Source organism: Schistocerca cancellata, chromosome 6, assembly GCF_023864275.1.
Source record: "Schistocerca cancellata isolate TAMUIC-IGC-003103 chromosome 6, iqSchCanc2.1, whole genome shotgun sequence".
Taxonomy (NCBI): domain Eukaryota; kingdom Metazoa; phylum Arthropoda; class Insecta; order Orthoptera; family Acrididae; genus Schistocerca; species Schistocerca cancellata.
Window position 1 is genome coordinate 382,175,516 of NC_064631.1, and position 144,179 is coordinate 382,319,694.

The window sequence follows — 144,179 nt, forward strand, 5'->3', positions numbered from 1 at the left end:
TTGTGGTCCCTTTAATCCCTCTTGACGTTTCTGATATGTCAGCGTGCTTATTCTTATTTTCATAGTCCTGCCCTTTTGTGTACTCGGTAATAGAAGGAATTTATATCATTATTGTGTTTTACTGCTCTGTTTACACCTTTGCTGTTGATTATAAATGTCAGTAGATTTGCATCCTAATTATAATCAACACGACTGATTTGTTAAAAATAGATGCTCTCATATCGTCATTCCATTTAAATAATGCTAGAATGACCTTTCATTTTATTCTTTAGCTTCAATATTTAACGATACTTTCTCTGCTTTCGTCTGTAAGCCAATTTTACCTTTACTTTCCCAATACAGCATTCGTATTTGATCTCTGCGGCATTCCTACGCTGATTAAACTTCTATTTGTCAAAGGAGTGGGTGACGTTCACCGTGTCATATCTGTAAAAGCAATGACTTATGGAAATAAGGATAATTCTTGTGTTAATATCAAATTAGTGGTTCATAAATTACAAACTTGACATCGAAAGTCGAATTAGGGTCCGCTGAGAAAACCCATTACGCAGATGTATTTTTATTATGTTTGTGAAAAAGAATGAGTCTCTTTCTGTGGGCAGCCATCAGGATTGTAACAACTGAGTAGTTTCTCAACATAGCTTTGCATGCCGGTATCCAGCTTGTGACTATACTTCCTTAGTGCGTTATTTCTTAGATTTTTTTTTTTAAATTAGGGACAGTTTCATTGGTATACTCTGTCAGATAAAACAGGGAAACTAGGAACCACGTAGTTGCATAATTATTCAAACGCAGATATTTAACTACCTTCTTTAGAGTATGTGATGCGAATATGTCACGTTACTAAACCACTTCGGATACTGACATAATATATTTGTCATCACGACATGTTTATTGATATTGCTCTTCAATTCCATAAAATACCTTACAGCAAATAGACAGTTAATGAGGCAGAGTGTATGAGATATCTTCTCAGTTCGCATAATATTTGTATCTATTAGCAATTTTTTTATCGGCCTACAGAGTCGTTTCGTGCTTCCCGCCACGTATTACTCTCGTGTGCCAACCTTCTCATTTTAGAGTAGCTGTTGCAACTTACAGCCTGAATTATTTGCTGGATGTATTCCAGTCATTTGCAGGATGTATTCCAATAGGTCCCTTCGTCTGCAGTTTTTGTCCTCTACAGTTTCTTCTAATACCGTGGAGGTTATTCCTTGATAAGTTAACAGATTTCCTATATCCTGACCCTTTTAATTTGCTGTGTTTTCCGTACATTCCTTTCCTTGCTTATTCTGCGGAAAACCTTCTCATTCCTTACATTATCAATGTACCTAATTTTGAACATTCAGCTTTAGTACACATCTCAAATGCATCGATTCTGTTCTGTTCCAATTTTCCCACCTTCCGTGTTTGACTAGTGTACAATGCTGTGCTCCTAACTTAGATTTTCAGAAATTTCTTCCTCAAAATAAGGCTTACGTTTGACACCAGCAGACTTCACTTGACCAGTGATGCCCTTTATGCCAATGATAGGTTGTTTTTTCTGTCTTCCTTGCTCTGTTCATTACGGGTTATTTTGCTGCCTAGGCAGCTGATTCCTCAACTTCATCTATTTCGTTATCCCTAATTCTAGAATTAAATTTCTTGCTGTTAATAATAATTAATTTTGTCTTTCGTCGATTCACTTTCAGTCCTCATTCTGCACTCATTATACTTTTCATTCCGAACATATCCTGTCACTCTTTTTCAGTTTCACCGAGGATAACTATGTCATCAGCGAATCTTAAAACTGATATAACTTCAACTTGCATATTGGTCCCAGTATTCAACTTTTCCGTTATTTGCGTCATTGCTTCTTCAATGTATAGATTGAACAGTAGGGGTGAAAGACAAAATCCCTGTTTTACTCCCTCTTTAATCCGACCACTTTGTTCTTGGTCGTCCAGTCTTATTGTTTGCTCTTGTGATACTGTATGTGATTCGTCTTTTCCATAGCTTAATTCTGTTTTTCTCAGAATTTCGAACGTCTTGCACCATTTTAAATCGTCGAATGCCTTTTCAGATTGGCAAATCCTATGAACGTCGTCTTGATTTTTCTTCAGTTTGCAACTGAAATATCATAATTGCATCTCTGGTGCATTTGTCTCTCCTACAGCCACATTAATCATCATCTAACATATCCTCAGTTTTCTTTTCCATTCATTTATTCATCTCAGCAATTTGGATGCATGAGCTATTAAGCTGACTGTGAAATAGTTCTCATCTTTGTCGGCTGTTATAATCTTCGAACCTATATGGGTGACGTTTTTCCGAAAACCAGATGCTGTGTCGCCAGTCTCATATTTCCTACACACTAACCTGAATAGTCGTTTTGTTGCCACTCCACCAAATTATTTAAACATTCCGTTGAAATGTTATCCATCCCTTCTGCCCTATTGTATTTTCAATTTAACAAATCTCTTCTAAAATCTGATTCTAGTATTGGGGGTCTCTCTTTCCTATCGACATCTGTTTCTCCTTGATGTAGGTCTTCGCTCTCATAAAGGTATTCAATGTAGTTTTTCCCCCATTCTTCTATCTCCTTTGTAATTAACAATGGAATACCCAATGCATTCTTAATGAAACCGCCATACCTCTAATTTCACCGAAGACTGGTTTGACATCCGTATGCTGAGTCAGTCCCCTCGACAGTCATTTTATTTCAGTTTCATCACATTTTTCCTGCAATTATTTCGCCTTAAATTCCTTGCACTTCTTAACTATTTCATTGATAAGTGAATTGTATCGTTGTATTCATGAATTTCCATGAATATGATTGTATTCCCTTCGTTCGTCGATCAGCTGAGATATTCTCCTGTTGCCCACGGTTTCTTCACAGTTACCTTCGTTGTACTTATGTTGTTCAGTCCAACTTTCGTGATTGCCCGTTTCAGAGATCTCTATTCCTCTTGAACTGAACGACCTACTGAGCTATTAATTACCGCAGTATCTATAGTCACGGAGAACTTCCACCTGCTCTGTTCGTCACTTAGTACCTCCGTATTCCACTTCTTTGGTCACTGATGCTTCCTGACTTGTCTCTTAAACTTCAGCCCACTCTTCATCACTGACTCTACATATGTTCCTTACATTCCTTACAATCTAGCATCTGATTTGGGAATCTCGGATACTAATTGAAATTATTCCGTATATCGTGTCCTTTTCCCAGTATACCTCCTCCTTTTGTGATTCTTGAGCATGGTTTCGCTATTACCGTCAGAAATTTATTACAGTACTCAGTTAGCCTACCTTCTCTCTCATTCCTAGTAACAAGTCCTTATTCTACTGTAACCGTTTTTGCTACTCCTTCCCATACATCCACATTCCAGTTCCCAATTACTATAAGCTTTTCACCTCCGTTTTCGTAGCGAATCACTCACTCAATATTCTCATATTCTTTGTCTCCCCATCTACTGCTACATGAACGGCATGTATCACCTATGCAGATAGTGTTGTTGTGAGAAAAACCGGATCACTGAACGGTTCAGAGTAACCCACTCTCCGCCCCACCATCTTGTTCATAACGAATCCTATTCCCGTTAGGCCATTTTCTGTTGCTGTTGATTTTACCCTACGCTTATCTGACCAGAAATGGTTGACTTCTCTCCATTCCATTTCACTGAATATAGATTCAGAGTGTGAATTCCTCTTTTCGAATTATCTAACTTACTAGCACTTTGAAACTTCTGACATTCCAAGCCCCGACTCATAGTACGTTACCTTTTCGTTGGTTATTCAATATTTTTCTGATGGTCACCTCATCCTTGGCAGTACCCTAGTCTAACTGGTATCTGTAAATCAGAAACAAGCTCTCCGAAGTGAAGCAGGTAACGTTGCGACGGGAAAAAACTTCTGTTTGGTTGACGCTCTAGGCGACTGGTAGTCTGCGTGTCTCCCAGCGATTTGTATCTACAGCATGTTCCTCAGCTTTCCAACAGCTCCGTGCGCAAACGACACACGTTTAGTATTTCCTTGATGGTACATGACAATAGGTAACTGTACGAGTAACACCATAAAGTGTTATCTGGAACGGAATGCAAGAAGATACCAAGTCTTTGAAGCAGCAGAGATAAATAAACCGTTCGACATATGGAAAAGTGTTTTTCACCAAATTACAGTACGAAAAGGTGAACGAAGTTTTGTTCCATAGTTCATATTCTTAATTCTTGTATCAAAAGAGATACTGTAGTAAGTATGAGTCTTTGAAAATGCAACGATACACTTTTACAAACTTTTAGCGCCATTCTAAAGCTCTTGAAAATAGGAGAACACATATCGCTTACTAATGTAGGAGACGAAACTTTTTGCACAATTATCCGAGAAATGTGTTAAAACTGAAAGGCAAAAAGGCTGGAAACAGTTAGTGTGAAAATACTATCGAATGCAGTTCTCAAGCCCCGTACCGACTTAATATGCACAAAGGGATATACCTACGGTTTTAAGATCGTTTCTTCTCCTGGCCCTATTTTATACGACATACATACAGGAATGAGCGAGGTGCCGCAGTGGTTAGCACACTGGACGATGGCGGTTCGAACACCTGCCCAGCCATTGTGATTTAGGTTTTTGGCGATTTCCCTAAATCGCTTCAAGCAAACGCCGGGATGGTTTCTTCGAAAGGGCACGGACGATTCCCTTCCACATCCTTCGCTAATCCGATGGTATCTATGACCTCTGTTTGGACCCCTCTCCCAAATTAACCAACCTATACACATATAGCGTCAGCTAAGATTGTTCTCAGTGGAAGTGGCTTAATAAAGCTGTTTGTAGTGTAAGTTCGTAATTCTGTTTAAGAGAACTGATATAGTGAAAACTAGGAGGAGGAGGAGGAGGAGATTAGCGTTTAACGTCCCGTCGACAACGAGGTCATTAGAGACGGAGCACAAGCTCGCATTAGGGAAGGATGGGGAAGGGATTCGGCCGTGCCCTTTCGAAGGAACCATCCCGGCATTTGCCTGAAGGGATATAGGGAAATCACGGAAAACCTAAATCAGGATGGCCGGACGCGGGATTGAACCGTCGTCCTCCAGAATGCGAGTCCAGTGTGGTAACCACTGCGCCACCTCGCTCGGTGTGAAAACTAGTAATGAGTTTGAAGGTTTAATCCAACTACCGTGTCTGTCGTTAGATCCCCAATTATCGGTGTTTATAGTGCAATAGCCTATTTCTGCCACCTTGCCTTTTCTATTGCTGTTTATTACTCGGATACCTTGGTGAAAAGTTTCATCGCCGATTAAGTGTTATACCATAGCATGTCTTCTGGGAACTTACTTCAGTGTCTCGGTTGATAACAAATTTAAGACGATTAAATATGCTCCGCAATTGCTTACTCTTCTCATTTGTCGAAACCTGTTAATCTTGAACGATTAAAGAAATAAAAGTTGGATACGTCTCACGAGATTCATCCTGTACGAACTTGATTTTTCAAACTCCAGTGAACGACTTCACAGCATTACGGCGCAAAACTACTGACGAAACGTTGACAAACACATAGGTGCAATTGGAATATCGCCTGTATATTCTCCGGGTAACGAAAGGAGCATATGTCGGAATTTATTAATTGCGTGCGAGTACGTAAAATCTTGAATATTTTACCTGCACTAAAAGACAGAAGATATGTATCTATGTGTCATATTTTCTGCCTTGTGTAATCAGGAAACATTTCTGGGACACACAGTATTATAAGTTGCTTTGAATTATATATGTTAGTGATAGCCCCGTCCTTGTGAGATGGTACAGTCCTTGGACGTAATGCAATGAAACGCAAAGTAAAGGTCTGCAAACATTAATTTTTGACAACACGTCTTACTTATTCAGTGGACTGAAAAGCAACTCCACCAAAGGCTACAGCTTAGATGGCTTGAATACAGGCAGGACCGTCATAAATATAGGCATAAGACAAGACTCTATAATCGAATTTCTTTAAAGGAGCGTAGTACCGTTTCCTACTGTCCACTTCATCTTACGTCCTCACTGTAACTATTAAAGGACTCGAAAATACACAGTCACATACGATCTACTTAGCTAACATTTCCCTCTAGATCTGCTGCAAAGAAATACCCTCAGTCGCTCTGCTCTGTATGATACGTAACGTTACATGTTTAAATTTATACATGCACAATTAAAAGTAAATAACGCTATTAGAAGGCGAAGCGGATTGTGGCTCACTTTTGATATAAAATTTATATACAAATAAATTAAATCATGACAACTGATTGATTTATTACCTAAATCAGTAGTTCTGGATATGACTCGCTGAGGGTTGAGTTATGACCTCCCTGGGGATGATCTGTAATTCTGAAGAACCCCCACCCTTCCCCCTCCTCCTCCCCCATCCCTTTGGGAAATAGGACACTTGTTCAGCTCTAAGCCACTTTCCCTCCTCCAGGGAAACCCTCCAGTCTACCTCTACCCTCCCTCATTTCTCCCTCCCCTCTCGCATATGAAAACTGGCAGGAAAATGACTCAGTGCTGAGCTGCTGGAGAGGAAATACATGAGAAGAGCAGTCCCTCCGCTCCTCTCTCCCCACCCGAAAAAATGGCGGGAGACACTCGGTCTGTGCTGAGGTATTGGACTGGTAGTAGTAGGTTTTACCCTATGCAGCAACTGAATGTCCTAATTAAGTAATTAATCACACTGACGTGCAAGGATTGACTGAGTGCACAGTGTCAGTAATTTCAATGCTTTTTACCCAACTGCTCAAGTTCAAAACCACTCCTCTTGATGACTTATTTCATTAACAAAATGCCTTATTGTGTTGTTCTCGTGATGCTTTCAGGAAATGACATTCAGAATGGTTGCCAAATTCTGAATCATTGCTAAACCACCACCTCCAGTTTGTGAGTGTTATATACATGAGGACATTTCGTGAATCCTGTAACATGGTCAGCATTACACGATGTGGGAAATAGCCAGCAGCAGAGAAAAGGTGGAAAAACTAAGTTCCTTACTGAGCGTGTTGCAAGTATATTTCGATTTTGACGTGGTAACTTGAGAAGATCGAAAATGGCAAGTGTCTGTGCTGGAAGCCTGTTCTCCCCCCTCCCCCTCCCCCCCCCAACCCCTCGCCTACCCTCAATGTTAATTGATTGGTTGATAGCTGGGCAGTCACAGAGGCAGTCTCCTCAACCTTTGAGCATCCGGAATGGCTGGTGTGGACGGTAGGATATGAGTACGCAGATGATGTTGTATTCAATCCGTGGTGATGGGCTATGGAGGTTTCCATGATTTCTGACATCTAAATATGACAGCTGTCATGGAGTGAAACACGGTTTAAGTGTATGTGTGCCCTGTCCATGTGATGACAGCTGCTATGTGTGGTGTTGAGTGTTTCTCCTTATAGCCCAGAGGACTGTGTCTTGCAGTGGCATTTGTTAAAATGAAGGTGGGTTTGTTGGTGTTATTATCCTATCACGCTGTTGACCGTTTCCATTCATTCTTCTTCCTGGTGTAGCAGAGAGAACGAATTTGGGAATTCTACCATACTTTAAAAAACTCAGCTAACAGACCTGAGGGTGACTGGAAATTACACAACATTCCTGCCGAAATATGGAGAGAGAGCATGCATTTTGATTGAATTTCTCAGGTATCAATACCAAAGAATCACCGCCACCTGATGCTATGTCTGACAGGAAGTAACCACAGAGATGGAGGGGATGAGCAGATTGGAGTGGGTGGACTATGGATGTTGCTTCTCCCAACATGTTCTACTAGTGGGATTGCTTACTAACTCAATCAGTATCTGCACAGCAGTGCGAGCACATAGAGCAGCTGCTTCCACTGACCTGGTGTGGAAGGTGTGTACTTGGGAGTAAAACTGAAGTGAGTCTGGTATCAAATTTCAAAGGAAGCTGACATCCAGTATGATGCATTCCTCCATAAGTGATGGCATCTTCAGTCCAGCTTCCTAACTCAAATGGTTGCTAGCAGTCCAGTGCATGTGGTGCAGTGCAGCACGCATATAGATGCAATTTGGAGGTATCTTCCAAGATATATTTCACCCAATCAGTAACAATTACAGGAAGAGGTGTTTTATGTTGACATATTCCTTATGTTGAGGTATTATGTTGACAGTATTCCTTGCATTATCGAAAAAAACTAACTATTTTCGTATTTAATAACTTCTTTCTGATGTATATTACAAGACCAGCATCTTCCAAGGTTAAATAAACAGCAGAAATGACGATCATTTCCCACCAAATAAGGAGATCCAACCCCTGAGAATTCGTATGAAAACCGAATTTTATAAATAAACAATATATTATTATGCCCTCAGCAATGTAGATGAATTTCCTGATGTGGAATCCTTCCAGTCCACCAGCTCACAGAGTGAACGATTTTTGCCACCAATGTTCTTCTGGGAGTGAGGAGGAAGGGTGTAGGAGCTGGGAGTACTACGTCCTCTAGTGATCGAATTGTGCACTTGCTCAGTAGATTCCTGAAAATCAAGATGAGGATACACATGAAAATTTTCCAAAGAGACAACACCTCGAATCTGTAGCAGCATAATTACATAATTAGGACATGTAGTTGCTGGACAGGGTAATACTTAAACCTTCAGTCAGTATCTCACCACTGACTGAATGTTTCCTACCATTTCCCCAGGTGAGGGGAGGGGTGGTGAGGGTCTAAGCTTTTCCCACCAATTTCCAACATGGTAGCACCCAAAATAAACAAAATATGCTACCCTATGCCCTTACTCTCTAGCAGCTCAGCACATACTGATCCTTTTTCCTGCCAATTTCCAGATGGGGCAGGAGAGGGTACGTGGGATAGGGGAGGGTAGTGATCAAGGTTTTTCAGGATGGGAAAGAGTGACTCAGACCTGCACAAGTCTCCCCTCTCCCAGTGGTGTAGGGGTGGAGGAAAGGAGGATGAGGGTTGTGGGTTGCATTTCATACCTAATGAAATAAAATCAGTGCCACATCTGGCGCCATAATTGCCTTAGAGGTTAAAATCTCGTTTCGAAATCATTGTCTTACCATTACATGATCAATCTGAAACCTTCCATTGGCCCCAGGTCAGTTTCACGTATACAACTTTCTTTCATGAATTTCAAACCAAGAGATGGAAATGATTAAATTATGCTCCATACAGATTTTTCTGGGAAGCTTCATCTTCATTTCTTTTCTTCCAGTCCGTGTTCTTCTACTATTTTCCTTTTTTTCTTCCTTCTTTAATTGAATTCAAGTCACTTATTACAGTTAAACTTCCGTCTCCCTTATATATGTGTGAATAATTTCCTTTATCTTGTCGTAAATTCATTCATTCTATCTTGTCTATTTAGGCTACGATTATTCGTTCCCTATTTGGCTCCTTAATAACTTCTTATTCGGTACTAGGTCTATTCCTGCATGTCCTCTATTTGATTTTGTGATAATAGTCAAGACCGTAAGTCCTTCTCATCCTGATACTATCCTTCATTGACTACAACTAAGTTTAATAACCCTTTTTAAATTCTCTGACCTAGGTCTTTAGTCTCCACTTGCTTTCAGCCGTTCCCAGTATTATCATTTAGCACTGCGAGACCATGTTGACAAATGTTACACGGCCAGATCAATAAATAATAGATAATGTTGTATCTGAATCCCTAATGTTGCCTGTGCAAGTATTGAAGGTTCAGCTGCCCATATGTAGGAACCATGGGTTAGTCCGCTCCCTCCACAGATTAACTCCGTTGTACTAGCACCTACAATGCAGCTATCTGTATGGTGGAGGTACGCAAATCACTCCATCTTGATAACGTCCATGTTTCGAAAGAGGACTGACACTAAGTACTGCACGGAATTTTTACAGTAAATTAAAATTAATGCGTCAAATACAGTGACAACATCGTGAGATTAGCTAAATACCTATTTTGCTCTGATGTACGAAACACCTACTATGGTAGGCTAATTTTGATTTCTTTCCTGTACTTTATTTTACATCACATGAGTAATATTGATCAAAATACAACTATGAGACTTTTCTGGTGCATTCGTACATGAAATGTGGAGTGACAGGAAACCTTGACTCCAAATTAGAACCAAATGAACTGAAAATTTGTGTTACAAGCAAGTAAGAAATTTGGAGTTATATCAGTCAAGGAATAATATATTATAAAGTAGAGCAATTGCCACTAAACCCAGAGCTGGGCGAAAAATGGATTGGTAGATAAGTAAATGATCCGAATTACTGATGAAAGGTGGGAAAAAATAGAATCCATCTGAAACTATTAGAACACAATGTCAAAGAAGTGAAAATCAAAGATTCATATGGTGTAAAAGTAGAGTGGTGGAGCGAGATATACCGGAATAATGGAAGAGAAATGGCCTCCTAACAAAGTGATTAATCGTATAGGAACTTAAACATTGTTAAAAAAAATCAAGTACTATAAAGATTTACTGTGAGTTGCACCATATCCTTGTAAATACGTGAACAAATAGGGAGATGAATGGAGATAAAGTTTCAGGACTTTGTACAGCGTAAGGGATTGTAACTTTATTTGTTCACTATTTGTCAAAGTATTACGTTATGAGCCTAACATCTTTTTTCTCACATCACCTACTTTAGGAATGGAAAATCTTTCGCTTTTTAAAACAGTATGTATTTCCTACAGTTGCAAAAATTCTATCAATATTATTCTCCTTTTAGATACATTTTAAATTGTGAAATATCTAGCATACTTAAAATTCATGTTATTAATTTCACATTTCAAGAAAGTTTGAAAACTGTATTGCTTTGTAAAATCTTTGGAATGTGCTAAGTACCACAGAATGTAAGGAGTAGTGGGCATGCATCTGATGGAAGTGCAAATGCTTTTTTAAAATTGTTTACGAAAATGTAATTGATGGTTGGATGAAAATGAAGATTGTGAATTCTGTGTGATTTAAAAGAATGGGGGAAAACAAAAGAAAATCATAGCAAGAGATAATACTTCAGCAGTTATTTAGTCATCAAGAATCCACAACGTTCAATCAAAATTTCAGCCCCAAGAATGTACCCCTACACGCAAGGACTGGATCCAACAACAAGAGAAAATGAAGATAAGTAAATAGTTTTTCGTCTGTATGCCTTAAGCCTTACGAAGCTTTTAAAACTTGTATAGAGGCAGAGAGTTTTAATGGTGATGTGCGGGAGGGTAAGATTACATTCTGAGTTTTCATTCGTTGAATTTCAATTACGCCGTGATCAAGGTGCAGTGAGTGTCTCTGGAAGAACCGGTAGGGCGTTCACTCACCGCAGCGGGAGCCTGCAGGCCGACCTTGTGCTGTGTACCACACTGACCGGGCGGCGTTCGTTTTCCTCGTGCACCTCCGCCAATAAGCGGGCGAGTTCTTTGGAGTGGCCCAGTAACCGGTTTCGCTAGACGGCGGGATGTAGGACGTTGCCCTCGCCTTCCTCGGCCAAGACACAGTCTGGAGCTGAAGAGGATGTTTGACTCAGCACTCTCGACCCTCTCCATGACTTACGTTCATGAGTGTCTGAAAAAGGAGTTAGCTCAGCTATTTTTAAAACCGTTTAGAAAGAAACAGACAACAAATCATTGGTTTACTTTAGCCTTTCTTTGATTTTCTGCACCTTGTGTCTTTATCAAAGAATAACTTTTCTTTCACTGTTTGCGTAGAGTTTTACGTGTCATATGGATTAGTTTCCAGTGTACAACAATATAGAATGGCTTGCGTTACATGTGGTAAGCTAAACAAAGTCTTGAAAGAAATCCATGATCTCTGAATCGCAAGGTTTACAGATCGTATTACCAATTTCACTTGTGACAGTGATACAAGGACTTGAAACACCAAAACCATACAGAAAGTAACGGCGAGGTACACAGTGGGAAGTACTGGGAGAGATATAAAACGTGAATCCGCTAACATACAGGAACGGATGAATTATGAAAGTTCGTTTGCCAGGAGAACGGATCATAAACAGAACAGAAGAAGTTCGCATCAGTTATCTCTTGTAGTACTGTGAGAGTGAACATTCTGAGTCCAATATGTCTGGATACAGCTAATCTAAATTTGTGCGAGTGATGATTCCATTTAAGAAAGCAATTATTCCAGAAAAAGGATCATTTATCTTGGAAATCGATTGTGCATCGATATGCATGAGACTGAGTGGGTGCCTAATATGTTCCAAAACACTGCGCATGAAATCGGTTTTTTTGGTGCTCGTATCTTAGTTTCTGTTGGTGACAAAAAGGTATGGTCAAGTGTTTCGGATAGCCATTGCACAAAGGACTATTTGTGTAACCAACACAATGCTCGTTGTATTGTACAGGGCCAAAGTATGAGTGTTACATACATCCATCTGCTTAGGCAAATGGCGCAAATCTATTGGTTCTTTTTGCATTTGATGTGGTCTGCAGCGGTCTTGATGGGACGTATGGAGGCAACGTAACGTCACGGGCGGTTTTTCTGAAATTCCATCAAAAAGATTTCCTTTATTTTGTTTTCTCCGCCACCAGCGGAGCAAAACCCAAGCGAGAAATCCATGAGGGCTACTCACAGCTAATGGGTAAATTTTTTGAGATATATTCCTAAGATCCTGCTCTCGCAACCTTGAAACTTTTCATAGCATCTTTATCCGTTTCCAAGATTCAAGAGTTCGAAGCTACCCTACTTCTTAACGTAAAATCCATAATGAGACTAAATCCATATTATAAATAACCGCAGAAAATTGCTCAAATTTTAGCGGTATATTCTCTAGGCATTTATCTAGAAGTATCCTTTTTTAAAACTCTTTGTCCTTTATCGAGAAACACCCAAAAAACAAGTTTTTTGGGTACCAAAACCCAGCCGCGGATTCCGAGACGTTTATGAACAGCAAATGGCTGTCATTTTTACAATGCATTCCTAAGAACCCGATCTTTAACGAACCGTGAACATTTTCTTCATATCCTTATCCATTTACGAGGTACATAGGTTCAAGTTACCCTACTTTTACACGTGAAATATGCAGATAAAATCCGGTGTCAGGCGGAAATGTACTTTATAAAGCGACGTAGCACAGAGAAATACGCTGTTAGGTGTCTCCGTTATCATCTGGGAACCCCTTTGTAGTCCTGAAGCACACGCAAAATTTTGTGCACCTAAAATACGGTCTGAGATGAAAGATTAATCCTGCGTTATTTCAGTTTCACATAAATAAAGTGTCTAAATTCTACTGACCAATAGATATCTTTTCATAGGGATTACATGCCCTTTTGCAGCAGGAGTACAAGGAAACCAGTGGAAAAATGCTGCTGTCAGAGCACGGAAATGCGAATATGTTCTTGTTTATTTTAAAAGACTGACTGAAATGTGGGGTACCAGCTGCCTCATTCAACCTTTCTCAACACCTTTAAAAATTTAAAAATTTTCCTAAAAATTTAAGGATGCGATCATATTCGGTCATCTTTAGCTGAGACAGAAGAAGACAGTGACAGTGGAAAAGTGGCGAAAAATAAAAATACTGGAAGATAATAGACAGTGGTTTTGCTACATAAAGAGAGAAGGAGACAATGGCATTGCGGGAGAAAGGGACGGACACAGCTGCAGCGGAACATGGTGACACTGACAGAACTGTGCTAGGAAAAGAGCGAAGGAGACACTGGCAGGGAGTGGGAGGGAGGGGGGGGGGGAGAATGAAGAGGAAGTTGACGTGAAAATGAGGACAGAAAGATAGTGACAGTGAGAAGGACAGCAGCAGTGGGAAGGAAGGAATGAGGTATTAACAATAAAAGGGAGCAAGAGAGTAATGGTGACAGTGAGGGGACCCTGTAATAGTAGGACGGAACGAAGGTAACTGTGGCTGTGACACAAGATAGAATCAGAGAGAGACACAAAGAGATAATGACAATTACTTGGGCTTAATGAGTGAGTGACAAAGACAACTGGGAGAGGACGGGTAAGAGCAACTTACAGCGATAGATTATTGGGTGTGAGTTACAGTTAAGGGACGTTGTAGTAATTTGAGGTGAGTTGTATGTTATAAAAAAAGCGCGAATGTGTTCGTACGCCATCATTATTGGAAAGAAATTGAAGGTGATGAGGACGGTAGAACGAGGCCGCCGCTAAACCAATCTTCAGTCACAGACTTTTAGAATGAACAAGAAGATATTCGCATTTTTGCGCTCTGATAGGGACACGTTTTCGCTGGTATGTTCTTATTTCAGTAGATGGAGGTAAAGGAAAAAAAATCTATTATTTGTATCTCCCACAAGCAGCTTAATTTTCTACATCTCCCCCACGCACGTAAGGAAGAGGGTACGAGATGGTTTCTACAGTATTCTGTTCTTAATATACATCTTTTAGTAGTTTAGACCATATTTCACGTATTCTAAAAATTAGTTTTTCGTGATACCAATGCTTTCATTGAACACTGGCTTTTACAAAATAACTAACGATGTAACGAGTCACAAACACTGGTGACATTTAGACACTTAGGGCTCAAATTATATGTATTTTATTAATGATCGCCAATGGAATTCTTAATTAAGAAACTATCATAAAATCGAAATGTCTACTCAAGTGTGGTGACTAATGTGGAGTATTTATTTGGTGATGGATATTGTAAACATACTGGTTATAATTTGTTAGCGATTCTCCTGTCACTTTTGTTACTAAGAGGTTCTATATGGCTCATTTCAACTTGTCTAGAAACGTTTCTCACGCAAATGTACGTGTTATACGACCGTGATATGGCCCAGGAAATGAAAAGCACTCTTTGCCTTTGTGGTTTGAAATTTTCGAAATCATAGGCGAATTTGTTTTGATGATAAGTTTTGTAATTTAGTTAATTTCATAAGAGACATTCGACGACTCTTGTAAATGATAACAGTGGCACCTCTTACTTGCTGTCTACTAATTGTAGAAAGTTTAATTGTAAATATGATTTTTGTAGTATCATTCACAAAATAGTCATTCACTTTAATGGTGTGAGCGGCTAGTCAGGCTCTCACACTAGAAATGTAGCAGCAGAATGAAGGTAGGGCTCGGCACATGAATGTTGAATCCGACGGTCTTGAGAGGGCTCTGACTGCGAAATGTGGGAGACGAGAGACAATACGTCCCGACCCCATGAGCGCTCTGTCGACAAAGTACAATGGTGATACGACAAAACACGCTATTTATTAACACAAAGAGACGGAACGTCACAACGTAAGTCGTGACTGAGTAATTAATAGGACGTAAGTCATGTCGAATAACATTTACGAACGTCATTGTATTTTTGCGATGGCAGTTTGCTCCAAGTTTTGAAACAAATTGCGTAAAATGTAAAATGTAGGCACACAAAAATTACAGAAAAAACGTTTCCTTAACATCTATCAAAGAAACAGGAACGTTACTGTGAATTGAAACACAGGTTTACATTGGAGGTTAACGTAAATTACGAATGGAAATTAATTTAACTGCTACCAGTTCCTTAGAGGTTCTTTTTTAGTGAAAAGTTTGACAACTGACGAAAGATGTGCAGCTTACACAGCGCGAGAGAACTTCGGAATGGAGCCTTTAGCTGTGCGAGGACGCACCCGACGTAAGTTTGGCAGGCGTCGCTGCCCTTGGCCGAGGCCGATTACGTCCTTCTACGGTTGACCAATGGGAGCGCGCCCTCGTAGTGATGTTTTTCCGGGAACTACATTAGCACCATGCGCCTTTGCACTCGGTGAGTGGTCGCTACACGCTGCATTTGCCTAACGTTCAGCAGTTTACAGTGTGCTACAGCTTGTGCTCACCTTCTGTAGGCCTCAGCCAGGTATGTGCCATGACCTCTGCTAGTGTGACGTCTTGGCTTTTGAAATCGTAGCTATTATGAACAGAACTAAGGTACTTACGGCCTAAGCATGCCCACTAGTCGAGGTAAAAATTCCTCACAAAATACATCTTTCATAATAAGAGATTTTTTTAAAATATAGTTGCAGACTCATCCATAACGGCACGTAAAATACAGATTTGACAAAGTAAATCCAGCTTCAGTATAATGAATTATACAATTATTTGTAGATTATATTGAAAATTTGAGATCCGAAAGTAATTACTGTTTGATAATGCTAAGAGATATTTACAACAGGTTGAAGCTTAAGTGGAATATTTTATTCACGTATAGGTTTCTGTTTGTTGCTATTTTAAAGAGAGCTTTAAAAATGTTGGTGGAGACTGAAGGAGGGGGATTTATTTGCCTATCTGGTCATACCTTCTGTGTCCCTGTTTATTACTGATTACTTCTGATAAGCGCGGCTTCCACCTGTATAAATGGCTTCACATTGTTCTTAATATTCTTGCGCTTTATGGTAATTAGCTTAGTGAATCGGTTTCCGCACCATTTCTTGCCTTTTCCCCTTCCATTTATCTTTCATTGTTGGAGTTCTTTATCCTGATTCGTTGTAATTGACACTGACATTTGATCAGTGTAAGTGCCTTATACCATTAACGACGGTATGAGGATATATATCTACCTGGAACCAAACGCTCGTTGTTATTTAATATGAAAACATATTTTCTGTGTTTGTAGGGAATCAGCTAGGGTTGGTAGCGATACGGCACTAGTACAAAATAATTGTCTACTTATTTATTAACTATACTTTCTGCGGGCAACACATTCTCAACGTAGTGTCACTTTGCCACATAAAAACATCACACTCTTTCTTTTATACTTTTTCTTGATAGCTCTTAACACATTGATGCTACCGACTACACTAGATTTTCAGACCTTTTGCACGACTGCCTGAATGCAGTCTGTCTATTTACAGAGGACGGTATGTTCCAACATCACGTTGAGAGCCTCCCGATCCGGCGACATCTCAGCGTACCTCATGCTATTTCTCGCTTTTTAAGTACTTCACTCGTTGTTTAGCAAAAGGAGGCTATTTCTGATGTGGTCAGGTGAGGAGTTAACTCTTTTTTTGCCATCTAATGCCGTATGATGTATTATGAAATTATATATTTATCTGGAACAAAGAAAAAAGTTATTTGTAATGCTTAAGACTAGTAGTGTACACCTCTGAAATTGTCACACGTAGTTTACACCATGGTCAAAGTGACCTTGGATTATTTGCTGGAGAAATTTCCTGAAAATGTATTATTTTACAATGAAACTGAACTCCCATGCACTGGAGTAATTTCATTTCACGTCTCTTATGTACTTTTTCAGTCTTTGTTAATATTAATGCCTCTAAAATTCGAGACCAAGGAAAAAAACTGTCATGGAAACTTTTCAATCAAGAAACACGAAAGTGATCCGTATCTGAAGACTCTATTTGCAGTTTAATTAGATAAAGGTGCTATTTATTTAATGAAATGCATATATTACAGTAATATTTTGCGGTGTTCTCAGTTATTCATAATCAGATCATTCCTTATTTCCAGACTATTGGCATATGGACTACAACGTTATCGGCAGCTGGCAGGACTGTTCTTTTAGGGACAGCTGTGTTACAAGAATCACCTTTCTCACCATGGATCACGGTATTTGCAGACTGATCAGTTCCGCTGTTGTCCATAACTGTTACAGGAGCATCAGATTGAGAATCACTTTCATCCCGAAAGTCACTTACGTCACTTTCACGACTGAGTTCTTCTAACAATCCTTTATGTATAACGTCTTCGATTAGTAATATATCATTCATACACACAAGTGAACTACACACCCACTGTGTGTTCAGCATTAGAACAGCATTTGCAATAAGTGGGGGTGCAACAAGAAAATTAGTCTACTTTCCTTTTCATTCGCCAATGAAGATATACCATTAGTTATAGGTACAGAGAGCTGGCAAAAGTCCTAAATACGTTCAGCGGAAATTTTTTAATTAATTAAACAACGCAGCTTTGAACGTCTATCCTCCGTCAGGCCCCATATAATGCTGAATTTACATTGGTGACAGCGGGCTGTGTATGTGCGGTGGCGCAGGTTGCTCTTGTGTGTTATTTCTTTTTCTAGTATCGTAGACGGCCCATATGTGAAATGAATCTTCACGTGAGGAGTGGGCAATGGCAGATAATCCACCAGAATGTCTGTGGTACCATTTAGACAGAAAGGTCCTTAACAGTTTGCGTTAACAATGTGGGGATTTAAAAATAATTGCTACAGTACCAAGCCAACGTAATCCCCATTTTTTTCCTACGCAAGACTGTTTGCTAATTCCAGGAGGAAAATGAAGTAGGACTTGATCGTGACAACAAGCTACTCATTAAACAATGCTTTCTTTCCTATCTTCCTTTCACGAAACATATGACACAGGTAATGACGAGCAAATATAGCAATGTGAGCTGGTTTAGACCATGGTGGAACGACATACCTGCACAAAAATCGAGCACAATATCTTTCGGCATTTTGGAGAGTATGCCTCTTAGTATCAGTATAGGCTGGCGCATTTAGACGAGTGGGAAGCAGATATGGAGCTATTGCTTATTAACTTCTCTAGCCTACAAGTTCACTGAAAGTTTGTGTTAGAGCGCAGGAGTTATCAGAAAGCCATGAATGATTAATGCTGTTAAGTAGCAGTCGTCTCTCGCAAATCATGCTTTGTCCTACAATGGTGAAAATCGAAAATATAGCACTACATCGTCAATTGATACACGGCATCGCAAAGTCTCAAATGGACAGTCTTGCATTTTCTATGAAAGGTACAAGGGTGGCTGCTATTAGCATATACCTTTCTACACAATGCAGCTGAAAACATCAGTTTCAAACGCAGCTGATATTGATGATAGACGGCACCTTATCCATGTAAGCAAGTCAATTTCTTCCATGACGGGAATCTCTACAATTCGGACGTACTCGGCTCTTATACTGCGATAAATATATCTCGTTTCATTTAACCATTGGAAGAGTCTTTCGAAATGTGGCGTTCGTCGAATGTTACCTACATGAATGTTTAGCTGAATATATGCTATCAGCTTCAATAGTTTTCAGCCTCTTGATGTAAACGAAAATCGTATCTACCGCTTCAAGTGCATCGACAAGTAAACACTAGCTACAGTCTAAACTATGAACAAATTAATATAGGAAACACTCTTTCCTGAACCATGTAGGGCAGACTGAAAAAATGATCTAGGTTAAGTGTGAGTAGGAGTCGCCGGCGGAGGGTTCCCTTCAAACTTAACTATATATGTAGAGAGTTCATCCACCAAGAGAATCGAGAATTTGGACGATTTTTGCCTGTTAACGACACTGATACTGGCAAGATATCGGAATACGTGACATACGAGGTGTGTGAGGAAAGTAATGAGACTCATCTTTTACCTGCAAAAGCTTTTATTTGTTTCAAGCAACAATATTCCCCTTCAAAGTAGTTCTCTTCGGCAGCTGCACACCAGCGGAGTCATTGTTCCCAGTAGCGCTGATACGCTTCTGCTGGTAAAGCCTTTAATATGTAAGTCTCATTCTTTTTAGTGTTCCACAGGGTCGCAAAATGACGCCCTTTGAAGGTATTTCTCAAGTTCGGGAGAAGAAAAAAGTCACAATGATTCAGATCAGGTGAATAGGCGGGCTATGTAGTAATAGGAATACACTCTGAGGTACAAAATTGCGTGGTGGAAGTGGCAGTGTAACATGGCCGTTTTCATGACGCAGTATCCACTTGTCTAAACTGTACGGTCTCACTCGATCCATAGTTTTCCTGATTTATTTAAGAATTTTAAAAGACTTGATTGACGGCTTGTTCTGGCGGAACAAATTAATTATGCACGATACTTCCACTTACAAAAAAAGCAATGGGCATAATGTTTTGGATCGTAAACAAACGGCGAAAGTTTTGCTTTTCAGTGTATAAAACTAGCTGCAAGCCGTCCAACGAAGTTGCATATGACATGATCTATGACGAGAAAAGCGGCAACAGAAAAGGAACAGAAAATATGTCGCAAACAGCGGCAACAAATATTTCAAAACATACTATAACATACAATACATAAGATTTACGGAACCTACTGATGATAGCGATATTTCTCGCTGAAACCAACTTGGGGAATAAATAAGTAAATAAATAAGAGAAAAGTGTTTTGCATCAAGGCGGACTCACATTCCTCATATTGTAGTTTTTCTATTTTAACACGGACCAAATGGAAGAGTTTCAAGGTTAAGTTATTAGATGTTCAGATAGATAGTAAACTGTCATGGAAAGCCCGTATTCAGGAACCTGTTCAAAAAATAGCTGCTGCTTTGTTCAGCATTGGAACAGAATTTCCAATAAGTCGGGGTGCAACAAGAAAATTAGTCTACTTTCCTTTTCATTCACCAATGAAGATATACCATTACTTATAGGTACAGAGAGCTGGCTAAAGCCGGAAATAAGTTCAGCCGAAATTTTTCCAAACGATCTAACAGTGTTCAGAAAGGACAGATTAAATACAGTTGGTGGTGGAGTATTTATTGCTGTCAGAGGTAGTCCGCCTTGTAGCGAAACTGAAGTAGATAGTTCGTGTGAAATAGTATGGGTGGAGTGTATACCTGAAAATCGGACTAAACTATTAATTGGATCGTTTTACCGAGCCCCCGACTCAGAAGATATAGTTGCTGAACAGTTCAAAGAAAACTTGAGTCTCATTTCAAATAAGTATCACGCTCATTCAATTATAGTCGGTGGTGACTTTAATCTACCCTCGATATGCTGAAAAATTATATGTTTGAAGACGGCTGCAGGCCTAAAACGTCATGCGAAATAGTACTGAATGCTTTCTCAGAAACTTATTTTGAACAATTAGTTCATGAGCCCATTCGAAATGTCAATGGTTGCAAAAACATACTTCACCTTTTAGCAACAAATAATCCTGTACAAATAGTGCGTATTGTGACGAATACAGGGATTAGTGACCACAAGGTAGTTGCTGCTAGACTGAATACCGTAACACCTACAACCATCAAAAAGAAACCCATAGTATATATACTTAAAAAAGCTGATAAATATACTCTTAACGCCTTTTTGGGAGACAGTCTTCATTCCTTCCGATCTGATCACGTAACTGTAGAAAAGCTGTGGAATGTTTTCAGAGAGATAGTATCGACAGCAATTGATATATACCACATAAATTAATAAGTGATGGTACTGATCCCCCATGGTACACAATACGGGTCAGATCGTTGTTGCAGAAGCAACGAAAAAACCATGCCAAATTTAAAAGAACACAAAATCCCCAAGATTGGCAAAGTCTTACAGAAGTTCGAAATATGGCGCGTACTTCAATGCGAGATGCTTTTAATAATTTCCACAACGGAATTCTGTCTCGAAATCTGGCAGAAAACCCAAAGAGATTCTGTTCATACACAAAGCACACCAGCCAGTGGCAAGACGCAATCAATACCATTGCGGTGAAATCACTGATGACAGTGCCACTAAAGCAGAGTTATTAAACACGGTTTTCCGAAACTCCTTCATCAAAGAAGACGAAGTAAATTTTCCTGAATACCAATCAAGAACAACTGCCAAGATGAGAAACATAGAAGTAGATATCCTCGGAGTAAAGAAGCAGCTTAAATATCTTAATAAAGGCAAGGCCTCCGATCCAGATTGTGTATCAGTCAGGTTCCTCTTAGAGTATGTTGATAAAATAGCTCCATATTTAGCACTTATGTAATACCACTCGCTCACAGAAAGATCCGTAGCTAAAGACTGGAAAATTGCTCAAGTCACTCCAATAGCCAAAAAGGGAAGTAGGAGTAATCCGCTGAATTACAGGCCTATATCACTAACGAAGATTTGCAGTAGGGTTTTGGAACATATACTGTATTCTAACGTTATGAAGTACCCCTAAGAAAACGATTTATTGACACATAGACAACACAGTTTCAGAAAATATCGTTCTTGTGAAACACAACTAGCTCTTTATGCTCATGAAGTAATAAATACTATCGACAGGGGATGTCAATTTGATTCCATATTTTTAGATCTCAAGAAGGCTTTCAACACCGTTCCTCACAAGCGTCTTCTAACCAAACTGCGTGCCTACGCAGTATCGCCTCAGTTGTGCGACTGGATTCGTGATTTCCTGTCAGAAAGGTCACGACATAGGAGAAAATCTGAGTAGCCGTCTTAGATTGTTTGCAGATGATGCTGTATTTACCGACTTTTAAAGTCATCATATGATCAAAACGACTTGAAAAATGATTTAGATAACATATCTGTATGGTGCGAAAAGTGGCAATTAACCCTGAATAAGAAAAAGTGTGAAGTTATTCACATGAGTACTAAAAGAAATCCGCTAAATTTCGATTACGCGATATTGTTGTTGTTGTTGTTGTTGTTGTTGTTGTGGTCTTCAGTCCTGAGACTGATTTGATACAGCTCTCCATGAGAATCTATCCTGTGCAAGCTCCTTCATCTCCCAGTACCTACTGCAACCTACATCCTTCTGAATCTGCTTAGTATATTCATCTCTTGGTCTCCCTCTACGATTTTTACCCTCCACACTGCCCTCCAATGCTAAATTAGTGATCCCTTGATGCCGCAGGACATGCCCTACCAACCGGTCCCTTCTTCTAGTCAAGTTGTGCCACAAACTTCTCTTCTCCCCAATCCTATTCAATACCTCCTCATTAGTTACGTTATCTACCCACCTAATCTTCAACATTCTTCTGTAGCACCACATTTCGAAAGCTTCTATTCTCTTCTTGTCCAAACTGTTTATCGTCCATGTTTCACTTCCATACATGGCTACACTCTATACAAATACTTTCAGAAACGACTTCCTGACACTTAGGTCTGTACTTGATGTTCGCAAATTTCCCTTCTTCAGAAACACTTTCCTTGCCATTGCCAGTCTACAGTTTATATCCTCTCTACTTCGACAATCATCAGCTATTTTGCTCCCCAAATAGCAAAACTCCGTTACTACTTCAAGTGTCTCATTTCCTAATCTAATTCCCTCAGCATCATCCAACTTAATTCGACTACATTCCATTATCCTCCTTTTGCTTTTGTTAATGTTCATCTTATACCTTCCTTTCAAGACACTGTCCATTCCGTTCAACTGCTCTTCCAAGTCCTTTGCTGCCTCTGACAGAATTCCGTCATCGGCAAACCTCAAAGTCTTCATTTCTTCTCCATGGATTTTAATACCTACTCCGAACTTTTCTTTTGTTTCCTTTACTGCTTGCTCAATATAGAGATTGAATAGCATTGGGGAGAGGCTACAACCCTCTCTCACTCCCTTCCCAACCACTGCTTCCCTTTCATGTCCCTATACTCTTATAACTGCCATCTGGTTTCTGTACGAATTGTAAATAGCCTTTCGCTCCCTGTGTTTTAACCCTGCCACCTTCAGAATTTGAAAGAGAGTATTCCAGTCAACATTTTCAAAAGCTTTCTCTAAGTCTACAAATGCTAGAAACGTAGGTTTGCCTTTCCTTAATCTTCCTTCTAAGATAAGTCGTAAGGTCAGTATTGCCTCACGTGTTCCAACATTTCTACGGAATCCAAACAGATCTTCCCCGAGGTCGGCTTGTACCAGTCTTTCCATTCGTCTGTAACGAATTCGAGTTACTATTTTGCAGCTGTGACTTATTAAACTGATAGTTCGGTAATTTTCACATCTGTCAACACCTGCTTTCTTTGGGATTAGATTTATTATATTCTTCTTGAAGTCTGAGGGTATTTAGTCTGTCTCGTACATCTTGCTCACCAGATGGTAGAGTTTTGTCAGGACTGGCTCTCCCAAGGCCGTCAGTAGTTCTAATGGAATGTTGTCTACTCCCGGGGCCTTGTTTCGACTCAGGACTTTCAGTGCTCTGTCAAACTATTCACGCAGTATCGTATCTCCCATTTCATCTTCATCTACATCCTCTTCCATTTCCATAATATTGTCCTCAAGTACATCGCCCTTGTATAGACCCTCTATATACTCCTTCCACCTTTCTGCTTTCCCTTCTTTGCTTAGAACTGGGTTTCCATCTGAGCTCTTGATGTTCATACAAGTGGCTCTCTTTTCTCAAAAGGTCTCTTTAATTTTCCTGTAGGCTGTATCTATCTTACCCCTACTGAAATAAGCCTCTACACCCTTACATTTGTCCTCTAGCCATGCCTGCTTAGCCATCTTGCACTTCCTGTCGATATCATTTTTGAGACGTTTGTATTCCTTTTTGCCTGCTTCATTTACTGCATTTTTATATTTTCTCCTTTCATCAATGAAATTCAATATTTTTTCTGTTACCCAAGGATTTCTACTAGCCCTCGTCTTTTTACCTACTTGATCCTCTGCTGCCTTCACTACTTCATCCCTCAGAGCTACCCATTCCTCTTCTACTGTATTTCTCTCCCCCATTCCTGTCAGTTGTTCCCTTATGCTCTCGCTGAAACTCTGTACAACCTCTGGTTTAGTCAGTTTATCCAGGTCCCATCTCCTTAAATTCCCACCTTTTTGCAATTTCTTCAGTTTTAATCTACAGTTCATAACCAATAAATTGTGGTCAGAGTCCACCTCTGCCCCTGGAAATGTCCTACAATTTAAAACCTGGTTCCTAAATCTCTGTCTTACCATTATATGCGACAAGTCACAAAAATCTGAAGGCTGTAAATTCAACTAAATACTTAGAGATTACAATTACAAATAACGTAAATTGAAACGATCACATAGATAATATTGTGGGTAGAGCAAACCAAAGACTGCGATTCATTGGCAGAACACTTAGAAGGTGCAACCGGTCTACTAAAGAGACTGCTTGCACCCCGCTTGTCCGCCATATTCTCGAGTATTGCTGTGCGGCGTGGGATCCGAGTCAGGAGGGTCTGACGGACGGCATCGAACAAGTACAAAGAAAGGCGGCTCGTTTTGAATTATCGCGAAATAGGGTAGATAGTGCCACAGACATGATACGTGTACTGGAGTGGCAATCATTAAAACAAAGGCGTTTTTCGTTGCGACGGGATCTTGTCATGAAATTTCAATCACAAGTTTTCTCCTCCGATTGCGAAAACATTCCTTTGGTACCCACCTACATAGGGAGAAATGGTCATCACGATAAAATAAGAGAAATCGGGGCTCGCACAGAAAAATTTCAGTGCTCATTTTTCCCGCGTGCCATTCGAGAGTGGAACGGTTGGGAGACATCTTGAAGGTGGTTCATTCAACCCTCTGCCAGGCACTTTGTTGTGAATAGCAGACTAATCCCGTAGATGTAGCTATTCAGGGCGTATATCTTCCCATCACAACAGTTATTTTTGTTGATCAGGAGGCTCGACATTCCGACACTGACCTCTCCGTATTTATGTCCTTTAACGTAATTTGTCGTCACAGGAATTAGCAGCTGTCACTTAATACAAGGCAGAAATCCAGTAGGTGTTTGGATATTGACTCTTATGTACAGGGGCCTGCGGTATTCTGCTGTGTCTATTATCAATAAGTTATCACAAGAATCATAAAATTCTTAGCAGTAATAGTAGCGTATTCAAGTCCAAACTGAAGGATTTTCTTATGGATCAGTCCTGTTGTGCTGGGTAGTTCTTGGAAAAAGTAAGCTTTACCCTATATTATATTGTTGATTACGGAAATATATATTTGCAGCATGTCACCTGTATAGGATTCGTCTACGTTTTATTTTATTGATGTTAAATACAAGTACATGTACTAAGTCTTTTCGGGACCATGGAGATTCGGTCCGGCAGAACTAGATGTGTAAAATAAAATGAAATACAAACAAATAAAAAATTATTGACTGAGGTAAGAAGTCCCAGCGTGATACGTGACTCTAAAATGTACTCTTGTTTGTTCTGGTAATTGGCAACACCTCTGTTTCTACGTCAAAATTTTTTAGAAAACATTGTTGCTCCACGACGAATTAATCCCATCACGCAGAATGTAGGCACCTGTGGAACATGTATTTAAATAGCGTCTGTATTTAAATAGCATATTCACCCATGAAAGAAACAAAGTATCCTGCTTGCCTGCAGGTGTTCGTAAAGATTGCCTTCCTTCAACGAAGTGTCGGCATCCATGTCCAAACTAACAAAAATATTTCACATTCTTATGTGTGTGTGTGTGTGTGTGTGTGTGTGTGTGTGTGTGTGTGTGCGTGCGTGCGTGCAGTTTCGTCTCTCTCTGTCTGTCTGTCTGTCTGTCTCTCTCTCTCTCTCTCTCTCTCTCTCTCTCCCTTGACCGGCACAAACTGGATTTGAGAATTTTCTGACGAACACTGAGAAACGTCACTCATAGGACTCTTACAACACACAATCATGCCACACCGAAACATTGAGAATATTTGAGTAAGATAATTTTTCTTGCAGTTGCATCAATTAGAAGGATACAACAATCGCTAAATCTTTGAGGAGATATATTTCTGTTATTGATTTTCTTCACGGTACATTTGCCTTTTTTCGCTTGTCAAGGCGTAGAAAGCTCCAGTTATACAGTCCTCTTCCATGATATACATTTCTCGCATTTATTTCGTGAACGTTACGGAATATTCATTAAAATTCCACATTGTTTTCTCGTCAGATCTTGTAACCGTTAACATGCTAGTAGGCTTCCATAATAAGACATTTGTGTTCTTGGGCCACAGCCGGAACTGCATGTGTTAAGACCACTCTAAAGAGTCCAATTGCTGCTGCTGTAGCTCCTGCTAACTGAAGCCACATCTGTACCTTGGACTATTGGATTAGATTATATTAGATGTCCATTTAAGCTTTCTTAAACTATATTAGTAGTGAAACTTTTTCTGGTTGTTGGCACGTTTTTGAACTCTGGACCCCTTCAGGAGACAAAGCAACTGGCTTTAAATTTCTGATAAGACTACTCGTATGTCTAATACTGATTCCATGAAATCTGTTAGTTTGAAAAAGAGATATAAATTATGACTAATTACATTAAAAAAATATGTTATGAAGTATTAATGGTTCAAATGGCTCTGAGCACTATGGGACTCAACTGCTGAGGTCATTAGTCCCCTAGAACTTAGAACTACTTAAACCTAACTAACTTAAGGACATCACAAACATCCATGCCCGAGGCAGGATTCGAACGTGCGACCGTAGCGGCCTTGCGGTTCCAGACTGCAGCGCCTGTAACCGCACGGCCACTTCGGCCGGCTACGAAGTATTAATTTGTTTCTCCAATTGTATTAGCCATTGAGCCATGCTGGGTGAAGGAAGTGATGGATTCAACGCTACTCTTGTGTCTAATACTGATTCCAGGAAATCTGTTGGTTTGTAGAAGAGATATAACTTATGACTAATTTCATTAAGAAATAAATATATTCCGAGGTCTTAGTTTGTTTCTTCAATTGTATTAGTCCTTGGGACATGCTGGCCGAAGGAAGTGATCGATTCAGTAAAAAGTAAATATATTGGAAAGTATTATTTTGTTCCTCCAACTGTATTAGCCCTTGGACCATGCAGATCGAAAGAGGTGATCGATTCAACGTCCTCCATATTGTTTGAGGTTTTAAGTGAATGTATATCGCGAGGTAGTGCGTATTGCATGGACGAGCGAAACATTTACTCTTTGTTGTCGCAGTGCTCCATGGCGAGCGAAGGAAAGTAAGAAAATACATAGACACTGCGAAGCATTTCGTGAACAAAAACAAATTAACGATCACTTAGTTATATGTATTTCTTGTATTGATTGTGATTTATTGTGATAAATGCGTATTTTATGTTATGTACCTGCACTAATGTTGTGCTTCGTATGATTTCATGTACGACTGATGGAATAATTCTATGTGAGCTACATCCGACATCAGGCAGCCACGACAAGACCCATCCATGACATATGAACTTCATATGTCTCTAATCTGCAGTAAAGGTAAGCACAAGAATGACGTGCTAACTCTTTGTATTAGTCTGGTCCTGATAGATAACGACTAGGTTAGAAATATTTGTAGATTTAGTTATTATATGCTTTAGTATATGCAGAGTGATATCTGTTTCTCTTTGTTGATGGAGTCACAGTTGTGGAGAGATATTCTAGGGTATAGAATCTGCTGTGTATTTTCGTGGGGTAAAGCAGAATTGTGTCCAGAGTAAAGTAATTACAAGAATAGTGAACATCTGAATTTTTATGTTTAAAACCAGATCACAATTTAAAATTCAGAGGGAACAGGAAGCGAATTTATAGCCCAGTGGGGATGAACAAAACCCAGGGTAAATCGTAAATGCTGGCCAAGGAGAATCTAAAGATCCTATGGCTGAGCTCTTAAATTAGATGAAACTGTTGAGGAATACCGTAGCTCGTTTAGTTGCAGATATCTGCTATTCAAGTGAATATTTCAAAAATAGTAGAAAATGTAGCTTTCGAACAGACTCAAATATCTGCTCCGCAAGCGGATATATCAGCTGCGCAGGTGGCTGTTTCTGCAAATGTAGAAACCATAGCAATGGAACAGGCAAATATAGTGGCTAAGGAAACAAATCTGACCACCACTGTGAGCAATTTAGTTATAGAACAGGCAGAGTTATACGAAAAAGTAAATGGTATAACAAATAAAGTGACCGAACTGCCCACAAGGGAAGATTTTGTTAAAGTATTAGCTGATGTGAATACCTTGACAAATGAAGAGACAGAAATCAGGAAAGAAAGAAATAGTATGAAGCAAACCCACGAATAATTTCCGATCGCAATAAAAAGAGTAAGCCGACCAGAGTGGCCGAGCGGTGCTAGACGCTACAGTTAGGAACCGCGTGACCGCTACCGTCGCAGGTTCGAATCCTCCCTCGGGCATGGATGTGTGTGATGTCCTTAGGTCACTTAGGTTTAAGTAGTTTTAAGTGCTAGGGGACTGATGACCTCAGAAGTTAAGTCCCATAGAGCTCAGAGCCATTTGAAACAGAGTAAACAGTGAAATGGAAGCCTTCCTGGGGAGACAACAAACGGCAGAAGTAGAGGTACAAAACCTGGCCTCAACACTAAAGGAATTAGCCGGATGGGAAGGGCGGGTGTAACAAAAGTTGCAAGAAAAAAAAAGAAAACAGTAGTTTAAGCAACAATTAGACAACTGGGTTGTAGATAAGGAACAGCAGGAGATATAAAGGTATCAAGAAAGTGGTAGAGAAAATAGTGAGTGAAGGCCTACCGTTATCTCACCAAATAGATCAAGAGTTGAATCAAGTTCGCCAGCAGATAGGAACCGATGTCCAAAAATGGAAAGAACAAGTTACCCAGAATTTGCAAACGTGCACTCATAGGATAGAAGAACTTCGGGGAGCGCCTACAGAGGAAAGAAAGGAAGCTAGCTCAGTGTGGAGATCTAAAGGTAGAAATCAGTGCTCTATGTATAATTATTGGGGTGAGGAGCAGTACCAAGGTACAAGCAACAACGCAAATAATTATGGAAATATGTCATATATGAGTGATTTTATCAGATCTATCGTGGAAGAGAAAATGTTAAGGCATAGGCAATGCCAAATATTTTTCCGGAAAAGAAGACATTAAATCCTGTAGTATTTATCAGACGATTCAGAGGAGTGTTACCATGTGCTTGCTTGGTCGATCAACAGAAAATCGAATATGTTTCAGGATACATCCAAGGCTATCGTAGTGTGTGGGTGACTGACATAATAGACAAGGCTTTCCTAAATAGATATTGGTCAAGAGGCATTCAGGAGAGATTGAAGAAGGAAGTACATAACGCGGACCTCTTCTCTTACCGAAAAGGGAACTTAAGGAGATACTTCGAAAAATATTTGAATAAAGCAAGATATTGCGATCAACCAATAGATCACAAAAGTGTGATAATGATCATCAAAGCTCAGCCTCCGATGGAGATCGGGGAACAGAGGAAGAACTAATTAAAACAAATCCTGTCAAACGGAAAATAGGCGGATAGACTATAACAGTAATGATGGAAGAATGAATGGACGACAAATGGATTATTTCCATCGAACCTATATTAACAATGTTTACAACAATGGAGAAAACTGCATGGAACAGCAGAATAATGGAAGAAATTATGAGCTGAACAGAAACAAACAGAGGCAATTTGAAAGAAGGTACAATCCTATGTGTAGTTACTGTAGAAATTAAGAACAAAGTAATCAAACCATATACGAGGTCAAGGCCAACAAATAATCAAACCTGAGGAGAACAACCACCCATCATAGTCGAAGCAACCGATGACAACAATGGGCCGGCTAGACCAAGAAATTCAAATTTAATCCGACCGGATTACGGCCCAGATGTTCGGTCGATAAAAGAGTAATGCGGGGCAAGCAGTCACCTGTAAACTGTGAGATACAACGGTGGAACGAGGATCATTGAGGAGCTAACGGAAGACGTTAATCCTGGGGAACAAGATTCTAAAAAAGTGCCAATATCAGAGATCCGTGCCGAAATATCAGACATACCTATCAGAGTAATCTTGGATACTGGAGCCTCGATAAATGCAATCTCCAACAATTTATTTACACGGTTATCCCAGAAGATAAAGTTACCCGTGTTGACGATCCGAAACTGTAAGATCGTTGGAGACTTAGGTACCCACTCGCAACCAATCTGGATACAAACTTAGCTAGATGTAAGAATAGAAAATACAACAATAAGGTGCTAATCTTAGTATTTCAAAAATTAATAGAATATTCTTTTAATAATTTCCGGGTATGCAGCCGGATCTCGTCGACATTCTGCCATGATATCTCGGCCCAGAGACGTCCGGCCATCATCAGGTGAGTACACAACTATTGAAGAGCCCAGGTGCAGTTGCGGTATTTATGCCTAATCTCGCGCATGCGAAATGTACTGGCATCCTACAGCGCATGCGTCAGGTGTTGACAGATGTTGGCATTTGCGGCATTATTAGAAGAAGAAATACGCCGGGAAAATTTCAGAAGTCACATAATAGAAGATTGTATCATCGAATTAGAGACTGAGGGAGAAGGACTTAAGAATAGACTCCTGGTTTGGTAAAATCAGTTTTTGTGATAATGCTGAAATGGTACAAGTTGATCTGATCATGGACGAAAGGAGCATCGGAAATTATTGCCCTGGGCATGGTATTATGCGCATTAGAACAGAAAGGAGATGTAAACGTACAGAAGAGGTAAAGGAAAGCAACATACTTGGGATATCAGAAGAAGTGGATGAAAAGGCAAATGAAGTTGATGGTTTGGAAAACGAACAAAATGATCAGTTGGTAGATCTATTGGAGAAATATATCCAGGTTTTTGAAGAAAGGTCAGGAATTATTAAGGGATTGACATGCCATTTGGAGGTGTTACCTCATGAGATGTATTGCAATAAATCATATCCAATTCCATGGAAATTGAAGAAATCAGTGAGTGAAGAAATAAACAGGATGATAAACTGGGATCTAATACAACCATCGGTCAGTCCATATTATAGTCCACTATTAGGGGCACCCAAACCAAGGGGAAAAGTAAGATTGGTGTTGGATGCAAGGGTCTTAAATATAATTATTGCTCTGTTGAGAACTCATCCAGAGAATATACACAAACTCATTTAGAAGTTTCATGGAGCCAGGTACTTTACCAGTATTGACCTCAAGTATTCATATTGGCAGATCAAACTGGATGAACAAACAAGACAATATGCAGCCTTCTTATATGCTGGAAGAAAATTTCGCTGTGACCGAGCGGTTCTAGGCGCTTCAGTCTGGAACCGCGCGATCTCTACGGTCGCATGTTCGAATCCTGCCTTGGGCATGTATGTGTGTGATGTCCTTAAGTTATTTAGGTTTAAGTAGTTTAAGTTCTAGGGGACTGATGACCTGAGATGTTAAGTCCCATAGTGCTCAGAGCCATTTTTGAAGAAGGTCTCAATTTAATGTGTTGCCTTTGGTTTGGATGTGAGAGCAGGAGTTTTTATAATGGCATTAGATGCAGTCTTAAGACCTGAACTACGGAATCAGGTCACTCTGTTCGTAGAGGACAGCTTGATCGCTACTGCAACGTGGGAACAGCACATCTGCTTATTTGGGAGATTATTGGAAACTTTTAAAAGATCTGGAATAACTGTAAACCTGTAAAAGTCTCACTTCAGGATGAAGAAGATAAAATATTTCGGTCATTTAACTGGTGACAAAGGAATTTTGCCGGACAGTGCCAAGATTTCCCCACACCTGGGAATAAGAAACAACTTAAGGCATTTTTCGGTTTGACCTCCTTTTTTCGAAGGTTCACTGAGGACAGAGTCATGAATGCAGAGCCATTAGTAAATTTGTTAAGAAAGAATGTTTCGTGACAATGGAAAAATGAGTTAGTTTGCCTTTGGGAAAATGCGAAATCACAGCATCATCCAGATATGAACTTAAATTTTTGCTTGATGACAGATTCTTCCAATGTTGGATTAGGAGCTTGACTTTTCCAACTTAAGACAATTAACGTTCTGCCCTATAGCTTTTGCAGGTAGAGTATTATTGAGTTGTGAAAGGGCATATACCACGACTCACCTGGAAGTATTAGCTATAGTTTGGGCTTTCAAGAAGTTCTGTTATTATTTATATGGGGCTCAAACAATAGTCTACTGTGATCACCGAGCTCTCAGCTTCTTGCAAATGTGCAAGGTGCTCACACCGAGATTATTGCGGTAGACAATGGCGTTACAGGAGCATCGGTTTCACATACGACGTATTAAAGGAAAGAACAATCAAACTGCAGACCCCCTGTCTAGGCTGCCACAAGGATTAGATAAGGAAGAACAATTCGTTTATCAAAGAGAAGAATTTACTATCATGTTAATGAAAGAACCAACAGCAAGAAAGTGTTAGTTGGAATTAGGCTAGGGGATGGAGAAGTTTCAGAAAAAGGATATACGGTAGTGTGGTGTCCAACAGAAATTGCCGCAACCTGAGTATGCCAACCTGAAAGACTATTATAAGGTGATAAATGGAGTTTCATTCCATCGTAGGAATACCAAAGGAGATAATTGGTGCGTATGTATTCCTGAGAGTCATGAAGTCAAGTTGATACAATATACACATACGAATGTATTGCTACTTTCCTAATTTGCGACGGAAAGTGCAAAAGGTCATTGGAATGTGTGCAATATGTCAAAAAACAAAACCTAATAATAAAGGTAGCAGGTGTTTCATCCATTCTGTATTACCAGGGAAACCACTAGCATTGGTGTCCATAGATGTCTGCGGGGTATTACCTAGAGCGCGAGGAGGAGGTACGTACATTGTAGGCTTCTTGGGTGTATTTACAAAACATGTGTAATTATATCCAATGAAAACCGGTACCAGTAAAACCATCTTAAGGAAATTATTTCTAGAATATATACAGCAAATATGGAAACCACAAGCTATTATATCATATAATAGCAGTAATTTTACCTCGTATACCTTGGGGAACGCACTGGAGCAAAATGGAATTAAAGAAATACTAACATCATGATATAATCCAAAAGCAACCCCGTTTGAAAGCGTATTTAGCGAGCTAAATCGATTCATTGGGATATATTTTCCGAATAGACCAACACGGTGGATAGAATATGTGCAAGAGTTCGAAGACATTGCAATTAATTTACCGAATACCCCAATGGGATTCACACTGGAGGAAATGATGTTTCAAAAGGAAGAAAAGAATGAGTGGGTGAACAGTTTACCGAAAGTGCCACATGATAAGCCCACTTGGGAAGAAAAGATTAAGTTTGCTTTAGTGCACAAGGTCAAAAACGCCAGAAAGATCAAAGTAAAAAACGACAGTAAGTTAAAGAAAGAACAAACTTTTGCTGTAGGGAATAGAGTGTTGTTGCGCTCTCATCCAAAGGCATTTTTATTGAAGAAGAGAAACACGAAATGGCAACTGTTATTTATTAGACCGTTTGAAATAATAACGATTCCACATCCTGGGGTATATCTATTGGCCTACCCAGTGGTGGGAAAGGTGAAGGGACTCTATCCTCACTATGATATTAAAAAGTACTATGAGAAGTGAAAATTTGAATTAATTCAGTCTCTAGTACAGATTGTATATAATAAGGAGATTTTATTTCATTGAGTTTTTAGGCGTAGGTAGGTTTAGTCACATAAGTAAGTATATTGATGTTTGTTTTCAGCAGAACCACAGAAGGAGAGCTGATGCTGATTGAATACTTCTATGTTTATATGAATAACTTTTGTGTTTATTTCCAGGATGAATCTTAATTTTGTGTTCATGTTATAGATTAAGTATAAAGAGTAATGTAGTTCATGAGTGATTGCGTCAGTAATTATTGGAAAAAAATATTTTACAGGAAGTGAGTCCAAGCAGCACTGGACATTGAACTTCACGCACTTATCTGAGAATTAAGGTAAGGCAGAATAATTTTCTGGTGATACTAGACAACAAAGAGCAGGGGTGTGTATGTCACCTTGTAGCTGGCTTTACTACAATTAGATGGACCTTTGTTATATAACCAAATATTTCGTGTCATATAAAAGGTAAACTAATGGTGGCTGAACTGAATTACGCTAGATTCGGATGCTAGTAAGAAATTACCATGTATTAGTGGTTAAATACTTGTATTACTTGGGCAAAATGGACTTCCAGTGAAGCAAGCTAAGCAATATGATAACAACATGTATTCCGAAAGGATAGGCTAAACACGTTTGGAGGTGGCGTGTTTGTTGCTGTTAGAAGTAGTTTAACTTGTCGCGAAGTTGAAGTAGATACTTCCTGTGAGTTAGTACGGGCAGAGGTCATTGTTGGCAACCGGAATAAAATAATAATTGGATCATTTCACCGACCTCCCAATTCAGATGATACTGTTGCTGAAAGGTTTAAAGAAAACTTGAGTCTGAATTCAAACACGTACCCGGCTCATACGATAATAGTTTGTGGTTACTTTAATTTACCGTCGATATATCGGCGAAAGCCGCGCGGGATTATCCGATCGGTCTGGGGCGCTGCAGTCATGGACTGTGCGGCTGGTCCCGGCGGAGGTTCGATTCCTCCCTCGGGCATGGGTGTGTGTGTTTGTCCTTAGGATAATTTAGGTTAAGTGGTGTGTACGCTTAGGGACTGATAACCTTAGCAGTTATGTCCCATAAGATTTCACACACATTTGAACACATTTTGTCGGCGAAAATAGATGTTTAATTCCGGATTATGTATAAAAATATCATCCGAAATGGTGCTAAACGCATTCTCTGAACATTATTCGAGCAGTTAGTTCATGAGCCCACGCGAATAGTAAACGGTTGTGAAAATACACTTGACCTCTTAGCATCAAATAATCCTGAGTTAATAACGAGCATCAATACCGATTCAGGGATTAGTGAATACAGAGGTGTCGTAGTGAGATTATTGTAATTCCCAAAGCCTCGAAAAATAAGCGAAAAATAATCATATTCAAAAAACTATATAAAAATTCACTTGACGACTTTCTGAGAGACAATCTCCACTCATTCTAAATTAATAATATAAGTGTAGACCAGATGTGGCTTAGATTCAAAGACACAGTATCGGCAGCATCTGCAGGGACATGTTTACGATGACGACCGTGTTTACGAGTGTGGCTGTAGTGCACTGTTGTGGTTTGGTCTAGCTGTCGGAGTGTCCGCATGTAACGCTTGCTGCTATTGTTATTCTGCATTCGTCTCCGCACGCAGACCAACTGTAGTACACAGTGTTACCAGACGTCTGTGATAGTGTAGTGTTGTAGGAACTGTTACCATGGTGTATTCGAACTCTGAAAAGGCGGAGACGATACTCATCTATGGCGAGTGTCGACGAAATGCAGCTGAAGCCTGCAGGGTGTATGCAGAACGGTACCCGGACAGAGAGCATCCAACGTGCCGCACATTGCAAAACATCTACCGCCAACTGTATGCAACAGGTATGGTCGTAGCACGTAAACGGGTCCGTAACAGGCCCGTCACAGGAGAAGCGGGTGCAGTTGGTGTGTTAGCTGCTGTTGCCATGAACCCACACATGAGTACACGGGACATTGCGAGAGCCGGTGGACTGAGTCAAAGTAGCGTTATGCGAATACTGCATCGTCACCGCTTTCACCCGTTTCATGTGTCGCTACATCAGCAACTACATGGTGATGACTTTAATCATCGAGTGCAATTCTGTCAGTGGGCATTAACAGAGAATGCGTTGCTGTTCTACCTGTTTACCGATGAAGCGGGTTTCACAAACCACGGGGTAGTGAATCTACGGAACGTGAATTACTGGTCAGTGGACAATCCTCGCTGGCTCAGACAGGTAGAGCGAAAGCGACCGTGGAATGTAAATGTATGGTGCGGAATCATTGGCGACCATCATTGGCGACCACCTCATTGGTCCTCACTTCATTGCAGGGGCCCAAACAGCTGCTACATACATCGAGTTTCTACAGAATGATCTGTAAACGTTGCTCGAAAATGTCCCACTGGAAACGCGTCGACGTATGTGGTATCAGCATGATGGTGCACCTGCACATTCCGCAAATAACACTAGGCTGACCCTTGACAGGATGTTCGACGGGTGTTTCATAGGACGTGGAGGACGCATAAATTGGCCAGCCCGTTCTCCTGATCTTACACCTCTGGACTTCTTTCTGTGGGGTACGTTAAAGGAGAATGTGTACCGTGATGTGCCCACAACCCCAGAGGATATGAAACAACGTATTGTGGCAGCCTGCGGCGACATTACACAAGATGTACTGCGGCGTGTACGACATTCATTACGCCAGAGATTGCAACTGTGTGCAGCAAATGATGGCCACCACATTGAACATCTTTTGGCCTGACATGTCGGGACACTCTCTATTTCACTCCGTAATTGAAAACGGAAACCACGTATGTACGTGTACCTCACCCCTCATGGTAATGTAGATGTGCGTCAGTGAAAAAGACCAATAAAAAAAGTGTTAGCATGTGGACGTAATGTGCTGTTCCAGTCTCTTCTGTACCTAAGGTCCATCACCGTTCCTTTTGGATCCCTACGTAATTCGGCGCTCTCCGACACACACGATCGAACAGTGGAGGAGTGGTACTCAAGCGTCAACTTTAGGTTACAATATCTCCGGATTGTAATTAACATTTTACAATGCAACAAACGGCACTGATTACGTATTTGTTTATATGTTCAGATGTGCTAACAAAACTAACGGGGTTCCATTTAAAAACACGTAGGTTTGTGTTAAAAAACATACTACCGTGCATTTTTTTACGGTTTGTATTAACCAATTACACTAGGCCCTCTCCTCACGTTCGGTCTGTGGAATCGATTCGTCAGTATTTGATGTGGTTTACGAAATATATCCAGCGGTAATTTTAAGTGACTCACCCTGTATATCACGAGATGGTGTGCTTGGCCTGCGAGAGAGGAACATTTATTCTCTGACATCGCGGTGCTCCATTGCGAGCGCAGAAAAGTAAGAAAATCGGAAGGTGACTAGATTTAACGAGAGGACGCGTAGGAAGTGTGTACCATGAAACAGTTATTGTTAGCCGCCATACTATGTAATTTGTGTTTTTGAGATTCACAAACAGTATGTAAAGTTAATGTGCAGTTTAGTAACGGCTAGAATATAGTCTGTCGCATTTTAAAGGTAACTGCGCGTATTTAATTTTTACCAAAGGATTCTGTGACGAACTATTATGCACTACAAGCTTGTATAGGACTTAGAACATTTGGTGGACGATGTTTGCTGCAGAACCTGCTTCTATCACACGGTCAAAGCATAGAGAAAGTTTTCTCTGATAAAAAGAACTCATTGCACTAACAGACAATCTTCGAATGACCAAATGCGAGTGGCAGCGTTCCATTTCGACAAGATCCTATAGAAGTTTTCATTCTCACCCATTTCAAGAATTTTACAGGCAACCGTTGGAGTCGGCAGCTGCTTCTCCACCACGAGAGTAACTTGTCTACATGTGCGAAATAATGTACGCTCTGGGGATCGTTGATGCCGATATTGTTCTTCACAGACATACAGAAACACTACAGACGCTAGTTCAGTAACAACGAGTTTAATATTACCAGTGTGAAAGCATTAACTCTTCTTTTGAGCAGTAAAATGATATAAAACAATTCCTTGATCAGGTTTCAGCAGGACATTTCTTGATCTCACACCACACACACCTGCGATGAATAGCCTGTTAATATGTTTTAAAACACTACACACTTTCATTGCTATCTGCTTATTTTTGTCTCCGGTTGTAGCAGTCTCCTCCCTCAATAAACCCCTTATTGCCTTTATTTTGTTATTCTCCACAACACTATTTTACTCGTAATAATATTGCTTCGACTTCTGAATTTCTAGCATCAGTATTTTGCAATATGTCTTGTCATAAGATATGGCATCAACGTCAGAGTTGTTTCTGACTGACACATGCAGTTTCCTTTTCGTTTCACAAGCTGTCGTTATTTCGTGAGTTATCCATGGCTTTGTTATAGGCATTTGATGGGTGAAGTGGCTCTGAGCACTATGGGACTTAGCATCTGTGGTCATCAGTCCCCTACAACGTAGAACTACCTAAACCTAACTAAACTAAGGACATCACACACATCCATGCCCGAGGCAGGATTCGTACCTGCGACCGTAGCAGTCGCGCGGTTCCGGACTGAGCGCCTAGAACCGCTAGACCACCGCGGCCGACTAAAGGCTTTTCTTTGGGCATAACAACTTTCAAATGAAAAAAATCCATGACTGGCTTAAATTAAGGTCTAAAAGATTTAGTATCAGTTTTAACATTTAATTAAGTAAATTTCGTTTCATTGAATGAGGAATCATTGACTACTGGTTTTTATATAAATTTTGTTCATTACACCTTTATGTAAATTATCAGTAGCTGTTTATTAGTATATCTCTACCTCAGCAGGGAATTTGAGAAGAGGAAGTAAGTTGAATGATAGTATATTGATTGCAATTAATTCTTACTTGAAGAATTTTACACAAATACGTATTAAAATCACCAGGAGACTTTACTGTTAGATGTGATAATAGAGCTTCAGGTGGCTAATGATCAGGTTACAGTTACCTGCTGTTGCTTGGTATACTCTCTTTATTGCAAGGGATTTATTAGGAAATTCTGTCACACATGCTTTAATTCTCTCCTCTAACAAAAATTTACGGAAATCTATTTTCTTTATTTTGAACAGTGCGAGATTATTCAGCAACGCCTCCTTTCTCCATTTCTGCTCTGCAGAAGCGAGTTATTAACCTAAATCCTCTGATACTTCACACATCTATACCAGTGCTCACTTGTTGTCCAGAGATGCAGAATATACCTGTTGCATCAGTAGACGAGGTGACAATAAATGCATCAGATATCTATAAAACATATATCTATAAAAACATAACATGTTAATAAGTTTATTTAACTATGTAGCTTAAAAATTGAGCTACACGAGACTTTGAACGATGTAGGTTATTCTGTGATGCTGAGTTACACTGGGTGTTCATTTTACCTTGTTGTTGTTGTGGTCTTCAGTCCTGAGACTGGTTTGATGCAGCTCTCCATGCTACTCTATCCTGTGCAAGCTTCTTCATCTCCCAGTACCTACTGCAACCTACATCCTTCTGAATCTGCTTAGTGTATTGGTCTCTTGGTCTCCCTCTACGATTTTTACCCTCCACGCTGCCCTCCAATGCTAAATTTGTGATTCCTCGATGCCTCAGAACGTGTCCTACCAACCGATCTCTTCTTCTAGTCAAGTTGTGCCACAAACTTCTCTTCTCCCCAATCCTATACAATACCTCCTCATTAGTTACGTGATCTACCCACCTTATCTTCAGCATTCTTCTGTAGCACCACATTTCAAAAGCTTCTATTCTCTTCTTGTCCAAACTAGTTATCGTCCATGTCTCACTTCCATACATGGCTACACTCCATACAAATACTTTCAGAAATGACTTCCTGACACCTAAATCTATATTCGATGTTAACAAATTTCTCTTCTTGAGAAACGCTTTCCTAGCCATTGCCAGTCTACATTTTATATCCTCTCTACTTCGACCATCATCGGTTATTTTACTCCCTAAATAGCAAAACTCCTTTACTACTTTTAGTGTCTCATTTCCTAATCTAATTCCCTCAGCATCACCCAACTTAATTCGACTACATTCCATTATCCTCGATTTGCTTTTGTTTTTTTACCTTAAGACAGTTAAATATCTCGAAAACTACACATCTAATCAATTTGTCTGTCTCGGAGGGAGACGTTTTTTATTGCAAATTACGATTGTACGGTGAAATCTAAATACCTTACCTGAAACAATTTCTTCGTTTCGCCACAGACGGCGCAGTAATTGGACAAATAGAAATGAATACGCAATCGTAATTTACGACATGCTACTCAATGGCCCTTAAACAGTGGTACGTGGTATCCCACTTTCATACTGCGAGGGTGGGACAGGACAGTACTTCATAACTTCTAATTGGAAATCCCAGTCGCAAGGGCACTACTCGACGTACTACTGTGGCCGTGTAGCGAATTACATCGTATCATAACTGCGACCGGAGCTCATGCATAGTGCAGACGTAGAACAGGTAGCGGCCCTAAACATTAGAACACTTTCACAGTCTTTATTGCCTGCACACCTACCCATATTAGGAGAACAGACGTGGAAGTGGCCGGCGAATGCAGCAACCACAGAAGAATAAACTGAAATGAAGTTGATTTTTTGGAGAACGTAGGAGATATGTTGAGGCTGCTGTTGTCTTGTATGCCGAGCGTTTCGCAGAGAAATCTCCCTCTCGATAGCAGCGTACAGACCGCAAAAGAAAAGGAAGCAAACGTGTTACACGACAAGATAATGAAGTAGTTGTACTAGCGGCAGTGCACCACAGTCTGAGGATAAGCGCCCGACCATTACACCGCGACTCCAATACGTCCGTAGGAAATATGGTGACAATACTGCATCGTCATAAGTATCATCCATACCACGTGTCATTAGATGAAGAACTTCATGGAACTGATTTCCATTAACGGGTAGTGTTGTGTGAAAGGACATTTCAACAAATGCAAACGACCCCCACGTTCTTTGCCGCGGTACCATTTCCCGATGAATCTACATTCACAAACGGTGCTAGCGTTAACCAACATAACATGCATTACTGGAGTGTAAACAATTCCGCTGGTTACGGTAAGTTGGACATCGGCGTCGTTGGTCAGTTAACGTATTGTGTGGAATCATGTAGAGCAAACACAGATATTTTATCGATGGCACGTTGAATGGACGCACATATCGAACGGTTCTGGAACAGGAACTACCGGTACTACTGCGGGATGTTGACCTGGACGTTCGAAAAAGTATATTGTTTCAGTATAACGGTTGCCCAGCGCTATACACAATTGAAGCTCTGGAGGTATTAGACCCTGTTCACACTGGTCGGTGGATCGGCAGAAGTGGCCCTGTTAACTGGTCCGCTAGGTAGCTGGATTTCATGTCGCCGGATTTCTTTCTGTGGGGATATTTAAGAGGTAAGGTGTACTGGTAAGTTCCAACAGGCCATAGAGACATGGTCGTCGGCATCAGAAAAGCCTGTGCTAACATTCCCGCAGATATGCTCCTGTCCCGTGCACGGTTATTTGAAAAGCGGGTCACTAAGGATATTGAAGTTGGCGGTACTACGTTTGAATAACAGAAGAAAACAACGTAGCGAATGGGGTTTCCAATTAGAAATTATGATATACTCTCCTGTCCTACGCTCGCAGCACGGAGGTGGGGTCTCACGTGCCATTGGATATTCAAGGGCCATTGGGTAGCATGCTGTAAAATGCGGTTGTGTAAACATTTCTATTCCTCCGTCTACAGCGCAATTTGTGGCGAAACGAAGAAAAGACTTCAGAAAAAAGGTGTGTAGATTTTGCCGTATAATCGTAATCTGCGATAAAAAACGGGGGTTCCCCACTGAAGATTTCAAAGTTGACCCCACCGCGCGAATACGAAGGGATGGTCGAGCGTCGTTCTATTGGATGTCCCCTTCCGAAACTAATTGGAATCATAACTTTTTTTGATCCGATGTGTAGTTTTCTAGATCTTTCAGTGTTTTCATTAAAATGAACATCCTGTCTACAGAAGTCAGGAATGTTTTTGATTGTAACAAATAGCCTTGAATGCCAACACACTTGTGCAGGGTTGTGAGAAACAGTTTGAAAGGCTTCTAAGGGTGTTGCAGGTTAGATTATTCTAAGAAACAGTTGTTAGGGTAAAATTGATACATTGTGCTATTTCCGAGTTAATCACCGTTGTAGTTAGCCAATCAGGCCGTTGAACGTGCAAATTGAAGCGGCCCGCCAGAGACGGTGTCGCCAAACACGTTCTTCATTTGGTTTGCTTAAACCGAACATGATAATGATACAAAAACTGGACAGGGCAGTCTCATGTGCTATCATCTACACTGTGAGAACAACGGACACTAATCCTTGTCGCTGACTGAATTAGCACGCACAACAGTCTGATTGGCTAACTTCAATATTAATTCCATCAGAAACGGCGCTACGAATTGAATAACTTTTCTTAATCACTAATTCTCAGCACAGCCTACTCTGCAAGACCCTTTCAAGCCGCTCAGACTATTTCTGGTGGCCCTGTATAAGTGAATATTAATAACACATGGTATCGTCGTGCAACTTCGATGTATTGTTCCTGACTGCAATCTTCCACAATAACATTCGTAAGCCTACAGATACATTCGAGCTGTAACGAGCTCTTAAGTTGCGGCTGCTTAGAAGGGCGCGCCGGCTAGTCAGGTGACGTGATTTGAGTGTTCTCTGGCAGCGTGTACGCGTGGCGCCGCCCCTTGTACAACGACAAGCGAAGGAAAGCGATCATACGTGGCGGCACGCTGGCGGCAGGTTCAAAAGGGCCGTCTGTAGCGTACGAGTAGCTGTGAGCGGCGCGCGGCGCGCCGGTGCGGCCAACGGAGTTGGCTGGGTCTGGCTACTATTTCCTCGAGGTAAGTAGCTCATTAATTTTACTTGTCAGTTCTCGAATATTTTGGTGTAATAATGATACCTGGCACTTCTCTCTCCCTCCCTCTCTCTCTCTCTCTCTCTCTCTCTCACACACACACACACACACACATACACACAAAAGAAGAAAAACGACAACCCACCACGAAGAAAATACCCCAATGAGACGGATATTGGTAGACGTTTCAATCCTGTGCTTCGCGCAACTCCGTTTTGTGAGCAGGAGGATGAACTGCATCTCACCTGGCGCCGCAGCCACCAGACCTTCGTATTATTGAGCTTTTGTGATCTACTTTGGAGGGAAGAGTGCATGATTGCTATCCTCCCTCATCATCGTTACCCGAACGCCAGTATTTATCAGGAACGAAAGAATATGATACCCTTGAAAACCATGTAGATCTCTGTTTATCCGTTACCAGACGACTGGTAGCAGATTTGAATCGTATTAGGCGTGGTAAGGCGTTGTCTTTTTAGTGGTTCCATACTTTTATTCACCCGTTGTAGGGCAGAAGTCCTTCTGAAGTTCTTTTTCTCTGATCTAGTGCATCAACACTTTTATTGGATTTTATTCAACAACCAAAAGAGTAGCTGCGATACAAGTGAATTTTGCAGAGGTCTACACACTCATTAAGAATACCGAAACTGGGGACCAAAATGGCAATGGAATATTGACTTGAGCTGCACAGTTGATTGTTGCATCAAAGAAGTGTGTCATTAGTTAACTTACGTAAAACTGTTAATAATTGCAGCCGTTTTCCCCAGGCACTAACAAGAAACATGTTTTATCACAAAGATAAGAAAACTTTAGTTTTTCTTGCAAAATTTATGCTTGAGTACATGTTAGGCATCTTCAGCGGATTACAATACACACAAATTTATTTAATTATACATATTTCGATACGTGACTTTCAGTGAAAAAATGGCTCTGAGCACTATGGGACTTAATATTTAAGGTCATCATTCCCCCCCCCCCACCCTCGCCCTAGAACTTCGAACTACTTAAACCTAACTAACCTAAGGACATCACGGACATTCATGCCCGAAGCAGGATTCGAACCTGCGACCGTAGCGGTCACGCAGTTCCAGACTGAAGCGACTAGAACCGCTCGGCCACACAGGCCGGCTGACTTTTAGTGATTCTGGGGCAGTTTGTTGGAACCTACAATTTTATGGCTGTGTTTCTACTTACAGGACACAAAAATGAATTTAAGTGTGTATTATAGGAAGACAGATAGACTGAAATATAGCTAATCGTGATTATTGAGTGAACCAGATGTAAACTGTTTCGAAAACAGTGATAATGAAAATAATAATATGCTTGACTTGTTTGCGTGGATTCTATATTTAAGAGTCGAACACATTGATTAAAAGTAGCCAGAAAGTATCGACCTTAATATGAGTTGCGTCCTCCCTTCCCCTTTATGGCGATTTGAACTCTGCTTGGGCAGTTCCATTGAAGTGTCCGAACACTTGTGAAGCAGTGGCAGATCATTCTTCCTCGCCACAGGTAACCAAATAAGGTAGTGGAGCAAAGTTGACGCTCTAACTCACACTAAAAATGTTCCGCTGGTTGGAGCCGTTACTCTGGTCAGACCATCTAATTTCAAGAATATGTTCACAATCCTTCGCTTCAGAAATACTACTTTGCGACACGTTGCATTGTCACTCTGATATAAGCAGTCAATATCTTGGAACTCCACCTTTACTGTAAAACTTGTTTATATACTTCCGCGTTGAGCGGTTTCTTAAGGGAAGTAAGGGAACATCACAGTAACCAAGTAAAACACACCGCACCATAACACCATCTCGTCTGTTCTCGACAACTGTCACTTTAAATGATGGTAGGTAACATTTTACCGAAATTCGCCAATTCCATCGGATTGCTACAGAAGATAACGTGATTCCTAGCGCCAGCTCACTCACTTCCAGTCACCCACGTCCACGTGGCGGCTCTCGTTACACCACAACAAGCATTGCATCGCACTGACTAAAAAAGTTTTTGCCGGATGAAGAGTTCTTCGATCATTATACCCCTTTCTACCGACAATCATGTGGTGTCCGGACTGTTCGTAGCACTTTGAAAGTCACGATTTATAACGTTCAGTGTACTGAAATTTTTGAAACCTGCCTGGAAGGCGGCGCATGGGTCTGCACCTGTAAACTGAAGGGTAGGCCAAATGTAGGAAGTGAGTAGGAGCAGGAAAAGGTGAAATGCTTCGTTACTGCGTATATACAACTGATAGTACTTAACCTTGGCTGAGATGAGCACGTAGGTGCGAAGCTGTACATAAATCAAATCTAACCTCGGCTAGAAGTTACAAAGGTAAAATCTGTAATGCCTCGCCAACTATGAAATAGAAACAATGTTGCTTTGTCGTCTACTCTGAATCAGATAGGCAGAATCTGGAGCGGCGCTCGTAGAACTGCACAGCGCCGGCAAGAGGGCGCAGTCGTCGGTGTCGGTGTCGCAGTGCCAACCTACGTACTTGCACCTACGCCTTGGCATCGTAGGTATCGATACCACAGAAATTAATACAGTTGCATGCCAATGTATTTAAACGCATAATAAATGATCTAACATTTCCTTGCTCTATCTGTGGCTCCCGCACCCTCACCCCCATGAGCCATGGACCTTGGCATCGGTGGGGTGGCTTTCTTGCGTCAGCGATACAAAGAGCCGTACCGTAAGTGCAGCCACAACGGAGGCGCGTCTGTTGGGAAGCCAGACAAACATGTGGTTTCTCAAGAGGTGTAACGTTAACGTTGCTCTTGGGGGGGGGGGGGGCGAAAATAAAAATAATTGTTATTTAATTTTTTTTTAATGTCGAAAAAGTGAATATTTTGGTGGGCCACTTGGCAACAGAATCAGGGATTGATTACACTATTATAATATCATACGTTGAGCATTAAATACCTGCATAAGAGCAGCATATTGATATATATTTCAGATCGTTCGGAAGAAACATTATAATTTCTGTGCATTTTTACAGTCGCGATGTAGTCATACCCGGATCAACACTAAGGGACCAGAAGATTTATACACTTTAAAAGAAATACAGCACTACACAATTAAAAAAGAGTGGGTTCATAAATAATAGGAAAACGATAATGTTCCTTCTGCCTCATGCTGCGTTCGGCCCCTCAGCATGATCGTAATTTCTGGTGATGAAGTAACAGAAAATAATTACCATTCAGGTAAATAAGGAGATGGAAATCATCAAGGTTAATTTACTAAAATAAGCACACTTATCTTTAACACACTTTTTTTTAATGCTACGTACCTTTTCATATTAAATTACAGTAAATGACCATTGTGGTTAAATACTTTATACATAACAGTCAAAATGTCCTCTTGATGCTGTCTGTTCGTAATCAGTTACAAGAAACTACATGTTTTCTAATGGGAATAAATAACAATTAGCATATTCACTCAATATTTTCACATAAAATATAAAATATAGTTGCGGAACGCAGCAAGTCCGCGTCCGCCTTTCATAGAATACAAACAGTAAAAGGTGAGGCGCCAAATGCCTCATTTGTCTTGAAACAACAGAATTCTTTTTTATAATATTAATCGATACATGAACATAGAGATTAACAGGCACCGCGCAAGAACGGCATAGATAAAGAGTAATAGACTCTGTCGCTGCTATGCGATGGTTCATTTCTTTTACTTTACAATTGTTCGATAACTTTAGGCCGTCAGGCGTTTACTATTGAGCGTATATTAATGTTTGTGAGGCGAAAATTACTAATATTACAGAGGGTCAGCAACCTTTTTAGTAGTTTCAGGGACAACAGGCCAGATGATTTACTAATCTGGCCTTGTAACATAAACCAAAATCGTCTTGCCAAGCTTATAGTGGGAACGGCTAAAAACAAGGGGAAACTACAGTCGTAATTTTTTCCGACGACAAGCAGTTTTACTGTATGGTTAAATGACAATGCGGTCCTCTTGGGTAAAATATTCCGGAGGTAACTTAGCCACTCATTCGGATCTCCTGACGTGGCTACTCAGATGGATGTCGCCATCAGTCGAAAAAAACTGACGTTCTACGGATCGGAGCTTGTGACGTTAGATCCCTTAGTCGGGCTCGTAGGTTAAAAAGTTTAAAAAGGAAAATGGATAGACTGAAGTTAGATACAGGGGATTTAGTGAAGTTTGGTGGCAGGAGGAACAGGACTCCCCGTCAAATAAACACACTATTATAAATACATCAGTTAGAGGTAATGCAGGAGTAAGTTTAATAATGAATAAGAAAATAGAAATGCGGGTAGGCTACTGTGAACAGCATAGTGAACGCATTATCTTAGAAAAAATAGACACGAAGCCCACGCCTACCACAGTAGTTTATCTTTACATACCGAACATCTCCGGAGATGATGAGGAGATTTAAAAAATGTATGATTAAATAAATTATTCAGATGGTTACAGGAGACGAAAATTTAATCCTGATGGGGGACTGTAATTCGATAATAGGAAAAGGAAGAGAAGGGAAAGTAGTAGGGGAAGGAGTAGGGGAAGGAAATGATAGAGGAAGCTACCTTGTAGAACCTTGCACATAATTTAATTTAATCATCGCTAACAGCTGGTTTTAGAAACATAAAAGAAGTTTGTGTACGTGGAAAGATACCTAGAAACACATAAAGGTTTCAGATTGCTTATGTAATGATTAAAAAAGATTTAGGGACCAGATTTTAAATTTTAAGACATGTTCAGGGCTTAATGTGGACTGTGACCACAATTTATTGGTTATTGGTACACTGAGATGGAAGAAATTGGAAAAATTTAGGAAATGAATCCTTGGATAGCACAAGAGATATTTAACTTGACTGACGAAAGAAGAAAATTCAAAAATGCAGCAAATGAAGCACGAGAAACGGAATATAAAGGTTTAAAAATGAGACTGACGGGAAATGCAAAATTGCTAAGCAGCAATGGCTAGAGGGCAGATGTAAAGATTTAGAAGCATATTCCACTAGGGGAAAGATAGATTCGCCTACAGGAAAGTTTAAGAGGTCTTTGGGGAAAACAGAATCAGCTACATGAATATCAGGGTAAACAGTCCTAAGCAAAGAAGGGAAAGCTGGAGGTGTATATAGAGGGTCTATCCAAGGGAGATAAACTTGAAATTAATGTTATAGAAGGGGAAGTGACGCAGATGGTGACATGGGAGATATGATACTGCAAGAAGAATCTGACAAGGCTCTAAAAGATCTAAGTCGAAATAACTCCTCGGGAATAGCTGAAATTCTATCAGAATTACTGATAGCCTTGAGAGAGCCAGCAATGACAAAAATCTTCCATCTGATGTACAAAATGTAGGAGATAGGTGGAATACCCTCAGACTTCAAGAATAATATAGTAATTCCAATTACAAAGAAAGTTGTTGCTAACAGTTGTGGAAATTATCGAGCTGTCAGTTTAGTAACTCACATTTGCAAAATACTAACAAGAATTCTTCACAAAAGAACGGAAGAACTGGTAGAAGTAGACTTCAGGAGAAATGTGGGAACGCGAGGGGCAATACTGACCTTACGACGTACCTGATAAGATAAGCAAACTTACGTTTATAGTATTTATGCACTTAGAGAAAATTTTTGACTGTGTCGACTGGAATACTCGCTGAAGATAACAGGGGTAAAACAGAGGAAGCGAAACGCTATTTACAACTTATAGAGAAACCAGACGGCAGTTATAAGGGCCGAGGGGCATGAAAGGCGAGCAGTGATTGAGAAGGGAATGAGACAGGGTTGTAGCCTAACCTCGATGTTTTTCCATATGTGTATATAGCAGGAAATGAAACAAAAATTTGGAGTAGGAATTAAAGTTCAGGGAGAAGGAATAAAAACTTTAAGGTTTGTCGCCGACATTGTAATTCTGTCAGAGACAGCAAAGGACTTGGAAGAGTAGTTGAACGGAATGGACAGGATGTAAGATGAACATCAAGACGCTGAAGGTAGTAGATGAGTTTTACTATTTGGGCACCAAAATAAATGATGGCCGGACCAGAGAGGCTAGAAAATGTGGACATGGCAAGAAACAATTTCTGCTGAGCAGAAATGTATTATCATCGAATATAGATATAAGTGTTGGGAAGCCTTTTCTGAAAGTATTTGTCTGGGGTCTATCCATGTATCGAAGTGAAACATAGACGAAAACAGGTTCAGTAAACAGTCATTAGGAGCTTTCTAAATGTGATGCTACAGGAGAATGCTGAAGATTAGATGGGTCGATCACGAAACTACTGTTGATGGACTTAATGGAATTAGGGAGGCAAGGAATTTGTGGGAAAACTTGACGTAAAGAAGGGATGAGTTGATAGGATGCATTCCGAGACATCAAGGATTGCCAGTTTAGTATTGGAGCGAAGTGTGAGTGGTACAAATGGTAGAGGGACACCAACTGATGAATAGATTAAGCAAATTCAGAAAGATGTAAGTTATAATAATTATTCGGAGATGAAGAGGCTCGCACAAGATAGAGTAGGATGGAGAGCTACATGAAACCAGTCTTAGAACTCAAGGCCACAACCAACAAATCTGAAGAGTTAGAGCAATAAACAATGTTACCGTAGTTGTAATCTCATAAAAAATACACTGCTGGGAAACAAAATAGTACACCACGAAAACGACTAATATCTATGACGAACGTAACATATGTTGATGAGTTTGATTCGATGACGGCATATGTCACCTGGGGGATAACAGATGTACTGATAATGGTTTCAAAGTCGTCCGAGTAGCAGATACCGTAGTGGCATAGCTACCAGAGTGCCATCTTTGTCTTCCTTCTAAGAGGAGACGCACTTGTGCTTCCTACAGCCAACTGGGCGAGTTTGAAGGGAATCAAAATATGGTTTTCGGACTGACGAGATGATCCTTTCGGACAAGTTGAACGTGCCGCTTAACTTCTGCAGCGATGCTGATATCAGTGGTCACGTGAGCATTATCAAAACTGTAGAGGCGGTTCTGAACGTCCAAGCCGCACAGACGCCCACCAGTATCGTCGTAATGTGAAGGCAGCAGTGGCGGATGGTAACAACTATCACAGCAGAGATAAGAGTGCTTTTGAGCCCAGACGTGACAACATGAGCAGTAGTGATTGGTTGTTAGTTGTGGTACTATGGGCACGCACACCTCTAGCCTTTGTTCCATTCACGCAAATGCATTGGCGTGTACGCGTCTACTGGTACCGCCGGAGGATAACTTAGAAGACGGAATGGCTCACCTTTATCTTCAGCTATGAAAGCTGATGCTTCTGTGTGGAAGTTATGGTCGTTTGCACCTACGATATTGACCTTATGAGCGATATACAGGGTGATTCAAAAAGAATACCACAACTTTAAAAATGTGTATTTAATGAAAGAAACATAATATAACCTTCTGTTATACATCATTACAAAGAGTATTTAAAAAGTTTTTTTTTCACTCAAAAACAAGTTCAGAGATGTTCAATATGGCCCCCTCCAGACACTCGAGCAATATCAACCCGATACTCCAACTCGTTCCACACTCTCTGTAGCATATCAGGCGTAACAGTTTGGATAGCTGCTGTTAATTCTCGTTTCAAATCATCAATAGTGGCTGGGAGAGGTGGCCGAAACACCATATCCTTAACATACCCCCATAAGAAAAAATCGCAGGGGGTAAGATCAGGGTTTTTTGGAGGCCAGTGATGAAGTGCTCTGTCACGGGCTGCCTGGCGGCCGATCCATCGCCTCGGGTAGTTGACGTTCAGGTTTCATAACTAACCTTTTTCGTAGGACTCTCCATACAGTTGATTGTGGAATTTGCAGCTCTCTGCTAGCTCTGCGAGTCGATTTTCCTGGGCAGCGAACAAATGCTTGCTGGATGCGTGCTACATTTTCATCACTCGTTCTCGGCCGTCCAGAACTTTTCCCTTTGCACAAACACCCATTCTCTGTAAACTGTTTATACCAACGTTTAATACACCACCTATCAGGAGATTTAACACCACACTTCGTTCGAAATGCACGCTGAACAACTGTCGTCGATTCACTTCTGCCGTACTCAATAACACAAAAAGCTTTCTGTTGAGCGGTCGCCATCTTAGCATCAACTGACGCTGACGCCTAGTCAGCAGCACCTCAAGCGAACAAATGTACAACTAAATGAAACTTTATAGCTCCCTTAATTCGCCGACAGATAGTGCTTAGGTCTGCCTTTTGTCGTTGCAGAGTTTTAAATTCCTAAAGTTGTGGTATTCTTTTTGAATCACCCTGTATTGTAGTGTGGGTTTGTCGAAGATTCACTAGCCCCACTGAAGGCGTTGTGGTCTGGAATGCGATCAGTTACAGTACCTGTTCACCTTTGTTGTTTCTCGAATGAACTCTAACCGGTCGTTGGTATGTGTAGACTGTTGTCAGACCCCTTATTTTGCCGTTCGTGCTACATGAAGGTGATGTGTTATTCCACAAGGATAATGTTGGCTAACACATTGCTCGTGTAACTCATCGTGCTCTGCTATATGTGCAACAACTTCCCTGTCCAGCACGACCTCCGGACTTGTCTCCAATCGAGTATGTATACGATGGGAAGAGAAGTAACTCGTGCGAGTCGTCAACCGACAACTCTTACAGAGCAGCGTGAACAGATCAGGCAGGCGTTGCATAACGTACTCCAGGAAAGTCGTTGCCGTCTGTACTACCTGCTGGATGTTAATGACAGCGCCTGCATTGCCGCCTGTGGAGGCTACACCACGTATTAATATGGGCTTGGCAGAATGCGTCTATATATGGTACCTCAGAACCGCTTATGATGTTGGTTTGTAAATTTAATCATTTCATGTGCTCGATATGCACTGCTTCAACAATCGTCAGTTTGCTGGAAACCTCTGAAAGAGTGTACTAAACTTTATCTCCTGAAAGTTTATGTCCTTTAAAATAAATCACGAAGATCCACGCTCGAAAATGTCCCAAAAGAAAATGAGCTTTACAACACTCAATTGATTCCCTTGACACATAACATGCAAACTCACCACACACTATAAATAATTTCTATCCTAAACTTCCTTTCAGTATTCATTGTAATGTAAACTAGTATTCGCTTTAATAATACGTGAATTAATGACATAAAATTACTTTGTTGTAACTCACTCTATTTATCGTAGGTTGTACAAGAACACAAACTAGCTACCTATCTGAGATAAACAGCAGAATTGGGAATATAAAAAGACCGTTGATGGTTATATAATTACTCTCGTATTGCAGAGAGCGAAAGCGAAGGGCGACAAATATATTTTTTTTTTTAAATCGTGCGAGTAACGTTTTGAGTCATGGGCTTTGTTATTGGTTTGATACTTCACTCCACAAGTTACTCTTCTGCATCAAACTCCTCACTTCAATATAAGACATGTACCCAAAGTCCCCAATTATTTATGGGATATATTCCAGTCTCTGTCTTCCCCTACAGGTTTTACCCTTCACAGCTCTCTCATGTACCATGGGGATTAATGCCTCATGTCTTAACACATTTCCTATCATCCCCTTCCTCTTCTCAGTGTTTTCCTAATATTCCTTTCTTGAGAGATTCTGCGAATAACGTCCTCCTTCCACATCATACGTATCAATATATTTTTAACATTCCTCTGTAGCATCAGATCCAGAACGCTTCGATACTCTTCCGTTCCGGTTTTTCCACTGTCCATCATTCACTGCCATACGATCCTGTGTCTCCAGACGTACATTCTCAGAAATTTCTTCCTCCAGTCAGAGTCTATGTTTGATACTGACAGATTTCTCTTGGACAGGAGTGCTCTCTCTGCCTGCGCTGGTCTGGTCATTGCGTTCTTGCTTCATCCCTGATAAGCTACTTTGATTTCAAAGCAGATGTATTCCTTAACTTCGTTTTAGCATTAAGTTTCTTGCTGTCATTTCTGCCACTTCTCATTACTTTTGTCTTTTTCCTGTTTACCCTCAATCCATAGTCTTCATTCATTAGAAAGGTCATTCCACTAAACATATCCTATAAATACCTTCACTTTCACTGAGGATAACAACGTCATCAACGAATCGTGTCATGGATACCTTTTCAACATAAATTTAAATCGAAATCTTGAACATTTCTATTATTTCTGTCAATGCTTTCTGGATGTAGAGATTGAACAGCATCACTGCACTACACCCCTTCTAATCCGAGATTGGTCCTTCTTGGGTTTCTACATACTGTATATTGCCCGTCCTCCTCTACAGCTTACTCCCGTTTTTCTCATAATTTGAAACATACTACACCACTTTACTTTAATATATGCTTTTTCTAAGTCGAAAAATCCTATGATGATGCCGTGATTATTCTTCAGTCTTACTTCAGTTATAGAACGCAAGGTCATAAGTGCCTCTCTGTTACCTTTTCCTTTCCTAGACCCAAACTGATCGTCATATATCAGATCCTCAATATTCTTTTCCATTCATATGTATATGGTTCTTGTCAGCAGCTGGGATGTGTGAGCTCTTAAATTGATTGTGCTATAGTTCTCTCATGTACTATCCGCCATTGTTATATTCGGAATATATTTTTCCGAAAGTCTAATGATATGTCGCCAGTCTAATAGATCTCACACGCCAACTTGAACAGTCATTTGGTTGCCACTTCCCCCAATGATTTTAGAAATTCCGGTATAACGTTATCTATGTCTTACATAATCTCAAGTCTTCAAAACCACTTTTCAGACTCTGACTATAACAATGGATCCTCTATATTCTTCATATCGACTTCAGTTTCTTCTTCTATTACGTGATCAAATAAGTCCTGACCATCGTAGAGGCCTTCAGTTTAGTTTTTCCACCTACCTGTTGTCTCCTTTGCGTTTCATAGAGGAATTACCACTGCATTATTAAAGGTACCAAGCCTGCTTTCAGTTTCACTGAATGTTGTTCTTTTCTGTAGGCCGAGTCAGTCTTTCCGACGGTCATTTCTTTTTTGATTTTTTCCTATTTTTGCTGCAGCCACTTCACCTTGGCTGACCTTCCTTTTTATTTAATTCCTAAGTTATTTATATTCCTATCTTTGCCTGAACATTTTTGTAATGCCATGATCTTTTCGGTTAATTGCAGAATTTCTTCAGTCACCAACTGTTCCTGCGCAGACACCTTGCTTTTACCTAAGTTTGTCTTCCACTTCTCTTCAACTGAATTACCTACTCTATTATTCTTCATCTCAGTATCCACTCATTAGCGAACTTCAGCCAGGTATCATCACTCCTCAAAAATTCAGTACGTCTTTTCTTTCCATAGTGATTTTTCTGGTTTCTTAAATTACCAGACTGTGATCTAAATCCATATCTGCTCTTGGGTACGCCTCGCAGTTCAGAGTCTAATTAGAAATCTCTGACTGAGCATGACATAATCCACCAGTAAACGTCCCTTGTCTCCGGCTCTTTTAGAAGTATGCTCCCCAACTCTTTGTTGTTCAGATTACTAGAGATGACATATTACAAAGCGACTCTTTGCGCTGTTTTCATGAGAAGTTTTGCAGTCCACTCCGGAAAGCTCGACGTTTCCTGTCCGCCAGCACATGAGGTCTGCGTGGCCTAGACTTAGCTGCCGTTGTCCCTTTGCCTTTCCACTTCACAGTCACTTCACCGTCAGTCGATTTGGGTAGAACAGGGTTGAAGTGTCCCTGATGTACATGTTAAACAGGTGACATCCAATCACTTATCTACGTTCGAAGTCACTGAGCTCTGCTGACCGATGCATTCTGCTTGTTTTAGTGCTTCTCTGATGACAGCACAATGCTCCCCACCTTCTTTTATGTAGACAGATCCGCCTCTAATGAGGTCTAGTGGCTAGTTCCACGTCACGTGGTGCCACACGGATACTTTCTATCAGATAGTGCATGCACTTTCTCATGCATGAACACTAACTCTTGACTGTTATCTACCCTAAAATGTTATTCCACTGAAAGATACTTCTGCACAGTTTGTAGTTCACTAATGTCTATAACGAACGTACGCTGAGCTTGTTAGGAAGGATTTTTTATTTTCCTTATATCTTCTGTTGTGTTGAAGATGCACACCCAGAGTCATAGACCTTCCTGCTTTGTTTCTTCTTGGCGATAATCATCATCATAATCACAATAATGATAATCATCCTTTTAACATCTAATCCTGCATAATGGTGTCTTCCAAACTTTCCTATTTGTTACACCCTTCTTCTGTACCTTCCAATGTACTAGGTTGTAACGTCTCCTCTATCATCTTTAGTTTATTTTCAAATAAGATTTTCATGTAAGATGGCGCATACGAGCAGAATTTTCTCGCTTGACGCTCTTATTCCAGAGAGATTAACAATGCTGTCGGAAATTTTCATCTCTGGATTTCGCCTTCATTCGTCTACCATGCGATATTAAGAAAAGAGGTTCACTTGTTTGAATAAAAAGAAATTCGAGATTTTGTAGCATGTCAGTGTGTCATCTAGCCCTATTAAAATAAAAACGTAAGTCTCGCTGACAACTGTCTTTTATCTCGCGAATTAAGTAAGATAGTCAATGCGAATCTTTTTCAGAATTATCAGCTACTGTTTCACGAGATCAGAAGTAATGCTTCCCAACTCCAAACCAGGCACGCTCTAGCAGGTATTTCAATATCTAATGTCTTTTAGCACTCTTATATCAACAGAGAGCACGGGAGATTATAAACTGTATGTTACCCAATGTCATTTAAATACGACGCTGCCTCAGTTTCATAACCCTTCGAACCTAGGAAAGTGTATTCTCGGTCTGTCTTGCATCCATTCTTCTGGCTACATGTCCTGTCACCTCCGTTTCACTTTCTGTACAGTGATACTTACGTCGTCCACTACTGAAATTTAGAAGATCCATTTGTTTCTTATTTTGTCGGTCCTACTAATTACTGACTTTTTTATTCATTCCTAAATCATCCACTATTTTAATAATCCTTTGTAATTAGAAACTGCTAATACACCCTAATAGCCGACACTCAGCTTAAGACACAGTGGAAGCATTGATTTTTAAAGTCAGACTTCGACGTTCACATCAGGCCACGTTTACTTCTTAGTTTCCTCCTTTTACTGTCAATTCATCCGTCTTTTTCAGCTGGTCTGAAAACGTAAACTCATAAACATTTTCAAAGGCTTAATTACTGATATGTAGTATTGTACTTTAGATGTTCTGATTATACTTTATCTTCATCTTATCGTAACTGGTTTTCAGGCCTGTTTCCTAACTTTCTCCAATTTACTTAAGATAATTCACCACAAGCAGAACGTAGATGGTTCAGGTACGTTCCATATTACGTATTTTTCTTCACTCCTTAGCGATAGCTAGTTGTCAAGGGATGAGAATAACTGAGGTAGTACGTGACCTCTTCTCCTGATTCTTCTCCATTTTTATACAAAGATTTTCCCGGCCCATCATGGCAGGTTGTTATAGCAACGGGTTAAAAAGTGTTTCAGAACAAAAACAGACACGGTTGCGAAATTGTTTGCTTTCAATGAGGCGTGTAAGCCTTTTGGGGTATTTTCAGATTTTCTACAAGAACAAGAAACCAATAAGTTAGAAAAGGAGGGAAAAGGCATGGTCCTATCTTGCATGGCTACGCAGACAAAATCAACTGAAGGTAATGAAGACTTACGTAAAAGTAGCTACAGAAGTGATCCTTTGAAATTCTGTGTTTATATGAAAAATGGCAAACGTGGAAAGTGTTGTTTTGATAACAATGCTGACTGAAACGAGCAACGGAAACATGGGGTAAGAATTGGTACAGTTTTCCTGATAGAATAATGTACCTGTTAGCATGTCGTGCAGCCTGTTCAATGGTACGCGTGGATATGCAGTTTGCAAGACTTGCCACTTTTGGTCTGTATGGTAGATTCTCACTGTCATCACCGAACGGCCGTACATATCAGAGTAGCACTAACCATAGTATGAAAATGTTTACAAAGTGACCTAGTAATGAAGTACATTGTTCCATTTGCTTTAAAAGATTAAACATTTGTCTGCCATTTATATGAAACAGTAAAAGGGCAATGAAATTATGTTAGCAGTAATAAATTAAAAACTTAACAACAATCCATTCGCGGTTTGCAGTAAAAACAGGAAGTAGCTGATCCTTTGCCTATGTCTACATAATTTGTATTTATTTGCTAGTAGCCATTGAAACTGGACAAATTAACACTAGAAATTGGGTTTTTCAACCTCAGATCTCGCCGTTTCGCACTGACTATTCGTACCGCTCAAACTGTGGTATGATCCGCGTGTGCTAAACTATTTTTGAGCTGACTTTCAAGAAATTAGTCATCAGGAGAAAACTGGTGATTGTTTTAGTACAGAAGACTTATCATTTTTGGAGAAATGCAGCGCAAGTTGGACGGATTAAGTGCTCCTTTATTCGATCCCTTGTTTTAATATTTTCATTCTAAGTGTCTCGAAACAAAGGGAGTCAAAATTTTTCTATCTTTGTTCGATGTTACGTTTATTGTAGGAAATAATAGAAAAAAACCAAGAATCGGTTATTTCAGAAACTGATTATTTTGAGCTTTCTTAATATTTAGATTATGCTGGCGAGGAAAAGTATCGATATAACCGTAAACCGGTTGTTTCAGCAATAATCGCCACCTCATTGCGGAAGATTGTCCGTCGAAGACTGCCACTGCATTGACTGGGAGCAGAAGTACCTACTATACCTACTATAAGCCAATAAGTTTAATTGCCATTTCTAGGATTCGATTTTTTAGTGTCACCAGACGCTAATCACACTATGAGTACATTACAGTCCTCTTAATTTTGCGTACTTGAAAAGAGATTCCTGATAAATGCTTGAACTGGTGCACCTCTGATAATGGTATCACCAATGAAAAAACAACATAACACAACCAGTGGATGTTCGTGTTTTGTAATCAAATTTCATAAACCATTAATAACATGGAGTATCAAATCATAAAAGCAAATACTGCAAAAAATCTGTCAGAATGACAGAAAAATAAGACTGAAAACCTGCGAAGATAGTTAAACAATTGAATCAGTGCAGTGAAAATTCGATTCCAGCTTCTGATGACATTATTGGAGAAGCAGCTGTAATGAACATGTGAAGCAAGAAACCAAAATTGACGATAATACTCTGTCGGATATGTTATTCTTTTGCAAAACTGTAATTAATTCCATAAAAACTAAAGAGACGTAAATAACCATCTGTCTGTAAAGATTAGGATATTAATGCAGATGGTGCTTTGTCAATAAAAGCTAAAAGTGCATGATGAAGGAGCTTATCAATTTTTGGAGAACGGAAAACAGAGAGGAACCTAAGTAATAAGAAGAGGCTACCCTAGGTGAGCGAAGAACGCAATTTCTATGCAGTATCTCGCAGTTGGCGCATTAGAGTGAAACATGAAGGCCATGTAGACGTGGAGACCAGACATCTTGCTCTTTACTTCAGCGTAGAATAAGTTGAAAAAATTATGCGTTCGTAAGACATCGAATTCAGATGAAATGAGGTTGAGGAAATATATTCATTATTTCAAGTAGAATCCCAAATAATTTACTTCGGAAGTACTTTCGCTTTCAAAAGGCCTCGACGCATCTAACAAACGTCAAATACGTGTGATTTGAGGACTCTGTGATTAACTTTAAACGATATTGTAACCCGAGCTGACAGTCTGCCAACTAATACTCTCGTCGTCGCAGTCCCTTTGCGATACAATCCACGACCAGCACCCTACAGTTTCATCGAAAGTCTCGGAACAGAGTAAAAAAGACAGAATAAAATCTCCACAAATCACAGCAAATAGAGCATGTCAGTTTCTGAGGAATAAATACGGTTTAATCTTACTTTAATATGTCTCATCACAGCAGTCCAGATGTAGGTCGCGGTGATTACTTTCGGCAGTACACCAGTTCCTTAAGACAGGCATTTGGGACGCACAGGGAGTGCATGCCTTTTATTTCTGGTGTGGCAATCATGTTCCATGCGCAGTCATGGAGCTACATTAACAGTTCCTTGAAACCATATCTTATAAGGGGGACACTCACTATATCACTCTCAGACAGAGTGGAATCTTCGCTTAGCTAAAGAAGGGCGAAAATGAAGGGACAATTCTTTTGTTTTAGGTGCCAACACTCAAAAGTTTCCGAAAAAGGGACAGTGCAACAGTACTCACGTATCATGTTATACGAAACAAGTTGGTAGCGTAGTGCGTAACAGCAATGTGTCAAAATTTTGGGCTCCTAGTCCAAAATTCATTGTTACGTTAACTTCTCTTTCTGTCGTATATGTATGTATCAGTGACATAAGAATTTTTGTGCATCGGAAAACAAAATGCAGTTATTTACAAAAAGAATAAGCAATTAAAAACTTAGGAAAACCATATAATTCCAGTACACCAGATTTTGCTTTGATATTTCATTTTATACTCCAATAGAATCAGCGTGGTCCGCAGAGTCATATGTAACATAAATATGTACAAAGCATATAAGATCGAAGCACCAACAGTAATTTTCGGAATAAAATTTGCTATAGTCACGTTCTTGAAAGTGAATATCAATAGGAAAAGCAAGTTCACTGACTTTCCTAAGTAACTTCCGAACTGGTGATAATTTTGCAGCATGCCTAGAAACTCAAAGCATTTTTTACAAAATCTTGAGCCTGTAATTTTTCGAAGCCGAAACTGAGCCTTTTATTGCTAATTTGTGATGGTGTAGGTCACCTTCATGAAACCTAGAGTAATGGATAACAGGATGTAAGGCAAAAGGTTAGGACCTATGTCCCATCATGTGTCATTTCCTGTTACTACTGACATAAATACTTCTGGAACAGGTAGGCCTTTAGCAATCACAATTTTAGTCAATTACAACACAGAATGAGCAAGATATCAGATCTCAATAATATGGCAATGGAAACAAGTTGGCCATGATTAATAAGAGTCTCAGCTAACCCAAATTATGATATAGCTCCTAATTAAAAGGGAACAGGCAGGCCTCCAATGATAACAGCTTAAGTAAAATTACCAAATAGAAAACAGGTAGAAATTCAGTAATAAGAGCTTCATTTAAGTAAAGTTTCCAAATAGCCAACTGACAGACCTTCAAAATGAACACATAAGGAAAAAACAGGAAGAAATAAATATTTACATAATACACACAATAGTAAGAAAGTATTTACATAATACGCACAGGAGGAAGAAATCAATGTTTACATAATAAACGCATTTTCACTAGTTATGTCCAGTATTTTGCAACATTGACTGCATTGCTATAAGGCCAGTTCCAGTCTTCTACAAGAGTATGGGCAGAATCGACGCTCCATGAGATGACTTCTGGTTTGTTCATCTCCACACTCACACAATGTGTCTCCGCAATGTGCGATGCCCCATTTCTTTAAGTTGTCCTTCGTTCTTGCAACACCGGAATGCAGTCTGTTCAAGGACTTCCATGTGCACCATCCTTCTTGGTGACCAGGTGGCAGAGTTTCTTCAATTAAGGCTCGCTCTGGATGGACAGGATGTCTTTTTTTCCACAGTTCAGCCATGGCTATACTTTTGTCTCTGTCAATTGGAAAGTTTTTCCTGGACTTCAGTCGATGTGGTGGCCTCTGATGTTCGCGCGGTGAAAGGGGCCTCTATTCCTATTATGTCGCCGTGCCTGAAGACGGTGAGGTAACCTAATGTTAATCCTGGCACATTTCCAATGATTTCTAGGTTCTTCAGGAGAAACGGACGAAGGCTGGAGGTCACTGACATCCCACAAGTTGAACAGAGAAGAACTGATGGGATATGCAAACAAGAGAACGGTAGGAACTGCATTGGATGCTTCGTGCTATCCAGTGTTTAATGCAAAATTGAGCCAAGCAAGGAGGTATCCTACTTACTCCGAGACTTATTACGGTAAATGAAGAAAGCTGAGTTAAGGCTGCGATTCACTCTCCCAGCTAACGATGTTTGGGGATAATATGGCGTGGTGGTTTGGTGCTTAACAGCGTTACGAAAGCAAAACTGCTTAGACTGTTCAGACACAAAGCCGGAGCGTTATCGCTAACAAGACCCTAAGGTGGTCTACACAAGCTGATGATCTTGGTCAGACGTGCAATGATAATGGCTGCCGTGGGATTAACCATACAAATCTGGAGAACTCGTCAGCAACCACCAGAGTATATAGGCTTCGTACGAGGAAGAGGCCCTACGTAATGGATGAAGAGTTTGTCCGTAGGATTCTCCTTGCCCTTGGATTGTAACAACACATTCGGAGGACTATTACTTGGTGTAGACCTCCTACAGACTTCACACTCACCCACTAATCGCCTGATATTCTTAAACAACATGGACCAAGTGAGGTGTGCCTTAACATTTTCAAGGTTTTATAGGGGCCCAGATGTCCTCCCACTAGAGAATTATGAAAATATTGGAAAACAGGAGACACCAGATCCTGAGGCAAAATAGTGTGAAAGTACCTCGCTTCGTTAACGTGTTTACGTAATATGCCATTCCTGATGGAGTAGTCGCTAACCTCACCACTAGATAAGAGTTACTTTCTTAATGGACCCTTCAATAGACCTTGATCCGGTTTGGTTTTAAGATCCACAAACAATAAGGGAACTTCAGCTAAAATGGTATACGCAGTGGGTAAGACTCACTAACGCTCTTATTTTCGACAGCCCCCTCGTCCTGATACATGCGACTGAGGGCGTCTGCGACTTGGTTGTCAGATCCTTTTATGTATCGCACCTTGAAATGAAATGCGAAGCTGCGGACCGCACATCTGGCAATCCTACCAGTTTTTTTGGTCGAGCCAACACCCAACTTAGGGCCTGATTGTACGTCTCGGGATCAAATTCCCTATGCTCAAGATAGTACTGGAACTTCTCTAAGGCGAAAAGCACAGCCAGCGCCTCGCACTCACAAAAGGAGTAATTCATCTCGGGACCAGACAGCTTCTAGACGCGAAAGCTACTGGGCGTCTTATACCTTGATCCTCCTGCAACAACACTGCAGCAACACTGGAATTGTCACGCCAGTTTGAACGATAAATCTTTTGTCAAAATCCGCGATGGCTAAGACCGGCTGGTTGGTGACAGCGTCCTTGTAGCTTCAAAAGACGCCTGTTGGCTCTCACCCCAGACAAATTTCACCCCCTTCCTACATATTTTCTTCAAGAGAGTGGCCAACTGGCAAAATCAGGGACAGAACGGCGAAAATAATTTGCCATACCAATAAATCTGGCTATCTTCTTCCTATTTCGAGGGTGAGGAAATTTCTTCAACGCCTTAGTTCGTTCCTGTTCAGTCCTAATGCCGTCCTCGGAAGTTAAATGGCGCAGAAAGGACAAGTTTCCTATCAAGTGTAATCTGGACGGCTTGACGGTCAACCTCGAATCCCGAAACTTGGCGGGAACCTCCGGAAGATGGGAAATATCATCCTCAACCCAGTCATTATAAATGACAACATCGTAAAGGTAATTAAAGATAAAAGAAAACTTCAAGTCACTCAGAATATGATCTAACAAACGACACCCCAGTGGACAAGCCAAACGACAACCAGTTCAACTCATAAAGCTTCCAATCAATGCAGAACGAGGTGACATGTTTAGGTTCCTCAGTAAGAGGTATCTGATAATACGCTTTGTTGAGATCAAGCGCTTGAATCATTTAGCACCTGAAAACCAGGTAAAGCAGTTGTGAAGATCCGGCAAGTGAACGGATTCTAAGATGACCTTTTTATTAAGGAGTCTACAATCAACCACCGGTCTGTAGTCCTGGCCCTGAGCTTTAGGAACGAGAAAAATCTGTGAGGCGTAGGGAGATGTAGATGGCCTAATGACCCCCTTCTTCAACACACTCGCCAATTTCCGTCTCAAGGTTTTCATTTTGGATGGCGAAAGGCGATATGGAGACTGTCGCGCTGGAATATCGTCAGCCAAGTGTATGTGGTACTGTATGGCATTAGTAACGGACTACGTATTAGAGAAAACATCCGAAAACTCCCCCAATAAATTCAACAACAGTCCTGCATTACCAGGCTCAAGATGGGCCGCATCAAACTTACCAGAGCTACAGTTTCCCGAATCTGCCAAACTTGCGCATCGACGAGAGCAAAAGGCTATCTTGTCACTAGGCGAAAACCTAAGAGACGGTGCAGCTTGCAAAGTCAAGAACTAATCCAGTTTTCTGAATGAAATCGTACCTGGTCAACAAAGTGAGAGCTAAATGTTTAACAAGCAAGATCGTAACGGGCCCCGAGAAATTACAAATGGACAAACTATGGTGCATCTCGCTGACCAGAGGCAACAGTTGCCCATTGGTCACACGACATCTCTCAGGGCAGGGGCGTACGGAAGATAATTTACATAAGTGCCCAGACTCCAAATACAAATTACAATTCAACGAGGACATGGAGCTACCAGAATCCAACAGCACGCACAATGGTTCTCGTCATATATGGGCACAGATAAACGGGAGGGCAGTACCGGAAGGAGCTTGAGTACACGCGCACATTGCCGCACGCCTCCGACGGAAACAATCTCCCTCCCCGCATTCTTCATCTGGCGTCGTTTTGCAGGTCTAGGGGCTCGTGTTATGAGACACGTATGCAACAAGTGATTGCGGTCGCCACTTAGAAAACAACCTTTCTCAGAAAATTTGTTGGATGCTTGAGGAGCTCTATTACTTCTCAAGGTGGGCGGAGGAGTTTCCATGTGCCCTCACGCTTCCGCTCCTCATCGGCAAATGACAGGGATTCAATGGTATCAACCAATGTTTGCAGTTCCCGGAAGTTAGTGGGGTGGGAAGAAAAGGCTCAAGAGCGACGTACCCTTGGGCCCCTTCCCCTCCCAAATGTTTGATACAGTATTGAGTTCCGAAACCAAGAGCCAAGGTGCCTAGGCGCACTCTCTCGAAATACTGTCTCAGCGGTTCAAATGATGCCAGCATCGACTGTTACAGTCGCAGGTTGTTCTAAGTTCTAGGGGACTGATGACCACAGATGTTAAGTCCCATAGTGCTGAGAGCCATTTGAACCATTTGATGCCAGCATCCTCCGAAAGTATTTGAGTTCAAACTCGTTCTGCGTCCACAGCGAGAGCTTCCTATCGACTATCAGTCCTCTTAGTTGCCCTATTGAGTTCTTCCACTTTAAGACTTCAGATATAAAATCACACAGAGTACCTTTCGTCAAAGGGTAAAGTAATACATCCGCCTGAAATTAAAATAGTACGAATAGCCACAAAAACTGCTGGACACGGCCAAAGGTAGCGAGTGAAAGCTCTGGAACCGCTGAGCAAGTACATAATGGGGTTGGGCAGTCTAGAGAAATGATTAAATAGAGTGCTATCTAAACCTTGGGCCCCAGACGCCTGATCAAAGAACTGATTTGTAGCTGCTGGACTTGCTTCCGCTTCCTGACTTTCCAAGCTTAAGGACACTGCTTGGACATGCAAAACCCTCGCTCGATCATTCAACCGGTCCACCCTGGTACCTTCAGGTTGTCTAAGTGAAACTATGCTGTTGCCAGACCACCAGCTCCCACCCACCTTCGTCACACAGTACCTAGATGGCTGGGTTTTTGCCGACCTCCCTTACAAAAGCCTTCGAACAGGAGGTAAGTACCTTTCCCTTGTAATACAACAGGGTACCAGTATCACTCGCTGGACTCCGTGCCCAAGATGCTAGCGCCGGTGCTCGCCTCACTCGCCAGGAGGACCCCACACTGTCCTCCTCACTCCGTTACCACTCCCCAGCACGCCATGTCCATTATCAACAACCTCGAGCATTCATCGTCGTGGCCTCAAACCACAGAGACGCCAGACGGGAGTTCGAGCTAGTGGCGCCAGGAATTTGAAGGCGACGCCAGCAACCCAGCTACGGTTCACTTGTTTTATTAAGGAAAGTCTTTTCTCTATGGTCTTTTCTCTATGGTGCAAATCATTTGAATTTGTATAGCGCATACTGAATAGCATTTTACGTTAGTTTATTGAACACATCAGATAAACATAAGAGATAAATTAATAATCAGCAGCACAGTCTCCCACATTATGCAGAATAGTCTTACAGTGCTTGGATAATGTTTGACATTACGCCTGTATGTTGGTAGATTTAACATCCTTGTTTGTTATTCTGTGTTAAGAGGCAGTCAGGTGTGCAGCTAAGCTTAACATTGAGGCGAGAGATTTTGCAAATTCTAACACTGACTGTGCAACTGGTATACGTATAGAATTCTACAAATGTGTTGTTAGAATGTGCCAACCATTGTTAATATAGAGGATGCACCACAAATTTTACTTAAGCTCTCTTCGTTTACCGCCGGCCAGAGTGGCCGAGCGGTTCTAGGCGCTACAGTCTGGTACCGCGCGACCGCTACGGTCGCAGGTTCGAATCCTGCCTCGGGCATGGATGAGTGTGATGTCCTTAGGTTAGTTAGGTTTAAATAGTTCTAAGTTCTAGAGGACTGATGACCTCGGAAGTTAAGTCCCATAGTGTTCAGAGCCATTTGAACCAGTTTTTCTTCGTTTACCCTTTGCTCATGCACCCCACCTTTCACATGTCCTTGAAGGCCTAATAGTAGCAACTGACTGCCGTCTCATCGTCAGCCCTTAGGCATCACTGGATGCAGATATGGAGGTACATGTGGTCAGCTCACTGCTCTCCTAGCCATAGTCAGATTTCTTAATGGGTGCCGCACGTTCTCAGTGAAGTAGCTCCTCGATTGGCTACAAAAGAATGGAGTGCAAAAAGGACTGAATAAATTCCGCTTACGAACAGCACTCGGCAGATCTGGGGATCAATAGGTGAGAGCATTGAGCGTCTTTGTTTTCTAAGGAGAGCGCATACATTATTCTTTATGCATTTCGGAAGCGATGTCACACGGTTCTAGCTAACCGAGGCGCTGTTGTCAGTTCTCCTGTCGCCATCCTATCGAGAGCAAGCTGCCGTAGCTCCATGCAAGCACACTGCAGAGTGCACAGTGCCGCGAACCTGAAGCGGCTAGCGGCTGACACAGGCATATTATTTCTTCGCTGAACTGAAATGTGTTTAGCGTACACAGTGTTGCTCTAATTTCGCTGACCACCTGTTTCCATGCATGCATAATAACGGCAGGGTATTTGACAGTGTTCTTGAAAGTGTCATAAATGCCATATTAAGTCATTTTATTCTCTTTCACATTGACATCTTATTTGAATTTTACATTTTGGAATTTGAGCTAGAAATGGTGTGCAGTACAACATTTAACAAATACATCTATAAAAGCACCCGAAAATTGTTTAAGAGAATTTCGGTGAATAATAAGACGCATAAAATGTGGTTGCAACTCGCTTCTAGGGATCTAAGTGATGAAGTATCCTACTTCCCTCTATGATACATAAGCGATTTGGGTCTTAAAAACAAAATTTTAAAAACGCATTTTGGAGGGCGTGTGGCGAGTGGAGCTAGTGAAGTTCGCTGTAGTTTATAACATGCATCTGGTAACTCAAAATGTTTCACGCGTGGTGGTATTGTTCTCTAAGAATATTTTGGTGGGTGTCTTTCATCTCTCTATACTGTTGTTAAGGGGTTCAGTCGCACGTAAATACTTGGGACAAGCAAGAGTATAAAGATGAGTGCTGCTAGTTTCATTCGCAGTAACTTAAGTGTTGTTCTTAGATTCCTGTCTATCTACACACTACGAAATTGCTACGTATTCGGTAAAAAATGATGAGTTATTTTTGATAAGAAAGATATAAATGTCACTTTCAGCTGTTCCACACACAGCAATTTCATCTGTGCCAATTTCATCTATAGCACTTTAATCTTTCACTGTAGAAAAATACGGGTCACAAAATCGAAGACACTCGTTACTGAGAAAGCGTTCTCTTACATGTAAATAACGAATATTGCACAACAAATATAAAACTTTCACGAATAACAAAGTCTCAGAATGTGCTACAATTGCAGAAAAATAGAAAACTTTCACGAATAACAAAGTCCCAGAATGTGCTGCAAATATGAATAGAAAAAAAATTGATCCCGTCGCTGCGAACCTAGGAACTCTTGCACAACCGTTCATTGCCTTAAACACTATATATCACTCTTTTTGGCTTGTTCGGTACTGTTAATTTCGTCTAGTCTGAGCGGACGTCATATAGCATCCCTTGAAGTTGATCATTGATGCCTTTACTCAGTTTGTTATTACGGAGAGCAAACAGCCCTCTGACCAAACATGCTGAGTTACCATGCCGGCTCCGCATGATCATGACAACTGCTATAGAGTAGGAGTTCTATTCCTGCTGGTTTTCATGGAGATGGACGCAAGTTGACATCCTGCCGAACAGTGAAGGTTTAAACCGTAAAGGCATGAAATTTTGGAGGGTTTCCACTGTCAGGCTTCACATAATTCCTCTCCGTTGTTACTTAAAAGTTTCAAAGAAGTTAGTTAGTTAATAACTAAACCATTTAAGGGAAAAAATACACAAAGTTTCTAATAATTTCAGCTAACACTCATGTAAACAGAGCTGACATCTTGAAATTTAATGATTTTTAAACTCTTAATTACACAAAAATAACAGATGTTTTGTCAGAATATTGACCGTAAATGTTTTTTTTATGTTATAATCATTCACAATAACAACTATAAAATCCATACTTCAACCAAAGTTAATCAGTGAATTATGAACTCACTTTCCACTCAGATGTGTCCTGGTCATTCTTCAGTAAAACATAATTACTAAATCCAAAACTAAAATCGCTCTGTATTTCCAGAATAACAAATCATACCGAAACGAATGAGTGGCAAAACCGAAACGCAGTGCAGTACAGTTGCCAGAAAATCCTCTGGCAGAACGATCGGTAACAGGTCTAAGTGGCTAACAGACTAGTAACTTTGGCTACAGAACCGAATATGACATCACTACCGAGGCCAGCCTCCCGCACCGATCTGTATGATCGATACTGAACAGGGCTCCTGAATGGTGACCCATTCAAGTGCTACATATAAGACATGATTACTCTCCGCCATGTATTGCTGTTGTACATTCAAATCAAACAATGAAAAGAATATTTGCATCCCAGATAATAAATACTGGTAAAGGTCGGCCGGTGCCACCTTCTTCTGTCCTTCGATCTGATTGCTGTTTGGTTTATGACGTGAACACCGTGAAAAACGAGAGCAAATATGATAGAACTTTCGAACATTTCGTTGTGGCATCATCCTGACAAATGTTAAAAGTACCATAGTTTCCTTTGCTATGCCATTGGTGTCAGCTATTTCAAACACTTTTAACCATGTATCGGTATTGTAACGCTGCTGGCTTGAGACTATTACATTGTCCATCCTTAAGAGAAGTACGATCTTGTTTGCTATTTATTAATTGTTGATAACGAAGTTCCATATTTTTTTATAAATTTTCAGCAACTTCAATCGGATTTTGGTTGATAACATGCAGTCGAAATCAGTGCCCTGCATTACACCATGACCTCAAATTTACGTGTTCGAGCACAATAGTACTTTAAACAATGAACGATCTTACTCCATAGAATAAGTCGACACTTCAATTAGGTTAGTGTGCTACGTAAACAGGGCAGCAGTTATAAGCGTACAGCGGCTACAGTAGTGCGCTCACACACCGCAATTACCCTACTGATCGGTTCCTATTGCACCATGCATCTCTTGCGCCGCCATACACCTAGTCACGTGCTCCTGTTCGAACAGTAACATGCATTCCAACGATTCGCCTTTTGTTTGTGAGGCGCAACCCAGAGGAAGATTGATCTAGAAGTCAATACCCCAGTCAGTCTAGTAAGCCTATTACGTATTTATTTATATTTTATCATTCACAAACATTTTGTAGTTTCCTACTTTAACCGTTCGTTTAGAAAGCACCCATATGCTTGGGTACTTCTTTTTTTACAGGTGAAAATTGTTAGAGAACGTCACAGGAGCAGTGCGACTATGGATATGAGAAAAGAGGCGGAGCTGGTGGAAGGTTAACTAATGATTATGGGGTTGTAGATACATTTGGAAAACTCCCACACGAGCCTGCAGGAAGAGTGTTCGCCTGCGGGGACCACAAGCAACATACGGGGTGTTCAACGAGGATTGGTCAATATTCAGGAATACGACTGGAACGCTCATTTGAAGCAAAAAGTTCAGAAAGACATGTACCATATTCCTATTGTCAGCGTGGTCGTGCGGTAGCGTTCTCGCTTCCCGCCCCCGGGTTCCCGGGTTCGATTCCCGGCGTGGTCAGGGATTTTCTCTGCCTCGTGATGACTGGGTGTTGTGTGATGTCACTAGGTTAGTTAGGTTTAAGTAGTTCTGAGTTCTAGGGGACTGATGACCTCAGAAGTTAAGTCCCATAGTGCTCAGAGCCATTTGACCCTATTGTCAGTTTTACATATGTGCACTTGTACAACAGTTAGTAATTATTACAGAAGGCCTTTTTTTTAAGTTTCATTGAAAAATAAGTGTTTTAAGCACACTCACGTCTAAGCAATATCATACACGTCACATTAGAGTTGTTATGCTGTTCATAACAGAAGTTCAAAGATGGCAACATCAACTTCAGTGCGTCTGTGCTCTCTTAGGAAAACATGTTATGTTGCTTGTCTGTGTGCCACCGCACGTTCCCTGATGCGACCAAGCAATTCATTTCGCGTTTTCACCTTTCGTCTACGCACCCCAGACTTCATACAACTGCATAGGCAAAAGTTTGCAAGCATGACTGCCGATCTTGGCGGCCAGTTAATTGTAGCACAAACACGAATTCATCGATTAGGGTAAGTGAGATCAGATGTTCCCTCATACTTCTGGTAAAATGTGGAGGGGGTCCTGTCATGCGAGAAGTTCATTGTAGTCCGAGTGGCGAGAGAGGCATGCTCAAGGAGTTCAGCAAACGAATTTTCCATGAACCTAAAGAATTCTGTCTAATCTTCGATCTCCTAAAACGACTGGTCCTATCAACATCTTACCGATCATGCCTCACCAAACACTGATTGACAAGCGAAGTTTGAAATTAGTTCTCAATGTAATGTTTGGATTTTACTGAGACCATCCATGATCATCAAGAATGTTGCTATTTCCATTCCGCGTAAGCGTGACTTCAAAAAATGGTTCAAGTGCCTATGAGCACTATGAGACTTAACATCTGAGGTCTTCAGACCCCTAGAACTTAGAACTACTTAAACCTAACTAACCTAAGGACATCACACACATCCATGCCCGAGGCAGGATTCGAACTTGCGACCGTAGCAGTCGCGCGGTTCCGGACTTAACGCCTAGAACCCCTCGGCCACGCAGAGCCGACAAAACGTGACTTCATCAGTGAATAGTATTTAAATAACGATTGTCACTTAACGAATGAGAAAATACAAGTCGTGTGGTGTTGTTGAGAATATGAAGATTGTAGACACATTGCATGTGAAATGGGCACACATTTTGCGCGTGTAACGTTCGCCTTATGTGTATTCATGGGACACTGATGCTTGCAGAAAGTCGCTGTGCGCTGGTAGTAGGACTACGCTGCTACATTTCAGCAGTGTGTTCCAGCACAGTTTGCTACACAACACGATCAGAATAAAAATGGTAACTTAGGAGAATACTTGTTTCCCGACATGTGCTGAAAACTCTGGTAAACACTCTCAGGAATTCGACGAGTCGGAAAGCACTGACTATTTTTCGACATCGGTGGGAGCATTACCCATCGCAGAAGCCGTAAACATGCAGCATATCTGTGTTTTTTCTATTAGTGTAGATGCTTCTCTCTGAAAGACTGTTAGTCCCTCGCATTACTTCACTCACAACACATCATGGGCAGTTGCGAATTCAGTGGGCTAGATGAGTGACAGAAAGATATCCCAAGCCAAATGGATGAAAGCAACAAAGTAGGTTGTGTAATTATGAAACGTCGAAGAAGTTGGTATGGTGTAACACATACATGCACGCCACTAGCTCCAAAACAAACGCACTTTAAATGTGTTTTATTCCGGAAACCATTTGTAACAGGACATATGTCCTTATGAAGTTTTGTGCTTCAAATGAGAGTTTAGGGATGTCCCTAAATATTGACAATTCCTCCTGGGGCACTCTGTATTTAAAGGCAGGCTGCGCTATTCTGTTGATATTTACTAGTAATTTAATTTGGGTTTTTGCCTTGTTCTTAAGACAATAGCTAGCCGCTATTCATCTGACTTGATGGATGCAAATTTTAAATGTATGTTTACTCCTGATATAAAAAGTACACAATTGGAGATTACATTCATGCGCTTCGCGACAGGCATGCCCATCCATTGTAAAGGGTGATCAGAAAATGTCTAAAACATTTGTGGGGATGTTACAAGGCAGGTCGTACTGAGATATAAATGTTAAGAAAAGAAATTGGGTACGCTGCGCCTTTTCCGAGGTATTTAGCATGAGATTAGGCACTCAGGTCGTCGCACGAGCCAATTCCTGTTTCCGTTAACGAAACAAAGCGCTTGCTAGGCAACACCGCCCCTGGCAGGCCGCTTAAATGTGAGCGCTCGACTCACCTTATGGCTGGCTAATTTCACTGCTAAACAACCTGGAAGCGGCGCAATGTATCGAAAAATTTTCTTAACATTTACGCCTCAGTACATCCCCACAATGTTTTAGACATATTCTGACCACACTGTAGTATTTCACGAGTGGCTGTTATTTCGCGTCAGTGTCGTGTCGTGCAGATAACTTTCATTCGCAACGCGACGATTCCTCGTTCCTATGACAGCGTAGGTTAGTGTAATCTCCACTACACGACAGCGGAGCAAATTATTTGACACTGTAGAGGTAGATCTCTACGTCCGTTGGCACCCGCTCCCACCTAGCAGCAGCTACCTCAATCCGATGCGGCTCCAGTCTTGTTTGTAAGTAATCAAAAATGGCGCGTCCATTGGAATAACCTGTATTCAGGCGTAAAAGAATGTTTGGGTCTTGATTGGTGGGGAAACTTTAGGTCACTGGGTCGATTAAATATTGTAATTAGTGCAGGTACACGTGTGACCTCCGATTCAAATCCAACACGTAGTGATCCACTCTGAACTGGATCGAAGCAGATTAGTTCAGTGCATATTTAAGTGCTCATTACTGGCTAGATAAACAAGGGAATGTTGAGACATGTTGGAACGCCTCAAGGAATAACGTCAGATGAAAGTGAAATCAGGGGAATAAGAATGTTTCTATTGTCTAAGACAAACCAACAATCGAAAGCATTTCTAGGATTCACATCACGTGATCACTGTTTCGTGCCAGACCTATTGTGAAATTTTTAAACTGTACTACATCTACTCTGGAAAGAGGTAAAATGGTTCTGGTCAGTAGGATGTCACGTAATTTTTGAGAAAATCAAAGAGGCATTAGTCAATTCCAAGTCGCTTCATTACTCAGATATGTGTCAGGAATTCTGTTAAGTGAGAATCTCCATCAGTTACAACTGGGACTTCTCTGTTCTAAGTTAGGAACATAGCCTGAAAATCCACAGCGTGTGCTATGGAATTTACAGGTGAAATACTAGAAGATTCTAAATGATCTTAAATAACTATAACGTATGAAACTTTGGCCATAGTATGGGCACTCCATACATTCCATTACTACTTAGCAGGAGCTCATACTAAAATTAAGTGATCAACAAGCTCTGTGCTACCAACTTAGTTGTGAGTTATTGCATGATAGTCATTCCAAAGTATTATTTTGAAATTTTACTAGTGCTTGTAGGTGAATCTGTTCATAAGATATGGGGATAAGGCATATACCCATCTCAGAGTTCCATCTGGAGGCTAATGTGGTGGAAATAGTTTTAGAGAGATTAATTGGTTTATGTGAACTGACTGTCCAAACAAAAACAATAGATTAACTACCTAAAAGCAAGTGAATAAATATTTACTATTTTAACACCTACTTGAAATGTTCATAGACAGCCTTAGGGAGCCATAAATTGAAGTGAACGTGGTCTGGTTAATATATTTACGTACTGACGATAAATTAAGGGTAAGTGTTCAGTCATTACATATAAAGACGCAATCGGGCAGCTTATGGACTAAAGCTCATAATTGACAACAACCTAGTAACTAAGGAAATGTGAGCTTATTTTCCATATATTAGAGCATAAGAAGACTGAACTGGATATCGATCTCTTTCTTCTGACACCCAAACTCAAACATAAACATGGAGAAAACAGAAAGAAACAACACGTTTGTGAAATTCAAAAAAGCGTAACTTACATGCATAGTTCTTCAAAAACATTATCTTATATGAGCATGTATGCATATGAGGACACATACCACGAAACGGACTACGGCAAGTTTATAATAATGTAAGGATAGGTCGTGTGAGAATAACAAATCAGAAAATAAGAACTGCGTAAATGTACCCACTCAAGACGGTACAAAGATGCTGCAGTGTGTGCATCTACATCTATACTCCGAAAACTTCTGTGAAGTGTATCGCAGAAGCTACGTACCATTGTACCATTTATTAGGGTTTCTTCCCATTCCATTTACGTACGGAACGTGAGAAGAATGAAAGAATAAATGTCAATGTGCATGTAGTAATTAATGTTTTCCTCACGATCCCAAGAGGAGCGGCACGTAAGGGATTGTAGTGTATTTCTAAGAGTTCGCATTTAAAATAGGTTCTCGAAACTTTCTAAGTAGAATCGCTCCTATAGTTCACGCATATCTTCAAAAGTCTGCCAGTTTAGTTCTTTCTGAATCTCTGTCACATTCTGCCACGGGCCACACCTGTGATCGTACGTGCTGCATTTCTATGTATACATACAGTATCCGCTGTTAGTTATATCTAGCACAGGTGCCACACACACACTTGAGCAGCTTACTAAGACGGGTTGCGTGTGTGTCTTGTAAGCAATCTCCTATGTAGTATTTCTCTAGTAATCTACCAATGACCGAAGTCTCGCTATGTATTCTGTTTGTATGTGGTGGCAACATCTACCATACACAACCAGAGTTTTAATCTGTTCCATGACCACCTCCTTGCCATCAGTTAGTAGTGTACAAATACAGGGTTATTACAAATGATTGAAGCGATTTCACAGCTCTACAATAACTTTATTATTTGAGATATTTTCACAATGCTTTGCACACACATACAAAAACTCAAAAAGTTTTTTAGGCATTCACAAATGTTCGATATGTGCCCCTTTAGTGATTCGGCAGACATCAAGCCGATAATCAAGTTCCTCCCACACTCGGCGAAGCATGTCCCCATCAATGAGTTCGAAAGCATCGTTGATGCGAGCTTGCAGGTCTGGCACATTTCTTGGTAGAGGAGGTTTAAACACTGAATCTTTCACATATCCCCACAGAAAGAAATCACATGGGGTTAAGTCGGGAGAGCGTGGAGGCCATGACATGAATTGCTGATCATGATCTCCACCACGACCGATCCATCGGTTTTCCAATCTCCTGTTTAAGAAATGCCGAACATCATAATGGAAGTGCGGTGGAGCACCATCCTGTTGAAAGATGAAGTCGGCGCTGTCGGGCTCCAGTTGTGGCATGAGCCAATTTTCCAGCATGTCCAGATACACGTGTCCTGTAACGTTTTTTTCACAGAAGAAAAAGGGGCGTCAACTTAAAACCGTGAGATTGCACAAAACACTTTAACTTTTGGTGAATTGCGAATTTGCTGCACGAATGCATGAGGATTCTCTACCGCCCAGATTCGCACATTGTATCTGTTCACTTCACCATTAAGAAAAAACATTGCTTCATCACTGAAAACAAGTTTCGCACTGAACACATCCTCTTCAATGAGCTGTTGCAACCGCGCCGAAAATTCAAAGCGTTTGACTTTGTCATCGGGTGTCAGGGCTTGTAGCAATTGTAAACGATAATGCTTCTGCTTTAGCCTATTCCGTAAGATTTTCCAAACCGTCGGCTGTGGTACGTTTAGCTCCCTGCTTGCTTTATTCGTCGACTTCGCGGGCTACGCATCAAACTTGCCCGCACGCGTTCAACCGTTTCTTCGCTCACTGCAGGCCGACCCGTTGATTTCCCCTTACAGAGGCATCCAGAAGCCTTAAACTGCGCATACCATCGACGAATGGAGTTAGCAGGTGGTGGATCTTTGTTGAACTTCGTCCTGAAGTGTCGTTGCACTGTTATGACAGACTGATGTGAGTGCATTTCAAGCACGACATACGCTTTCTCGGCTCCTGTCGCCATTTTGTCTCACTGCGTTCTCGAGCGCTCTGGCGGCAGAAACCTGAAGTGCGGCTTCAGCCGAACAAAACTTTATGAGTTTTTCTACGTATCTGTAGTGTGTCGTGACCATATGTCAATGAATGGAGCTACAGTGAATTTATGAAATCGCTTCAATCATTTGCAATAGCCCTGTACTTCCCACTGTACAGACCATCATCAAAGAATCTGCTTCCAGGAATGTGTCTAATGTTCTTCCATTATCTAATTTTAATGGTAGGCAAACTTAACGTTTTATATTTTTGGTCCAAATCGCTCTCAATATATGACAATTACTTATCAGCAGAATGGGTGTTTCAATTATCTCACGAAGTCTACCATACAGTTCAGCTGACATTACACTTGCTGCAACCCACATGTCTACGACAATTGTAACCACAGTATCCCTTACATAAGCCCTGAATGCTAACTGCCCCACCAGACAAGCTCGATTACTTGTATTTCGTCCCTGTCCCATTCTTTAACTGCACATTCGGGGCTCAGTATGGTTTGGTGTAGTTCTTCTGCTGCCATGTTGATGGTCATTTTACAACATTTGCCCCACCCTTTCAACATAAATTCCATTCCAGTTTTTAATCACAATGTGATCCTTAGATCCCTAGATGTGTGTTGGCCTTGTCCATTGCTATCGTACCCAACATATATTACGTACCCTGGATCTAATTTGTTATCAAGTCTTCTTTGCTTCCTCTTGAAAAACGGCTTGTTATTACTGTTCCTATTATCAATATTAACAATATTATTAGTGATCGTGTTCCCTGACTGATCCTATCGGGCATGTAATCGGCTTGACCTTGTCACGTACAAGGAAGATCAACAGCAGAATAGTAGAAAAAACAAACTTATACTAAGTCCGCAGAGATATATCCATGTAGTGCATGAGAACTACCTATATCGAAGGGAGGACAAGGTCCACTTCCTACAAAAACTAGTGTTTGAGGGTTTCAAAGATTCTCGATACAATTTACAGGATGTGCATAATAGTGACGGATAACGTTATACATATCAAACTGTGCGTGACATAGATTGCGGTGATTTCAAGAGAAGCAGTGGGTTGTAGCATGCCTTTTAGACAGTGCTACAAAACTGGAAGACAAAAAGATAACCAAATTTGAAAGAAAGTGCGGACTTAACGATGCACAGAAAACTGTAAAATTAGCTCCGAAAATTTGTAGATGAGATAAACAACCTTATCTCATCGTTCAGTAGGGAACTTGTTTACAACTCCAAGTAATAGGGGTTTGAAGAGGAAATGCATATGAAAGAACCGTCGAAATTACAGTTACCAAAGAGTTGTATCAACCAGGATCAGTGCCTTAATACATTCGTACACAATTACGCTCACTGTTAATCTGAATGATAAATTGGCTGGAAAGTTATTTATTGCGCTCCAAAAAAGTTGGAGATGCTATGACCCACACGATTCTTTCTCGTGTGTGCGATCTCGCAAGAGCGGTAGGGAATATATACGTCACAGCATGCAGGAGTGGGGAAATTGGCGTCAGAGGAGCACATCTATGGTTGGAGCACTGCTTTTAGCCAATATCTGGTCAAAATATCTTGCTTTCACTTGATTCCTGGTCTGCGTATAAAAATCATACTCCCATAGAGCAAACTATCCATCCTGAGAAATGTGTAACATTGCAGTCCGTACCATCTGCAACCACGGGACTCATTCAGCCTCCTGATGTTTCTTTTTTCTATGCCTATAAAACATATTATCGTACTATCAGCTGCTATGCTACAGGATAGCCAGTTTCACGATAAGCTCCACGAAAGACTGTTTCGCATTCGATTGCATGCCATTACATTCCATTAGTTCTCATCACCCTGTTACACCAATATGATTCTATATGTATTCCTTAAGAGCGGATAACTTGCTGAATACCCTGCGTAGTTTGTAGCACGCAACGAGTTCGCCTTAGATCTCGGTGGTGCGAACCTTTGTGATTACTGTGGCGAGCCAGTTTTCATTCGGTGTTCATGTTGCATCATTTGTTCTGAAGATTTCATGAATGTCGACGATGTCTATTTTGTGACGTGTAATCCATACGTCCCACAGAAGACTGATCTCTGCACCTCCCGGACGCTCATTATCTGTCGCCCTCCTTACGCGCACGGCGAGTCACTATCAGCTGTAGTAGGTGTTAACACAACACATTCATATGAGCCTTACTGAAGACTTGAACTTGCTACCTCATACTCGAGGGTATCCATGTTAGCATAAGAAAAAGATAAATACTGTATTGCATTTGCTGTTTCCGCAATGACGATCTTGTTGGCTCAGGACACTAGAAATGAAGTTCCTTTCATTTAGAACTTTTTTCTCCTCCAAGTATCATTTGTATCAGTACCTGAAACAAAAACTGGTCCTTACATTTAATTGATGACAATTCAGTATCTCTCCGTTTCCCATATCCGTTCACAGAAGAGGTTTGGTTTTATGAAAGAGCAGTTACAAGTTATTGCGAAAGTTAATCTCAGAAGATTGGTTGGGGAAGTGGACCAAAGAGCGAGGTCATCCTACAGTCGGATGAGGGAAGGATGAGGAAAGAAATCGGCCGTGCCCTGTTAAAGGAAGCTTCCCGATATTTGTTGGAAGTGATGTAGGGAAATCACGGAAAACATAAATCAGGATGGCCGGACGCGGGACTGAACCGTCGTCGTCCCGAATGCGAGTCCAATCTGCCAGTCGCTACGCCACCTCGCTCCGTTCAGCCCAGACATAAGTGTTATATGCAGTCATGTATGCGCACACCTAAATTTTCTTTAGTACTAGTTTTGATTGCTTAAAGTGTTGTATGCAGTCATGTATGTACACACCGGAACTTACTTTAGTGGCAGAGCGGTTCTAGGCCTCAGTTGGGAACCGCGCTGCTGCTACGGTAGCAGGTCGAATCCTGCCTCGGGCATGGATGTGTGTGACGTCCTTAGGGTAATTAGGTTTTTAATTAGTTCTAAGTCTAGGGGACTGATGACTTCAGATGTAAGTCCCATAGTGCTTAGAGCCATTTGAACCATTTATTTTAGTACTAATTTTTATTGATTAATGAGAACATATTTCACAACAACAATCAGTTCGAAACAATTGGTAAGCATGAATAACAAATATGTCCGGAGGTGGAATATGCTTACAGCAAAGACGTTAACTCCATATCAAAGGGCCTTTTTCCATACTTAAGTTTCTCCAATGAAGTTAGAAAGCAGCCAGGAGTACTATGCATAAACCTAAATTAATACAGCTATTTACTGTCTGTCTCTAGCAGGTGACAGACTGCAAAATGCAAAATTTACGAAAAGTGCACGCTCTAAACTGACACACTAAAATAATGTACATTATTCAGCCCACTAATATTACCCAGCATACTTTTCTTTGGTCTGTTCACAGGGCAAGGGAAAAACCACCGTTTAGAAAAGTAAATAGATGGCTTTAAGAAGAATTATAACGTTTACGCTCCTGATGCGTGGTTCTTCCATGACTCGTGTTTTCAGGCTATTATACACATTCTTCTAGGATCTAATGGTGTGGATAAGCGCTTTAAATATTTTGTATTATATTGTATATTGTTTACTGTGGTATAAAAATGGCATATTAAATGCTTCTGCAGCATTTGCTCTTACACAAACAGAAGAAATAATAAGGTGCGTTTAAATTACAACACTAATACACAGATACATTTTACCTCTCATCCGTCCACCTGCGGATGTAAACATGAGTATCATGTTTAAACAAAATCTACACAAAAGGACATTAAGGCAAATATAAACAGAGTATTACATCGTATTCTCTATATCTGCACTTTGCATCATGTGTTTCAGCACTCTTATAACCAGTTAGGCCCTCCCCTCTATCAAACAATATTTTCTACCACGACTGCACCAGATTTTAAATCCACATGTGTAAAACGCCTCTCATGACACATTTGTAATAAGTGATATTAAGTGGACAATTGTGACGCCCAGACAGACGTCAGTCAGGCTGTTACCAATTTGTTAGCCATATAATGTAATTAGGTCGCTGTCACTACGCAAGTGGACATGCTCTGTTGAACACGCGCAGTATCTCAATCTGAGTCACATATGGAGCTTGTGAACATGTCACGCTCACCAACTATACTGAGTGTCAAAGTTAGTTAATGTTACTGCGGAAAAAAGTGCCAATTCAGTTGTGATATATCTCGTGTGTCCCACAGGGCGTTCTCAAAAAGCCAACTTTTGCCGCTTTCCCAGAAATGTAAGTCATTTTACTAACGTATGAAACTATTTTTTGGTCTCCAAAAGGGCCTGAAACATTGCTTTACATAACTTTACAACTGACTGATGTCTGCTTAATGCGACTAATTCCTTTGATGAAAAATCTCTAGGTTCAAGCCATGTAGAGTTTTGCTAAAATTCATTTCCCAGCCACGCAAAACCATACTGGAAAAACCAGACTACCTAAACCGGAGAAAGCACGTCGTGAACGTTGAATAAGCGTTATGGTGATTACGAAGTGACCATGGAGAACTTCTAGCAGTCACGATATTCTAACCCGGATTTCCTACTTTTCGTGTGTGCTTCCCGTTTACATTTAATCACCAAAGCACGCATCCCAGAACGATTGCAATGCCCTACAGCATATTTTTTGCCTCCAATTTCTCCGACAGAAGTGTCAGTTCTCCGTTACATTACGAACAACAGAACAGAAGAAAATCTGTTTGAAAGACATGGCTAATGCCGGCATAGGGAATCATGCTATTAAAATTGGCGAAAACAGTTCATAAACCCCGCAGTCACGTTCGGAGATAATCTGAGGTAAACACATCTGACGGACGGTTTGAGTCTGTCCAACACTGTACGTGGGTATCTAATTTACAAAGGCAACTGATCACGAAAAATCCCAGTTTCGAATTCAGCAACAATTTTTAATACTGAATATTTTAACCTTATAGCAAACATTCAATACGATATTTACTGAGTGACAGTTATTGAATTATATACTAGAACGTAATTTAGTTACAAACAACGGCGTGCACATACTTTTCTAACATGTTAATATAACTGCATATATTCGGATTTAGTTTATGACATATTCGATATAACTGCCATCATTGGCGATGATGTGGCGCAGACGAATAGCGAAATTCTGTATGACCCGCTGAAGTGTAGGAACATCGATGCCATCGATGAGTTCCTGAATGGCTGTTTTCAGCTCAGCAATGCAGTTATTGCTGTACCCATTTCTTTAATACAGCTCCACAAAATGTAGTCGCATTTGTTCAGATCCGGATAATATGGCGGCTAATCGAGGCCCTAGCCAGTGGCCTCCGGGTACTCTATTGCCAGAATGCGGTCTGCGAAGTGCTTCTTCAGGACATAAAACTCTCTCCTGCTTCGATGGGGTCGAGCTCCAATTTGCATGAAGCATATCTTGTAGAAATTAGGGCTACTTTGATTAATGGGGATGAAATCATCTTCCAAAATCTTTACGCACCCTTCGGTAGCCACCGTGACATCAGGGAATATCGCACCGGTTATTCTGTGACTGGAAACTGCACAGCACACAGTCACCAGCTGATGGTGAAGAGACTTCTCGATCTCGAAATGCAGATTCTCAGTCCCTCAAATGCTTCAGTTTTGCTTACTGACGAACTCATTCAAATGAAGGTCTTCTTCGTCGCTAAACCAAACCGTACAGCTCGTGCTAATTCCCATCATACCCCGCGGCCAACTGTGAGGTTTAAACGTCCTAACGCAAACCGTTCAGAAGCTATGACGATCTTAATTCATATAGTTCAGTAACTGCCATCCTTAATAATGTGCTGCATGGTCTTGTAACGCTCAGGAGCCTCACTATTTTCTCTCATGTTAGATGTAGTTGAATTAGATTTGTTGCTATTACAATAGGTTATTTAGCTTGATTTTTGTGAATAATAGGTATCTCCTTCATAAATTTCGAACAAAACTGTATACCGCTACATCCCATGGTTTTGCCTCAACTTGTCCGCTGGCTGAGGCCCAAAATCGCGTTGAGAGGGAAGTGCTCTGTGTGCGTGTGTAACATGACTAGCGATACCGTAGCAGCATACATCAATGCTGTTATTTACTTAGTTACTTGTTACGTAGATCATATTGAAGATAAACATTATGTTGTAGGGCGTGTTAACTGAAAAGAATGGTACACAAATTTTGAAAATGGGTTCTATAATATTTATATGCGTTGCCTATTGAAACGCGTACGTTTCATATGTATTCATTACCAGCGATGGCGAGGCATGACAGAATCTCTGACCAGAGAGTTATTTATCGTTGCTAGTCTGCGCTTGACCGCGCGAGAGTTCAGTTCAGTAGTAGTAGCGCGCGCGAGACGACAGTAGTAGGACGTTGCGAGTCGGCAAGAGCATGTTGCGAGTTGCACTCTGTCGGCAGTAGTTGTAGCAAGTGGATGGTTGTACTGAGCGGGCGTCGCCATGCGTCGGCGGCGTGCTCTCCCTCCATCTCTGGTCACGAGTCAGGACGAGGTATATTGTTATCGAAGGTAATGAAGCAGCATTGCGCTCAGCTAATAACATATGTTAATTGTAATTAATTTATTCAAGAAATGCCCCAATAATAATTTTTCTATAAAGTAACCCTTTTAAAGAAAAAGATTCATTTCAATTCAAAGAATATTTCCTATGCATTTCCTCCAAGAATCAGAATTAAATATAGGCCAGCATTGCACGAGGCTGTGCCAAAAATAAGAGCAGATAGACATACAGTTTTACTGAGGTAAGAATTTATCAGGTTTGATTATTTCACAGGGCCGTAGGTGAGCGCTGCTGTGCCTATAAAATTTATCAGGTTTAATTATTGCTGTTGAGATGTTACATTCAGTTCATGGTTCATTATCTAATTAATATTATTGTGTGGGTTTGTCACTAATCTTCATTCGTTAACGTTAATTTTGTGGGGACTTAACATACTGGCTCATTTGTTATTCAGTTAACATTTTTTAAATATTTTCACGGGGCGGTTACACTTGGCGACATCCGAACCAGGATCGTATTTCTTTGAGAATCTTCTGAAAAGTAGTCAGATATCTGCTCTTATTTACTTAAATATAATTAGGATTTGGCGCAACGCATTTACTAATTTTGTCATTTTCTTCCACAGATCATCGGCAATTCGTTGCTTTTTGTGGTATTTGTGTTTGTTGGATTTTGCATTGTGTTTGTTTCATTTGTGAATGATTTTGAAATTTTGATTTGAGAAAAATGCCGCGAAAAACTGTTAACAGTACATCGCGAGGTATAATGAGTGAAATAACCGACTTGACCGATAGTACTTGCGACATGCAGTATAATGATGACAATCCTCCGTTTACTGACAATCGGTGCGTACCGATCACTAATGATGATTTTTATCTTAACGATGAACAAACGAATTCAATTGTGTCCTCTGTTAATTTGACGACAATTGATGACGCGGGGCGTTCTGTTGCAATGAGCGCTGCCCAGCCTTACACAACCGGTTTGCAAAATTCACGTGACGAACAGACAAATTTTTCTAATGAAAATGAACAGTGTACTGAAAGTACGACAGATTTATTTAATTCTGGTGTAGTGACCGATAGTGCACATCCGATTGGCAAACCCTTTCAGAAGTTACAGAATAACCAAATGGTCACACAAAACGTGACAATTGCAGGTACACCATCAAACTGCACAGAGAATAGAGTAGGTAATATTGGCTTGGAACAAATTGTGGCAATATTTTCACACCATCAAACTGCACAGAGAATAGAGTAGGTAATATTGGCTTGGAACAAATTGTGGCAATATTGCTTCAACAGAGTGAAGATAACAAACAATTTAAGAACGAAGTTAATGAAAATTTCAAACAATTTAGTGAACAGAACAAACAACAACTTAATGAAAATAATAAAAGACAAGACAACAATCACAAACAACTTAGTGAACAGAACAAACAACTTAATGAAAAACTAGACAACAATTCCAGACAGCTTAGTGAACAGATCAAACAGCTTAATGAAAAACATGACAACCTTAATGAAAAATTAGACAACAATTCCAGACAGTTAAATGAAAAATTAGACAACAGTTCCAGACAGCTTAGTGAACAGATTAGAGCCGTTGCCACGCAGTGTCATGATACTAAGGAACAATTACGTGAGGAAATTGAGACTTGCGCTAGGAAAAGTAGTGAAGAAATTAAATCTGTTGCGCAAGAATTAAGAGATATGCAAACAGCTGCAACAGAATCACTTAGAGACGAAATTAGTGCAGTCGGCAAACAATGCTCTGAAAAAGCAACACAGTTACACGACGAATTTAAAGCACAATGGATGCAAAGATAGACGCGCAATTCGAACAACAGAACACTCAAATTGATGAACGTTTTAATCTTCACATACAAAACAGTGATACGCGTTTCCGTAAATTTATACAGGATCAGAATAAAGTAAAACGACAAGTCGTGGAAACAATCACCGCACAGAGACAGTAAGACAAACGTAAATTGTTTGCGAAAGCAAAAACATACGTAGACAACAACATTGCTACAGTATCTGATAAAATTAATACCATCGAACAGTTGAACACCGAATTGCGTGATGAAATTTCCGATCTTAAATCAAAAACAGATACACACACAGTAGATTTTCAAACAGTGACCGACAGACTCGAACAATTAGAACTAACACAGGATTCCGATGTCATCAAAGCCGACGTTAAAAAAATGAGCGAAACCACGCCTAAAATACAAAAACAGATTAATGCTTCAGACATTAAAAACGATGATCAGCTAATAATACTGACTGAAAAATGTGATGAATTGGACAGGCGTATTGATGTTATTGAAAGTAATAATGACAGCAAATCAGGCGATACTTCACCGATTTCGTTTAACCAAACACCTGAATTCCAAAATTTACAGCAGACAATCAATGAGATCGATTCGTCTAATAACACATTACGCAGAAAATTGTCAAGTTTACAGCAAGAAGTAACAGAGATGAAAAATGTTTCAGCGTTTAACACATCACAGCAGATGCCACTTTGCGAACATTTGTCAGATTCACGCAGCGTATATAATTTGGGTAATTTACAGAGAGTACGCGATTTAGATTCCGAACAGTCACAGACAAATAGATTCTCATACAATCCTGAACCTGTTCCATCATACAGAGACGATAATTTTGATTACAAACATTTTCTATCAGTGAGAAAATTTAAAGTATTTAAAAATGACAGAACACAGATTCACCCACTGGATTGGATACAACAATTTAGCTTTGCTTTTCCACCGACTTGGCCCGTAACACATAAACTTGAATTTATTTGTAGTTTTTTGGAAGGCGAACCAGCAACTCGTATGAGACCGATCGCAAGACAATGTTATTCCGTAGAAGAGTTTCAGAATGCTTTTCTGTCAGCGTATTGGTCGAAGACGACACAGCGCGGAATTAAAGATCAACTAATTAGTTTACGAAATTATGAGAACTCGAATTTTTCCACTGTCACGCAATTTTTTGAACACATGGTTCAACAAAACCAGTACTTAAGTGAACCATATAGTGAATCTGCACTTATTCAATTATGTGTTTCTAAATTGCCACGGTCATTAAGAGTGTCACTTTTAACGGGTCAACAGAAGGAAAATATTTCGGCATTCAGAGATCTGTTACAGCTTTTGGAAGTACAGCAATCGGATTATTCCTTTATTAACAAAAATTTTTCATATAACAACCAAGGTCAACAAACGTACAGCAATTACGATCAGCCGCGCAATTACAATAGCAAAGCTAATATACGCTTCAGGAACGACAACCACCAGAACTTTAATAACAGTCAAAATTTTAACTATCAATATCGTCAAAATTATCAGCAACAGGAACCACATTTTGGTAACAATAGACGTTTTTCACCACAGGAGCATGAAGTCAGCCGGTTAGAATACCTAACCAACAATGTAGTGCACAAGGTCAACCAAGCTTTAATGTTTCGCCGCGTGCACGTATAGTCCCAGGTACAACAAATAGTAACGCACGGCAGCAAGGAAATAACTACGTGCAGAAAACACAGTACTTCAATTCCTATCGCAATGCACCGTATTGGAATGACTATCACGACTGACGTAAAAACAATGAGCACAATTATCAACATACGTTTAATAACAGTCGGTCTTACCAGCAGAAAAATGTTCAGCAACAACATATTCTCATGAATGAACCCGACAGTAGATATCATCCAGAGCGTAATACGTCTGGAAGAAATAACAGAACAGTTCAAATAGTGGAAATGCCACAACATCCTCCCGAAAATAATAACACGTCAGATAGAATTTGACTAGATACTGTACAGGTCGCATCTTCCAGTAACACAAACACTACTTTTGACACGCAGAATGTTGTTCACGAAAATGTTATTACTTTTGACGACATCAGAGACACTCTTTTGCAGGAAAGACCAATTGTTCAGAAAACCATTTCACATCCTGTCATCGAAATTAAAATTGGATCATCGAAATTTTCAGCAGTAATCGATTCTCGATCAGCTATGTCAGTTATTAACGAAGAAACTTTCAACGAGTGTAATAAAGAGAATAGCTATCCTACGTTACCATTAGGCAAAATGAAAGTAAAGGGAGCTGTATCGAGTAAAGGAGTAGACGTTAAATTACAGACACATTTATCTTTTTGTATTGCAGGTCATACATTTCACTCAAATTTTTGGATTGTTCCCGTACTGACAACAGACGTTATTTTAGGTACGAATTTTCTGGTACAACATGACGCAGTTATTGATTTTCAAAATTCCTATTTAATGTTAAAGGATGAAAATACACAACTGGCTTTAGAAATTCAGCACTCACTATCTGCGGAAGAACAAGCAATTAATCGCACAGAGGTCATTTCCGTATCACGTAGCATAGTCTGTAATTCCACATTGTTCACAGATACGTACGTACATATCTATAATACTCCAGACTAGTGATGGGCTAAACTGCGATTTTTCGATATCAGTGATTTCTGTGAATGCTACTTTTCAGTATCTATTATTCTTAACTGTGATTTGTCGCAGTTAAGAGTCGCAGTTAAGGAACATAGGTCGTGTATCCCTCCGCCACTGCTATTTCTGCGATTTCTGCTACTTCCGCGATTTCTGCTACTTCCGCGATTTCTGTGACTTCTGCTACTCCTGCGATTTCTGCAACTTCTGCGATTTCTGTGACTTCTGCTACTTTTGCGATTTCTGTGATTCCTGCGATTTCTGGGACTTACCACCGTATGAAAAAGTTACATCTGTCAACACAGAAAATTGCATCTCAACAAACCTGTCATTGGCAAGTATGTTTTACGTTTTTTCTTCCGTTGGCTTTAATTTTGTATTAAAGAAACAACTGTGAAAATATTAATAGTGTAATTAATATGTAAGTAGCCGTACAGTACCGTAATAGTTCGTATTTAGAAAATGAATTCTAACATATTGTTATGTTCACAGGTACCTGAACTACATTTCAGTCACTCAGTAAAGTGATAACTCAAAATATCATTGTCAACAGATCTGAAGAAATTGCCACTGCGTCTTTAGACCGTTTTCGTCAGACGAGAGGTTAGTTTCTAAGCGTTTCGATGGACTTAATTACTTCAGTGAGAACGTTGTTGCAAATGTGATATTCATTATAGCAAATATTAGCAATCTACTCTGTCAATTATATTGCTGGTAATTAATGACAGCAAAAATTGTTTAATAATCCTTGTGTTTTTGCAGACACAGTTCTGACTCTGATTACTGGTTGCTGTACGTATCTATCCACATTAAGGCTGTTTTTGAGAGAGACTCGTGAAGATTCAAGACAGCTCTTAGAGGATTTGCAGTTTAAAAGTAAAATAATTGTGAAATAAGTGTGTGAATGATTAAACTGTGTTTTATTGAAGTTGTGCGATTTTAAAGGAATAATAAATGTCAAATACAGTGAGTGAATAATAAAAATCTCATTTTCCACATGTTTAAGCCGTCCTATACCCATAATTTTCCGCCACTTACTTATTGGTAAACACTTGTTGGAGAGTGACATGCCGCCCCCCCCCCCCCCCCCCCCTCTCTCCTCAATCTTGGTGTGACACTGACCTGTAACTTATCCCGAAGTCTACACTATGCATTTTGAGGCTGTTGATATATATTTAACTTCCAGTTAAATCAGGAATAGCTCAAGTGCATTACTTGAAAGTAACACAGGAAAAGCTTACTTATGTAGGTGGTAGTAGTGTCGGCAAAAAGTTCTTGTGTGTGAAGTTGCCATGTAGAGCACCAGGTGTAAAACTTTTCTCCCGAGGCTTGAACTATGTCGGAACAAAAGTGAGGCATTCATATGACTGTTTTCATTGCTCTACACTTATACAGATGTCTGAGTTCTGCTGTGTTAACATTGCAAAGTCCTGTAGGCATGTGGAGTATTAACCAAAACTGTCATATTGGAAGCAGAATCAAACACATTTGTTACGTTACTTGATATTTTCAGGAGAAAAAGGCAATGTTGCTTCTTATTAACATAATACATTCAGAGTCACAGCAGTATTTGACCAACCATAACTGATGCTGAATGTGCATGTCGTCATATAATATGAAGGGCTTATTTCAATAGTGGTACAAGTCCATTACCTCCACTTTTCTGTCTATAATGCTTCTAAAATTGGTGATCCAAACAAACATAAATAAAGGTTCATCTCTAGCAAGAAGCCATATGCTTGAATATTTCTGGTATCTCAAATACAGATTTGTCAGCGCTCATTTAACTTTACGACTCTGTATCTCAAAATGAACAAAAATGGACTTGTACCACTATTGAAATAAGCCCTTCATATGCACACACAGCACATTGATCTCGTGAGGCGTAGTATGAACTTTGCTCAACAGATGGCAGTGCTAACTGCGCTTTTTAGTTGCTACTTGCGACTCTTAGTTGCGATTTGTCACAGAAATCGCAGTTTGACTCGGTAGCGAATAGCGTAGTATGAACTTTGCTCAACAGATGGCAGTGCTAACTGCGCTTTTTAGTTGCTACTTGCGACTCTTAGTTGCGACTTGCCACGGAAATCACAGTTGGACTCAATAGTGTATCGCAGAGATGGACGTAGTACGAACTTTGGCCAACAGATGGCACTGTTAACCGCGCTTTCTAGTTGCTACTTGCGACTCTTAGTTGCGACTTGTCACGGAAATCGCAGTTAGACTCGATACCGTATCGCAGAGATGGAGGTAGTACGAACTTTGGCCAACAGATGCCACTGTTAACCGCGCTTTTTAGTTGCTACTTGCGACTCTTAGTTGCGACTTGTCACTGAAATCACAGAAAGCAGTGCTAAATTCGACCAATGGATGGCTCACGTCTTTGAATATGAAATACTAATGGGACTGCTAACTGTGACTGAAATCGCAGTTAGATTCTGTAAAGTTGCTACTGTGATATCTGTGACTGCTCAGTCACTGTGATTTCTAACAGATACGCGATTTCCTGCCCACCACTACTCCAGACGAAGCTGACTACGACGTAATGCAGATGATTTCTGATAAAGTTAAACAAAGCAGTGCAAATACAGACGACGAACGCACGCAACTACACAAAATTCTTTTACAGCAAGCTCCAGTTTTCGACAACATTCCTGGTACTATGTCCGGTTTTATGTATGAATTTCAAGTCAAACAGCACGACACATTTAAAGCAAAGCATTATCCCATTCCATATATTCATAGAGAACAAGTTAAGAAAGAGTTGCAAGCTATGCTTGACCAAGGAATTATTGAACCGGCAGTTAGTCCGTACATAAACCCGCTCCATATTGTTAGGAAAAAAGATGGTTCACGTCGTCTTGTACTTGATTTGCGTCACATCAATGACATAATTATTAATGAAACAGATCGACCACAGACACAAGAGGAACTACTACAGAAATTTCACGGTACTGCTATTTATTCTACAGTAGATCTGAAATCAGGATTTTGGCAAATTCAGCTCCATCCGAACTGCAGAAAGTACACAGGATGTCTTTGTTTTGGTGACTGTTATCAATTTTATAAATTACCGTTCGGCTTAACAATTTCTTCTGCAGATTTTATTCGCGGTTTGAACACAATACTTCCGACATAACTTAAAGACAGAATCACAACGTACGTAGACGACATTCTTATTGCAGAAGCTAACTGGTCTGAACACAATCTGATTCTTGAACAACTGTTGCAAACTTTTCGTGCACAAAGACTCACAGTTGATCTCAGTAAATCGCACTTTGGCAAAAAGTCTATAAAATTTCTTGGACATGTAATTTCAGCAGAAGGCATTGCGCCTGACCCAGAAAAACTTCAAGCTTTACGTGACATTACTGTTCCTACGACGAAAAGACAACTACGCAGCTTTTTGGGCTTGATTAACTTTTTCGTAAATTTATTCATTACTCTGCTTTAGACACCCCCAGATTATGTCAATTGACAGGTAAAAACACTATTTGGTCCTGGGATAAGCAAGCACATTCTGAATTTGTGAACTTGAAAGAAACCTTGTTGAATGCTCCACTTTTATCGCACCCAGATCTTACCAGAAATTTTTCCATTGCCACCGACAGTTCTAACACAGCTTTAGGCGTACACATTTTTCAGGAAATTGAAGAAGATGGCTCAATACTAATTAAAAACATCGCATTTGCAAGTCGCATTTTATCACCTGCTGAACGTAATTATTCTGTCACAGAACTTGAAACATTATGTGTTGTTTGGGCTTTCACGAGATTTCGGCATTTTCTTTATGGAAGACATACCACCGTTTACACAGATCATAGAGCAATACAATTTTTACTTTCGGCTAAATTTACACACGACAGATTAAGAAGATGGAAACTTTATTTCCAGGAATTTAATTTTACAATTGTTTATATTCCTGGCACGCAAAGTGTTGTAGCAGACGCACTATCTCGTTCTCTCGGCAACAATCAGCAAGACATCGCAACCAACTTCTGCAAAGCAAATTTCAGCGTCATGTACATTCAACAAGTGGCATTTGAAAATTTTATTTTGTCGTCATTACAGGACATAGCACAAGAGCAAAGTAAAGACAACGTGTGGAAAGAAATTAAACACCTTTGGCAAGATAGGAATAATGTTATGATTAGAAACCATTACACTGTACGCAATGACTTTCTGTTTCGCCGCTCTCACCCTGACAGCAACAATTGGTTATTATGCATTCCTGACGAACTTGTTAACAAATTAATCTGGTACACTCATTTAAGTTACGCACATTACGGAGCCAGAAAATGTTTTCTTATACTGAGACAGAACTGTAATTTTACGAATATGGAGAAACGTATACGACGAGTTTTAGCGTCATGTAAAATCTGCCACAAAGCTAAGTCAGACACAACTTCACATATTCCTCCATTACATCCCATTGTACCTGTTAAATTGAGACATATGGCCGCTGTAGACATTTTTGGTCAGATTCCCAGAACTAATAGAGATTTTTGCTACATCTTTGTCACTGTTGAACTGACTTCAAAATTTGTTACCTTCACTCCGTTACGCAAAGCTACTGCTAAAACTGTTTCGAAAGCATTTGTAAAACATTTTCTATTTCATGTATGGCATGTTTTGAAAGTAATTTCCGACAATGGATCACAATTTCGATCTGCTATGTGGACACGTATGTTACGAGCTAGAAACATTTCTCCGATATATATATATATATATATATATATATATATATATATATATATATATATATATATATATATATCCAGGTGCCATGCTTCTTCAAACCCTTGTGAACGATTAATTAAAGAAATTGGTAAACTGTGTAGAATTTACTGCCATAAAAAACATATTGATTGGGACACACACATACACTCATTCCATCTACTATGCTATCTCCGTCTGTTATACTGAAAAATGTTGAACCACATAACAAAATTAAAGAATTAGTAAACTTTCCTACATCTCGTCGACTACGACACCGTGAAATAATTGACATTGCGTTGAACAACATCAAACGTGCCGCAGAGCGCCGGAGAAGACAACAAAAACAGTTTTGTATACGCCGTGACTTTCACGTTGGACAGAAAATATTAATACGCACACACTATTTATCCAACAGAGGAAAAGGTAGGTGCAGTAAATTTGAACTACTATACGCAGGTCCATATCGGATTCGCAGCATTCCTCACCCCAATGTTGTACACGTCGAAACTTTGAGAACCAAAAAATCCGAAGGAAACCACCACGTCTTCAACATCAAACCCCTTATTGAATGAACATACTTTATGATTTATCACACTGTAATGCCATTTCCTAATTTTTTTATGACCACTTATGCAATTATATTCACATGAACACTTACTGATGATTATCGCATTTTTTCTAGGCAAGTGCCCGGCAAGGTAAGGTTAGCAGGTCGCTTTTCTTGCCGTTACACATCAGACCGTGCATATTTTCCAGATGAACTTACACATTTTTTATGGCCACTTATGTAATTATATTTATGTGACTACTTACTGATGATTGTCGTACTTTTTCTTGGCAAGTGCCCGGCAAGGTAAGGTTAGCAGTTCGCTTTTCTTGTCGTTACACATCAGACCGTTCACATTTTCCATTTTTTATGTACACTCCTGGAAATTGAAATAAGAACACCGTGAATTCATTGTCCCAGGAAGGGGAAACTTTATTGACACATTCCTGGGGTCAGATACATCACATGATCACACTGACAGAACCACAGGCACATAGACACAGGCAACAGAGCATGCACAATGTCGGCACTAGTACAGTGAATATCCACCTTTCGCAGCAATGCAGGCTGCTATTCTCCCATGGAGACGATCGTAGAGATGCTGGATGTAGTCCTGTGGAACGGCTTGCCATGCCATTTCCACCTGGCGCCTCAGTTGGACCAGCGTTCGTGCTGGACATGCAGACCGCGTGAGACGACGCTTCATCCAGTCCCAAACATGCTCAATGGGGGACAGATCCGGACATCTTGCTGGCCAGGGCAGTTGACTTACACCTTCTAGAGCACGTCGGGTGGCACGGGATACATGCGGACGTGCATTGTCCTGTTGGAACAGCAAGTTCCCTTGCCGGTCTAGGAATGGTAGAACGTGCACTATTCAGTGTCCCCTCGACGATCACCAGTGGTGTACGGCCAGTGTAGGAGATCGCTCCCCACACCATGATGCCGGGTGTTGGCCCTGTGTGCCTCGGTCGTATGCAGTCCTGATTGTGGCGCTCACCTACACGGCGCCAAACACGCATACGACCATCATTGGCACCAAGGCAGAAGCGACTCTCATCGCTGAAGACGACACGTCTCCATTCGTCCCTCCATTCACGCCTGTCGCGACACCACTGGAGGCGGGCTGCACGATGTTGGGGCGTGAGCGGAAGACGGACTAACGGTGTGCGGGACCGTAGCCCAGCTTCATGGAGACGGTTGCGAATGGTCCTCGCCGATACCCCAGGAGCAACAGTGTCCCTAATTTGCTGGGAAGTGGCGGTGCGGTCCCCTACGGCACTGCGTAGGATCCTACGGTCTTGGTTCAAAAAATGGCTCTGAGCACTATGGGACTCAACAGCTGAGGTCATTAGTGCCCTAGAACTTAGAACTAGTTAAACCTAACTAACCTAAGGACATCACACACATCCATGCCCGAGGCAGGATTCGAACCTGCGACCGTAGCGGTCTCGCGGCTCCAGACTGCAGCGCCAGAGCCGCGCGGCCACTTCGGCCGGCTACGGTCTTGGCGTGCATCCGTGCGTCGCTGCGGTCTGGTCCCAGGTCGACGGGCACGTGCACCTTCCGCCGACCACTGGCGACAACATCGATGTACTGTGGAGACTTCACGCCCCACGTGTTGAGCAATTCGGCGGTACGTCCACCCGGCCTCCCACATGCCCACTATACGCCCTCGCTCAAAGTCCGTCAGCTGCACATACGGTTCACGTCCACGCTGTCGCGGCATGCTACCAGTGTTAAAGACTGCGATGGAGCTCCGTATGCCACGGCAAACTGGCTGACACTGACGGCGGCGGTGCACAAATGCTGCGCAGCTAGCGCCATTCGACAGCCAACACCGCGGTTCCTGGTGTGTCCGCTGTGCCGTGCATGTGATCATTGCTTGTACAGCCCTCTCGCAGTGTCCGGAGCAAGTATGGTGGGTCTGACACACCGGTGTCAATGTGTTCTTTTTTCCATTTCCAGGAGTGTATGTATGATTGTTTTCCTGTTTGTTTGTATGCATTATGAAATAGTTAAAATATAGCAAACACCAGTTGACTTTGACATTTTTGCCCTATGATATCTCAACATCGTAACTATTTTTACATTTTTTGCTGCTGCATTATGATATTCTGTGTACATTTTTGCATTTGAACACTGTCTATGTTTTGGACATATTACGTTTTCTGTCATGCTATGCTGTATGCTTAATAATATCACTATAAACCAGATATTGTTTAATGGGTATATGAATTAAATGCAAGACATTAATCTTTGTTTATAATTTTCAGAAAGAAATAACGTGTAAAGGAAATAAATTAAACAGAAATGGGAATTTGACCTACGGAATAGACGAAAGAAGATGCAAAAACCTTATGAGGAAGAGTAAATGGATCAGAATTAACAAGCATTAACAAGAATATACTCTACACATCGTAGAATAGCAGTCTTAACTAATTTTTTCTTTCAGAATACGAAGCGATTGATGCAGGCTGTCAGACAGAACTTCACATCTTAGTTTTAGTGATGAAATATGCTAGAAATAAGGAATAGTTGTATAATGAGTAATGAAGTGATTTTTTTTGCAGATGATAATGAATGCTGATGAATAATGATGAAGAATATGCTACTATGAATAATGAAGTTTTTCTTTACAGGTAATGATGATAATGGAGTTATGATAATATAGTTAATGAAGTGATGGATAATGAAGTTTTTTCTTTACAGATGAGGGTAATGTTGAAGTTATGTATTTATGCTATGTAGTTATTTATGTATTTGTTGCAGTTCGTTTTGACAGTATGTGTTATATTGCATAGTATGATGACTAAATGTTTTGGAAAGGACACCTACGGAAAACATTGTTTATACACATTTCACTACCTGTTAATTCGAAGTTCACTACTTTTCAGCATAAAATGCGTTTCTTCTTTCAGTTTAATATTCCATTTTTGTATATTTTTGCAGGAGAAATTATTTATGAAATTAATGTGCTATAAGCAGTTGTTCATTAAGTCTATGTCATTTATGAATGTGATTACATATACTCTACTTATTTCATAATCCTGCTACAGCTGACTCATGACGAATGACGATACACATTTTCATCTACAGCAACAACCCAAAAGCAATTTTTTTTTCTATCCCCTGTAATTACCCAACGCAATGCATTGCTAGCACAAAACAAAAAAAAAAATGCTACCAATTTAGAAGAGTTATGAGTAATACTGAATGATGTTTTGCTATCACAGACTTTGAGTAATGGTTACAGTATAATAATAATGATATATAACTGGGAAATGAATGCTACTTATTGCTGTATTGAGATGCCCAATGATTAATTATGAACATTATTTTGTAATACTATGTTCCTCCTGTTTAATGCTTGGTAACTGGAAATGAATGCTAGTGATTACTGTATTAAGATGACCAATGATTAATTATGAACATTATTCTGTAATACTATGTTACTGTATTGACACAAAATTGTTAAGGCTTTCGTGGCCACTTGTTGACAAACTGCCTATTGGCTTCTGTCTCGGCTTTGACAGTGCCAGCCACTCGTGCTGGCGAAACGTCAGAAAAATCATTAGATGAACGTCGGCCAAAGAACCTGAGACAGAAGCCAGTAGGCAGTTTGTTACTGTATTGAGATGACCAATGATTAATTATGAACATTATTCTGTAATACTATGTTACTCTATTGAGATGACCAATGATTAATTATGACCATTATTCTGTAATACTATGTTATTGACTACCTCCTGTTTTATGCTTTGTAACTGGAAATGAATGCTACTGATCACTGTATTGAGTTGACCAATGATTAATTATGAACATTATCCTGCAATACTATGTTATTGACTACCTCCTGTTTTATGTAATGACTTCTGATGATTTATAATTAGGTAATGAGTGCCAATGTTCTCTGTAATACGCCACATGAATATTTTTATGTAATATAATTAGGCAATGAGCGCCAATGTTCTCTGTAAAACGCCAATCTATGAACATTATTCTGTGATACTACATACATGGTACAGAAATGTTCAATAACTGGGCAATGAATGTCGCAAACTACTAATGTAATTCTCAGTGAAAACTAGTATGTGACTTAATGTCCTTCACCCTCTGGCCTAACTACCCTGAATTACTGCAATATCCGTTTCTCCTGTATATCCTCTTGATCATGGAGCACTATATTTGACTTTTGCACTAATTCTACGTTGGTGTACCTTACAAGGACGTGGTGTTGACAGGACATGCTGTCCACCACCTTGAGCGATGGAGATGTTATTATGGTCCCACTGTTTGGTGTACCTAATGTACTGCCAAAATGATAACATGGAACATTACTACGACATTTCAGTGTCTCGGCTACACTGATTAATACTTCAAGGAAAATAACTTCAGATTGTCTCACTTGGTGTTGTGCTTCTGTAGAAAGATATGGACTTTCAGTGCAGCTGCGTGCAACCTAAAGTGCTACAACCATGATGCAATCCTTCCCTTTCCTATCCTAATTCTAAAGAAAAGTATATACAGTACATGTACATTTGTGTCATTTGTTAGTATGATTTGTATTCATTGCCTTTACATTTTGTGATTTCCTGATATGTTCTAAACTACAGTGCATGTGCACTTGTGTCATTTTGTTAATATGATTTGTATCCATTGTCTATACATTTTTTGATTTGCTGATATGTTCTGAGCTACAGTACATGTGCACTTATGTCGTTTGTCAAGAGATTTGTACTCATTATTTCTATGTGTTGTGAAAACTTTGAAGAATTTTTCAGTGCAAGTGCACTTATGTCATTTGTTAATATGTTTTGTACTCACATTTTGTTATTGCCTAATATGTTTTGTACTTGGTGCATGTGCACCATATTTACTTCATGCTCTACATCTGTATATTCTCTAATTGTAAAGTCAATTAATTATGAAAAAATTTGTCGCTCATGGCAAGTCCAAATGACTCACCATCGCTGCCAAAGACGACAGTAGTAGGACGTTGCGAGTCGGCAAGAGCATGTTGCGAGTTGCACTCTGTCGGCAGTAGTTGTAGCAAGTGGACAGTTGTACCGAGCGGGCGTCGCCATGCGTCGGCGGCGTGCTCTCCCTCCATCTCTGGTCACGAGTCAGGACGAGGTACATTGTTATTGAAGGTAATGAAGCAGCATTGCGCTCAGCTAATAACATATGTTAATTGTAATTAATTCATTCAAGAAATGCCCCAATAATAATTTTTCTATAAAGTAACCCTTTTAAAGAAAAAGATTCATTTCAATTCAAAGAATATTTCCTATGCATTTCCTCCAAGAATCAGAATTAAATATAGGCCAGCATTGCACGAGGCTGTGCCAAAAATAAGAGCAGATAGACATACAGTTTTACTGAGGTAAGAATTTATCAGGTTTGATTATTTCACAGGGCCGTAGGTGAGCGCTGCTCTGCCTATAAAATTTATCAGGTTTAATTATTGCTGTTGAGATGTGACATTCAGTTCATGGTTCAGTATCTAATTAATATTATTGTGTGGGTTTGTCACCAATCTTCATTCGTTAACGTTAATTTTGTGGGGACTTAACATACTGGCTCATTTGTTATTCAGTTAACATTTTTTAAATATTTTCACGGGGAGGTTACACTATACATGTTTTTTCTGCATATACGGATAATTATTATTACTCGAGAATTCCTCAACGACATAGAAAGACATTGTTATACTATCAAAGAGATTTAAAATTGGCTATTTCCCTGTTTTCTGTGCCGCATATGGATTCGTTGAAGATAATAATCCAATTTTCCTTCTAGTGTTGTACATGTCAATATCTGTTACTGGTAATTATTTTGAGACAAAGTTATGACAAGGTCTACTACATACTTTCATAAAAAGCGCACGAATAAAAACTTAGAATTTTCTATGCTTCGTATTATTTATTGTTGGTATTCTAGGTCAACATGACTTGAGATCCATTTCACAGTGAAAACGGTATGAGCTCCGCTTTTTTTATTTTTTATTTTTTCAAGCTTACAGCTGGAAGATTTGTGAATATGCAGCCTGTAAATTTCATCTACTATTTTAACTGTTCATGCTTGTTTGCTCGGCTTCACAACAATGCTTGTATCATCTGAAAACCGGACACATTCTAACAACCGATTCAAATAACATGATTACTCATTAATGTAAATCAAGAACAGTAGTAGTCCAATGATGGAGGCGTTTGGGTCTCCCATTATAATAGTTTCTCCACTTCGAGATGATATGACCTCAAAATAATATTACTTTCTGTATTATGTTTCTTGAATGCTCACTTAACACATCATATGTTGATCCACATGTCCCACAATTTTTTGTTATATATTTCTTGCGGAACATACCTTCGGTAAGTCACAGAAGAGTCCAACATGATATTTTATTATTTAGGGATATTATTTTGTGTTCATTAACAATAAGGTGCCGTCCAATGAAAACTGGACAGACCGAAAAAAAGTGAGTAAACTGTTTACCATCTTAAAAGCAATTGCCGCGCGGGATTATCCGTGCGGTCTGGGGCGCAGCAGTCATGGACTGTGCGCCTGGTCCCGGCGGAGGTTCGAGTCCTCCCTCGGGCATGGGTGCGTGTGTCTGTCCTTAGGATACTTTTGGTTAAGTAGTGTGTAAGCTTATGGACTGATAACCTTGGCAGTTAAGTCCCATAAGATTTAAAGAAAAAAAGCAATCGGCGCAAGAATTAATAAATCTATGACACTGTGAGAGAATACGTTTAATGCCTTCATGGAAAAATGAATTAATGATCAGTTTACTTACGCTGTCGGAGCAGGTATTATGAGCCCACAACGTTCGTTGAGTCATGAAACCTGCACCTATCACCGCCACCGCCTATTATTTTGAAAGCGTCTGATGACGGTCTCATGCTGACCGAAGCCAGTCACCGTTTAAAAAAATGTTTTAATGCGGTCGACACTACACGTAATCCATTTTTAAAGTAACTAATATGTGTCTCATACTTGTTGAAATCGAGTTTTCCCAAGCCACGTCTATTTTACCTATATTTAACGTACTGAAGACGTATTGTTACACATATTTGACATGCGTTCGTAGCGAATTTCACCCTACCGTTTCATTTTCACGCAGTTCAATGGTTATGATGTCACATCTTCTGAGCTATGTGTCGTTCATTGATATAATTTTGCTATCAGATTCAGTGGTATATGTGAATACTGTCTCCAAAACGAGTCGTGAATACAGTTAGTAGCACGGATGTCAATGTAAGATGCCATGCTAAATGCGGCAGTTTTACTGCATGAACAGCGAAAATTTAGTAAGCGATGAACGTCTTTCCTTTCATCATTTTGTGGGGGTTATCAGCGAGAAAAAGTTTCGTAAAGGTTTTATATTACGTAGAATGTTTGTTGCAAGTCACAAGCCACTAAGTGCACTCATTATCAAATACTGCATTAGTAAAGTATGGATTTTTGTGCGTCGTGGGCTACACAGGTTTTTCACCGCCGCCCACATCCCTTAGATACGTAAATGGTTCCTTGCACTATAGCAATCCTTTCCAGACAACGATATGTCTGCCACGTTAGGTTGAATCGCTTCAGTTGTTTAGAAGGGGATATGAAACACACATACATATGTACACCTAGCCATTTTTATAATATTATGGATTACGACCGCTCACGTTAAAAAGTAAAATGCCTCGATTACTAGTTTTTAAAGTTGAGTCTCGAACAGAGCAGAAATTGCCGACACGCACTCTAGAGCAATGGTAAACAGTAAATGTTAATGAGACACAAATAGAGGATGTCTAATCTGTGTTACGCTTAGCGTAAAATGTGGACAGTGCTGCTACGGGGTACCCCAACTGTGCGTTAATGCGTTGCCCATAGCTTGTGGCATACAGATAAACCACCTAACTTCAGCCGACAGTTTACGACGTCCATCGGTAGTCCTCACTCGCCCGTCATAATCTCCCTGTTTCAAGTAATGCAGTAAGCAGAGACACTTGCATGTTACAGTGACTACTTTATCCCCTTCAGCGAAAATTTAGCACTTGGAACAGATGGTCGAATGTTCTTGATAATTCGACTGTCATCTTATTATGACCCTGCCATTGATTCAGAGAAGGATTCAAATTTAAATACTTGGAAGTAATTTTGTTAAGTAAATTAATAATTATCCATTTATGAAACTTCTTTTTTTTTTGGTTTTATCTGCCTAGGGTCGGCATGGTTGTTACCGGATTTGTCATTGACATTGTCGTCAAACGCTTACCCCTAGGACGAAATTTGTGTACCTCAACTGTTCTCCTCAGGGAAAGGCGCTAATAGTTCTACATATATCAAAAAAAGTTTTGCCTCACCTCCGTTCCCAGACTCCTGAAGATAGACATTGACTGTGGATATTGTTTCACAGACACAGTCTCTTTGTTCAGAGATGTCACTAAACCCGCCCAAAGATGTAAACAAGCATGCATGAAGGAGATACACGCTCGTATTGTCTGCAGTTCAAAAATGCCTAGACGATCAATATCGCGGTTCGATCGCGTTCGCATTGTTATTTTGTGCCAGGAAGGGCTCTCAACAAGGGAAGTGTCCAGGCGTTTTGGAACGAATCAAAGCGATGTTGTTCGGATGTGGAGATACAGAGAGAAAGGAACTGTCGATGACATGACTCGCTCAGGCCGCCCAAAGGCTACTATTGCAGGGGATGACCGCTACCTACGGATTATGGCTCGGAAGAACCCTGACAGCAACCCCACCGTGTTGAATAATGCTTTTCGTCCAGCCACAGAATGTCTTGATGCCCGGGTTCCCGGGTTCGATTCCCGGCGGGGTCAGGGATTTTCTCTGCCTCGTGATTTCTGGGTGTTGTGTGCTGTCATTAGGTTAGTTAGGTTTAAGTAGTTCTAAGTTCTAGGGGACTGATGACCATAGATGTTAAGTCCCATAGTGCTCAGAGCCATTTGAATCATTAGAATGTCTTGATACGACTCAAACTGTGCGCAATAGACTACATGATGCACAACTTCACTTCCGACGTCCATGGCGAGGTCCATCTTTGCAAAGACGATACCATGCAGCGCGGTACAGATGGGTCCAACAAAATGACGAATGGACCGCTCAGGATTGGCATTACGTTCTCTTCACCGATGGGTGCCATCAAACAGACAATCGTCAGAGACGTGTTTGGAGGCAACCCGGTCACGCCGAACCCGTCAGACACACTGCCCAGAGAGTGTAACAAGGTGGAGGTTCTCTGACTTTGGGGTGGCATAATGTGGAGTGACCTACTCTGCTGGTGGTAATGGAAGGCGCTGTAACGTCTGTACGATACGTGAATGCCATCCTCAGACCGATAGTTCACCCTATCGGCAGCATGTTGGCGAGATATTCGTCTTCATGGACGACAATTCGCGCCCCCATCGCCCACATCTTTTGAATGACTTTCTTCAGGATAACGACATCGCTCGACTAGAGCGGCCAGCGTATTCTTCAGACATGAACCCCACTGAACATGCCTGGGATAGATAGAAAAGGCTGTTAATGGACGACATGACCACCAACCACTCTGATAGATTTAGGCCGAAGCACCCTTTAGGAGTGGAACAATCTGAACCAAAGTAACTTGATGAACTTGTGGAGAGTATGCCATGACGAATACAGACATGCTTCAATGCAAAAGGACGTGCTATTGGGTAATAGAGGTACCTGTGTGTACAGCAATCTGGACCACCACCTCTGAAGGTCTCGCTGTACGGTGGTACAACATGCAGTGTGCGGTTTTCATGAGCAATACAAATGGCGAAAATGATGTTTATGTTGATCTCTTGGTTCAAATGGCTCTGAACACTATGGGACTCAACTTCTGAGGTTATTAGTCCACTAGAACATAGTACTAGTTAAACCTAACTAACCTAAGGACATCACACACATCCATGCCCGAGGCAGGATTCGAACCTGCGACCGTAGCGGTCTCGCGATTCCAGACTGCAGCGCCTAGAACCTCACGGCCACTTCGGCCGGCTGTTGATCTCTACTCCAATTTTCTGTACAGTCTCCAGAACTCTCGAAACCGAGGGGATGCGAAACTTGATGTTTGATGTGATTATAAATGTTGGCGAAACATGTACAGGGGCGGGATGTGGGTACCAGCCCGGTATTCCCGTAGGCAATAGTGAGAAAGTGCCTGAAAACCACATCCATGCTGGCCGGCACATTGGCCTCGTCGTTAGTCCATCGAATATAACCGATCTAGGGCTGGGGCGCCTCTCCGAATCCTAGAAACAGCGCGATAACACACGCGCAGATATCTGGGAGGATGTTTAACATACGGTATGCACATACTCCAATAAATGTGCTAAGAGAAGAGAACTACCGTTATTTCACAGATCAATCCCTAATGTACCTGCAATCTGAACTAGCACTTCATATTCGAGCTCTGTATAAATTTTGCCTTAGCACTTCTTTAGTGCAACACAAGCAGTAAAAACCGACTACAAGTGAGAATTTAGAATTCTCAGATATATAAAGTTCACTATTGCGTTATATGCTTATCCCACAGAACAAATTAACGTTATACTGTACCTGTTATTGTGCGAATTTTGTATAAGGGGTACGCCAGTCAGGCCAAATCGCCATGAGCGTCGAACAATTATCGCACCGACACACCAGGCTGAAGAGACCCGTTTGGTAAGACACCGTGTATTGCAGCGTAAATGAATTTGTAACTGTCCGGTGCACATCCTCGTCCAACAGGAATCGTCGACCGTTCATTGTCTTTTTTAATCAACCGCAGGTGTGATAATCGCATGGGGAGAGATCGGGACGGTTGCTCGATTGTCACCGACTTTAATTGGCGTAACTTCCGCCTTATGACGTTTGCGATAGCGGGACGCGCGTTATCATGAAACAGCGGCATCCCCTGTCGACAGACATGTTGCCACATACACAGTATTCATTGCCCAATGAAAGCCTACCGGTCTTTGTCTGTCAGCAGCCAAGAAAAGAACAACGGCACTTTGGTGCTATTTGGACGCATTTGGTAATAATTTCGGTATAATTCTCGTCTTCAAATTTGCCGCATGCACGTTGGAAACACATAAATGCCACAGTAATACTATGCCTATATATATCCGTGCTTATGTACCCGCATACGAGACGCCCTAAGTTGCATATACGCTCAGCAGCACCCTCAGGCGGAAACGTTTTGATTGAGCCTTATATCTCTTGCTATTTCCAAAGACGTGACACGTTTGTGATAGCTGTAAGAGAGTTCAGGTATTCCATGTGTAGTGTGCACGGAACAGTTATCGCAACAGTGCAAGCAGTAGAAGCAGCTCTCTGCAGGGCACGAATGTAGTGTGACCGGTTCGAGAGCAAGGGAACAAGTGTTCACTGACACCAGCGAGACCTGCCCCAACGTTGAGTGAGGTCAGCAAGCACGTAGCCTCAGCGTCAAGGCGAGTGTTGCTCTTTAACCTTTCAAATGTCCTCTAGCACCTCATGCAGTTAACCTCGTCTCGTCAGAATAATTCTCATGGGCAATGAAAAATAATCGAATAGTATAGAGAGACTCGGGACTATCTCGTGACCACACGTAAGAACATTTGAAAATAGAAAAAGCGACATCTAACGGTAAGACGGCAAACGTAATAACTATAGGTTTGTTTTGATGTCCTCACTTGTGGTAATCAGTCAACAGGTCCAAATTATGAAGATATACTACAGTGTGTAGTAGAGCAATGGAACAGTACAATTGTAAAATTGTTCTGCATAAAGCTGAATCCATAACAATTTGTGATCTCTTGCAAGTCCACTTCTGGTCGATTAGTATAACAAACCCATTAAACAGGTCAGGCAAATTATCTTTTGAAATACTTGATACTGGAAATAAATTAGAAAACATTTGTTGTAGTGTGAGGTACAGTAAATAAAGCTCCCAGGTTTCTGCGGGGCTAAGCCGTGGATCCTCACTGGAAAGAAAAATGTAAAAGTCCCGTCCTCTGAGATGCGATTTCTTCGAACAGCTGCGGTGTGATATCGGGTTAGAGGAGCACGACGAGAAATGAAGACAGAGGGCAGAATACCAGCTTAAGTACCATATCGGCAAATTGGAGATCTCGTCTTGAACAGGTGAATTATAATCATTTCCCAAAAACTGGTCAAGAGGAATCCACAGGGGGGACAGAAAAGATAGAACGGTCAGGTATCAAGTTCAGAAAGGACCTAAGGGCCTAAGAATTGATGATGATGAGGATGGTAATGATGTTTAGATCCTGATGATGATTTTGATCAAGGTGACAACCATCCGGGAAACTCTATAAAACCAAAATTGTAATAATCGCTGAATACTACATCGTGATACGGAAAACTGCTGATTTAACATCATTTATTGCAAAATGAATGGTATATGTGGACAATCTGTGAGCAGATATATCGGAAGAGAAGAACGTATGACTGAAAGAGCAGGATTAGCGCAGGAAAGTGGTATCCTAGTGCTTGAAGGCTTCTTCAGAGTACCTAGTCACATTACGGCCGTATCAGTTTGGTCTCGATGATAAGGAAAAATATTTCAACTCAACAGCAAAAATGAGAATAGGTACAGGAAGTAAACACAGTAACGAAAATAAAAGCTCTTCCAAGAATTCCTTCGGACATTTCTTAACATTACAGAGTATCAGGTTTAATTAGAAATTTCACTCTCTCTCCTGTAGATGAGTTGCTGGTAGAGTATGGATCCAAGCATAAACAGTAACTGATTTAAAATGCGCGTGCGAAAGTTGTACCTTGTGATAATAGAAATAAAAAATTTATCAGAAATAATCAGCCCACAACGAAAAAGTAATAGTTACAAAACCACAAGAAACAGTCAATGTATTGCTGCCTCCATGTTAGTAAAATGTGGTACTCACTTATAGCCAAATTACGTGAGCCAGTAGCAAGTCTACAGTAAAGCCACCACAGTTTTTCTTGAATACTGTTGGTACGTAGTTCTTTATGGCGGTCAATGTACCGGACGCCGATATTCTGTTATCTAACACTACCAATATTAGTATAAACGAGTATAGTGGTATTCTGTCACATTAATTTCCCTGGTTCATCTCAAGTAACTTTGCTATCTGCTAATCTACAACATTTTGAGGACACAGAACCATTAATTGGAATTGTGTTGGATGTTAACTACACTCCTGGAAATGGAAAAAAGAACACATTGACACCGGTGTGTCAGACCCACCATACTTGCTCCGGACACTGCGAGAGGGCTGTACAAGCAATGATCACACGCACGGCACAGCGGACACACCAGGAACCGCGGTGTTGGCCGTCGAATGGCGCTAGCTGCGCAGCATATGTGCACCGCCGCCGTCAGTGTCAGCCACTTTGCCGTGGCATACGGAGCTCCATCGCAGTCTTTAACACTGGTAGCATGTCGCGACAGCGTGGACGTGAACCGTATGTGCAGTTGACGGACTTTGAGCGAGGGCGTATAGTGGGCATGCGGGAGGCCGGGTGGACGTACCGCCGAATTGCTCAACACGTGGGGCGTGAGGTCTCCACAGTACATCGATGTTGTCGCCAGTGGTCGGCGGAAGATGCACGTGCCCGTCGACCTGGGACCGGACCGCAGCGACGCACGGATGCACGCCAAGACCGTAGGATCCTACGCAGTGCCGTAGGGGACCGCACCGCCACTTCCCAGCAAATTAGGGACACTGTTGCTCCTGGGGTATCGGCGAGGACCATTCGCAACCGTCTCCATGAAGCTGGGCTACGGTCCCGCCCACCGTTAGGCCGTCTTCCGCTCACGCCCCAACATCGTGCAGCCCGCCTCCAGTGGTGTCGCGACAGGCGTGAATGGAGGGACGAATGGAGACGTGTCGTCTTCAGCGATGAGAGTCGCTTCTGCCTTGGTGCCAATGATGGTCGTATGCGTGTTTGGCGCCGTGCAGGTGAGCGCCACAATCAGGACTGCATACGACCGAGGCACACAGGGCCAACACCCGGCGTCATGGTGTGGGGAGCGATCTCCTACACTGGCCGTACACCACTGGTGATCGTCGAGGGGACACTGAATAGTACACGGTACATCCAAACCGTCATCGAACCCATCGTTCTACCATTCCTAGACCGGCAAGGGAACTTGCTGTTCCAACAGGACAATGCACGTCCGCATGTATCCCGTGCCACCCAACGTGCTCTAGAAGGTGTAAGTCAACTGCCCTGGCCAGCAAGATGTCCGGATCTGTCCCCCATTGAGCATGTTTGGGACTGGATGAAGCGTCGTCTCACGCGGTCTGCACGTCCAGCACGAACGCTGGTCCAACTGAGGCGCCAGGTGGAAATGGCATGGCAAGCCGTTCCACAGGACTACATCCAGCATCTCTACGATCGTCTCCATGGGAGAATAGCAGCCTGAATTGCTGCGAAAGGTGGATATACACTGTACTAGTGCCGACATTGTGCATGCTCTGTTGCCTGTGTCTATGTGCCTGTGGTTCTGTCAGTGTGATCATGTGATGTATCTGACCCCAGAAATGTGTCAATAAAGTTTCCCCTTCCTGGGACAATGAATTCACGGTGTTCTTATTTCAATTTCCAGGAGTGTATAAGGCATCCAACAAAACATTCTTGATGAAACTGGATTTTTTATATGAAGAAACAATCAGTCTTGGTTGCAGTGTTAAAATACTGTGTTATTTCCCAAAAACGTGTTTCATCTTTATTTAGGTATTTTCGGATAGGCCAGTGGAAGAAACTCAAAGATTTTTAATAGTGGCGTGACTTCATTTCGTGAGACTGAAGTACCTAGATAATTTTAAACAACTTTGTATGGTTGCGATATGTGCATGGGATGCCACGCGTAAAATATCGCAGCAGGTAAACGCCCCTCGTCAAAGCTTTAAAAGCACTGCGTGGTGTGTATAAAATAGAATGAAACAAAAGACGATAGAAAGGTATTTTTGACAAGAATATGTAACTTTCTTTGTCTCTAAATGGAAACCCGCACTGGAAACAAGAAGCAAGCAGCCGATCACCTTATTATGGGATGCGGCGCAGCCCGATGCAATCCAAAAGGTATCAGGCCTACAGAAAGGCTTTTACATCGTAATCATGACGGAGGTGTAGTACATATTCTAACTGCCCACATCACTCTGGGTATGAAAACCTACAGGACCCCTAAGGCTAGTGCATGCAGCTCTTGGCCTGTGGCTCCTGCAGTCTGAGAGTTCCGACAGTGTTCAGTTTCTAAATTTTGTCATAACAACAAACCCTGACAGTCCTTACAGATGTCTGGTGTTCTAAAAATTGGTCATGAAATGCCAGCTTTCATAGTCAAAATAATCAGGGCGAATAAAAATTAATAACTAAAGTATATAGGAAATACTTTACTGTAGTGGAAAAGCATAAAAAACATAGGGGTATGCCGGCCGTGGTGGCCAAGCAATTAAAGGCGCTACAGTCTGGAACCGCGCGGCCGCTATGGTCGCAGGTTCGAATCCTCCCTCGGGCATGGATGTGTGTGATGTCCTTAGGTTAGTTAGGTTTAAGTGGTTCTAAGTTCTAGGGGACTGATGACCTTAGAAGTTAAGTCCCATAGTGCTCAGAGCCATTTTTGAACATAGGGGTATTCCTAACTCTGACTACGAGTGTCCCCAGTATTTTTATATCCAGCAACGTTGTGCACATCCGAATCTCCCTAAGACCAGAATCTATGCCCCTTTGTCTCCCCTCCATGCACGAGATCGTAGCTGCCTTCCGCTACTGACTAATACTGTCAGTACCAAATGGGGATGCAAAGCAAGAGTGGCATCTAAGTCGTAGAATACACTTCACTGGGATGCTAATAAATGCAAATGCAAACATTAAATATAGTCACATAAACGTTAAAAACCTACCAGTGCTAACTATATGGTACCTCATTTGAAACACAGTGATTCCTAAGTGCAAAATTTGTTAGCAAGAATCAGTAATATTAAAAATCCGACTTCCAGAAATAAGGAACCTTCTGTAAAACATGTAGAATGACATGAGCGCAAGAGCACCAGTATGTTACAGGGTGCATGCTTTCCAAGGATACACGTTCGAGTAGTTTTGTCTGGTGGTACTAATAATCAGTATATGTATGTGCGAAATGAGCAACCGACCAGAGATATACACCAAAGTTCGGGCGTGGTGCTTGCTCGAATGTGACGAATGTGATGCTGTGTGCAGTGGTCAAATTGAGAACACTGAAAGCCAGATTTCAAGAGTACCTGTCAAATAAAAAAGGCCAAGCAAAACATAACTCGGTCTGTGTGGAACACCTTATAACACTCCTGTCTGCTACTACTGTACCATAACCTTAATGCTAGAAACCGGTTGTGACATAAAACTATTTTGTAAAAGCAACTATGGCACAAAGCAACAGAGCAGTGTTACCCTCTGAGAGGAATTTTGTTATGTTGACCGTGTTGTTCCTAACGGAGGTGGCTTATCGGAAATGAAAGTCAGAATTACGTAAATATTTGAATAGTAACAAAAAAAATTTTGCCTAGTTATACTGTTTATAGAATAAGGGAAACGGTCGCCAGCCTAATTAGGCAAGAGAAAGATTACCGTTCTCGTTTGAGAAAGTAGGTATAAGTAACTATAACGGACAAACACAACCTAGACTTAGCCACACACGAGTGCAATGAACTCTGACACACATATGTTTTAAGATTGAAGCTAACAACTGGAGCAGCACAAACTATTTGCAAAATTATAAGAGATACCGAAACACCGTGTTACTTTCAGGCTTACATAAAGTGAATGGTCTTTATAACATTACTATTAACATGCACTTCTAATACACAATATACACAAACACTTAGCAAACATGAATATATAATATTTCACAACTGCAGCTTTCTCACTTTTACTACAGCGAAACACAATACTGACCAAATTGCAAGAAACTGACTCACCTTTTAGAATTTACTACAGAAAATAATGTGATCATTTGCCTGATAAGCCTCAGTCATAAAAACTTTTAATATTGAAGTTAGCAACAGCACTTTAAATAGCAGTTTTAATAGGAAAATTATTTTGAGCAAATAACATTTACCTTAACTCACTCTATTGCCACATTAACTTTAACCTTCTTTTTACTAAGTTCAAGAGGCATTAATTAGCAAAACTCTAGGCTTTGATTTCTTTTAGTAAGGACACTCGGATATCACTTTAGCTCAAACGGAGAGGAACCTGAGAGGTGTTATGATGAGGAGAAAAATCAAGGTAGGTACATAAATTCAGATACAAATTACCTTATATTTCAGCACATTAGCACGTCCATTAAGCTGATCCTTCACTGTACATCATTATAGTATTACGTTGCAATGCTTGCGCAATGTGGTGGCAACTGCATGTTGGTAGGTGGAATTGTAGGCAGAATTGCTGGACTCTGTCATTTCTTGGTGGCGATGATAGATACAAACTCCAGAATAGTTCCAGCTATTTATCCATTCATCCGATGCCTTGGAAAGAAGCAGGAAAAGCTTCTCTCGGAATCAGCACAATATGCATCTTTTACATGGCAGTGCACGGACTCGTAGCTCGTCTCCGACTCGTAGCTCGTCTCCGACTGACTATTAGTTCCACCTTTTCTACGTAGGCCAACCACAATTTGCGCGCGCTACACAGTTCCGTTCCCGAGGGGAACCACTACACCTTTTCCATACAGAATAACTAAGAGCCCTAAGTGAAGGTCAGCAGTTTACATAACAGCAAACAAACACATTAAATAAAACATTTTCACATATTGACACTTCTACAAAAAATTATTCACACAAAATTACAATTATATACAATAAGTTTTGTTCCCTCCAAATGGAACAAAGATTTTAAATTACAGATACACTACTTTGCATAGAATCAAATCAAGACACCAAAGTTTTTACAAAGAAAGGAGTATACAACTTTATGTTATCGATTCAATCACACATTTACAAATACTCAATGTTATAACATTAAATAAAACAAAAGCAAAATAAATCTGTACAGCAGAAGAGGTATGGTGTTACAACCTTACGTCCAACTTCCAGTACCCTCCCACGCTGCAACATTTAAAAATCTATCACTATGATCAAAAAAGAAGATAAATCTTAACATTCTGGAAGAAAAGAAAATAGCTAAGCACGCAGGGAAGACAGGCGGCACCTGAACCCTCAGCTGTCTGAAAAGAACCAAGTGAATTTTGACACTATGAGATAATTGTTTAATGTTATTAGCTAAACTCCGAATGCTATGTAGTTTAGCCGTGCCACCTACTGCATTTTTAAAAGGACCACCTTCTCAAAATTCTAATTTTAAAGTTTACCGATTTTTATTTTTCAGTTTTTTCACTCATTGGGTGCTCTGTATTATGCACATTGTCACATACAGCGGCCACTGAAGCTGTAACGCTGATAAAACGAAGGCCGGTTATGAGTTGGAGAATGAAAATTTTTTTAAGTTTTTTGATTCTTACTAACATACTGTGAAATATAGCTGTTACCAGCTCTGTTACGTTAGTGTAACTAGATGTTTTTAACAAGAAGTTCCATTACTGTACGGAAGTTGGATTTTTAAGATTATTGATATTTGCTATCAGATTTTGCACTGAGGAACCATTGTGTTTCGTATAAGGTGCCATGTAGTTAACACTGGCAGGTTTTTAACGTTGATGTGACTATGTATTGCATTTTAGGTGTGAATTTGCTTATATCAGCGTCCCACTTAAGTGTATTTTACTATTTAAATGCTACAGTTGCTTTGGCATCCGGACATAATATTGACACTGTCACTCAGAAGTCACAGCATGGCACGATCTTATTCATCAGGGGCAGGGAGAGGGGGATAGGTCCTTATCTTAGGGAGGTTCGGGTATCCACAGTGTTATTGTATATAGTAATACTTGGGACACTGAAAATGTACTTCAATCCTTCCCCATTACAGAAAAATATTTTATTTTAAATACTTTAGTCTTTAATTTTTATTCATCGTTACTATTGTGCTATTAACATAAGCATATTATCAGCATTTTTTAGAACACCAGTCATCTATAATGACTGTCATCTTACTATTATGTCAGGGTTTAGCAAGTGAACACTATCTTAGCTCACAGCTTGCAAGCGCTATAGGCCGAGAACTGCGTGCACTAGTCTTAGGGGGGTTTTCTTACCCAGAGTGATGTGTGCAACCAGAGTACGTACAACGCTTCCGACATGCTTATAATTTAAAAGCATTACTGTAGGCCAGATCGCATTTGGGTTGCGTAGGGCTGCGCCACCTGCCGTGATAAGGTGATCAGCTGCTTGCTTCTCATTTTCAGTGACAAAGCAAGGTACATATATTTCTGAAAAATCCCTTTCGGTCGTCTACTGCTTTATTCTGTTTTATACGACACCACGCTGTGTTTTTAAAGCTTTCACAATAGGCATTTACATGCTGGGATGTCTCATGCTCGATATCTCATGTACCCATCCCTACCAAATTTCAGTAAGCTGTTAGATATTTTCTTGCTAATCCAGTCTCACTATATGGGCTCATACCAATATTGTGAAACTTTCTTCCGTAGGCCAGTCCGAGGATGCCTAAATGACCGCGTCGTTGAGAAACAAGAAAAAAATGTAACACTTAACGAACCCGATTATGAACAGGAAAAAGTTGATTCTTTATATCAGTTTCAGCATATGTCCTTAGTGGTTGATAATACGTCTTTTTCTTCTCTAAAATAATGCAAGGTATAAAGACAAGGCTAGGATCTAAAAGAACTGCTACAAAGTTTTATCGCTATTACGTAGACAAGTCAGATACATGCCTTCACATGTCTTCAACAATCTGGCGGAACCTGGTAAATGTACTGAAGGTTACACGATGACGTATGAATGAATTAATAAATTTACTGTTGAAGACTCATTCTACTTCACTGAAGGGTATTTTGATAGAAACTCTTAAATTTATAATATCATATAACAATAGCTCTATATCACAGTAATATTTAAAAAAAATGGTCAGTTTTTTAAATTGCCCTTCAATAAAACATCCTTGACTTTTCCGACATTTCAGAGACTCTCCACCAAGGACTTGATAGAATACAATTAAAACAGTCTTCTGTTAAACAGTGGTAGAGTATCATCTCCCTCTATCCCATCGGAGGTAGTTGCTTCGTGCAACACAATCATCCACAGTGGTACTGAACTTTCAGTCACCAGATTAAATGCTATAGATGTCATAGGCTGCAGCCCTTATCTTTTGTCATTTCATATTACGCTTAGTACCCCAACCTTAATATGAGACCTCTGCCAGTGAATCTTTACAAATGGTGCTGCTATTCACTGTCTTGTGCGATAAATATGTGTAGATAGTCTTCAGGACGTGAGGTGTTACTAGTGGTGGCATACAGTCCTAACACCAAGGATTTTGAAAATTTACCATACGGCTTTCTTCGCCGTTCATCGCCAGAAGGTCTATATTCTCATAAAAATCATCAACACTGATAATATCATGAAGATATGTGTCTGCTCTGTTTGTGAAGTATGATGAGAAGTCTAATTCTATTTACATCAGGTCCGGGGGCTATTTGAACTAAATTGTCTAGTGTTTTGTCTCTGTGAGTGGAATTCGTAATTGCCTTAAAGGCGGAACAGCTATGCTCCTATTTAAAATCTCTTCTTGGTCTGACCTTCCGTACTATACAGATCTTTAAAGAAATTTTTGCAACTTGACACATTATTACTAGGTATACTGTATCATAATCTGTAATATAATTGACGGAATATTAGGAGATATCTTGAAATCATTTAAAAATTAGTAGCACAGTTGGTACAATTGAGCTGTGCCTATAGCCTTAGCCCTCATATTTTACAGTTCTGACTCTATTAGGAAAACATTCGAAGAAAAATTTGGATATCCATAAATCAGTCTATTTCTGAATTTCAAAACCACTCATATGGCTGTTAAACATACAACACTTAAAATATAATGAATTAATATCCCTGTGAACAAAACATATAACTGCAAAAATTCGTAATAATTATAATGAAAACAGAAAAAGATTCACCATTTTTACCATCATAAGTGGGAAACATTTCACAAGACATTATATCGTATGTTAAGTATATTCCTGTTATGTACGACACGTAGTAGAAAATGTGCAAGACGGCTTTAATTCTTTGTATGTCATTTCTTTGCAGTGATAGTCACCGGGCTATATTTCCTGACTTTTGAAAGTGTTGACAAGGGCAATGAAAAAAAATTGGAAGTTTGTGGTATGCATCTATGGGACCAAACTGCTGAGGGCATCGGTCCCTAGACTTACATACTACTTAATCTAACTTAAACTAACTTACGCTAAGGGCAACACACATACCCGAGGAAGGACTCAAACTTCAAACGAGGGGTGGTTGGGGAGGGGGGGGGGGGTAGAGCCGCGTGTACCGTGACAAGACGCCTTAGACCACGCGGCAAGGCATCAAAGGGCCCCAGGTTCTATTCCCGGACGGTTCGGGGATTTTCTCCTCTCAGGACTTATGTCTGTGTGTGCGTGTGTGTTTTGTCATCGTATTCGGCACAGAAATTAACTGGTGTGGCGACAAAAAAAAAAGAACTTGCACCAGGCAGCTGAACTCCGCAGACGGGGACTCCCAGCCACATTTGCCATAGGCAAATTTCGTTTTTTTATCTCTATTGCAAGTAAACATTTTTCTATTCCTTCTTGCCAGATGATCTTGTACCTTTTTTCTGAAATATCCTTCACTGTACTAGCTGTAGAGTATACACTGGAAAGTTTTTCTTCAGTATGTAGTATAGATATTTCTAAGAAAACTTAATTTTCTATAAGTATGGACGTTACATCACAGGATACATTATCTATGCCGCTGAACAATCAGAGCAAGGAATTAATTGGACGCGATACTACGAAATCAAGTGGCTCAATATTTTACTGTTGCCTTGAGTATGATGTACCCTTGTAGCCTAAGATACCTGGCAAAGAATATGGATATATGTAAGGCTGTAAGGTGTATGTATGTATGTATGTATGTGTGTGTGTGTGTGTGTGTGTGTGTGTGTGTATGTGTATGTGTATGTGTGTGTCTGTGTGTGTGCGTGTGTGTGAGTGTTTGTGTGTGTGTGTGTGTGTGTGTGTGTGTGTGTGTGTGTGTGTGTGTGCAATGAAACATAGACAACTCTCGTAGGTAGTGATAAAATATGACCTCATACCTTAATAATATGTACTATGTGAACTCGAAAGACCAAGAAATCTCACATAACACGCTTACATAAATTTAGTGCAGTAAAAAGAAGAATGGACCTGCATATCGAATATTAGTGTTTATTACATGAATGAACAGCTTCTTTGAAGCAACAGGTTACTCCGAATGTATGTAAGATTTCCGATTATAGCGTCCTGCTGTGCTATGGATCAGTCCCATATCTTATGTTCACATTAAATGAGAATGCCGAAAATAGTTAATTAGCTCAAAGAGCAATTAATAAAGGCGTAAGTTACTTCCGGGTATTATATCGTAGCAGCACATCATACCTAGCCCTACCTTACTCACTTTCTGAAACCTAACTAGCAGGCAGATTCTACTTATTGTTATTTATGACTCTCAGCCCTTACTGTGCGCCGGCCGGTGTGGCCGTGCGGTTAAAGGCGCTTCAGTCTGGCACCGCGTGACCGCTACGGTCGCAGGTTCGAATCCTGCCTCGCGCATGGATGTGTGTGATGTCATTAGGTTAGTTAGGTTTAATTAGTTCTAAGTTCTAGGCGACTGATGACCTCAGAAGTTAAGTCGCATAGTGCTCAGAGCCATTTGAACCATTTGAACCTTACTGTGCAGTTGATTCCTTAAAGTGGGTGTGAATAGCGTGACTAGACGGCAGCTCACTAACGTGACAAAATTATATAACGCAAGTACACAGGATAGAGCGTTTCTGGGTAGTGAGTTCTCAGAACGTGATTTTAATAAGGAATATAGTGGCTCTTAAAAACAACTGAAACACTTTACAACCCTGGGGGAATAACATAACCTAGGCTCATTCTTACAGATCAAGAAAACTTCATTGAAATAAGTAATCTACTGTAGATTCACCAGAAAATATGTAAGATAGCCTGTTAGATGGTGTCAGGACCTTCACAGATACAGAGGAAAATCGAATGTTGGTCTGTTAAGTAAATTGTCCATCTCTATCGTATTCAGCATGTTTGCTGATGGAATCGCAGTAGCCAGCGGGGTAGGTAGCATGCTTACACCACATGGCCTGAAACCCGCGAACGCTTGCTATTGGTCTTGAGCAAAACAGTATCGCCAAAGACTACGTTCGACACAGTGATTTAGAAAATCCAGGAGGAATGGTCAATACACAGGAATATGAAAGAAACAATGATTCTAAGCAAAAAGCCTAGTAACCATGGTCTCTAAAAGGCGCATCTTAAAAGCTATGACCACTTCTTCATTACAAGAGATGTGTATCAGAGTGCATACCACTAACAGCTGTTATGGTATACGTTTTAAAGCCCTAGTGTACTACTCCTTGTAACTTCGAATTAACTTTTCTTTCATATCCCTACATATTGTCCATGCCTCCTGGGACACCATGCATATTGGTACGGGTTTGAGAACGATTTCAAAGATTATATCAAAACGAATAATGCGATTCTCCAAAAGGTAAAATATACTGTGAGGAAATAACAGAGGCTAGTAGAAGGCATCTATCGAGGTGAAAAGGTTATCTTGTTTATTTTTGATCTCAGAAATTACTTCCTTTCTCCTTTGGTACAAGGAAAGATGTCCTATAAATAATTCCTCCATCAAGAACATCTGTCCTTAAGTAAAGAATGCTCGAGAAATCTGATTGTATAAACTCGTCTGAACACGTTGATACAGTAAAATGTGCTGAACGAAAGTTAAAAGTCAGGTTGTAATATAGATCAAATGATGATTGCATGAAACTGCCTAGTTGCAACGGTGACATTAAATAATATAAGAAGTAAGACTAACATCGTGTTTCGTTAAAGAGGGAATAAAGTGAATTGCATTCAAGCATGCTACATACCCCGCTGGCTACTGCGATTTCATCAGCAAACATGCTGAATACGATAGAGATGGACACTTAACAGACCAACATTCCATTATCCTCTGTATCTGTGAAGGTCATGACTTCTCGACAACAGTCTGTCTAACATTATTTTGGCAGTGTATCTGTGATGAATACAAGATAGGGCCATGAAGACGTCGGAGACACGTCACAGCTTCTGGCCTCAACATGTCACAAATCTAACGACTACTGTCCTAGTTGCCAGTTCAGCTGGCTGAGGGTGATTGTGTTGATTACCCAGTGCCGTCGCATGCCTTCACGCCAGGGGCTGGGAGCGTGCGACGGTAACGAATGGAATCGCCTATATTGTGTCCAGTGGTCTCGTTGGATGCATCAATGTCGGCAAGACTCTGGTTGCCGCCATCTCAAAAGAAGGCTGTAGAACGGCCGCCGTACGACAGTCAGCGGTGATCCAAGCGCCTTCGCACAGTCGTGTGGGTGTTTGAATCACGGTACGTGACAATGGCATATGATCATGCAGATGTGAGTGAATGTAACATTCCTCATTCGAGCTAGTCGCGTGGGGCTTCATAATCTTTAGGTAATGATAATGGCCATGGCGCCACGTAATCTCACAAGGATGTAGATTATGTTATATCAGTGTAACACGATGAACATAACTACGACGAATAACCAATTATTACTTGATTACAGGTGGTTTTTCACTGCAAATGATCAGAACCGAAAAACTTTCTAGGCGAGCGCACCTGATGGCCTGAAGTAATCAGTTATTTATTTACAATATAGAGCACATTTTCGATCAATGTTATCGTGCAGAACGTGTGAACACACACTAACACACACGTAGGCGGGCGCGCTCGCACACACACACACACACACACACACACACGCGCGCGCGCGCGCGCGCACGCACGCACGCACACACACGCACAGGATTTGGTACCACCTGACACCTCACAGCCAAAAGAAATACACATGTGAAAATAAAGGTGGCCAAACAGTCGTATCAGTGATCAGTGCCCAGTGTAGGCCTCTCGCAGCCCCCCCCCCTCCCCCTCCCTTTCCCCGCACGAGATCTTTCTGTCTGAGAAACGCACTCTAAAATAGCAGCTCACCAGGTCCAAGCTACACACGCTTACATCCTTCATTCGCATACAGTTTACATCAACGCGCAGTATACCACTACCACCCCTCCCCCCCCTCTTTTCCCCTCGTTGCAGGACTCGATCATAAAGATGCTGAATATCATCCTGCGATACATTGTCCGAAGCATTTCGCTCATTTTGTTGCTATTCGGCAGTGGTTCTTGCAGGCCCTGGGGAACGACTAAATTACCACTTCGTCATGTTCCATACGTTTCAACCGATAAGATGTCTGGTGATCTTGCAGGTCAGGACAGGTGTACACCACTAGGACAACGATTCGTCGATGAAGGCGTGCGTTGTCCTGCTGATAAGGCACACCATCTTTTGTCGAAAGATTGGCAGTAGCACGTGAAAAGCAATGGTACAATTAAAGTCTCACTGCTTACTTTACCCGGCAGGAAGACGAAATATGACCGCGAGCTGTAACTGATGGACCCACACACAACGAAATCTGGGATGGGATCCGTGTGACGCGAACGAATGCACTCTGTAGTAGGCAGCTCACCAGGTCTACGCCAGACACGTGTACGTGCTTCATGCGCCTACAGTTCCAACCTACTCTCATCACTGGAGACTAAGGAGGGACAGTCCACACTCCAGTGAATTGTTTCTTGACACCAGAGTAGTCATGGTTAACATATCAGCTTTCTTCATAAACTATTTTATTCTATACCATTACAGCTTATAACGGCGGACAAGATAATTTTCGTATTAAGTTACATAAAGGTAGCTACTGTAAGGGTATACTGAGTTTCAGAGTTGACTTCATCTACGCTTCTATAGCAGATGATTCACTTTCCCAGAATTCTCCCAGTAAACCGAACTCGACCATTGGCCTTCCCTACCACAATCCTCACATGCCAAAATATTTAAAAGGCGTGACGGTGTCAAGCAGGACGCTACTCATGCCGTATCCGAACTTTATGAGTTTGTTTTTTGTACTCATCCGCGTTAACTTATATTTTTCCATATTGAGAGCAGGCTGCCATTCACTACACAAACTAGCAATTTTGTATATGTCATCTTGTAGCCTCGTAAGTCACTCAAATTCGACAACTTACCGTACACCACAGCGCCATCAGCAAGCAACCACAGAATGTTGCCCACCCTGTTCGCCGAAACATTTCGGCATATAATGAAAAATTGCAGTCCTATCACACTTCCCTAAGGCACTCCGGGTGAGCACTAGCCATGGAGGACAACAGTTGTTTCTATTACTTAAGAAGTCTTCGAGCCACTCTCGTATGAGTGAACCTATTCCATACGCTCTTACATTCTTTAACAGCCTGCAGTGGGGCACCGTGTGAGATACATTCCGGAAATCTTGAAATATGGAATCTGCCTGTTGCCCTTTATCCTTTATAAAACCCTATTGACTCGTGGACGTAAAATTCTCTGCCCGAAAAACATTATTATATTAGTATTGAGAATGTGTTCAAGGTTTCTCCTAGAAACGGGTATTACGGATATTGGTATGTAATTCTGCGGGTCTGTTCTTTCGCCTTTCCTATATACAGGCGCCACCCTCGCTTTTTTCCAGTCACCTTGGGCTTTGCGCTGTGCGAGAGATAGGCGATAAATGCAGAAAAGGGCCCAGTGCTCTAGAGTACTCTTCGAAAAACCGGACTGTTATTCCATCCTGAATTAGTGACTTATTTATTTTCTCTATGCCAGTGATGCTTTTTACTAAGTAGTTCATACTGGAGTCTATTCGATGGTCAAGCGATGGTATGTTCGTACGAGTCTCCTGTCTGAACGATTTCTTAAACGTGACATTTAAAGCTTCGGCTTTTGCTTTGCTGTCTTTAACTACCACACCAGAAGGGTCAACAGATTATTGAATGAGGCCTAAGATCCACTTAGCGATTTTACATAAGACTAGAATTTTCTCCGGTTCTCTGTCAGACCTTTTGCTAAGGTACGACGATGGTAGTTGTATGCTTCGGGCATAGATCTTTTTTCTTGTCGTTATTTGCATGTTCTCCTTTGGCCCAAGAGTGCAACAGCCTCAGCTTCCTCAGCATTTTCCGAATCTCATTACTAAACTATGGTGGGTCTTCTCCGATCTTAATCCACTTATTAGGCACATAATTCTCCAGACCACGATTTACAGTCTGCTTAAACTTTACCCATAATTCCTCTACGTCCATCTATCTGGAACTACCTGATGTCAAATCACTTTTTAAGGGATAAGCTAACAACCGATTACCTGCTTTTTATAGCTGGAACGCTCTCCAAGCTTTCTTAACTGATTTCTTAATAATCTTTCTATAACAACATGTTCGCTAATCTCCTTTTCTATTCTGACATTATCGATGAGGTCTGGCCTATTTGTAGCTACAAAGTCTATGATACTTTTACTATGAGTGGGCTGCTGAACTAGCCACTCAAGACAGTTTTCAGAAAACATGCTCAAAAAAGCTAGACTGTCTGTTTGTACCCCCTGTAGTGAATCCGTAGACATCCCAGTCCAACTCGGTAGTTTAAAGTATCCCCCAATTGGAAATGCATGAACTGGATATTTACACACTGACAGTAGACATTTTTTAATCACTCTGGAACTATCACAGTAGAATCAGATGGCCGGTAAATAAAATCCGAAATAAACGTGGTGCCACCTAGACCCGTTTTACGCAATCAGATAACTTCACTGTCACACTCTGCCTCGACCTAAGTAGATACTGCTAGGATTAATTTGCTTTAGTTCTTTATCATGTTTATGCATTCATTATTTCGGTTCCCTATTCTTCAACATATATTTACAGAGACAGATTCTCTGTCTTCAGAACGTTTAGTTAAAATACGACCAATGTACGTGACACCATTTTTTGTACAACGTGACTCAGCATATTTATTGAGTGAAGGCTTTCCAAATTTCTACCGTATGAGAACTTTTACTTGATTTCATAATATTACAGTATCGTTGTATTTTATGCTGTGCGGGGTAGCCGCGTGGTCTTAGGCGCCTTGACACGGTTCGCTCGGCTTACCCCGTCGGGGTTCGAGTCCTCCCTCGGGCACGGGTGTATGTATTGTCCTTAGCGTAAGTTAGTTTAAGTTATATTAAGTAGTGTGTAAGCCTAGGGACTGATGATCTGAGCAGTTTTGTCCCATAGGAACTTACCACCACCATCATCATTGCATTTTATATTGTTTCAGTTAACACAGGTGATGGGTACACGACAATTCTATGACCAATGTTTGTATGGCATGCATTTCAATTTAACATTTTGATCACATTGCTCTCTCTCCTTTTACTTTTTACTAATGTGTATGGTTAACTTATTTAAAATAATGACAACTATGTTGACTACCTGATTTATTGTCCGGATTAAGATTGTTTTTGTCGATTTTTACAGGGACCTGAAGATGACGCCAAAGAAGCACAGTATAATAATTAATTTTCTTCAAGTCTTGGACCACTCCTATTATACAAATGGAAGTACAGAAATATGAATCGTGTTTTCAAAGATCCATTTGCCAAAAACAGTGTAGTAACTTTCACAAAAAAAATCGTTAGCTGTTTTCTTTTTGGTGCTTCTTTGTCCGACTTCAGAACATTGCTCGTAACATCTGAAAATAAGACTAACTCTACCTGCCAACTGAAATGAAAGGACAAATTGTAAACAAAGGGCAAGAAAATTTGTGAGCCATTGATCGCACCGTATTGGACTCCAGCTGTAATTTCTCCCAGTCCAGAACATGTGGTGTCCTCTTTCTGTTAATCGCACAGCACCTTCCTGCAACGCGGTTTTCAAATAAAAACTAAACCAGAAATGTGAACAACATACTCCACAAAAACGTAACTTCTCTAATAGAATATTATGAATATCCAAAGTGGTGATTGATATTTATCATTTGATAGTGGAGTCAGATATTCAGATACAAACTGACGAGCCTGGGATTGATGTCTATGACCCGTAGGGACTGGCACGAGTAGCATTAAGAACAAGTTAGTCAAGGTAGTTATCTAGACAGCAGCCACTTGCTTAACGTCCATGCTCTGTTGAGGTAGGTCAGTGCTCTTGCAGGACTTCTTAGACGCCTTACAGCGCGGTCGCGCAGAATTGTCCTTCAGTTCCGACTCAGTCAATGCTACTGGGGTGAATAGATGAATACCAACGTACGTCTGTCTCCTATAGCATCGGTACTGTACCTATCTTTACAAGCACATTCTGCTCTTGTCAACACGTTCGGATCCAACTCTGTGTAACGTAATTCTATAATCTCTTTGTTACCATCACAAAAATCTGACAACATCTTTAAAACATGACTGTTTTAGTAAGTAAGTACTTCTTGCAATTCATAACCCCTGACTACAATGCAAATTGTTGGGGCTTCTCTGCTGGTGCAGACTACATTTCGCTAGATTGACTACATCCTAGATCAGTACGTCTTACAGAATTTGTCACTTTTAACTAGCAGACAGTGGTTTACTTTAGAAAATATGTTAATATAAGAAGTACAAAAATAGAATACGGTTTGATAATAAGTCCTGTTTGACACTAAATACATAACGAGATACTTTGTTGGATAAGACTAGCTCAGGTTTCTCAAAATAAACCATTATCTTTTATGAATAGCATAGTGTTAATTCTGTTTCTTATGTTTTTATGCTATCATGGAACCACATACTTTTGTTTTCCCACTTTCTACGCCTTTCTCTGTGAGGTACTTTTGTGTAGCTTACACATAATTTTGTGCAAAGTGCAATTATTCTTCAGCAGCTTTTAGTTTCTTTGGTGCTTTTTGTGACCAATAAGCACTGACCTTCCTGTCCTGTTTATCGCGTGTAAAACGTTTTCTCTAAATGTATTTTGTGTATTACATTTTGTTTTCTTTACAGTGTTACAGGTTCTTCTAGTTGACTCCTTAATGAAGTAGAATACTGCACGAGCAGTTTCCCTGCGAGATTGGAAAAATAAATATTTTCTGAAATGCATATCAGACTTTGTTGTATGATACGACATCATGACTCGTTCATTTTGCCCATACAGGTGCAAATGATACTGCACCTGTACGTTTGGTAAATGTTATTTTATCATTGCCCTGAGTTCCTAACTAAAAACTCTTGCGTCTTTGAGTGTGTAGTAAACACTGTACAATATTACGAAAAGCTGTACGTTTACGCGAAGCTCACTTCAGAGAAAGCTCGGGCAACGAGCAGTCTTCAAAACTACTATAGTGGTAGATATCTTATCCGTAGCTTCCAATCTGTATTAATGTACCTGGAATTAAAAGATACACCTTTGTTTCTTATAGTCAACTGAACATTATTTCCTTTCGGTCCAATGAAGTTGATAGCTGTAATAACATTAGACAAAAATGGTTAGTTTTATATCCAATTTGTGTACATGTGTAACTCGAGTACTGCCGAACATAAGTATACCAATTTCATTAATTTTAAGACGCTATGTAATGTAGCAATAATTCAACTGTGGACGTGCTATCACACCCATGACACAACCATCTTTATTCAAATGTGCAAACAGAAAAATTTTATAAGAAAAAGTTTAGACACCTTATTACAAGCAATGGATTCACTTAAAACTATCGCTATCTATCTATAAATTGCGTATCATGTACACAGGGTGTGTTAGTTAATGCAGATTATGTTAAAAATCCATCGTTCATGCAATGGAAGTATAATAGTACTTGTGAATTCGTCTGTTACTTCAGATGTCATCAATCTTATTGATTAATAGTTCTTAATAACCAGCTGAATGATGGCATGAATGACGCTACACTCGTATGGCAGCTGGTTAACCAGAGTTTTTCTGCACCTCTTCGTCAGCAATACCACAACACGCTCTGCAAAATAACACTCATAGCATCAAAATGTTTTCTCTGTAGAATTTAGGAACAAATAAGTAAACATAAATTAAATCTTCTCTGTTAACTGTCATACTTACTTACTTAGTACTCAATTAATTTTGAACTACACATCTATATATCTGTACGCAACCTACTTTGGCAAAGTGCTCAGAACAAGAGACACGTCAGTACACAAAAAAGTAAAAATTCTTCACTATAAAAAATTAACTTTGCTGGTAACATTGATAAGTTAAAGAAGTAACACATCTACGATACAGCTTGGAGATTTTTTTTTCTACTTTGGTAAACACGTCGTGCAATTATTCTGTCACTGAGTCTGATGTATGGCACTTAAATCTGACATTTAACGAACTAAAGTTGTAATACGGGAAGCTTTGTTAGAAGAACTCAATCGGAAAGTTGACGTAAACGATTTTCGAGATGAAAGTGATTCTTAAGCTGATGCTTCTACAGTAGTTGTGGACAATGGCGAAATTCGGCAGTCTCCCGAGTTTCAGAGATGAAGAAAATACTGTTGTCTACATTAAGAATGCTGCACCTAATAAAAGAGACCTGTCGGTTGACAACAACACTGTAGTCTATATTACAAAATGCGGAAATAATAGATTTATCTATTTATGAATAAATAATAACACCTCAAAATATTTCTGTAATATGTGCCATTTGTAATTAATGGCATCTTTATCCAATGGAAATACGAATAAAGTCTTTAGATCACTTTCAAGATTCATTAGTGAAAGCTTCAATGGCAATTTTTCTAAGTCCCGAATTCTGCATGTATTAATACTAATACTGACAGAGGCGAAATAAAATGCTTTTAGTATATATGAGAGTTCACATTCATTATAAAATATTCTGCACCCAGGCTATTTCTCCAGCGAATAATTGAGGGCCGTTGTATCCCTGGAGTACAGTCGTATGACAGTTTCAAACTTTTACACTACGAGACTTAACTACACTACTAAGGTTACTTAATTTCATGTTTGGCTGCAACTACTAAGTAGAGGAAAATATCTCGTCTGTATTGTCACTTTATGTAGCCATTTTTGCTTCCATGTTCGTTCTGACTCTCACGTTTCATCGGCTGATAAGAGGTTTGTAAGAATACGTGGGTTTATAGTTTTGAATGATTGCTCCAATACCATACAGACAATCACTTTTAGGTCTCTGACAGTTCACACTTATGACTGCATAGCGCACCAAGCAGAATCTATACTTTCCAAGAGAAAGACTCAGTTCTCGCAAAAAATTCTGCGAATTTTCGTGCACGTCACGTACGAGAAATCAAAATATAATTTTACCTATTAACCAATTTTTTTCTAAAAATAAATATCTTTCAGTCTTAACAAAAATGCCCAGAGCTCTGTAATACGTGACCTTTCAGGGACCGATGACCAAGCAGTTTGGTCCCTTTCCCCCTTTTAAACCAACCAACCAACTTGACCTTTCGTCACAAAAACTGGCTGCAGACGTCATTAACACCCACATGCGTAATTCCTGTCCACCAGATCTCTTTTCTGTTTATCTGAATAACACAATAGCCAGTTAGCTAAATATCTTTCAGTCTTAACAAAACTGCCCAGAGCTCTGTAATACGTGACCTTTCAGGGACTGATGACCAAGCAGTTTGGTCCCTTTCCCCCTTTTAAACCAACCAACCAACTTGACCTTTCGTCACAAAAACTGGCTGCAGACGTCTTTAACACCCACATGCGTAATTCCTGTCCACCAGATCTCTTTTCTGTTTATCTGAATAACACAATAGCCAGTTAGCTTCATATTCCGATTTACATTACCCGATACTATTCCTCTTTGGTCCAGTGCCAGTACTGCTATCAATTTACACGGAAATGTATTCCCAAAAAGAAAATTAAATCTAGCAATTTTTGATAGTCCGAAGGACGGAGTGAATTTTACATTTATAATGAGCCGAAAACTTTCTGCTATAGATTTATCGATTTTCCTCAGGTATGTGACTCCCATTAAGATTGCACAATCCAATTCCTACACTTACACATATGTAGTTTGTACTGTTTATCCTGGGTGGACTTGTGTTTTTAAAAAAAGTAAACTAAATATTGCCATAAGTTTTATAAATAATCGACAATAAGAAGAGACAGAACCACAGTGGACATGTTATTCCATGGACTCTTGCGCTTATATGCATGAACTATCTTTCCTTTGTCTTTCACTTATCTTATCTGCTTGGATTCGGACTTAAGAGGACGTTCTTGTGTAAAGCTCATCTTGCTGTACCAGCTGGTAATGTAAGTTGTACTTAAAACCCGAAAAATATTATGGTTATTTTGTCAAAAGTATATGTGTATGTGGTCAGTCAGTTTGTAGTCTGATACCTGCATTGTCTTAAGCAGATATGGGCCTTAACAAAGTATTTTCATTGTTAGGCGCCATCTTAGAATAATCACTAATATTTTTCTTTTAGCTCATCTACGAGACGTGCAGCTGGTTAGCAAAATTAACCTTATTTCAGATCCCACGAGATCGGAGGCAGCTACTAATAATTTAACAATTTTACTCATAGATTTTCTTTATATAACGAGATAACATCCCAGGTGGAGAAGGTCTGGTCACAGGATTTCTGTATCATTATAGGATCTCATTTGTAGATGCTTCTCTTGTTATCTTTCATTGGGGAATCGAGACGAAACCACGATGTTAAGTTACGTATTGCAGTAGAATACATCGAACAGACTTGTCAAATATTCTCTGGTGCAATAAGCACACGACTACTCACGAGCCTAGGGTAATATCTGTAGTGTTGGGTAAATAAGAATAGGACAATTAATTATAGACCATTACGTTACTACCCTGAGAACTGAGCTAGTTTACTGAGTGTTTATACACGTTGGGGTAAATTAAACAACATATTACATTGTTAATAATATTCCTACATTAGTTATTTCTCTTTTATGCTGAGCCATTGCATTAATGTGTGTTTCTTTTTTATATGAGTCACGGCCCATATTCATTCTATTAAATTACACTGATAGCAAAGAAAAAGAGTCACAAATAATTTTTATTTTATTAAATTACCAGTTCCACTTACTCACCCTTCAGATACATGCTGCATTACTTCCCCCATTCACACAGACACCACACCAGGTGAAAACAATATCGTCCAGTGTATAAACTAATTGTAGTAGTCTGAAACTGAAACAATTTCGTAAAGTTGTCTTTCCATGAAAAAGTTGCATACTCACTTAATGGCCTTCATTGAATTACACACAAAATATACTAACATGCCAGAAATTTATTATTCATGAAGTCATAAATTTTGTGTTATAAGTAATTCTTCTGTATAAAATGTTACTTTAGATAATAAACTAATATTCTTACTGTATTAACTGTTATCGTTACAAGAGCATGTACAAGGTATCATAGCTTGAGATATTAGAAATGGCTTGAATTATTAATAGTAACATGTATATTAATTGATTTTTTTAGGTCCTTTGTGCAGCTCAAACTGAAGACCTGGCGGACTCACTTGTAACATAACGTTGCTCTTAGTTGATGGAAGCCTTCACTACGGCCAAGACTCAAGAAATTGTCGGATTCCCTAACGAAGATGCGATTGCTGAAACTTAAATGTAATTGTGTTGGCAACTGTTCTGAATTCCAGGTCTGAAATCTGAGAAGTACCCACAGCATCTGCTTATTAAATTTCAATTTTTGATGTCGCTAAGAAACATAAAATGCATAACTATAGACCTTATACATTTCTGAGATGAAAATGGTAAATGCTTCTTTTAATGATGTTTAATATTTCAATGTCAGTATGACATCATACATGTACCTCCATTGGAGTAATATTATAATTTTATACACCTTGTTTTAAAAATTCAAAAAGTCTTTTCTTGCGTATTTAGTTTGTCTGAAAGGAATAAAATTCCTTAATATGACTTTCCGTACACGTATTCCTGTGTTTTACCTTAATAAATAGATTTGTTAATCTTATTATCAAGATTCGGATATAATTCAATTTTATAACATTATTTTCAGCAAAATAATAGAGAATTTATCTAATAACTGGAATCACTTATTTGCTTATTCCCTATGAGATACCAGTAAGAATTACTGATCACTAGTCAATGCAGTTTTTATGGTCTGAGAAAGGTATTCATTCATATAAATGTCGATGTAATAAATGTTGTGAATTGTTTGCATTTTTCTGCTATATTGTGAATTGTTTGCAATTTTCTGCTACCAGTCATATTTGTTATTTTACTTTTAATTTCGCACATTGCACCGTGTTTCATAAGTGTTTTACTCATTATGTGTTTATGCAAACAGATGAGACTTGAAAATAAAATCTCTCACTCTAAATTAACCCAATACACTTTTCTCCACTTTTCTGCTGCTAGATTATTAGCATTTGGGGGGCAGACTGGCAATGGGTGGCAGAAATCGATGTCGACATGTCTTCGTCGAGAAATGCTTCGTTGCAGTGGTTGACACACAACAAGTAGTTTTCTGTCAGTTCCTATGGTGTGTTAATCGTTAGAAATACTTTATAGGCATATAGGTTGTTTACTTGCAATTTTGACGTCCCAAACCTTCACCTACATCTACATCTAGATCCATACTCCGCAAGCCACCTGACGGTGTAAGGCGGAGGGTACTTTGAGTACCTCTGTTGGTTCTCCCATCTATTCCAGTCTCGTATTATTCGTGGACAGAAAGACTCTCGGTATGCCTCTGTATGGGCTCTAATCTCTCTAATTTTATCCTCATGGCCTCTTCGCGAGATATACGTAGGAGGGAGCAATATACTGCTTGACTCCTCGGTGATGGTATATTCTCGAAACTTTAACAAAAGCTTGTACCAAGCTACTGAGCGTCTCTCCTGCAGAGTCCTCCACTGGGGTTTATCTATCATTTCCGTAACGCTTCAGTGATTAGTAAATGGTCCTGTAACAAAGCGCGCTGCTCTCCTTTGGATCTTCTTTATCTCTTCTATCAACCTTATCTGGTGAGCAATATTCAAGCAGTGGGTGAACAAGTGTACTGTAATCTTCCTCCTTTGTTTTCGGACTGCATTTCCTTAGGATTCTTCCAATGAATCTCAGTCTAGCATCTGCTTTATCGACGAGCAACTTTATATGATCATTCCATTTTAAATCACTCCTAATGCCTACTCCCAGATAAGTTATGGAATTAACTGCTTCCATTTGCTGACCTGCTATACTGTAGCTAAATGATGAAGGATTTTTCATTCTGTGTATTCTCAGCACATTACACTTGTCTACATTGAGATTCAATTGCCATTCCCTGCACCATGCCATGCGTCAATTCGTTGCAGATCCTCCTGCATTTCAGTACAATTTTCCATTGTTACAACCTCTCGATATACCACAGCTTCATCCAAAAAAAGCCTCAGTGAACTTCCGATGTTATCCACAAGCTCATTTATGTATATTGTGAAGAGCAGCGGACCTACGACACTCCCCTGCGTCATTGACACTGGCGAAATTGTTGTTAAGTATTATGCATATAGTTCAATAAGAGTTATATGTGGTGCGACCTCAAAAACATCCTGAAGAAGCCTGTTTAGGGAACTAGGGATACTAACTACTGCTTCCCAATATATTTATTCCTTAATGGAATTTGTCATTAAAGTATATCACTTTTTCAAACCATCAGCTCAATTCATGGAATCAATACTAGAAATGAGAATATTGTTCACAAAGATTTAAAGTCACTTTCTCTTCTACAGAAAGGTGTGCATTATTCAGGAACACATATTATCAGTAACTTGCCAGCAGCCATAAAAAGCTTAACAACCAATGAAATTCAGTTTAAGAGAAGCCTAAAGAATTTATTGATGGCCAACTCCTTTTACTCCATTCATGAATTTATCAATAGAACCAACTGATTTATATGCAGTAATGTGTTCATTGTAAATATGTATTGTAGTAGTTCTATTATATGTTTATTACCTTGTAAATAAATGGAACATTTTTCAAATTTTAATTTCACTGCATTAATGCGATCTTACTAAATGGATATCTGTAAAACGATTCTTTCGTGTAGTGTTCATTAAAAAATTTTGATCATTCCACTTGGGACCTGTGGAAGGTACATTAGCTTATTTGTTTCAGTTGTAAATATTTGTCATGTATTATTGTTTTTCCGACATGCTCTAAATGCTGGAGGACCTCCTCACTACGGATCAATTGGAATTAAAGTAAATCTAATCTAATCTAACGCTTTCGACATGCTTTCACTGCAGAAACTTTCCTCTATAGATTAAAACAGTACATTTAAAATACAATATTGCGGTCTTACATTATATGGTTGCGTATCGAACATCATTTCACTACAGCAATATTCGTGACCTGACTGTCAAGTAGTCATTTGTTTCAAACCATCGCATCTTAAACCTTTTACGTTAGTAATTGATTCATGCTGCTTAAGAATTTTCAGTTTGCGCATTCAGTTAGCTCCGTATGAATATTATCAACATTTATTGTGTCCACCTCCTTAGTTGAGTAGTCGCTCAGTGCGACACCATCTGGAAAGACTTCCAACTAGGCGGCTGAACTTCCCAAAGTGGGCATTTCTGGCCTTCAGTGCCATACGATCATCCATTCACGCACTACCAACTACCATTTCTCCCATGACATCAGTTCTTTTACCTTTCTCAATTCTGTGCAAATTTCAAGGTTATCTCTATTTTTCAAAGGGGGCCTGTGCTGTTAATGTATGTTGCTATTGCACATTTGCTACATTCTGTCGTCTGTAGCAGTGTATATGTACTTTAAGCGGACTTCTGAAATTTTTGCCTGTCTGGCGTTTCTCTTGCGTTGGCTGCAGGTAATTTTGTAAATGGCAGATACGTCAAAATATGTATATGGCTGTTTGATATTGTGAATGTGTCTAAAAAAAATGGCTCTGAGCACTATGGGACTTAACTTCTGAAGTCATCAGTCCCCTAGAACTTAGAACTACTTAAACCTAACTAACCTAAGGACATTAGACACATCCATGCCCGGGGCAGGACTCGAACCTGCGACCGTAGCGGTCGCGCGGTTCCAGACTGAAGCGCCTAGAACCGCTCGGCCACACCGGCCGGCGAATGTGTCTCTTTCTTGGGTTAATGGTGATGGCGAAGCTGATTTTTTTTTTATTTGCGTTTTGAATAATCTAGCTAATGTTCCAGATGTTACACCAAGACATGACATTTTTACATTTGTCAATGCTGAGGTACTCTCCGTTGTGAGTGTAGTCTCCTGTTGTTTGCTCAGTTTGTTTCTTATGTATTGTAACAGTGTGTTAATGAGAGAAGGATCAAATACCATAATTATTCCAGTACTTTTTATCGTTTCTATTTCTGGTTTAAAATCTGTAAGTTGAGACTGGAAAGTGTGAGGTCAGTATACCATGGCTTTTTTTATGGAAGATACGATGTGTAGAGGGGCTGGTTACAGAGATAACTTTACAAATAGTTTTTCTGTGAGCATTAAAAGACGTCTGCTGGTGCTGTTGTAATATCCTGGTCAAGAGATGGAATAGTGCTATTCAATGTTATTAATATTTGTTGATTTAGTGTCTTTGTGTCTCTTGACAATTGTGTTTTCTGATAAATTAATTAGCCTTGTGACCCATTAAGATTTGTTCAGTTTTGTTAAGTTTCTCAAAATCTGCAAATAGCAATTTTTTTATAGCATCAGTCTACTGGCTGGTTTGATGCAGTCTGCTACGAATTACTCTACTCTCCTGTCCCAAACTCTTTATCTCAGAGTAGTACTTGCAGCTTATGTACTCAATTATTATTTACTGGATGTATTCCAATCTCTGTCATTCTCTACAGTTTATGCCATCTGCATCTCCCTCTAGTACCATGGAAGTCATTTCCTGGTGTCTTAATGGATGTCCCACGATTCTGTCCCTTCTCCTTGTTAGTGTTTTTCACATACCCCTTTCCTCTCCGATACTGCATAGAACCTCCTCCTTGTTTACCTTAACTGTCCATCTAATTATCAACATTCGCCTGTACCACCACATATCAAATACCTTGGTTCTCTTCTGTCCCGGTTTTCTCACAGCACAGGTTTCACTGCCATAAAATGCTGTGTTCCAACCGTAGTTGTCAGAAATTTCTTTCTTAAATTAAGGCCTATGTTTGATAGTAGTAGACTTCTCTTGGCCAGGAATGCCCTTCTGGACAATGCTAGTCTTCCTTTGATGTCCTCCTTGCTCCCACCGTCACTGGTCATTTTGCTGCCTAGGTAGCAGAATTCCTTAACTTCATCGACTTCGTGATCACCAATCCTGATCTTAAGTTTCTCGTTGTTCTCAAATCTGCAATTTACTTTCGTCTTTTTTCAATTTGTTCTCAATCCATATGATTTTGTACTCATCCGCTTGTTCATTCCATTTAAAAATCGTGTAATCCTTCTTCACTTTCACTAAGGAGAGCAATGTAATCGGCGAATTGTATCATTGATATCTTTTCACCAGGAATACTAATTCGCTTCTGAATGAATTATAATTTCATTCCTGAATCTTTCATTCATTTCTAACGTTGCTTCTTTGATGTACACACTGAAAAGTAGTAGTGAAAGACTACATCCCTCTCTTACACAATTTCTTGGTCTTCCACTCTCATTACTCCCTCTTGGAATTCGTACATAACGCATATTACCCGTCACTCCCGACAGCATACGCCTATCTTTCTCAGAATTTTGAACATAATTCACCAGTTTATACTGTCGAACGCGCTCTCCAGCTCGACAACTCCTATGAATGTGTCTTGATTTTTCTTTAGTCTTGATTCCACTATCAACCGCAACGTCAGAATTGCTACTCTGGCGCGTTTACCTTTCTTAATGCCACACTGATCCTCAGTTTTCTTTTCCATTTTTCTCCATTTATTCCTGTCAGCAACTTGGATGCATGAGCTGTTAAGCTGACCGTGCGATAATTCTCACACTTTCAGCTCTTGAAGTCTTTGGAAATGCGTGGATGATATTTTTCTGAAAGTATGATTACAGAACATGGATTAAGAGTAAACTGAATAAAGACCAAAGCAATGAGAAATAGCAGAAATGGAAACAACTAGAAACTTAACGTCAGGATTGATGATCATGAATTAGATGAAGTTAAGGAATTGTGCTACCTAGGCAGCAAAAGGACCAATGACGGAGAACGTCAAAAGTAGACTAGCACTGGTAAAAAGGGAGTTTCTGGCCGAGAGAAGTCTATTAATATCACACATAGGCTTTAATTTGAAGAAGAAATTTCTGAGACTGTACGTGTGTAGCATAGCATTGTGTGGTAGTCAAATATAGAGAGAATCGAAGCATTTGGGATGTTGTGCTATTAACAAATGTTAAAATGTAGGGGAGAGATAAGGTGAGTAGTGCGGAGGTTCTGCTCACAATCGGAGAGGAAAGGAATATGTGGATGACACCGACAAGGAGAACGGACATGGTGGTAGGATAGCTGTTAAGACATCAGGAAATAACTTCCATGGTACTAGAGGGAGCTGCAAAGGGCAAAAACTGTAAAGGAAGACAGAGACTGAATACAGCCAGCAAATAATTGAGGGCGTAGGTTGCAAGTGCTACTCTTTGATGAAGAAGCTAGCACAGGACAAGAATTCTGCTTGTTAAAAAAAATAAGTTCATTCAGTACATAAGGTACCAGAGCTTTTTTTTATCAGAACGTATTTATACTGAGCAGTCGAAATTTGGGAATGTTATCGGTCAAAATTTCTTTTACATGGATGTACGCCAGTGGTGTACATGAGCATGTGTTCCCTTGTCTTGTGATGGTAACCATGTTTTCACTGCTTCAATTGAACTCCCATCATTTTCAAAGTGTGTCCCACATAGAGAATATTTAAATGGCCTAAACAGATTAAAGTGTGAAGACACCACGTCTGGATTATATGAGGAATGAGGCAGTATGTCCAAACCACTTGTCCAAAGTGTTCTGGACTCTAAGATTTGTCGGTGAGTGTGCATTACCATACGGAACGAAGATTACTTTTAGGTTGTTGTCTGACTGAAAACGTTGGAATCACTTTGTTCAGAAACTTCACGAATGCCTTCGACATAATGATACATGTATTTGATAGCACATCATCACAAATAGCACCATCACTAAGTCATGATGCCTTTTCCATCAGAGGCAGCTGCCTTGAGTTTCTTGAGCCCAGATCTCATTATCTAAGAGTCTCAAAGATTGTTCATACACTTCCATTGCCTAACGATAAAAGCAAAGCCAAGTATTGAATTGCAGTACTCCGGTCTGCAAGAATAATGGCATATGCGCGATTCAACATATTGGGAACAAGTGCTGTGACAATGTGGTCCGAACGTAACCGAACATACTGCTCAATGTATGTACTTCCTAAGGCCGTAATTATCTTTACCCATTGCCCAACAGTACTCCAATTAACCTCATTTTTGCAGGACAGTGCACACAAACGTTCATGTATCTTCATTCCAACGGAGAATTCAATTAAAACAAATTGATTTTATTGTGTTTCTTGCACAAATGACGCTTTGGTGGTTCACTACTGTTCTTCCGTCTACTAGGGCTGTTAGAAACTTAACACGTAAGTATTAGCGCGGCCATTACCATTGTAGGGGCTTGAATATTCGATAAGAATTCAGAGGCATGGATAGAAGCTGCCGCTGTTAATAAAAATCTAAGAAAAATACACTCCTGGAAATTGAAATAAGAACACCGTCAAATCATTGTCCCAGGAAGGGGAAACTTTATTGACACATTCCTGGGGTCAGATACATCACATGATCACACTGACAGAACCACAGGCACATAGACACAGGCAACAGAGCATGCACAATGTCGGCACTAGTATATCCACCCTTCGCAGCAATGCAGGCTGCTATTCTCCCATGGAGACGATCGTAGAGATGCTGGATGTAGTCCTGTGGAACGGCTTGCCATGCCATTTCCACCTGGCGCCTCAGTTGGACCAGCGTTCGTGCTGGACGTGCAGACCGCATAAGACGACGCTTCATCCAGTCCCAAACATGCTCAATGGGGGACAGATACGGAGATCTTGCTGGCCAGGGCAGTTGACTTACACCTTCTAGAGCACGTTGGGTGGCACGGGACACATGCGGACGTGCATTGTCCTGTTGGAACAGCAAGTTCCCTTGCCGGTCTAGGAATGGTAGAACGATGGGTTCGATGACGGTTTGGATGTACCGTGCACTATTCAGTGTCCCCTCGACGATCACCAGTGGTGTACGGCCAGTGTAGGAGATCGCTCCCCACACCATGATGCTGGGTGTTGGCCCTGTGTGCCTCGGTCGTATGCAGTCCTGATTGTGGCGCTCACCTGCACGGCGCCAAACACGCATACGACCATCATTGGCACCAAGGCAGAAGCGACTCTCATCGCTGAAGACGACACGTCTCCATTCGTCCCTCCATTCACGCCTGTCGCGACACCACTGGAGGCGGGCTGCACGATGTTGGGGCGTGAGCGGAAGACGGCCTAACGGTGTGCGGGACCGTAGCCCAGCTTCATGGAGACGGTTGCGAATGGTCCTCGCCGATACCCCAGGAGCAACAGTGTCCCTAATTTGCTGGGAAGTGGCGGTGCGGTCCCCTACGGCACTGCGTAGGATCCTACAGTCTTCGCGTGCACCCGTGTGTCGCTGCGGTCCGGTCCCAGGTCGACGGGCACGTGCACCTTCCGCCGACCACTGGCGACAACATCGATGTACTGTGGAGACCTCACGCCCCACGTGTTGAGCAATTCGGCGGTACGTCCACCCGGCCTCCCGCATGCCCACTATACGCCCTCGCTCAAAGTCCGTCAACTGCACATACGGTTCACGTCCACGCTGTCGCGGCATGCTACCAGTGTTAAAGACTGCGATGGAGCTCCGTATGCCACGGCAAACTGGCTGACACTGACGGCGGCGGTGCACAAATGCTGCGCAGCTAGCGCCATTCGACGGCCAACACCGCGGTTCCTGGTGTGTCCGCTGTGCCGTGCGTGTGATCATTGCTTGTACAGCCCTCTCGCAGTGTCCGGAGCAAGTATGGTGGGTCTGACACACCGGTGTCAATGTGTTCTTTTTTCCATTTCCAGGAGTGTAGTTTAAAATAATGAAAACATTCAGTATTACAGAACGGCAGAATGGGTAGGAATGTCAAAGAACGAAATTATTCTCAAGTGCATTAGATGGAATGTGTACAATCCTTCCAAGTATGCCGTGTTGGCCGTGCGGTTCTAGGCGCTTCAGTCTGGAACCGCGTGACCGCTACGGTCGCAGGTACCAATCCTGCCTCGGGCATGGATGTGTGTGATGTCCTTAGGTTGCTTAGGTTTAAGTTGTTCCAAGTTCTAGGGGACTGATGACCTCAGATGTTAAGTCCCATAGTGTTCCGAGCCATTTTTTTTTAACCTTCGAAGTATGAAATCTCATATCAAGGAAAGTGCGCCGGTAAATTTCAATTCATGTTTACTGTATTTGTATTCTCACAGTAGGAAAACTTTGTTATACCTTTTTTCTCTAATTCAATACATTTATCAACTGATTTAAAATATTTATTTAGATTTTACAAGTCTGAAGAGGAGAAAAAATTTACCGCTGATGTATTAATGAGACCTGTATACTTAACTGCTTTCAGAGAGCGTTACTAAAACCTCAATGGTTAACAAAACGTTTAAGCCATAGCTATACAGTTGGACTGTGATGTGAAATGAGTCATTTTTCTTCTACACACTTAACTAAAATTTTTCATACCAGTAACTTCTGAAAATATCAATGTAACGTAAAGTTAGGAGGGATTAATGATTTCAACCAGTAAATTTATAGACCTCACAGAAATAAAGGAAACCAATTTTGTACTCAAAAACTAAAAACTTTTTGCGATTTGCTTGGAAAGACTAGTTTCGGTTCTACCGTTATTGCAGCGTATCTGATACTTAATAGTTGTTACATATGAACAATCATTTTACTGGTGTTACACGCAGCGGTAAGTGTATTTTGATGAGATCTGTTGAATAAAGAAAATATAAAAAAGCAGATGTCATAACATTGATCGATGTATATAAATTTCAGTGTTAGGAGTCACTTTCCTATACCCTTTCCTCCATTTTAAATTGCCTGCCTCAGTCCTCTGATTATAAGTACGAAGTTAATTGTAAATGACTGACATTATATAATTTCCCAGTTCACGGATCTGATCATGATGCCGGTAACTGTTAAATGTATTTCTTACGTCCCAGTACAATACAAGTGCTAATACATAGCCTGCCATAAGATTAATATATTTTACCAATGAGAACTTGAGGAAGCCAAATTTACTCATTAACAGTGACAAGCAATAGATAAAAAATACCTCTTCGTTTATTATTCATTTAATGTCTTTGCCTGCTATGTTTATCGATTTACAGGAATAAGAGGACAATCATCTAATGAGTAATTCAAGAGGAAGTTTAGTTTTTTTAGGAGTCTTGAGTCGGAGGACTGAGCTGATTCATCAGATTTATTACTCTAGAGGTCTGAAGGTGTTTTCCTTGCCTGGTGTATTCTGCGTACCACGTGGAAAAGTTTTTCATGATAGGTTGTCCCTATAATATTGACAACTATCCGAGTACTGGGCATTGACTGAGTATATTTTTATTCCAGTGTTCAATTAGTCCATATTCTCCTTCCTTCTTTCCCGCCCCCCTTTCTTTTTCCATCCCCCTTTTCCCTTTCTTTGTCCACTTTCTCCTCACCCTGTCTGTCCACCACCTCCTGCCTGACTCTCTGCTTATTTCTTAGTCCTCTCTCTGTTTTCTTTCTTTGTCCATCTCCTCCTCTTCCCTCTCTCTGCGCTTTTCCCCCATCCTCTGTCTGTGTATCTTCTCGTGTCCCCACCTGTGCCCATCTCTTTCTTTCCTCTTGCTTTTTTCCATCTCCACCTCCCCTTCTCTCTCACATTATCTTGCTCTCCCCAATAGGAGACGCCTACAGTATTTCGTTCCAGATTTTAACAAATATATGTACCAAATTTCGTTCAAATCGTTCCAGGCGTTTAATAGGAGGTCTTACCCATGGCTCTGCTAGCGTACGCATATGTCACACATGTTTCACATGTATTTAACATAGTTCTCATGAAACTGTACATATATATTTCTCCTCTACCTATGGTGAATTTCACCCTACATTTTCGTTTTCACACAGCTAAATCCTTATGACGCCGTGTTCTCTGAACTGTGTGTTGCACAATAAAATAATTTTGCAGGTACATCCAGAGGCATATGTGGTTACAGTCTGTGAAATGTTGCAGACAGTGTTCGTAGTAAAGAAGGAATTAATTAAAATGTCAAGTATGATACGGCAGTTTTTCACGCATCTCAGTGTTTATAACGTCATCGTTCCTAAACTACGTTTGCTCAATGATATACTTTAGTAACTATATTCAGTAACAATTGCGGAGGCTCTGCGTAATATGTCGCGAATAGAACTAGTAGTGAAGACGTAATAAACGAAAACGTCATGCATGATATCACAGTTTTTCATACATCTCAGTGTCTATGAATTGATGCTACCTAAGCTCGGTGTCATAGAATGATATAGTGTTACTGATACATTCAGTGGATGTATGAGAAAATTATCTGAAAAATTTATCGTAAATACAGTACTAATGAAGTAATGAATTAAAACGTCTTGCTTCATGCTGCTGTTTTAGTGCATTAACAGCGAAAAATCAGTAAGCCATAAACTTTTTTCCATTGATAATTTATGGGGGCTGTCACGGAGAAGAAAGTTGCGTAAATGATTGAAATTGTGTGTAAGGTATGTTACAAGGTTATAAGTGCTCTCGTTCTCAAATACTGGATGACTGAACTATGGGTTTCGTCGCGTCGCGGGCTACTCTGTTCTTTCATCCCCAACCCAACCGCTTGGGTAGGCAGTTTGTAACGCCGGAAATGCATATCCTCCTATTTCCATCTATTGCACTATAAATTTGTTTTCCTTATTTTTGTTACCTGAATATATAACATTTCTGTGTCTTCGTATATTGTAATTGTTTTACTATTTGTATATATATATATATATTTATGCATTTATGTCGATGTATAATTGGTTTGTTTCGTAAATATTATTTGTATTTTTACGCTGGGTCTTGCCTAGGGAAAACTGCTATCGAACGATTACATCGATAGGTCGTGTGAAGAACGAAAGTGTTTAGGATCTTTGGTAGTGTTAACTCTGCCGCGTGGAGCACTGGCTGAGCAGAGTGAGTCTGGCTGGAGTAGCGAGTGGAGCAGGTGTGTTGTGTGAAGGTCCCGCGAGTTGCCGCGCTTTCGGGGTTTGGCAGCGTGTAATTGCGCTCGACTTCCGATGATAGTTTCTGACATGGTGTCGCGGTCGGGAAGCATTAGCTGGCGCACACCAAGAGCCTGTTTCGTCTGGTGACCGTGTCGAGAAGAAGGCGCGCCAACATCCAGCTTCTGCAACAGCGACGGCCGACAATGAGTGACTGTTGCAACCTCCTCGATCGACGGCTTCAAACCTTCAATCAACCAACAAGGAAGACTGGACGCACGTAAAGTTTTAGAACTGTATGGCAGACCTCAGCTTTTAAAACTGTTCAAATCACAAAATTACAGCAACGTAGCATGAACCTTTGTTGCTCATTGTCCCAGTTGCATTACCAAGCAGGGTCCCTTCCTTTTCCGAAATGAACCCGAGTGTCGTTGAAATTCGAACGCCAGCATTAAAGTAATATAGCTAATTCTATTTCACTGCTTTAATTTCAAAGTTCAGTTAAAGTATTCATAGCTGGCTACAATATTCAGATTACACAAGCACAAATTAAGAGTGCGAGTTTTGTTACCGTATTTTAGCTTACATGTGACTGCAGCTTAGCTTGGTACGTACTAAATTTTACTATTGTTAATTGTTCAGAATCATTTGATTCAAGTTCAAAGCTAAATCTCTTATTTCTAAATTGCGTAGATTCAAGTAGCTTTTGAAATGATTGTTGAAGTAGTCCAAGACTAACCGTATTTTACTGAATTTTGATGTGCTTCAGAAAGAAAGCTCACTATTAACTTCAGTCACTAAATTAACTTTCGATTTTCCTGTTTTATTAATTCTTTTGCTAAATTAAGTCAGAGTGTAGCGAAATTTATTACTTCTGACAAACTTTCAGTTTTCACACTGCACGTGTCAACCTTCAGTTGCCAAGCTTCTAGTGCTAATTATATGTGTAATAACCTTTCTTTTTCAGTTACTATAGTAATTGTCCTTAGGACTGGCGACCGTAATTTTCCCCAAATCTCAAATATCTAATTACCGCTAGTTAATTGTTAACGAACGGCCACACATTTACTTTCTTTTTCAACTTTACCCCTTTTCAAAATTAATTTCCACCAGATTCATTTGCATTTTTCCTTTCATTTAGATGTAACTCTTTCCTCCCTCTTTACTGACAGATTAACTTCGGTGACGATTGCTTTTCCCAAATTTCCATTAGGTACACGCGTTTTCATTTTTCACTATCATTAAGGTCGATAAGTGAGGGGGAGTTTACAAGTTGATTCTTATCCGCACAGCTGTTTTTTCCAGACAGTAAGTGAAATCTGTATAGTGTTTACAGCGTTTTGTTGAATTTTGCTCATTGGTTTACCGTAAGTTGTGTAATATACACAAATACAAGGATATGTAGATGTGAGGTCATCCACATGAGTGCTAAAAGGAATCCATTAAACTCCTGTTACAAGACAAATCAATCAAATCTAAAGGCCGCAAATTCCACTAAATACCTAGGAATTACAATTACGAACAAACTTAGTTGAAAAGACTACACAGAATATGTGGTGGGGAGCGCAAACCAAAGGCTGCGTGTTATTGGCAGAACACTTAGAAGATGCCACAGATCTACTAAAGAGCCTACGAATACCACGCTTGTCTGTCCTCTCTTGGAGCACAGCTGCCCGATGCAGGATCCTCAGCAGATTGTATTAATGGATTACATCGAGAAAGTTCAAAGAAGGGCAGTACGTTTTTTAATGCCGAAAAGTAGCGGAGACAGTGTCACATTCGTGATACAGGATTTTAGGTGAACATCATTAAAAAAAAGGCGTTTCACATTGGGGCTGGACTTCCTCACGAAATTTCAATCACCAGCTTTCTCCTCCGAAAACGAAAATAATTTGGTGACGCCTACTTACACAGGGAGAAACGATCATCATAATAAAATAAAGGCCATCAGACCTTTCCAGACATTTAGGAACCAGGTTTTAAATTGTAAGAAATTTCCAGGGGCAGATGTGGACTCTGACCACAATCTATTGGTTAGGAACTGTAGATTAAAACTGAAGAAACTGCAAAAAGGTGGAAATTTAAGGAGATGGGACCTGGATAAACTGCCTAAACCAGAGGTTGTACAGAGTTTCAGGGAGAGCATACGGGAACAATTGACAGGAATGGGGGAAAGAAATACAGTAGAAGAAGAATGGGTAGCTCTGAGGGATGAAGTAGTGAAGGCAGCAGAGGATCAAGTAGGTAAAAAGACGAGGGCTAGTAGAAATCCTTGGTTAACAGAAGAAATATTGAATTTAACTGATGAAAGGAGAAGATATAAAAACGCAATAAATGAAGCAGGCAAAAAGGAATACAAACGTCTCAAAAATGATATCGACAGGAAGTGCAAAATGGCTAAGCAGGGATGGCTAGAGGACAAATGTAAGGATGTAGAGGCTTATCTCACTAGGGGTAAGATAGATACTGCCTAAAAAAAAGTTAAAGAGACCTTTGGAGAAAAGAGAGCCACTTGTATGAATATCAAGAACCCAGATGGGAACCCAGTTCTAACCAAAGAAGAGAAATCAGAAAGATGGAAGGAGTATGTAGAGGGTCTATACAAGGGCGATGTACTTGACGACAATCTTATGGAAATGGAAGAGGATGTAGATGAAGATGAAATGGGAGATACGATAATGCGTGAAGAGTTTGACAGAGCACTTGAAGACCTGAGTCGAAACAAGGCCCCGGGAGTAGACAATATTCCAATGGAACTACTGACGGCCTTGGGAGAGCTAGTCCTGACAAAACTCTACCATCAGGTGAGCAAGATTTATGAGACAGGCGAAATATCCTCAGACTTCAAGAAGAATATAATAATTCCAATAAAAAAAAGCAAGTGTTGAAAGATGTCAAAATTACAGAACTATCAGTTTAAAAAGTCCAAGCTGCAAAATACTAACACGAATTGTTTACAGACGAATGGAAAAACTGGTAGAAGCCGACCTCGGGGAAGATCAGTTTGGATTCCGTAGAAATGTTGGAACATGTGAGACAATACTGACCGTACGACTTATCTTAGAAGCTAGATTAAGGAAAGGCACACCTACGTTTCTATCATTTGTAGACATAGAGGAAGCTTTTGTCAATGTTGACTGAAATACTCTATTTCAAATTCTAAAGGTGGCAGGGATAAAATACAGGGAGCGAAAGGCTATTTACAATCTGTACAGAAACCAGACGGCAGGTATAAGAGTCGAGGGGCATGAAAGGGAAGATGCGGTTGGGAAAGGAGTGAGACAGGGTTGTAGCTTCATCCCGATGTTATTCAATCTGTATATTGAGCAAGCAGTAAAGGAAACAAAAGAAAAATTTGTAGTAGGTATTAAAATCCATGGAGAAGAAATAAAAACTCTGATGTTCGCCGATGACATTGTAATTCAGTCAGAGACAGCAAAGGACCTGGAAGAGCAGCTGAACGCATTGGACAGTGTCTTGAAAAGCAGATAATAAAAGCAAAACGATGATAATGGAATGTAGTCGAATTGAGTCGGGTGATGCTGAGGGAATTAGATTAGGAAATGAGACACTTAAAGTAGTAGCTGAGTTTTGCTATTTGGGGAGCAAAATAACTGATGATGGTCGAAGTAAAGAGGACATAAAATGTAGACTGGCAATGCCAAGGAAAGCGTTTCTGAAGAAGAGAAATTTGTTAACATCTAGTATAGATTTAAGTGTCAGGAAGTCGTTTATGAAAGTATTTGTATGGAGTGTAGCCATGCATGGAAGTGAAACATGGACGATAAATAGTTTGGACAAGAAGTGAATAGAAGCTTTCGAAATGTTTTGCTACAGAAGAATGCTGAAGATTAGATGGGTAGATCACATAACTAATGAGGAGGTATTGAATAGAATTGGGGGGAAGAGGAGTTTGTGGCACAACTTGACAAGAAGAAGGGACCGGTAGGTAGGACATGTTCTGAGGCATCAAGAGATCACAAATTTAGCATTGGAGGGCAGCGTGGAGGGTAAAAGTTGTAGAGGGAGACCAAGAGATGAATAACTATGTAGATTCAGAAGGATGTAGGTTGCAGTAGGTACTGGGAGGTGATGAAGCTTGCACAGAATAGAGTAGCATGGAGAACTGCATCAAACCACAACAACAACAAACAACAACATCAGACCTTTCACGGCAAAATTTAGGTGTTCGCATTTTACGCACGAACAGATAATTATTGTGAAGGTGGTTCGATGAACCATCTGCCGGGCGCTTACGTGTTATTTGCAGATTAGACATGTAGATGTAGATACGCACAACAATTTTTACAATATGTATGGATTCTGAGGCAATGTTATTTGCTCGAGTTTCGACCGAGGTTTTCCAGAGTTCTTTTGGTAACACGTAATCTCTCTTATCTCTATCCACTTCTTCTTTCGTTTTCATAGTACTCTCTTAAAATTCCTTTCGGTAACGCAGCCCTTCCACATACTGATTTCCACTTTAAACCTCTTGTCTCTGCTTGGTACTGGATTTCTAACAGTGCTCTTCATTGTCTGACCGGTGCTTTTCTATACTACAAAGCTTTCCGGGACTTTACAATGAACGGCATTCAGAATATCTTTTCTTCAGTCATACGTGTTTATATATATTTCTGTAGGTTTTTGTGTCTTAATACATGTTTATACTTTGTTGTGTATCTCATTTTTAATGCCGTTAACATCGCGTGGTAACCTGGCTATTGCTGCAACTTCCGATACTCAGTATGTGACCAGTCCGCCGAGAACGATTGGTAGAACACGGTGGAATCACGTGTCACTCAGTGAAAGGCGAAAGAGGAAATAATATACATGACTGGCTCCATGCATCTATAGCTACATCTGCATCTTTATCTACATGAAAGAATCCATCTGATACTTAAGCGTCTGACAGTATGTTCATCAAGCTAATTTCACACTTCTTCTCTATCATTACTCTCCCAAAAAGGGCACAGAAAAAAAGTCACTTAAATCTTTTTGTTCGAGCGCCAAGTTCTTTCATCTTATTATGATGATGATTTCTCCCTATATAAGTGGACGTCAACAAAACATCTAGGAAACCGGAGGAGGAAGTTGGAGATTGAAATTTCGTGACATTATATCGTCGCAACTGGTGTATTATATTGGTGACACTGTCTTCCCTACTTCGCGATGGTACCAAACGAGTTGCCCTCCTTTGAACTTTCTCGATGGCCTTCATGAGTCCCATCTGATAACGATCCCACACTGAACTGCAGCAGTCTAGCTGGCGGATGTCTCATTAGTGGGTTTGTTGCACCTTTCAAGTCTTCCGTCAATAAAACAGAGTCTTTGGTTCGCAGTCGCCACAAAATTATCTATGTGATCGTTCATAGGTATTTATTTGAATTGACAGCTTTTAAATTTGTGCTTTTCACCATGCAAACGACATTTAATGGATTTTCTTTTTTCTTAAGCATGTGGTTAACCTCACACTTTTCCTTATATGTCACCATACAGATATTTATTCTAAACCAATTTGAAATTGGCTTCGATCTACTGGTGACTTTACTACATGGTAAATGACAGCATCATCAGCACATTACGGTGGGTACTCAGATTGTCTTCTAAATCGTTCACATAAATTAGCAACAGCAGAGGAGCTATAACGCTCTCTTGGGAATTATAGCAAGGCAAATAACGGGAATTACCAAAAGGTAAAATATACTGTGAGGAAAAGGAGGAAGCAAGTAACAGTCAACTTTCAAAGTGAAAAGTAATATACTTCCTTTGTGACCTGAGGAACCAGTTCGTGTCCCCTCTGACACTACAGACAGAGAATCTGTTCTCCGTATAGATCGCTTGAATAACTGGTTGTATAAATTCTTCTTAACACAGTGAAACAGCAAGGTTGTATGAGACTGCCTAAGCCTAAGGTTATTGTTAAATAATATAAACAGTAAGACTAACGTTGTATTTCATTAACGAGGGAATGAGCTAAGACATGAACGTATAAGTTGCAGCTTGATCTCGTTTCAGTGCCTTCATGCAGCTCTGACTGAAGGGCTGGCAGATTCCCTTGTAACATATGTTACTTTTAGAGGGCGAAAGTATTCACTGGGTTCATGACTCAATGGATGTGGCAAGAAAGTTTCTGTCAGATTCCTTGCTGGGGATGTATATTGCAACATCTTAAATGTATTTTTATTACTACCTGTTGTGTGTGGTAGATCAGGAATGTGAGAAGGCAAGTCCATGTTGAAATACCTGCAACGTCTACTGGAAGAAATTCCAATTTTTTGTGTTGGTAAGGAATGTGAAAAATGGACATATGCAAGTTACACATTTCTGAGATGCAAATGGCGAATTTTTTGTACTGCTGTCTAATATTTCAAAATCTGTATCATATCCTTTACGAACCTAAACTCTACTTATGTTACAACTTTTATACAACTTGATTTGAAAGTCAATAATATAATTCCTTGGTACTAAGTTTGCCTCAAAGAAACTGATTTGCTTGGTTTGCCTGTGAGTACACCTCTTCCTGTACTTTATCCTTTTAAAGGGTTGTTTTATTCTCATTAACAAGATTAGCATATTATAAATTTTTATAGCATTACATACTGTGAACTAACTTACAATTGTTCTAAGAATCACATCTACTTAAATGCCTTTCTTCTTAAAAAACATATGTTAAAAT

General features: G+C 40.4%; 1 long non-coding RNA gene across 1 annotated transcript; it reads left to right on the plus strand.

The window, feature by feature from the left end:
- The first annotated feature begins 26,027 nt into the window (after nucleotides 1–26,027).
- On the plus strand, nucleotides 26,028–86,872 carry LOC126191283 (uncharacterized). The gene is made up of 5 exons (XR_007538335.1): nucleotides 26,028–27,723; nucleotides 34,108–34,164; nucleotides 42,574–42,751; nucleotides 86,415–86,525; nucleotides 86,685–86,872. It is a non-coding gene; the product is annotated as an uncharacterized LOC126191283 (long non-coding RNA).
- The last annotated feature ends 57,307 nt before the right edge of the window (nucleotides 86,873–144,179 follow it).